Source organism: Myodes glareolus, chromosome 3, assembly GCF_982192425.1.
Source record: "Myodes glareolus chromosome 3, mMyoGla1.1, whole genome shotgun sequence".
Taxonomy (NCBI): domain Eukaryota; kingdom Metazoa; phylum Chordata; class Mammalia; order Rodentia; family Cricetidae; genus Myodes; species Myodes glareolus.
In genome coordinates, this window is record NC_142028.1 from 50,902,308 (window position 1) to 51,045,901 (window position 143,594).

At 46.1% G+C, this 143,594-nt stretch overlaps 1 protein-coding gene and 2 long non-coding RNA genes across 5 annotated transcripts; 2 read left to right on the top strand and 1 right to left on the bottom strand.

The window, feature by feature from the left end:
* Positions 1-4,013: 4,013 nt before the first annotated feature.
* Rybp (RING1 and YY1 binding protein) lies at positions 4,014-56,169 on the top strand. The gene is made up of 5 exons (XM_085686798.2): positions 4,014-4,168; positions 4,808-4,933; positions 51,587-51,763; positions 51,865-51,963; positions 52,294-56,169. Exons 1-5 carry the CDS (start codon positions 4,137-4,139, stop codon positions 52,544-52,546), a joined length of 687 nt encoding a protein of 228 aa, XP_085542924.1. The 5' UTR covers positions 4,014-4,136; the 3' UTR covers positions 52,547-56,169.
* Positions 54,787-58,994, bottom strand: LOC125403234 (uncharacterized). The gene is made up of 2 exons (XR_007232876.3): positions 58,611-58,994; positions 54,787-56,774 (listed from the first exon to the last, which is right to left on the bottom strand). It is a non-coding gene; the product is annotated as an uncharacterized LOC125403234 (long non-coding RNA).
* Positions 58,995-118,132: 59,138 nt separating this feature from the next.
* On the top strand, positions 118,133-124,198 carry LOC125403163 (uncharacterized). Of its 3 annotated transcripts, XR_015000956.2 has the most exons (5): positions 118,133-118,302; positions 119,271-119,428; positions 120,986-121,156; positions 122,216-122,533; positions 122,784-124,198. It is a non-coding gene; the product is annotated as an uncharacterized LOC125403163 (long non-coding RNA). The 3 variants fall into 3 exon arrangements; XR_007232849.3 differs by lacking the exon at positions 119,271-119,428; XR_015737473.1 differs by lacking the exon at positions 119,271-119,428 and having other exon boundaries at positions 121,030-121,156.
* Positions 124,199-143,594: the final 19,396 nt, after the last annotated feature.

Genomic DNA, 143,594 nt, shown 5'->3' on the forward strand with positions numbered 1-143,594 from the left:
GTGTAAAGAATCTTTATATACTGCTAGGAGACTTTCCTATTTATACTTTCTTCTGGATATTTTAGACATTTATTCCTTTTTTGCTTGTTTTGTGTTGAGACAGAGGCTGCCTACATAGCCCTAGATTTCCTGGAATTTACTCTGTAAACCAAGCCTAAAACTCACAGAGCCTGCTGCCTCTGCCGAGGGCTGGGATTAAAGGTGTGCACCACCACTGCCAGGCAAGGAAGAACTACTTTTTATTTGAGATTATTTACTTGACATTTTTCTTTTCTTAGATGGTTAGTTCATTTCAGAATCCCTTCTTTGTTGTTTTGCCTTTGTTGGGTCGTGGGTGCTAGCTTGTTTTTCCAAATAGGATCTCATGTAGCTCAAGTTGGCCTAGAACTCATGGGCCTCCTAATACCACATCCCAACTGGTGCGATCATAGACATGTGCCCCACTCCTACTTATCCTGACTTTAATAGACTAATGACAATAGTATATGGCACTATTTTTCTTACAATTTTCTTAAAAATGCACTCAGGTGGCCACCAGTTCCATCCAATGCTAGGTTCCTTTCCTAACTCCCCAGTGATTTTATCTTGGAAAGCTTTACTGTACTGAAGTCTCAAGGGCTTTTCTGAACCTTTCAGGGCCAGTGGGACTGAAGGGAAGAGGAGTGGGGGGTAGGGGCACAGCATCAACAGGTGCCTGGAAGAGCCAGCCCAGAAGGGCAGAGATTTAGGAGGTTAAGATTTCAGTTGTGACCTGGTGGTGCTGGCGCACGCCTTTAATCCCAACACACCGAAGGCAGAGGCAGGCGTTTCTCTGAGTTTGAGTTTCTGTGGTCTACAGAGTGAGTTCCAGCACAGCCTCCAAAGTTACACAGAGAAATTCTGTCCGCCCCTCAAATAAAATAGATCTTCCTAAGAACCATCTATCGGTGGCAGTTTCCTGGGGCATAACAAAGCGTTTTCGCATTTAGCCTTCACTACCTCAGTTCACTGTAGACTGACGCAAACCCTAGCCTAGACTGTAGTTGGAGACTCAGACCAGCAGAGTGAGACGCGACGGCCTGGGGCAAGCCTGGAGGTGCTTGGAGAGGCTTACCTCTCCCACGTTTATCACGTCTTTATAAGGCATTTCTCAGGTCCAAGGTTCCAGCATCCGTGAGCATTCAGGCTAAACCAGCTTGAGGGGAGCGGTAGCAAACTTAAAGACAGGAGCAAGCTATACTGACAACTTTCCAGACCCTTCTTTTGGAATATACCCGTGCTCTTCCTTCCTTCCTCCCTCCCCACCCTCTCCACTTCCCTTTCTTCTTTTTTTTTCCCCGTTTGAGATCGGGTCTATGTTGCCCTGGCTGCCTTGGAACTCACTATATATCCCAGCTAGCTTTACTCCGAGATCCATATGCCTCTGCTGCTGGGGTTAAAGTTGAGCTGCACCACACTTGCTTTCCCTCCTTTCTTGAGCAAAGGTTCAAGACAGGAATCAGGTGACCAGGGAGGGCAGTCACTTCACGTGCAATGCTCGAGGAAGGTTGGCCTGCCATCTAGCTCTAGTTGAAGTGCCTTCTGCCTACAGCCATCCTGCCATGGGTCATGGCCTCCAAAATCTAGAAGTAGGGTGTCCCATGTACTCCTGGAACCAGAAAGGCACTGGCAATGTCTCATTTCCTGCTACTGACAAAAATCAAAATTCCTGAACCTGCTGTCTCCGAGTAAGTTCCTAGAAACGAGCTCTTTATTATGGAAACTCTCCTTTAAAACAAGCTTTCCAAAAACAGTCTCTCTCTCTCTCTCTCTCTCTCTTTCTCTCTCTGAGAGAAAAAAATAAGTGGTACCAAAAAAAAAAAAAGTGGTACCAAAAGGTACCACTGGACAAATGCATATACGTGAAAAGACATCCTGAAAAATGTAAATGTCCTGTGGATAAATGATTGTGTGGCTGCAATGGGATTCTACAAGATTAAGCAAAGAAAGGAATGTGAACTTGGATGTAGGCAACAGAACAGACGAATATCAAAGATTGTCTGCTGAGTAAGAAGTGCCAGTCAGGGACTTGGGATGTCTATCACCCAGTAGCAGTACTTGCTTACCAACAAGGCCATGGGTTCCATCTCTACCTCGAGGAGGAAGAAGTTCCACCTCAGACGTACTATATGGCCCCAGTGATAGTTCATGAAGAGGCCGAGCTAACCTTGACTGACTTAAAATGCTGTAGAGTGAAGACCTGGTGTTGGGGCTGGGTTGCACAGAGATGGTGAAAAACCTTGGCACACCTTCACCTCCGTTGTGCATCCAAGGCCATGACTAAATTACTGAGGGGCAAAAAACGTTTGCGGCGTTCTTCTTCTACATTAATCTAACTACCTTCTCGATGTGGTTTGCAGAGGGTTTGTTTATTCTTTTATCCATTCTTTGCGTATTTACCGAGTGCTTGGGGAGCTAATCCGGGACCTTTTCGCAAGGCAGAAACTGAGCTGCAACCCTTCAGTAGTTCCCTGCCTCCCCCTCCATAGGGCCTTTTTTTTTTTTTTTTTTTTTAAATGCACCAGGGGCAGAGTGCTGGAAGCATGCCAGGCCAACCCTAGAGGCCCGATCTTCTGGCCCTGGGCCATGCCTTAACACGCACATTCCTTGGCTATCTCTGGCCCCTCTGACCCTGGGACTCCATCCTTCCTCCTTCAACTACAAAGAAGTAGTAAGTGGCCCAGGTCTGGGAGGTTGTTGACCCTTGCTGACCAATGTAGCTTGGCCCTTCTGAGTGTGCCTGTTTGGAGGACATCTAGTGCTGATCAAGCTTATCATGGACACATAGCCTCCCTTTTATTCTCTCCCTTTAGATCCCAAGACTCGCTTCCCGCTCTCGTGTAGCTTCAGCGGGTTTCCAGCTCTGCTCTTCTCCCAAGAACCAGTCCTGATAAGAACCTACTTTGAGTTTGCGCGTCCTATCTGTCCTCCACACCCAAGCCCTGCCCCCACCTTTTAGCATCATCCACTGATCCAGTCACTCCCCGACCTGGGGCTTACTTTAACCTTCAGACATGTTCCCCCCCACACACTTTGGTTCTTTGCCAGTGCTGGGGGGCGGGGAGTAGAGGGCAAGGACACACAACCGGTGGCAAGAGCACTCTTGGAGCAGGGCAGAAAGTGAGGGGTACCGAGCTTTCCCACCTCCCAACCACAGACGCTACAGGGAATGGAGTCCGGCCCAGGCACTTCCTAAGTGCGGGGTACAGGTCAGCGTCCTTTCCATCCACGGTGCCCTTCCTGGGAAGAGCGTTAGGAGCCTCATTTCTCGGGAGCAGGAGCCGCGGCACGAGGTTGGAAAGCAGGCACGTGGTCGCCTGGATCTGAACAGCAACTTCCCGGGGGAAACGCCCTATTTCGGCTGCGGGGGCCCGCGGCTCCGCCACACCCTCTCCAGAGTTCCCCCCGGTGCCCGGGCCCAGGAGGGTGCGGGGCTGGCTGTCGCCGGGGAGGGTCACTCGGGGGAGGCGACGACAAAGCCCCGCGTGGCAGAAGCGGCAGTGCGGGAGACGCGGGCCTCGAGGCGCAGCCCCCCGCGGCGCGCGCAAACTGCGCGGAACTACTTCAGCGGAGCGGCTGCGGGGCGAGAGTCCCAGCAGCGGCCGCACAGGGCTCCGAGGCAAGTAGGGGCCGCCACAGAGCCGCGGGGACCCGCGGGCACGGCCACGTGCTCCCCGCCGGGCTCGCACGCTCAGACGCGCCGGGGCCGCGGGGGCCACCGGCAGGCACGCGCGCCCCCCCGCGCGCACACACTCCCGGGCACGCACGCCGGCCGCCCCGCCCCCCGCCGCGCCCCGCCCTCCCGCGCGCCCCGCCCCGCCCCCACGGCGCCGGTCGTCGCCCTCCTATTGGCTGACTGGCGCATGACGCGCGGCGCCCGGCCCCGCCCCTCGTCAGTCACTCGGCGGAGGCGGCGCTGGCGGGGACTAGTCTCGTCCGGAGACTGGCGGCGGCGGCGGCGGCGGCGGCGGCGGCGGCGGCGGCCAGAGCTCAAGCCCAGCGGCGGAGGGCGGGCGGGCGGCGCGGGAGGGCGGGGGCCGCTCCGCGACGCTGCGGACCGCGCTTCTCCTCTGAGCGGCGGCGCGCGCAGCTGTGGGGCGCCAGGGGCTAGCCCGTCCATGACCATGGGCGACAAGAAGAGCCCGACCAGGTACCTGCCGGGCGCCGAGGGGGCGGAAGGGGAGGGCGGCCGCGGCGGGCGGGGACGCCGGCGACTAGGCCGGAGCGGCCGCGCGGGGGAGGCGCGCTAAGATGGAGACCCGGGGGCGGAGGGAGGCGGTGTCGCTCCGCTCGGGCCGGCGGCCGTGCGCGCCGCAGCCATGGCGGCTCCTCCTCAGCCGCCCTCCGCCGTCGCCGCTCCGCCCAGACAAAGGGAGATTTAACCAGGTGGGGCGGGCGGGAGGGCGCGAGCAGGGGCGGGCAGCGCGCGGCGCCGGCCCCCTCCGCGCCGCCGCCCGACCGTCCCGGCTGCCCGCCGCCTTCGGGATCCGGCCCGCGGCCCGCGCCGCGCCCCCGTCGCCCCGCGCTCGCGCCCACGAGTCGGCCCGCTTCCTGCGCCCGGCGCGGCCCCGCGTGAGCCGTCGCCGCCAGGCGCTCGGTTCCCGGGGCCGGAGGGGGCGCACGGCTCCGCGCTGCCCGCCGGCCTCCGGCCCCGGTGCCCGCCAGTGGGGTGGATGGGTGGTCGTCGCGAGAAGTTTCCAGCGTCAGATTCCTGTGAAATGACGACGGCTCACCAGCGCCTGTTTCTCTCTTCTCTCCATCCTCCCTTCGGTTCCTCGCTCCTCGGAAGGCCAAAAAGACAAGCGAAACCTGCCGCAGACGAAGGCTTTTGGGATTGTAGCGTCTGCACCTTCAGGAACAGCGCCGAAGCCTTTAAATGCAGCATCTGCGATGTGCGGAAAGGCACCTCCACCAGGTACTGGAAGACGTGCGTTTGTTAGCTTTTGCGGAAGGATTTGTTTTGGCTATTTATCCATTTGTGCTGAGGAGAGGGAAGTCGTACTTTTATTATTATTGATCGCCCTCTTGCCAACTTGTTGATTACGCCCCTTTTTTATTTGCATTTGGGGGTGAGGGATGTGGTTGGGGTTGCGTGCCGTTTCCAGTTGGGTGCAGTGCCTCGTGCTAATATAGAGGATTTATAGGAGGGAATTTCCCCAGGTTTTCGTCTTGTTTCAGACAGACACTGGATTTATTTGACACTTGCATCCTTTGGCTTGTTGGTATTGGCTCCCAGAGGGGAGAGAGGAAGTGGGCATACTGCCGTGGATTGTAGGACATTAGACCTTTTTGTTTTTGCCATGTGCAGAGTGGTTTTAATTTGTCTCTCCGGAATTAGTTTTTTCCTGAGTTTAATGGTGGTATGGAAGTAGAATAAGACTGGGTTGTGCCTTTTTCTGCCTTGTTGTAAATGCCTCTTCATTTTTGCACTTGAAGATTAAATATTGGAGAGTTGGGAAAGTGCATGGTTTTTTTTATTAGGTTATGCAGATTGGTGAAGAAGTGTGTGAAATGTTGAGGTGGATAGATTCTTGTGCAACATCGAAAGGGTTTCTTTGGTATTGAGATGAGTGGTTGACTGCATGTGATAGCAAATGAGTTGGAGCTACTTCTAGAGGTAACATTAAAATAGATTAGGTAAAATGTAAAAACTAGTTTTATAGTTTTCCAGGTGTCTTCATTTTTATCTGGAGTTTCTGTTCCTAAGAGTTCAGTTACTGTGTTGTTGCTCTCCTTTAAATAGACTGTCTTTAAAACACGTCCGAAAGTGAATGAGGTTGATGGCCAAAAGTTTCATTTCAGCAGGTGCTTGCTTTGAGTTGGTGTCGTCTCAGGGTGACTGTAGTTCCACCTGGATGCTCTGTCCGGGTCTCTGCTTTACTTTCACTTAGGATTAAGGAGGCTCAGCTGCAAGTCTGTAACTAGAATGACTTGGCCAGATGCTGGTGGACTGTTTTAGAATTTCACTAACTCTTAAGAAATGAGACTTTTGAATCAAAACTCAAGAACTGAAATTTATTTCCCCGTAAGTAGTTTTTCTCTACTCAGATAGCATCTCATCATTTTGCAGCTAGTCTGGAACTGCAATCCAGTTGCCTCAGCCTCCTGAGTGCTGGGATTGTAGAGAGTTGTCACCACACCCAGCTAGTCGGTTGTTGTTGGTTTTTGTTTTTTTATTTAAATGAAATTCATGTCAAATTTTTGTGTCATAATAAATAGATTTAGTTAAATGGAAAACCCATTTCTGTGTGGTTTGTTTTGCTGTCTAAAATCGGGGATTCCATCAGGCAGCATGAAAGTTTAGAAACATATTTGTTACTTGAATCAATAGTAACTATATATTATTTATGAGTAATGTTTTTTACATGTAGAATCCCTCTGAGGCCAAAGCTCTTTATTGTGGTTTTGCTTTGAGTGTTCCTGTAGATGATGTTCAAGTAAATGACCAGGAAACTAGTAAGAACTTGAAAACCGTGCTGGTAAAGAGAAACTTCAGCCAGATTCAAGTTTACATATGATGTATTGTTGGGAAAGATTATCTCATATCGCAATGATTTTCAATTTCTACTTTAATTGAAAAACCTGACTCACCAGCTTTTTGGAACACACATGAAAGGTGTTGACTTTAAGATTCTGTCTACAGTTTTCAGAACCACAGATGATGATAGTGAAATTTTAGGACATTTGAGAGTCAATTCAGAAAAATGAGTAGAGTGTTATCTTTCAGGACTGTCATCCAATTGAGTCATTCAGTAGGCTTGAATACAAATTTCACAGGTATAAGACCAGTGAAATGACCCGGTATTTAAAGTACCAGTCATGATACTCTTTGGACAGCGGTTGTTATTAATACTTTAGTGTTTTAGATCTGTTCAGAAGTCAGCGTTAAGTGGAATACAAGTAACATTTGTGTGTGTGTGTTATTCATTGATTTCATGAATAAGAAGCAAATATGTTATGCTCTCCTAACTAGTGTATCCCTTGATTTCTCTGGGATGTTGTCTATTACAGTATTTTCTCTTGAGCCTTTTTCTTGTAAATAGTTTTAAACTTTCAGGATCTTGCCATTTTCTCTCTTTCATAGTATTTTAATCAGGTAGCAGCAGAAAACATAATTTGGTTTTTGGTTTGTTTTTGCTGTGCTGGGCCTTAAAGTCAGGTCTTAGGAACTTCAACCCAGCTTGGTGGTTGGGGATTGGATGGTGGGTAATAGATGAAAATTGGCGATTTTGAAATAGTGTATTTGCTGACACATATACATGGTTTTGTTACTCTGAGCTAGTGTTTAAGCAGCCTTATCTGGTTAGCTGACCAGCAGTTATTGTGGAGTTGTTGATTACTCTTGTTTTTATTGCTGCTGGCATCAACCAGTAAACCTAGGAAAAAAAAGCTTTAAGTACTGGTAGTCCAAAAGGACACAGAGCTATTTGCCCTTGGTTGATAGGATTGATATTCCTCATTTAAGTAGGAAAATACTACCCATCATCTAAGGAACATTTATGAAGTTCCTAGGGTGTGAGAGAAGCAGCTGAAGGGAAAGGGAGGCATTAAAAGGGTGGCAGAGCATGTACTCACGTAAAGTAATCCAAACTGTAAAGGCTGCCAAAGGTGTGTAGAGTGGGATTGGAACAGCCTGGCTTGAGAGTGAACTAGAAGGAACCCATATCCCATTTCTTTTGGAAGAGGAAAACGATTTCTGCAAAATCACCTGTCGGCTTTTGACTTCTATTGCTATATGTCGTAGTATTTTTAAGTCTGCAGTTAATGACAGTGAAATTTTAGGACATTTGAGAGTCCTAAATTAATTTAGAATACAAACTTTGTGGAGTGGCAATGAACAGAGTGAAAGGGACAGTTAGAAAAGACCCAAAGGAAAGGAGTGAACACCTTAATAATAGTGGGATTCTCTCGAGACAGACCTCTTTATACATTTGTTCATTTATTATTTACGAATGAGCCTGCTGGGCTAAGATCTGAATTTTAGAGATAATTATGAAGTACATGTTGGGTCTGTAATTTTTTTAATTATTCAAAAAAAGATTTAGTTTTACTTTACATGCATTGGTGTTTTGCCTGCATGTATGTCTGTGTGAGGGTGTCAGATCCCCTAGGTACAGGTTACAGACAGTTGTGAGCTGCCGTGTGGGTGCTGGAAATTGAACCCTGGTCCTTTCAGTGTTAAACCAGTGCTTAACACTGAGCTGTCTCTCCGGCTTCATGGGTCTGTTATTCTTTTGAGATAGGATTCAGAATGACCTGTAACTGACTACATAGCCTAGACTGGTTTTGAACTCTTGGGCCCTTGCCAGTCTCTAATTTGGATATTACAGGTGTAAGGCCATTAAATCTGGCTTTCTCTAGTCTATATTTCTTTTTTAACCATTCTTTGTCATTCTCTAGTCTTTCGCTGATATTTTTTTAAAAGAATTCTTTTTATTTTCCTTTATGTGTGCTGTGCAGGTACGCATATGCTGGTGAGCAAAGGTATCAGATTCTCTGGTGGTTGTTAGCTGCCTGGTATAGATGCTGGGAATTGAACTCTGGTCCTCTGAAAACCTCAAGTGCTCTTAATCACTGAGCGATCTCTCCAGCCTGTCATTTTTTTTAAAAGAGCTTTATTGGGGGGGACATACTTTACATATCATAACATTCACTCATCATTGAGTGCAATTAGGTGATTTTTCTTAAGTCATTTGAAAGAATGCAGCTGTCACCACATTCCAAGTTTTAGAACATTGCTATAATGTCAGTTGGTTTCCTCTTTCACATTCATTGATACATAGCTAACAGTGGAGCCTAAAGTAGTTGTGGACTGCTGGATGGTTGCCACAATGATGGTACACCCAGCTTTTGCAAGATGGGGAAATAAAAGAGCATTTTTGTATGTGTAAGATGGTAGGTGAGTGGGAGAGAAACATAATGCCTTTTCTAGGTGGTAGCTTGTAGTATTTCTTCTGATCCTGCTCTGTTCAGGATCAGAACAGAGGGAGGAAAAAGTAAAGCATTACAAAGGAATGAACTTACATCATTCTTTGTACTGTTGAAGTTTGTAAATGAACAAAATAACTTCCTAGATTTGGTGATTCCGTGACCTTGTCTTTTCTCTGAGTGAAATACTCTTTTAAAATAGAACTTACTGGAACACTGGTATGTAGTCATTCTTGTCAGTGTTTCTTTGCTGGTAGTGGTACATCTTTTTCTCTATTACTTGAAAGTCTCTTGAGCAATTGGAAATGTGTTTGGATCAATCACTATAGATTTGGATCTTTATTGTTTTCATCTCCAGGTTTTGCTTTTTTTGTTTTTGTTCTTGAGACAGTTTCTCTATGTAACAGCCCTAGCTGTCCTGGAACTCACTTTTTGCAGACCAGGCTGGCTTCGAACTCTCTGAAAACCTTCTGCCTCTGCCTCCTGAGTGCTAGAATTAAAGGTGCAACCAGATTTTGCTTTTTTAACATTTCTTTTTTATGTGTGCACACTCACTTCATGGTGTGTGTGGAGGGCAGAGGACACCTTGGACAGTTGGATTCCTCTATCTACCCTGCCTGTCCTGGCCATCCTTACATCTGCAGAGTTTATGCATGCTCCTGTCACCCTTTTGCTAGTTCTCCCCCCCCCCCCCGGGTTTTCCTGTGTAGCCCCTTGGCTGTCCTGGAACTCACTCTGTAGACCGGACTGGCCTGCCTCAGCCTCTGCCTCCCGAGTACTGGGACCAACCTCCCAGCATCCCTGTCATCTTTTTTATCTGCTTATTTTATCTCAACGTTGAATTGAAAGTCTTATTTAATCCCTGATTATTTAAATACTACCAATGCGAAAAGTTTACTGTTTTTAGAACTTTGTGGGCAGTAGAAAAAAAGGAAAATTTAGCTGTTGTAGAAAAATAACCATCTTTACAGAAAGAGGTACTCAGGATATTGAATTGGAAGAATCTTGAAGTGACTTGTGTATATAAAGTCTTCCTTCTTTGAGAGCCTCAGGAGTTTTTGGACTTTCCTTATGATATCCTGACAACTTAGTCTGTTAAGAGTCATTAAACACTAAAGGAGTTTGGTGGAAAAACCACAATATAGTTATGATCTTTGCTGGAACCAAAGTGCATCTGTCAGTACATTTCAGATAGCAAGACTTCCAGGCCTCTTACCCATATTTCCTGAGAATCCACAACTGTGGTTTTACACCTTGAGTCACATTGACTTCATTGTAATGTTTGTCTTTCATAAAAATACTCTGTAAAATACATTTTAAAAATTCCCTCTGTGTTCCAAATCATCAAACCTTACCAAACTTTTCTAACTGAATGCTTTTTTCAAAACTGGGAGTTTTCAAGATGACTCTTAACAGAAGTTGAGTAATAATTTATTTTGTATTTGTTTTTGTATTGAACTTACTGATTAATTGGTACTGACTTGATCTTAGGTATATTTGGCGACATTAAATTACCTGGATGGGTAATTTACCTGATCATTTGACAAATTTTTATTGTGCATAGAGCTGTCTGGGCTCTGTGTGTAGGCACAGTGGTGCAAAGACAGGCAAAGTTCTCATTCTCATAAACTTGAAGTAGGATGGAGAGAGAAGAGAAAATACATAAACAGAAATCTGAGATCGTTTCAACTATTGATGGATGCCCTTAAGAGTGTAATAGTGAACATATAGGAGTGAGGACTGATAGAGGTCTGTACAGAGAGATGGACAGTGCTGCCACCTTCATTTCCCTGTTTAGGTGTGGCGATGCTAGCTGCTCTTGGGGCCAGAGGAGAGTAAGTGAGCTGATTTATGTGTGCTGTTTAGCTTTTTTTAGTTCTGATAATGTTTACATTGCCAGCTTTTGGGGGTCATAGGGTACTCAACTTAATTGTATGTTGTATATTAAATGCAGGCCAGTTAATATCCTCCGGCTTTATTTATTTATTTACTTATTTATTGAACACCAGGATAGGAGATTATACACTGCTGTATTTCTGGACTATTTATGTGGCATTCATTTATTATGCACTTCAGTAGGTACTGAAGAACTCCAGGATTTAGAATCCTTACAGTCACTGTAGCTTACCAAAAGAACTGTCAGAACCAGCTCTTATACTAAGTGCTCATAGTAGTAGGTGAGTCTACACTTGAGCCAATAACATTCTGTATCTGTCTGGACTGTTTTCTCTTTTGTCCCTTCATCAGTACTTTTTCTCTTTGTTGGTATTGTCTTTGCTCCCCTAAAGTAGTACCTGCTTTACCTGTTGGTAGTATACAAGTTTAAAGGCTTGATGAGCTACAAAGTAAGCACATGTTTGTTTATTTTAGGCAGAATCTGTTATGTACACCAGGATCTCAGAGATCCTTTTGTCTTTGCTTAAAGGTATGGGCTACCACAACAGGCCAGAGTTTTATCCTTTTGTGTGACTGGACTGAAGGGTGCGAAAGAGTTGATTGTCACCTCTCCTTAACTGTATTGTTTAGCAGTCTTTTTTTTTTTAATTTGTATTTTTGAGTCTCAACTAGCCCAGGTTGACTGGCACATAGTGTGTAGTCCAGGTTGGCCTTAAACAGTTATTTCTTTCCCCTTGGCCTTCCAAATGCTTCGGTCTCTGATATGTACCACCATGCTTGTCTGGGCTCGCCAGTCACTGCTATTTCAAAATATTGATTAATAAGTAAATGGAGAACTCCACCTTCCCCAAAACAATAGCCAGTGAGAACCAAGTGCTGTAACTGCGATGATAGGCTTGTTGTGAGGGATCACATAAGAATTGATGATTGTTTAAAGTGGAAAACAGTCTCTTCCTTGACGGCTTCATTGTTTTTTGAATGTAAAATTGATTGTATAGATTGGTTCATGCTGGCCTTGAACTCAGAACTCCTTGCCTGGATTAATGAACCACAACTGAATTGTGCCACTACATACCCTGTTACTCTTAACCTCTTTTAACTCTTTAGGTGCTTAGGATAGACTCTAGGGCATCAGTTATCTAGGCAAGTGCTTTGCAATTGAACAACATCCCAGTCTACATTCTTTTACTTTCTCCTCTAAATGCTTTGAATTCCCAGAGACTGTTTATTATTAGTCTCCAATCATAATCATCATTAACCTCTCATCATTAACTCCATGCTTGTGTACATAAGATAAACAAATAAACCTTCCTGGACTGCTTCTCCATTTGAGCAGGTTAAAGGCAATTGAGTCCATAGGTTGAAAAACTGAACTGAGAGTGTTTCCCAAAGGTGCCACACAGATCACTCAAAAATACTACTTTTATCTCCTGGTTCACATTATTTTGGGAGGAAATCTAAATTCTGAGTATGTCAAAGATTTTGTGGTTTGATCTTTTCCTGTTGTCTTCAGGGTTTCTGGAAGCAGCTTGCAACTACCCCATCTGCCCTCTATACAGAGCGTGTTTGTTCCATACCAAACTGGTGTTTTTTTGAGTGTGAACCATGATTTTTTATTTCATACATCCATGTGATCTTCCTCCATTTTCTTTTAAGGGCTTTTTCTATTCGTGTTCTAGCTGATGTTCATCCTTTTGGATGTCCTTCCAGGAAGCCATTTTGCACCCATCTTATCATGCATATATATTGTTGTAATAAGAAGGCTGCTTGTTTTTTTCCTGGGTGCCCCGCAGCTCAAACCTGAAATAATCACACAGAAACTATATTATTTAAAACACTGCTTGGCCCATTATCTCTAGCTTCTTATTGGCTAACATTTGTATCTTAATTTAACCCATTTCTAGTAATCTGTGTTATCGCCACGCTAGGTGGCTGTGGCTTACTGGGTAAAGTTCTGGTGTCTGTCTCCAGCAGGGCTACATGGCTTCTCCTTGACCCTGCTTTCTTCCTCCCAGCATTCGGCTTAGTCGTGTGTCGGATCCATGCGTCGACCTCTCTCCCTCAGCTAAGTTTTGCCCTGCTATAGGTCCAAAGCAGTTTCTTCATTCATTTAATAGTAATCACAGCACACAGAGGGGAATCCCACATCATTCACACACACACACGCACACACACACACGATGCATATATGTTTTAGCTGTATATGATTTGCCAGTCTTCCTCTGTTGTTACCTTGTTGGAGTAGAGGGTGTTGTATTTTATGATTTTATTTTCTTTGTTTATTATACAGCTTGGCACTTCCTAGGGGTTCACAGATGTCTGTTCTATAGAGCAGATAAAGACTTGGAGAAATAGTTACAGTTTTGGTTGTTTGGTAGTTCTGAAGATCAAAAACCATTGACTAATGTTTGCTAGAGCAACACTCCCACCCAGCCTTCGTTTTGAGTAGTAGTAAATGTTCTTTTTCACATATGAGGGCTTTCCTTTTGTGTATTTAATGTTACTGAGTTAGGCAAACATTGTCTCCCTGAAGTGTGCCCCTAGGAGTAATAGTCCTGTTTTTCTTGTTTTGTTCTCTAAACAGGCTCTGGGACTTAAATGTAAGACCTAGAAACCTTGGAGGCAGGAAGCCAGTACATTTAAAGTAGTAGTTCCTGGAGTGTTTTTGAGCAGTCATACTTTGTGGTGGCACACTTGAATATCAGCTGTCTGGAAAGTCTGGAAACGAAGCAAGGTGTTGATCATATGGGATAAACCGATTTTGAAGAGGCAGATTGCTTATTTGTAAACTGGCACCTAGTGCTGCTTACAGATGGTCAGAATACTGACTGACCAGTGTTGCATGCCCTCTGTCCATTCTGCCATTTTAACACACCTGTAAACTTGATTTTACACCTCCTATATATGGTAGTTTCACCTTTGTACTCTTTGTTCTATTTTGTTGAGTAATTTGGAGTAATTGCTTATATTCTGCTGAGTTCTTGACTCATTCACTTCATTTATTTATCTATATTTTCATTTCCATGCAGTGATTGACACTGGTGGCCAAAATTATTTCAGTAAAGGCAATTGTGGATATGCTGTAGTGTTAACTCAAAAATCTGGAGTTTGGGATCATGAGGTACACAGGTAAAAAATGTTTAAGCAGGGTTAGATACTGCTTTGTGTTTTCCTTTTAGCCAATTTAGAGTATCTGTTATCTTGTGGTAGGACCAAAACAAACAAAAACAAAACCCCAACAACCTAAAGACAGTGGGAAGGATTTAGGGATATGTAAAAAAACATAACAAAACAAAAAACCCGAGTTTTTAGGTATTAAAAATACCTAATGTATTTTCTGTACAATTAAAGAACACAAATACAGATAAGAAACTTTGATGGCCTTTGGTAGGACAAGAGATTAAAGGAATGCCAGTTTCCTCAGCATGATGAATCTTACAACCTGGTGGTTAGTCATAGAGAGAAAACAAACTTGGTGACTGCTTTCTAAGAACAGCTCAGATGTCATATGTAGGCTGTGAGGTTTGCTCAGTCTTCTCTCTTTTACACAATAGTCTGTTACCAGAAGCCAGACTCTTGATTCAAGATGCTCTAAGTCCCCAAACCCAAAACCATTTAGTGTGGTCCATATAACCTGTAAGGAAAAGGGTATCGTTTAGACAGATTGACTGTAAGATTCAGATTTCTTGACCACTTCCTGGATGGTTGTTGTCTAATGATTGGCCAAGCTTAGTGAATCTGTTACTAAGTAAAAGGTGAGTAAAGACTAATGTATAGTTGAGCTGGGTCACTACTCATGCTCAGTTCTAATTTTAAGCTCCTTAAACATGGTAGCTTTGCAGTCCCTGCAGTGATACTTAAACACTTTGTAAATTATTAGGAAATTGGTTTTATTTTTTTAAATTTTGTGACTGTGTGGACATATGCACATGAGCGCAAGTGCTTGCAGAGCTTAAATGTGTGAGTCACCTGGGAATGGAGTTACAGTAGACTCTGGGAACCAAAGTCAGGTCCTCTGGAAGAGCAGTACTTGAATTTTTTTTAATGTGTAGGTATTTTGTACTGCTTGTAAGTGTGCACCATATGCATGTCTGGTGCCTATGGAGGCCAGAAGAGGGTGCTGTATCCCCAGAACTGGAGTTAGAGATAGTTGTGAGCTACTGTGTGGGGAATCAAACTTAGGTCCTCTGGAAGAGCATCCAGTGCTCCTAACAGCTGGGCCATGTCTACAGTCCATTATTACTAAATTTTCACTGTGTGAGTAAAAAAAAGAATGTCAGTCAAGATTGATAAACTCTGGAACCCACCCTTGTCCTAATTAGGAAGAAATATGTTACAGGATATTTAGTGGCCAAACAAAAATAGAAACTTTCTCATTGTCGGCAATAGCTGGTTTTGAGGCGTTTATTCATTGGACCGAAAATATTTGAGTACACTCCCCTTGGTGCTATATTGTAATGTAAGGTTTTTGGATAAGACAAAATGGGGTAGGTAGTAATGCAATGTAGGAATGGGAAGGTAAAGCTGTATGAATGAAAGATTTAAAAGCTTTGATGCAGTTCACTTTGGACGCTTTTAAGAAAGTTTTGTGAACTTTTCATGTTTTTGAATTACTTATTTGTAGAGAGTAAAATGAAAATACTGCTTTGTTACAGATTGTATTCTAGAAGAACCATGACACTGAATTTTTTTTTATCAGTACCTTACCCAACCCCTCCACTGAAGAACAGATCTGTATGCACGAGAATGTTTATTCTGAATTTGCGTAGGTTGATGGTTTCAGACCTTAGCATGTGGAAACCACCTGTAAGACTTGTTTAACACATTGCTGGTCTTATTCCCAGAGTCTTCATAAGCAGTTGTGAAGTAGGACCTGAGAACTTGTATTTCTCATGGGTTCTCAGGCAATTTCATGCTGCTGGTCTGTTTAGCACATCTTGGAATTGGATCTTGAAATTGCTTGTGCAAATTGGGGCTTCTTGAGCTTTTTCTGCTTTGGCCCTCAGAGCATAAAGGCATGTAAATGAGGCATACAAATCAAATACTTGAATTTTAGAAATCTTAAGTTTATTTTAACATTCTTTGAACATGTGATTTTATCATTTATTAGAGACAAAGCTAATTTGCACACTAATCAAATAAACTTAGTTTTATGCAAATAATTAAATCTTGACGTAGTAATGGATCTGTGGAACATAAAGCATTTTCGGTGTTTTTTCAGTTTTGATAGTTTGGTTTTATAATCAACTCTGAGAATGCTGCCTCTCGTAAATGCTACTTTACGTCCATGCATAGTACAAACGGGCAGAAGGATGTTTAGGGTCTTTTCTTTTTAAAATCGCAACTCAGTTTGTAAAAGATCTAACATTTTTAAAAATTTCTGAATTATGTATATTTGCTTGTATGTGCACATGAGGACTGCAGGTGCCCATAGAAACTAGAAGAGATTGGATCTTTTGAGCTGGAGTATTTTGTCATGTGCCAATCAGTGTGGCCACTGCGAGCCTAACTCTGGTCTTCTGCAAGAGCAGTATGAACTCTTAACTGTTGGCAAATCCAGTTTTTAAACACGAGGCATAATACAATTCAAAGATACATTGTGATACCTACTGGTGAAGGCAAGGTGGCACAAGCCTTAGGGTAGGCAGAGGCAGGTGGATCTCTTGAGAGTTGAGGCCAGCCTGTTCTGTGTATGAGCTCTAAGTGAGATGGAGTGACATAGTGAGACCCTGTCTCACAAAGAGAAGCTAACTTCCTCATAGTTATATAGGAGCAAATGAAATTTTAAAGACTGAAAAAATTTTAGGTTGGGAAATGGACCGTTGATTGATACATAAATTTATTTAAAATACCATACTAGACAGAAGTTTCTGTCCTGGTCAATCCCACAGCCATTCGGTCCCAAAGAAACACACAGAGACTTATATTAATTATAAACTATTTGGTCTATTAGGTCAGACTTATTATTAACTAGCTCTTACAACTTAAGACAATAATTCTTGTCTATGTTTAGCTATGTGGCTTGGTACCTTTTCTCATTCTCATCTTGCTTCCTCTGTCCAGAATTCTCTTAGTCTGGTTGCCCCGGCCTATACTTTATGCCTGACTACTGGCCAATCTGTTTTTTATTAAAGCAATATGAGTGACAAATCTTTACAGTGTAGAAAAGCATTATCCCACAGCACATGATTGATACGGGAGAATTGTCTGTATTCTGTCAATCATTTTAATAAAACGCTGATTGGCCAGGCAGGCAGTATAGGCGGGAAAGCCAGACAGGAAGTAGGGGTGGAGCAAAGAGACTGGGAGTATTCTGGAAGCAGAGCTCCCTCAGCACTCCTGCGCAGACCACCGAAGAGGCAACATGTAAGCTGTCACACTGAGAAAGGTACTGAGCCCATATGGCTAACATAGATAAGGATAATGGGGTAATATATGTTATAAGAGTTAACAAGAAGTCTGACCTAATGAGCCAATCAGTTTTTAACCTTATGGAGTCTTGTGTGTGATTTTCTTTGGGGCCTGCCTGCTGTGGGGTACTGGGCGGGACAGATACCCCAACAAGCCGGCCCCCTCACACTACACATGATGCTTTTAGAATATATGTATTTTGTGACCTAATGGAGGAATTTGTATGACTGGCCCATAAAAAATTTCTGTGCAAACATTGTGTTAAGAGTGTAGATTCAGGGACCAGCAAGATGGTTCTGGCCCAAAGAAGCCAGAATGCTTTCTGCTTAGCCTTACAGATCTGAGTTCGGTGTGTGGGACCCACATGGTAGTAGGAGAGAACTGGGTTCTGTGGGTTGTCCATTGATTTGCACATGTATACTAATACATGGTCATGAGTGTGTGCATACATACACATTAAAGAAAGTAATATTTCAATAAAATTATCTTTAAATGTTACGAATTATTTAAGGTATGTTACAACTTTGGTAGAATATTTTACAGTTACTAAAAGTGGCTTGAGACCTATCCTATTGGTGAAGATGTATAGTGGTATATTCTACTCTGGAAAATAGTCTGGCAACCATATGAGCTACCAGTTATACCCCTTGATCTTTAGCTCAAAGAATTGAAAACTTAAATTCACATGAAAGCTAATCACAGCTTTGTCAAACCTTCAAATTAGTAAAACAAAAAAAATCCAAGTATCTTTCATTAGATGAGAAGTATCTCCACAGAATGGAATACTTTGCATGAAAAAAGAATATTAATATATAGCTTCTAGCTTCTATGGTTTCAGGGGCTTTAGGCTGAGTGAAAAAACATTAAAAGAACTCATACTGTGGAAGATCTTTTGGTGTCTTTCGTTGTGTTATGTGAGTGTGAACCTGTCTTAAATGACATGATAAGGGGCATTGAGAGACATGATAACATCCCCCAAATAAAGCTAGGAGGAGTGTGCTGTAACAGATGGGTGACTAGTTTGTTAATTCAAAAGGTAAAAGAGAGGAGATATTGTTCTCAGCACAAAGAATTGATATTTGAACAGTTGGAAATGGTAATTAGAATGATTTGTTCATTTACACATTATATACATGTATAACATCACTATACCTCATGATTATTAAGAATCAAAAATAATTTTAAGAAATTTAAATTATTTGGAAAATTATAAATCACAAAAATTGACATTGAACTCCTTAAGTAAGCATTATGGTAATGGTATTTTTTTGGTTCTGACACTATTTTATAATTAAGGTATTACACAGAAGCTGAAAGGTGATTACACGAGATTACAGTATACTATTTTGCAGTTTTCTGTGAGTCTTTAAATAAGTTCAAAAAATGCTTAATAAAGGATATGTAAGGGGCAGGAGAAATGACTCAGCAGACTGCTTTTGCAGAGGACCCAGGTTCAATTCCCTGCACCCACTTGGCAACTCAAAACCATCTGTAACTCCAGTTCGAGGAGTGCATACCTGGCTTGCATGTGGTGCAGTCATATGCAAGTTGAAACATATAAAGTAAATTTTAAAAAACATGCAAATTGTGACTGTACCACTCTTGATATGGGCCCTTGAGCATAACCCATTGGTCATTGGATATTCTGAAACATGTTTGCATCGTGCTTTATGTTTTTCACATCAGATCATGTCCTTTTTTCCCCTTAATGTTAACAGTCAAAGCAGTTCTGAGAGTTACTTGTTCCTGTAGCTTTGCAGTTGGTAGAAGCTGCTGCACAGAAAAATAACTGGATTTCATGTTTAGTAGGACAGAGAAAAAGTGATTAAGCTAAATGGACCAATTAGCATGTACAAACATTCCATCCTTTTCTAGGGCTATTTCAATAAGAAGAGGGCGATAGAATAATGCTTGTTCAGAATTCTGGGAAAAGGCCTAATCACAGAGCCTGTAATATGCAGTTAAGACTGTGAATATACTAAGATTTATTTTTACTAATTCTAATGTTTCTTTTGCTTATCAGTGTTTCTTATCCTTCACATCCTGACTTTCGGAGAAATAATAATATCTTTAAAAACAGGCCTAGAGTGTACAGTAGTTTCTGCCTTGAAATCAAAAGGGTTGTTCATTGGCTTTGAAAGAACTTGTCATGCTATCATTAAAATCACCAGCAAGAAACATTGAGTTTGTGAATGATTTACTCTGCAGGAAAGTGGTGCAATGGAAAGTGCTTGTTGCCTGGGCAGAGTCAGGTGGACAAGCTCTGTGCCCTTTGTATAAGTTCTACTTTCACTGTGTACTTCGGCTCTGTGTCTATTTCCTTCAGTTAAGTTACTGTGAAAGTCAAGGTAATGTGCAGCTTGTCATTGGCTTTTCGAGGACATAATGAATTGCTCATGTGTTGGCAAATGCCTCCTTTTATGTCATTCTAGATAGAGAGAACCTGAACCTTCATTAAACATGACACCCATCACATCTTATACAAAGAACTTACTGCTACTGTTCTTGATTGTGAAATTTTGCCAGTGTTTTGTTCCCCTCACACACACACATCCCCCCCACACGCATTGAAGACTTTGGAACATGCTCTTCCTAATTGACTTTTGGGGTAAACTGTCATGTGGGGGGATTCTGAGACCTTACACAAGCGATTTTGTGTAACTCTGTGTTTTCTGATTTACTGTGGAATTATTTGTTTAAAATTGTTAGGGAAAGTGGTTTATTTGTAATATGTTTCCCTAATGACGTATGAATAAGTACTTACTTACATATTTGGTATTTCTGCTTGAAGGAGTTTTATCTGTTACAAACATTGGAGTTTTTAGTTTATATATAACTGAGTAGTTACTAAATTATTCATTTATATGTCCTTCCTAATTTTTTCTAAACTCAACGTAGAGTGATAGAAACTGAGGATGAAGACAATGGGCTTTTGGTACATACCTTTTCCCCCAGTACTTGGGAGGTAGAGACTGTTGGATCTATGCAAGTTCGGGACCAGGCAGGTTTACATAGTTATAGGATGTCCAGGGCCACATGTAGACTCTGTCTCAAACAGACAACAGCAAAGCAAAACACCTAAAAAGAATGTTTGAAATTTTGAAATCACTACAGAACACCAGGTGCAGAAGACAATTGTGTTTTTAAGTGTTTGTTTTACTGCAGCCCTGGGGTGACACATCCTTACATGTTTGGGGTCTAGTGACTAACATATATGGAACATCAGATGTGTATTAAATATACTAGGGGCTGTGTACGGAGGCACAGCCTTGTCCAAGGCTCTACAGCATGACAAGACATAGTGGTGTTAGCCAAACCCTGAATAACATGGTATGACTTTATGTTTGTTTTTAAAGCTTTAATCAGTGACTTTGTAGTCCACCCAATGCTGACGAGGGTCAACATTTTTAACAGGGATTCAGTTTACAATAGGAGTTACTTTAAGTTCATTTCATGCTTTTTCTAATTTAATCCTTACAAGGAAAGGTGTACATAGAGGTCCCTTAACAGATAAGGAAGTGAGACTTAGAGTTTAACATTCCTAATCCAATATTTTTTTTAGTAGAATTGCGCTTGATGTTTTTTGTTTCATGGAAATAGCCTATTTATATAGTTTTTCTATCTGTGTAGTCACAGTTTAGAAACATTAGATACTCACCCACCATGACAGTCAACATACTAAATTCTCATTTTGGTCCTCCAGTATTCTGCTGCCTTAATGTTGATTGCATTTTTTCAGTGTATTTTGCAAGAACCGCTCTCTACCTGTATAAATTCAGTGACCTTGAAACTTTTTTTTTGGTCAAGTCTAGTCTTGGAGATTACTTCAGAAAATACATAGAGCACATAATTTGTCTACTCAACTGGTTGCTGTTCTGCTCTTCAAGACTTCTTGTCTTTAGTATGCATTTCCTGATCACACTGATCAGTTTTTATTGAACATGTTCTTTTATGTTGCCTGTCCTGTCACATACAGTTTGTGGTTCAGGGCAGACGCTGTCACTGAGAGACATTCCTGGTCCATTTATACTTACTTGCATAATGGTCCAGAGACTTAACTCTTACCCCTACCTAGTAAACTCCAGCTTCTAGCGCAAGGTCCAGCTAATGATAACTTTGAGGGAAGCTATTTTTGATTCTTGTGTGATCATTGAAACAGCTTTAGTGTTAGGTCTCCAGCAGAACATGAAGTCATTTTGTATTGGATTTTTTTTTCTTCACATTTGTTTTTCTGTATTTAGGCTTGAAGCCTTCAGGGCAGACAGTTGTTAACTCTTCCAAAGCAGGCTACTAACTGGCTTTTGTATTCTTCTGTGTACATTCTCATCTCTTTAAATGCTTTTTCCCTTAAGGACAATTATGTCATATGTTGGTTAGATATCTATGTAAATTGATATTTTCAGTTAAACTTGGGAGTTAAGTGTGATGGCACACTCCCCAGCACTCAGGAAGTTGATTTAGGAAGATGAGTTGGAGGCCAGCCTGGGCTACATTCAAAGGCAGCTGATAACTGAGAGCTTGTGTGATAAAACTAAGGGCTGAGAACGCAGCCCAGCACTTGTTTGTATTATATGTACAAGGTTTGAGTTTAATCTCGAACAAATACACACTAGCACAGCACACACTCATCCTGCACCACAAACAAGAAACTAGGTGAATGAATGGCTTGGAAATAATGCCATACTGGGGTTTTGGTTTGATTTCTCAAGACAGGGTTTCTCTCTGTAGCCTTGGTTGCCCTGGAACACTCTCTGTAGACCAGGCTATTCTTGAACTCAGAGATTCTCCTGCCTCTGTGCTGGAATTGAAGATAGGACCACCATGCCAGGCTGCCGTTGTCTTATTCCTCACTCTGTTTCTGGTTTTACTTTTCACATACACTGTATTAATTTTAGGATGTTTCCTATGATCACACTTCCCTTTCAGGTTCATACCTGGTTTTCTGCTCACAGCTGACCTAACAACAGTTGATTGCAATAGGCTTCAGATGAAATCAGTTGCTTTAAGAAGGCAAGCCCCTCCCAGGAAGGTGCCTCAGAAGTTCTCTCTCTACTCAGCTTGCTGGATACAAATTGCTCAAGAAGGAACTGGGTAGTCTGGATCCTGAAAATGGATTAAGGTGGCAGTAAAGGTAGATTAAATTCAACAAGATCTCGAAATCTGCTTTTCTTCTGAGATTTTGCAGTTGAGTAGCACTTAGACTGGTTGTAGTTCTTTTAAGAAGGGATTTTCAAGAGATGAACTAGAGATCTTGAACCAAGTAGTGATTTAGGTACTACTATCCTTTTCTGCCAGCAGGGGAAATTCTAGGTCTTCTTTCAGCTCTTTGGCATTGTTTTATAAATGAAGTCTAGAAATCGTTTATTAATGCTTTCAGAATTCTTTGACCTAATGTGAATTTCATGAGTGGAACATTTTCCCCAACATTTAAGTGTTTTGATTAAAAAAAAATGTTGCATTTTAAATTTATGCATCAGTTATCAATTTGCAAATTAACTTTCTAAATAATAGAAGTAGACATTTATGCCAAACTGCAGAGTTGATCTCTCTTTAGATAGAAATTTGTATAATGTTTATGAAGGCAGGGGCTCACTCTACTCTAGCCCAGGCTGGCTTAGCTGGAACTCAGAGCAGCTTACCACAACTCTCCAAGTGCTGGCCAGGTTCTTGAGTGAGCTGACACCACTGGCTTGAGACCGATAATCTGAGACAGAATTACCGTCTTTTCTTTAAACTCCCACCTACCTGGATTGCAAGTTATGTAAAGCTGTCTGGGCTATAAATTTTTCTTTTAAGAAACTAAAATATTCTAGGCAATGGTGGCACACACCTTTAATCCCAGCAGTTGGGAGACAGAGGCAGGCGGATCTCTGTGAGTTCGAAGCCAACCTGGTATGCAGAGTTCCAGGACAGGCACCAAAGCTATACAGGGAAACCCTTTCTTGGAAAACAAATAAGTAAATAAAATTTTTTTAAAAAGAGAGATCCTGGTCTGTTTGGATGCTCACCTTCCTGGACCTGGAGGGAGAGGGGAGGAACTTGGACTTCCCACAGTGCAGGAAACCCTGACCTCTCTTGGGACTGGAGAGGGAGGAGGAGAGGGAGTGGGGGGAGCGGGAGGGTATTGGGAGGAGGGGAGGAAGTGGAAATTCTTATAAATAAATAAATAAATAAGTAAATAAAAAAGAGAAAAACAAGCATACAAAAAATGTAGAAAGCACCTTTTCTTTGGCTCAACTATCACAATTCTTGGAATTGGCTCTGTATATACACATATATAGGTAAGCATATATTAAATATGTTATTTTATATATTTGGGCATCATTGTACATAACATTAAAATATTGGAATTATCTAAATTTCCACAAACAAACCAAGTTGTGATACATCTGTCCATTTGTAAAACTTTAACTATGTATCTTTCTGTTTTTTTTGTTTTGTTTTGATTCCTGTTCTTTGAATCAAAGTTTCTCTGTGTTGCTCCCACTGCCTGGAGCACACACTCTGTAGACCAGGCTGCCCTTGAACTCAGAGATCTGTCTGCCTCTGCCTCCCTAGCACTGGGACTGAAGGCTCATACTCCCACTGCCCAGCAACTATGTATCTTTCTCAAATAAAACCAGCCAATGCTTAAAAAAGGGGGGGGGGGGGGAGAAGCTAAAATACACTGTGTAGTGTTGCTGTGGCATTGGCATTTTCTTTAAAAAGTAAATCTTTGGGCAGATGGGCGGAGTGAGTATCTGTAGTGTGTAGACATGTGTTCCCCCTTTAGATAGTAGGCTCAGTTGGTTGTGTTCGTTGTGTGAATGAGCACAGCCTTAATCCTTGAGTTCTCTTTCCATTCATTAGCACAGCAGAGATAGAACAGTGAGCAAAGTGATTAGCACAGAACAGCAGCCAGTTTCCACTTCCAGATCTGAAATTTCCTCAGATTCATTTTAACCACCAAGTTTAGTCTTAGTCCTCTCCTTTTCTCAAAAATCCCTTAAGAAAACAACTTGGAATTGTGCAGCTTTTGGTAAAGAACATTGACTTTTCTTTCCTTACATCTGGCATTTCAAGATTGAACAGAAGTGAAAACCATCACATGCCTCTTCCTCCATGCCCTGTCCGAGGAAACTCAGATGACAGACAACAAGAAACTTTTCAGGGTTTTGTTTCGTTTTGAGACACAGGGTCTTACTATGTATGCCAAGCTGATCTCCAACTCTTGTCTTTCTGCCTCAGACTCTTCCTAGAGCTAGAATTACAGTCATGTACTTCCATGCCAAGCCCAACAGTTGACGTTTGAATAAACCCAGACTGACTGTGTTTGTTTGCTTTTCATTTTCTTGTGCTTAGAAAACTATTTGGACCAAATATTGGTGTGAAGAAGGGTGGGAAGATTAATTTCTACACTGTTGAATATGGAAAGTTGCATGGTGACCCTCCAAATGCCAGACTGGAGTGATCTCTTCCAAACATCACTGAGGTTTTTCCTCCGTGAAAACTTTGTAGTGTAGATCACTTCTGAAAAGTGTGTGTACTACAGTCTGTAGGGTGTGTGTGTGTGTGTGTGTGTGTGTGTGTGTGTGTGTGATGGTCATGATGGTTTTGAAACTAAATTGAAAGCTTAAATTTGTTGCCAGTAAAAACTAGGAAAGAATACATTTTAAAAATACTTAACAAGCTAGTTTGAAAATACTTTGCTGTAGTGTTTTTAGTATGCACCTTCAGATTATGTTAAATGAGTAGACTTTAATTTTATGATTTTATTGTAATTTCTTTATTCATTACTTTCTTTTACTAATATCTCACATATATATACACACAACTTACTTTGTAGCCCAGTCTGGCTTTTTGAGAGCTGGGATCACAACGTGAGTCATCATGTCTAACTTAAGGTTCAGATTTTAAGAGATGATAAATAGTAAAACTCGTCTATGGGAAGTTTTGTGGTTTAATGTGTGATTTCAATATTAGTCCTGTAACAAAACCAAGCATACTGCAATCAGACAAAACACAGACCATTTGCCATCTTTGTTTAATATAAATAAGTTCACACCTAAAATGCAGTCTGAGAAATCACCATGTTGAAGGTAATGATCATGTATTCCCCCCTCAAGTTTTCTTATCAGTCCCAGATCTAGCTATTAACTTGTGTAAATTCATTTGTATTTTCTTTAATTTTATGTGAATGAATCCTCCACCCATTAGTCCTAGCCCCTTTGACTCAGTGCATATTTGAAGATTCATTTTTTGTTGTTGTTGTTTATCTTTTCCAAGACAGAATTTCTCTGTGTAGCCTTGGCTGTCCTGGAACTCAGTTCTGTAGGCCAGGATGATTTTGAACTCAGAGATGTACCTGCCTCTGCCTTCTAAATACTGGGATTAAAGGTGTGCACCACCACTACCCAGTTTAATTGCTAAATAACAATCCATTGTATGGTTAATCTGCAAATCAATTTTCTATATGATGGTCATTTTAATTGTTTTCAGTTTCTGACTCTTAACAATAAAAACATGTTGTGTATAACCCCAGACAAATTATTATTATTTTTTTCTCCTTTTTTGGTTTTTGGTTTCTCAAGACAGGGTTTCTCCATATACTTTTGGTGCCTGTCCCAGAACTAACTCTTACAGACCAGGCTGGCCTCGAATTTACAGAGTTCCACCTGCCTCTGACTTCGGGATTAAAGGCTTGCGCCATCACCGCCTGACCTGACAAGTTTTTCTATAGCCTTATGCTTTTCTTTTCTCTTGAATAAATACTAGAAATGAAATCTTTAGACTAGGTTTAACTTAAAAAGTATCATCAGCCACAACCAAAAAAGCTACCTGCTAATTAATTCCCAAAGTGACTATAATATATTTTAAATTCCCAGCAGCACATGTGGTAGTTCTAAGCTGTTTTAACATCCTCTTTGGCCTTGGGCAAAAATCTCTTTTAGCTGTAGTCTTCTCATGGTATTTTAGCTGTTGATGTGACTTTAACCTTTGTCTCCACGAGCAGCTAGGGTATTGAGTGTATGACATACTGTTTTGTTGTTTTGGTGTGTCCCTCCCTCCCTCCCTCCCTCCCTCCCTCCCTCCCTCCCTCCTATCTGCATGTTTAGGTATCTGTTCATATCATTGATTCCTTTTGAATTTTTTTAAATAATGTTTTGTTGATTGGCCTGTCTTTATTAATTTTAGCTTTAATTCATATAACATAACATCTTGAAAATAAGAAATATGACCCTTCTACCTAGGTTCATTTTCAGTTAATTTGGTTTGTTCTCAGTTTTGACTATGTTTCATTCTTTGTAGTTCCATAATAAATTTTAGAATCAGCCTGATAGATCCTACCTAAAGGACATACTAGGACTTGTGTTACAATACATGAGTGTATATAGATATAGATATATACACAGAATGGAAGAAAATAGGTATTTCATTGTTCTAATCCATGAACAATTTTTCTTTACATTTATTTAGGTTGTTCTTGAATTCTTGATCCTTCTAACTTTGCCTCCCAAGTGCTGGGATTACAGGCATGTTCCACTACATCCAATCCCCCCGCTTCCGTTCCTCTTGTTGACTTCCTAGTTGTGTCTCATTTAATTTGTTGGTTTATTAATATGTATTTTTATCACAGTTTACCTTCAAGTGATATACTTTTTCACATGTACTCTGAAGACTTCATAGTACTCCTTTTTGACCTTGTGCTATTGTGTCAAGTATTTACTTGGATGTACGTTTAATCACCAAGAACAAACTTTTAAACTTTTTTGCTTAAGTAGTTTATTATTTTAGGAAATATTTCAGTATATGACAATAAGTCACTTTTCCTACATTTATTGTGCCCACTTTTCCCCCCTTGTATAGATCTATCTGGTGATGTCTTTGGTCTACCTGAGGGGTTTCCTGTTATTCCTTACCAGATAGATCTTTTGGTGATTAATTTTATTTTTTAAAGTTTTATTTATTTGTGCATGTTTGCTTGAGTTTGCATGTACCACACATGCAAGAGCTTTCTAAGGTCACCACATACCCTGGAACTGGAGATAGAAGTGGTTGTGAACTGCCAGGTGAGTACTGGGAACAGAATTCTAGTCTCGTACAATAGTTAAGTAGTAAGATGAGCCACTCTCTTCCAGACTGCCTCCCTCCCTCTCTCCTTCCTTCGTCTGTCTATCTATCTATTTATTGCTTTTCCTACCATAGCATTATTAAGATAGAGGTCACTTGCCATGTCTCTTAAGTACTTCATTCCTGTTCCTTGTTAAATGATACATTATAGTAAGACTTCTAAATAATACCCATGTATGCATTGTAGCTTTTAACTTAGGAATGATGCTTCGGGAAACATTTCTAAACACAGTTTTGTACGGAGATGCGCTTTCATGTCTCTGGTATTTAGCTAGAAATGAGATTGCTAGGTCAGACAGTATCCGTGTTTAAAATCTAAAGAAACTAACCCCAACTCATCAAAGTTTCTGTACTTTCTTTCACAACAGTGTATGAAGCTTCTAGTTTCCTGTCTCTCTTTCCTCTCCTGTTTTGGAGAATGTGTTAATAGAGGTTGGCATTAATAGTTATTCCTCTATAGTAAAAGTCTTGTTTGCTCTGGCTGTCCTGGACCTCACTTTGTATACCAGGCTGACCTTGATACACATAGAGACATACCTGCCTGTGTCTCAGAGTGCTGGGATTAAAGGCATGTGACACTAAGTCCAGCTCTGTCTTGCTTCTTTTGAGATTTCTTTTTATTACTGAATTTCAGCAATTGATTATAATGGGCGTTGGTATAGGTTTTTTGTTCTCAGCACTTATTTATCCCTTTTTTGCTTGCTTGCCTAAAGTTTGTGCTTTACTGAGAAATACATGTGGAGTCATTTAGTAAATGAGTGAGAGTCAAGTCCTCATGCTGTAGTAAGAATTACCCTATCTAATCAAAGGAAATCCAGGACTGCTTTAGTTGTGACTTGAATGAGAATGACCCCCAGTATGCTCTTATTTGAATATTTTGTTCCCAATCGGACTGTCTTGGGAGGATTAGAAGGTATGTCTTTGTTGGAAACCATGTGCCCCCTGCAACTTGCAGATTAGGATGTAAGTTACTGCTCCTGCTGCCATTTTTCTTCCAATGATGGTCAAGAACTATCTGTAACCTTCTGTACCTTAAGCTAATGCTTTCTTATTCAAGCTGCAATAGAACAATAACTATGACTGATTAAGTTGCCTATGGTTATGCTGTTTCTTAAACGATCCCTAGAAGTTGTTTACCCAACAATCATATACGAGGAAACTGAAATCCAGTGAGATTTAAGGACCTACTGTCTTTACGTAAGGTGATGGAGGAACTGAATAGAGTTGCATCTGGATCAGACCAGTGCTTGCCTCCCCATGAAGTGACACTGTGGCAAACCAGGCATTAGGAACATGACTAGAAGAATTGCTCTTGATTCTTCTATGCTGTCTATATTCTCTGCTTTAGAATATTTTATTCCTTGGACAGGCAGAAATTAAGTAATGTGCCTTATTTCCCCTCTCGTCATTTTCTATTTTCCTTGTCTTAGAACCATAACCACAGAAGGCATGCATTTCGTAATGAATAAGGACTGTCTCTCAGTTTCCACATCTCATGGTTCTCCAGATGATCACTCCTGTGAGATATTTCCAATTATAGTATATAAACAATGGCAACTCTCAGATTTCTACTACTTACATGCTACTTTATTTAGCAGGCCTGCAATTTGGTTTTGCTTTAGCTTCTTGAATAGTACTTAGTTTAGTTTGACAGATAAGCCTTATTTGATATGAGGTATGAGGGACTTCAAGGTGTGAACTGTTTCTCTTGACATATGTTTCTCTTGTCTGCCCTTCTGATTTCCTCCAATGGGAAGTGTGTGTGAGACTTTTTTTTATTACCATCTGTACCACTCTAGTAGTAATTCCTTTCTCTTTGTAAGAATTTTGTTTGTAGTCTACTTTCATATTGGCCATGTTACTTGATGGCTTTGTTTGTAGATAATTGTGGGCCACCTGGAGCATTTTGGCAGCATGGAAGAGCTCTGCTTGTCTTTATCCCTCTCGGAGCTTAGCTTTTTGGTTGTATATTATCATGTATCAAAAAACAGACATCTGTTACGTACCTTGAAGACAGCAGGTTTGATGTAGCAGTTTTACTCAAAGCTCTCAGAAGGCCATATAGAAGTCTAAGGGGGAGAAGAGTTTATTTAATTTTAAAGGTTTTTATTACATTTATTTGTGTGCATGCATGCATATATGTATATGCTTGCTGCTGTGCATATGAAGGTCAGAGTACAAGTTGACAAGAGTTAATTCTCCCTGCCACCATTTGGGTCCTAGGAATTAAACTCAGGTCAGCAAGCTTGGCAGTAAGCGCCTTTACCCACTTAGCCATCTCACTGTCCCGAAAGCAGTTTTTTTTTAAATAATAAAAGCCGTTAAAGTTTTACACACAAAAAATTTTTAATGTCAAAAAAGATTGAGGTATTCCTATATAATAAGATCTTTTTAATGTTGGGTCTGAATTTTGGCTACTTAAATCTTAGTAAGGAAAAAATATTTCCGTCTTCTCAGAAATCCCATTTTTCGCCCAACAGTGTGAATTACTGTGTCTGTACATCTCCCTTTAGTACTTTATTTCATTTTATTTATGAAAAAAATTAAGTGACTGTAGCATATGCAATTAAAAATAGTTTTATCTTCTGACAAATGATTAACTTTGTACTTATCAATATCTTTGAAATGAGTTTCATTTTTAAGAAAAAATTAGGACTATACTAATACCCTATAAGTTCTTGATCTTCTCAGTCATGCTGATATGCTAGATAGCAAGTGGGTTTTTGTTTTTCTGTAAACAGAGACCACTTAATATAGCCCAGACTGGCCTTGAACTTGTGACCTTCCTCTGCCTCAGCCTCCCAAATACTAGGAGTAGAGATGTGAACCATCACACTTGGCTGGATAAACAGGGTGCTTTAGGAGCTATACTTTAGATGATGTCATCTTCACTATTACGAGATGCCAAAATTATTTTAAAAGTGTGGCTGACAACAGAACTTCCCTTTTCCTACTGACATTTGAGTCTGTCAGAATTCTGTGGGAGAACTAAAGGACAGGAAGTATTTCATTGTTGTTTAACCTCCTTGGTGAGATATATGTTGCATCTTTTTGGTTGTTTAATAACTTGCTTGAGATCAATTCAAAGTTATTAACTACATTATTGGAAATTTGAGCCTTGAAGGATTTTTTTGTTTTGCATTGGTTTTTGAGGCAGGGTACAGTCTTGTCTGTCCTGGCACTCACTTTGTAGACCAGGCTGGCCTCGAACTCAGAGATCTGCCAGCATCTGCCTCTCAAGTGCTGGGATTAAAGGTGTGTACCACCACTGCCCAGCTAGGATTTTAGTCTTGTAGAGTAAACCTCCCTGGCTTTTCGGTCTTGCTTTTTTAGTCTTCCATAGTCTCTTTGGGCTCCTAGCCCTGTGCTTTTATAATTGTTCAACTCTATAATTGAGAGCAAAATAACTGTACTGTGCTTTGTCCATTGTTATTGCTCTTTTAAAGCTAGCTACTCCTTTCTTAGAGGAAGGACAGTTTCCCTACCTTTGATTTCCCTTTAACTGGTAGCTTGGTCACATCACTGTTAGGAAATTGAACTTCCAACAAACTGAACTGTAAGTAAATAACCCTTTTGATCGATGTCAGTCAAGATTTTAAGAAGCCTAATTAGTCACCAGAAATAAATCTAGAATTCAGAAGGAAGGGTATGTATCTGTCTTAAAAGGCTTCTTAGGACGCTAAGTTTCTGATTGAGATTTTGTCCTATGAGAATTGTTGATGCTGAGTGTGCTGAGTGTACCACCACTACCCCTCTTAGTCCATATTTAGGAATCCAATTATTATTGGGTTTTTTTTTTTCTAGCACATTTCTTTGGTCTTCTACTGTTCAGGAAAAATTTGTTTATAAGAAGATTAACTTGTAGCACTTAAGCCTAATTCAGCCTCAGGATATAATACCACTTGTTGGTATTCCCTAGAGATACGAAACGAACTGTCTTCAAAATGGAAGAAAAAGTCTTTATATTAAATTGTAATTCCACACTGCATTTGTGAGAACCACTGCAGAAAACTCTCATACCACTTTCTTAGTGTTACTATCTTATACAACTGACATGATTTCTGTTTCCCCTGTTATTGTGTGTAATACTCAACACGGTATGCATATTTCTGTGTGTTACAGTGTGTGGTTTGTCTTGCTATAAAGTCAGGTCACAAGAATTCTTTTAATAGCAACTTACTAGATAGTATATTTTGGTTTTTTGTCTTTTTATATGACCTTCTATTGAAGAATTTTCTTCAATTGCTTAACTGGGCATTCTACTGCACCATTGATGATGTCATGAATGTGGTGGCTGCTACATTGCAGCTAGTAACACGTAAGACTGTGCAGTACCCTGGGTCTCCTTAATAGTTGTAGAAAGTTTTCTAGCTGTGCAGTGTTGAGTCTCACCAAAAGTTCTATTTCCACTGTATTTAATGTTCTGCTTTTGTCTCTTGGTGGCTCTTCAAGGGCTTTGATAAGATAAGGGCAGGGTCAGAAGATAATACCTCAGAGGCTGTTAGTTCTGAATGGTCAGACGTTTTCCCAGTCACTGGTTGCCTTGGTGATGTCATCGCTAACGTCTTTGTAGAGACACTTGATTTTGCTTTCAATGCACCTTGGGTATGTGATCTTACATGATCTTGTTGTGGTTGAATTTGGGTAGCATGCTAGAGGGAGCTGGTGTTGGATAAACCCAGATTTTTGATGACTGAAGAAAGTCGCACTGCAGCCTCCTTTTGAGCAGAAAGCTTGTTTATTTTTTGAAGGTTCTTTTTTTTAAAAAAAAAAACTCATTGGAGGAGGCATAAGTGCATGGCTTTGTACAACTCTGTGGAGTCAGTTGTCTCTTGACACCACTGTGGCTTCTAGCAATCAGGCTTTTGAAACAAGTGCTCTTAACCTGCTGAGCCATCTTGCTGGTCACCAGTCCATGGGTTTTCTTGGACCTTACTAAAAGACTGAAATAGGCATTCTATGTGACAGTGTTGTAAACCTCATGCTTTATACAAGAAAAAGCTAGTCTCTGAAATTTCCTTTAATCTTCTTTGTAGTTTGTATCTGAAAATGTAACCTATTGTATACAAATAAATATAGAATGAGATACAAGAATATTTAAATATTAAATTGACTTCTGTATTAAAATCTTCTAGAAGATTGAGTTGTACAATTTCCATTTAACAGACTTTTTAAATAGAATAATTTATAGTACATACAAATTGTGTTAAAAAGCCCCCTTTTTAGTGTTTTTTATATAGCTATGCAAGCCTCACCTTAGTCTTGTTTTGTTCTAAAACATCACCCCCAAAAGTTCCTTTGTGCCTATTAGTAGTCCTCTTGCCCTGGGGCAACTGTTGACTTCTTACTCTCCAGTGTAATCAAACATACAGTTGTTAAGCATATCGATGAGGGTTGTTTCCTTTGTTGTATTATTATATCAATACTTTGTTTCTTTTACTGCTGTGTAATTTGTTATTTGGATAAACCACATTTTCTGCGGTCATAGTAGATGGATTTGGGATTGTTTCTGATTTTACTGCTTTTTGTGAATAATGTTGTAAACATTTAGATAGGGCCATGGATATGTTTTTTTTTCCCATTTCCTTAGTAGATGCCTATAAGTAGGTAGCAGAATGTAAAATTAACTTTAAAAGAAGTTTAACTGCTTACAAACTTTTCTGAAGTACTTGTGTTGCTTTCACATTACTGCTATCAGCACGGGAGGCTTCTGGTTTCCTTTTCTTCATCAGGACTTCATCAGGTATATTGTCGTTTATATTGAAGTCTTTTGAGTTGGGTGTATTGTGAAACCTTGTGGTTTGAATTTTATTTCTTGAAAGATTAATGATTAGCATTTTGCTTGCTGTCCCTTTGTAGCCTTTGGTCCAGTTTCTATTCTAGTTTTTAACTCAGTTGAGAATTAGGATTATTTTTATTGCATTGTAAAGCATTTTTCTGTATTTTGAACATATGTTTTACTACTTAGGCCTTTTCAGCTTCCTGGTGTATTTTGAAGAGAAGTCATTACTGTTGTTAGCCTCTACTCTGCTATGACTGTTCATATCTCTCAAAATCCAAATGTTGCTATCTAATCTTCAGTATGTTGTCAAGAATGAGTATTTGGAGGGTGATGCAATCATGAAGACCTACTCTCATGGCGGGATTTCATGTCCTTCTATGTCCGAAAAGATCTTTCTTTCTCTCATTTTTTTCTTCCTTCTTTTCTCATGTGAAGATATACAGATAGGACTGTCTTTGAGAAATCAGCTTTCATCAGACATTGAATCTGCTAATTTCTTGAGTTAAGGGCTTGACCCTTTTATAAACTGCTCAATCTGAGGTATTTTGTCATGGTTGGGCAAATGGACTGAGTCCCACTCATTATTAGTTTTCCCTCAAGGAGAAGCATACACACTTGCTTCATGCATAGTTGTGCTTGTTTTTGTTTGGGAGTTTTTGTTTTTGAAGACAGGATTTCTCTGTGTAACATCCCTGTCTGTCCTGGAACTTGCTCTGTAAACCACGCTGGCCTCAAAACTCACAGAGATCTGCCTGCCTCTGCCTCTTAGGTGCTGGGATTAAAGGCATGCGCCAACACAGCCCACCTGTACTTATTTGTTTTTTTTTTTAAAAATTTATGTATGGGGAAGGCATTTGTGTGTCAGAAAAGGTCAGAAAGCAACTTGGAGAATAGCTTATTCTCTGTTATGAACTCATCATGAGACTCCTATGATGCGATCACCTGTCAACAGTGTTGTCACCTGGGGGTCAAGTCTACCATAAGCCAAGGAGGAACACTTCATATTCAAATTATAACAATTACCAAAGTGTAAAATAAAATTTGAATGATGCTGTTAAAAAGGAGACCAAAAATCAGTTAAGTAGAAAATTTGCAGTTAGAATGCCAGAGTTGGATTTCTTAACATATTTTTATTCTGTGTATTTGCAGCAGGCAGCATAGTGATAACAATTGATTTTGTGTGCGTGTGCGGGTGTGTGCGTGTGTATTCATTCTCTGCACTGCATACTCCAGAGTCGATGGCCTTCAGCTTCCAGGTGATTCTTTTGTCTATTTCCTGTTTTCCCATGGGGGTACTGGGTTATACATGGGGACTATCACATCAGGCTTTTGTGAATTATGGGGGTCAAATTCTGGTCATCGGGTTTAGGTGGCTAGTACTTTTTCCTGCTGGGCCCTTTTCCCAGCACAATGATGACTTAATGGAAAGTCAACCTGTAAATAAACTATAGAATGGACGCAAGTTAAAGTCACTCAGATTTCACATCCTTATCATTTAGATGCATTCCTAGGCTTCTGTGAATCTCATCTTTGCAGAAGTTATCTTTGGGCACTGTGTGTGTGCGCATGTATGGATCATGCCATAGCAGTGATTCTGATCATGAAGATCAGAGATGTGGGGGCAGGGTCTCAGATTACTTGACATGATAGTGTGGACTGCTGTAGTCACCATGTTTGTGTTGCAAAATACCCCAAGACCAGGGAATTTGAAAGAGGCTCATTTTCTGAGTTCTGGAGACTAAATTTTAGTTGTTTGCACTTGATATTTAGTGAGTACTGTTTGTTGTTTATGTTATACTTTTTTTTAAAACACTTGCAGGAGTTGCATTTTTTAAAAGGGTCCGGAGAGATGACTCGGTGGTTAAAAAAGTATTTACTGCTCTTGCAGAGAACTAGGGTTCAGTGGGGTGGGATTTCAACCTATAACTCCAGTCCCAGGGAGCACTTCCATTTACATGGTGCATGTAAACTCACACAGGCGTATGTATATAAACGTAAATAAACCTTTAAAAAATGAATTTGGAAAATCTCGTAGAAGCCTAGGTAGAAGATAAGTTTACTTAACTTTTAAATAATGGGGGGTTCTTTTATGGGTTTGCTCGCTCTCCCCCCTTCCTCTCTTTCTTGAACATGAAGTGGGTGTGGGGAGCTGGGAGGCATTGGTAAATGGATATGAAACTCTCAGCTTCAATAAAAATACTATTTTAAAATTTATATGTTCACAACTGGGCAGTGGTGACTATAATCCCAGCACTTGGGAGGCAGGTGTATCTCTTAGTGTGAGACTGGAGTCTGTCAGCAGCAGTAATGTGAAGATGTATAGTGTTTGAGGAAGGGTGTGAGAAACAGTAGACTGGCTGTTCCTGAGAATCAGTTCCCACCAGACTTTGCTACAGAAGTTCCAGGCTTCCTATCAGAATCCCCTAAGAACTACTTATAAATAAATAACCTTCCAAATGTGCCCCCCCCCATCTTGAATGCTTGAAGACAGGAAGACAGGCATTAAATGAGTATGGCATTGTGGCATTTAGGCCTGGTTGAAAAGAGCCTATCCATTAAATGTTAGAGAGCCCTATGGGAAACTGGTTGGAGGGAAATGACCAGTGTTTATGAAGAGTGGTTATTTTTCAAAGCAGTTGTTATCAAATGATCACTAAAGCTTACCGCAGCCATTTTATTGACATGAGTAAGATAGCCAAGATTTGTAGTTGTTATTTTTAAGAGGTGGAAATCATCTAAATGTTCAAAATTTCTAAACTGGCTCGTAGACTACTTATTTATTGTCTGATGCTTGTTTATTAATAGCACATGAGTTTCAGGATTCATCTTTAGCCTTTAACAGTATGTTTTCACTTACCTGTAAGTACTACTTCTAAGAAAATCAAGTGAGCATTAAAGGAAGTTAGTGTAATCATAAGGAACTAGACAAGGCCACTGCATCTAAAGATTAAACACACTAAAATTAAGAACTTAGAAACTCTATAAAGTGATTGGTGTCTCTGCCCCTATCTGGACATGGTATTTACTCCTGTAAAGCCAGTGTTCTGGAGGTTGAGGCACGCAGATTGTGAATTTGTAGCCAACCTGAAGTATGGGACAAGATTTTGTACACACACACTCTTCCCCCAAAAGCAAGGCCTTAGAGTTTTTTGTCACAGAATATAGATTGGACTGAATTTTTTTTTTTTTTAGCAGAAAGGGAAAACCAAAACATGGTTAATTCACAACTTAAAAAATACATCCTAATAAACAGAAGAGAAGATAGTCATAGTTGGTCTTTTGCCCATTAATTGTCCGTGGTTTTAATTGTAGGAATTAAATGCACAGGGATAGTCAATGTTCTTTGCTAATGAGTGCCTTGTGGGAAAGCCTAAGCCTGTTTGGTTAGTAAACTTCGGAAAGCGTTATCTAAGCCAGAATCTCTGTGGTGGCATTGCCTGATCTTCCATGTCGTAAATTAAGTAACTTGTGAGTGTGAATTTTGAGGACACAGTTTTAGTTATATGTGCTGGGGTGATTATCCAAGTCACCACAAGTGTAGTGGAAGCTTTCCCTGCAGCTCTCTGCTCTTCACGCTCTATGGGTTATGATATAGTTGACTGTACTTGAACATCTACGACCATATCTGCTTTCTACTATCAAGACCCTCAGAAAATGCCCTCTCTACCTTCTGTTTGTTCAACCGCGTCTTCAAAATGACTCCTTCAAAAGATAGGGACCAAGGTAACTTGTGTTCTTCAGGCAACAAGTAGAGCTACCCAGAGTGTTTCAAGCATATGGAAAGATGAATCCTTTCTTCCCCTAAGGATTTCAGCTGCTGTGTGAAATCTACCCTCTGCCAACCCCTTTCCATTGTCTTTTTGATAACGACTTTTACTACGTTTTATTCATTTAGTATGTGTGTGGATGTGTGCACCAGTGCTTACCTTTGGAGGTTAGAGAACTTGCAGAATCAGTTTTTACCTTACACCATGTGGGTCCTGGGGATCAAACTTACATCAGGCTTAATGTCAAAACAACTTTACCTACTGAGCCGTTCATTTCTCACCATGGTAATGATTTTTTAATATTGAACCCCCACCCTGTGTGTGTCTGTCTGTCCATGTTCACATACATGCCATTTTACCCTTTGCAGAAAAGAAAATGGATTTAAATTATGAAATAAGCTCATTAAATACTAGTTTCATTTCTTTGTTTTAAACCTGTAGTCTTCTCTCACTTTCTCACTCTTCTTTAAAGTACTATATAGGGGAGTTTTATTAGAAGTTGTGAATAAAAAGTTTCTTGTAATATTGACTTTTCTTAAGCATACATAGACTTCATTTAGTTTTTAGGTTTGTGTCAGCAGGGACTCTGGTGTACATACAAATTGTGTATCAGAAATGCTGAAGACTGAAGGTTTCTTTTAATTATTGTTAATATTACAAGAATCTGGCTTGACACTTTTCCTCCAGCAGATGATTCACTAGAGTCAGGACTTCCCTCAATGTCCTCAGTCACTACCCCATGAGAGAGCTAGACAGTTAGATTTCACAATGAGCGCCCACCTTTCCCATTTGTGGCGGATGTAGCTTGATCCTGTTATTTTTCCTGTGGGGAAATTGATTGGTCCACTAGACCGATTTCAAGTGCCTGCAGTGATATTTTCACTTGAGAAAAGACATTTAATGGGGAACTTTTATTAGGGAAAAGAATTCTACCTAGGAGATTAATGTGTCTATAATTTTAGAGACAGAGACAAAATACTGTTTTAAAGCAAATTAAACAAGGAGAGTGGAGTTTTTCTCTAGAAAATACTGCAATGGCTTCTTGGAATTGTTCTAAGATGAAGACCTCACCTCCTTCATGAGGACTCTGCTCTTTGACAAGCTAGCTACATTAAGAATTAAGCTTTTAATGGTCTACTTAAGTGTTGATTTTTGCCTCATTGCTGTATTTTAGTTTGCCTGGCTCGTCACAGAAAAAGTTTGCTGATTCCTGGTTTAAAGAAATAAAGCAAATAATACTGACTTTTTTTTCCCTTCTGGTTACTGGTTTTTTTTTTTTTTTTTTTTTTTTTTGAGAGACAGGGTTTTTCTGTGTATTCTGTCTGTATTGTTGTGTTGATGAATGTATTACCCTCAAACCAGTAATTGCAAGATAAGTACTGTCTTCTGTCAGGTATCTGGGAGGAGCTTATCCTTGCTGAAGTTCCAGTAGTATCAGCTGCTGCTCCTTCCTCATCTGAAGGCTTGGTAGGGGCTGGAGAAAGTATATTGTTACTGAAGACCTTGGGTACTTGATGGCTGTTGGCAGGTACAGGTTTTAGTTGCTCACCATGTAAGCCTGTCATTAAGGCTTCCAGAGGGTCTTTGTGGTTTGGCTGTCACATTCCTGCACATAGTCTTAATCAGTCATCCTGCTTCTTGTTTTATGAAAATGGATGACTTCTGGCCACAGCCTGAACAATATGTGTGGGGTCCACAGATCACACTTTCTGTTGTGCAGTTTATTGTCTGAGTTAATAGTTGTTCTATTCTATGTTAAGATTTCCAAAAGAGTGACTTCACTCAGCCAGTTTAAGAACCAGCAGAGGCTGGGCAACGGTGGCTCATGTCTTTAATTCCAGGGGGTCTCAGAACTCGAGGCCAACCTTTTCTAAAGAATGCCAAGGCCACGCAGACAAACCCGGGGTGGTGGGGTAGAAATTTGATTTGTGATAGTGTTCTGTTTTTTCTCCATTTGGTTAACTCATAGCACAGAGAGTAGATAGGTTCCCAGGACGCGAGTCTGATGATCTTTTTCTGGTAAAGACACTGTAGATTTCCCCTGTTTTTTTTCCACTAACTCTTGTGTTTACCTCCTGTTTCAACATGTGTGTTCCAGCACAGGAGAGGCAAATGGCACAGCATTTGGAGGACTGTTTTTCCAAGGTGACTGAGAAGGTGTTTAAGAACAGCCCTTTTGAAAAGGATCATTGATATTGATAGACTTGGTAACTTCAGCCACATTCCTGGAGACTTAGGCTCAGCAGTAAACCTGTTTTAAGTTAACAAAGTCCACCTCAAAACCTAATACAATAGCCTCTTACCTTCTCAAAACCTAATAAAACTTTAGGGGATGTGTTCCAATTCTCCTTAGCACTGCCTCCCCCCCCCCCCCCCAAAGCATCTGGTACCAAACCACCCACCCACACAATATTTTTCTTTTATCCATTCGGTTGTGTTTACATACTTAGGATGAAGTTTAAATTTTAAGTTGGGCACAATAAAATTTAAATTAATAATACAAATTACAACAGTTACACCATAGTAAAAGTTACTTAAAACTTGTGAATTGATCATTTCTGGAACTTCCTTTGTAGTGTTTTTGGATTATGACTAGCTGATATGTTAGAAAGCAATATATATATATTGGCCAAGGGGGGGACTGCTACATAGTATTATGAGCCTTTTGTTTGTTTGTTTAGACTTTTATCCAGCAGCCCTTGAGGCTGATGAATGTTTTATTGCTCAGTCTGCAGCTCGTGTAAAGGATCATGAGCTCTAAAATTAAATTTGTTCCGGGAGCTGGAGAGATGGCTCAGAGGTTAAGAGCATTCATTGTCTGCTCTTCCAAAGGTCCTGAGTTCAATTCCCAGCAACCACATGGTGGCTCACAACCATCTGAAATGAGATCTCACACACACACACACACACACACACACACACACACACACACAGAATATTGTATACATAATAAATAAAATATTTTAAAAAAATTAAATTTGTTCCGACAGATCCAAGATCTACTTATCTAATTTGTAGAAACACACTTTTCTCACCTGCCCACCAAAATACTTCCCATTCAGATCAACAATGACTTCGATTGCTGATTCATCTCTCAGATTCTGAAAATGTCTGTCCTGATGCATTACCAGGGGCACCAATAATCTTAGATCACACTTTCCCCAACTTTAACTTATTTTTCACTTTTGTCTTGGTTTCAGTTTCCAAGTCTTTATCCCTACTTTAATGTAGGACACTTTTAAGTATTTCAGTTAGTGTATTTGAATCTGCTTCCTTGCATACTGAGACTAACCCTTTTCTTTTGCATCACCAAATGATCTTGCAGCCTCCATGCCACATTTGGTGGTTGTCTCCACTGACAGTACATTACTTAGTTAATCCTTGCTCTTACTTCCCAGCCCTTGACCTTCCCCGAAGCCTCGACTTACATGCAGCGTGCTAGGAAGGAACGGGTTGCCTGTTGGAGATCTTGGTCTAGGTGTTTGAAGTCTTGGGTTTCCTTCATAAAGAGAATCTCAGTGTAGTTTATCTTTTCTCTACAAGGAAAGTAGGTGGGGTGATGACAGCTCCTTCCATATTTTCCCTTCCCTCCCTCATAATCTTAATCAGAATCTCGATCTGGTTTGCCTTGAAAACACACTGACCTGACTTCATGCCTGTTTTTACACCTTTTTCTCTATTCCTTTTGCTTTTCCACCTCTCACTGCCTCTGTTGATCTTCTCATCATAATCATTAGAAAACATAGGCTCATTCATCAGATATATAAACCAGGGTGAACTCATGCCTGTGGCAGTCTTGCCTCAGCCTTCTCAGCAGTAGGGATGGCTAAACGTCATAGGTTTGTCTTTTGCATAATTAGAATATTTTTCCTGTAACATCAACCTTCTTAGACATTTGTCTGAAACTTGGAGGAAAATAGTGGGTTTTATTAAACCAGAGTTAAAAACTTGATAATGCTTTATGAACAAACCTAAAGTGTATGTGGGAAAGTTCTTTGTTTACTTATGACATTTGTTTCAGCATTGTGTTCTCAGCTCTGCTGGAATAATTTAAGGCAAGTGTGTTTTCATTTTTAGCGACGGAAGAAACTGAAACCGAGGGGCTGTAGTTTCTTGTAAGCCCCTCATCTGTAAGCTGATAGACTTGGACTGCCGTTTGGTTTTTCTGATAACTGTTATTCTTACTAGAACATTTATAGCCAAAGCTAATGGGTAGCCTTATGTTATCCTAGTGTATCAGCAGAAGAGGTAGAATTGTGAGAAACTATTTCCCAAAAGAACTACATCAAGCAGATTGCTGTCCTTTAGGTTTATTGAGACACAGGCTTTGGGACCTGTCCTGGAACTAGCTAGCTCTTGTAGACCATGCTGGCCTCGAATTCACAGAGATCCGCCTGCTTCTGCCTCCCGAATGCTGGGATTAAAGGCATGCACCACTACCGCCCGACTTTTTTTTTTTAAGATTTATTTTGTACACAGTATTCTGCCTGCATATGTGCCTGCAGGCCAGAAGAATGCACCAGATCTCGTTATGGATGGTTGTGAGCCACTATGTGGGTGCTTTGAATTGTATTCAGGACTTTTGGAAGAATAGCCAGTGCTCTTAACTGCTAAACCATCTCTCCAGTTCACTGATCTCTTTGAATTTTGATTCTGTCTTCTGAAGTGCTAGCTATTTCTTGCTATCTTTTTTGTCCTTGTCAGCTATCTGTCGTCTTCATCTATTCGACTGATTTTGCAAACCTCTATATAAAATAAACACTTCTTCGTTTTTAGCTAGTTGCCTAACTTTCAAGTGTTGGGTAATAATAGTAGATCTTGTAAAACTGTAATGTTGTAAAACTGTAATGTTCAAAGTTATGTTTTTAAGTTTTCTTTTGTTCTGTGCCTAAATTAGTTGTGCCCCCCCCCTTTTAAGAAACTTTTGCTTTCTATGCACTTGAACTTCACAATAGAACATGGCACTGTGTGTGACCTGCCTCCCTATACATGTACCCACGATTTGTGTGTGTGTGTGTGTGTATGTGTATATGTGTGTGTGTGTGTGTGTGTGTGAGAGAGAGAGAGAGAGAGACAGACAGAGAGAGAGAGAGAGAAAGTGATGTAATTGAAACATAAAGGTAGAAAAGCAGCACTTAATTGCTTATCGCCTGGCTTAAAGCGTTAAATTGGTAGACTCTTGATCTTCATAAGTGCCATACGGTTTCTGCGGAGCTATAATACTCAGAAACACAGCACCTATCGGAGGATTGCAGATTAAAGTCATATTGAAGCTGCCTGTGAAGATAGGAGGATGAGAGGGGTTCAGGGCTGGTCTGGGCTGCACGAGACCATATCTCCACAAAACTAAAACAAATCCTAATTGGAAGTGGTACTGTATACCCATGTAAATGACTTAAATAAAAAAGACTGCTTGTACCCAGTGTTGCTGATGGAGAACCATCACAATGTTCAAGCTGTGCTGAGAGAGTGTGTGAAATGGTATAATCATGTTGAAAAAAAAATTGGCAGCTTCTCAAAAAACTGGATGTAGGCTTGCCATAGATCTCTAGCTAGGAAAATGAAAACATATGTCCACACAAAGATTTATAGTTGGTGCTCATTTCAACTTTCTTCATTTTAGCTGAAACATGGAAAAAGCATAAATGTCTATCAAAGGTGATTAGATAAACAGACACACAGCATGAACAAAGCTCAGAGACCAAACTCGGTTCAAGTAGATGTGTACTTAAGAAGTATATGCTATGTCATTCATGTACAACAAATTGGAGGAAAGATGGATCTGATCTGTATTTCAGAAATCCTATGTGGTCTCATGGAGCTGGGAGGAAACCTGCCTGGGAAAGAGGCACAACAGATGGGAGATGGTAATCATTCTATGGGTGTATGATACAATTTTCTAGACTGAATACTTAAAACCTGAACTCATGGCCAGCCTGGGCAATATAGAAATATTCCTTTCTCAGCTGGTCTGTGGAGACAGGCAGAGGTAGGCAGATCTCCAGAGAAACCCTATCTCAAGAAAACGGCAACAAAAATGCCTCTCTTAAAGCTCGGAAAATGGTGACTATGTTCTACTGTCTTTTGCCTTCTTCTTGGCTGCTTTTGAGTGTGTCAGCTGTTTAGAGATGGGATGGGCAATTTTGGAGCTATTGCTGTCTGTACAGCATTGAGCTGTCGAGAGACTGGAAGACCCTGGGTTCTCTCTTTCACAGCAGATTGTTTACTTAGCTAGGCACATGAACTAAGTCTTGGCTTTTGAGTCATTATTCCTGAGGGGAGAGCTCCACTTTTTGAGAGTTTTTTTTCTTTTTTCCTCTTTATATACCCAGGATTCTAGAAAGCATTTTATATATTTTAGAGACTGATACATATAACTGAAATCTATCCTTAGTTCTTTTGATATTTCTATCTCTAGCTGCATATTGTTTGATCAACTGTGCCCTTGGAACACAGTATTCTCAGGTACTAAAGCATAAAGCATTTTGCCAGTGCTGTAGATCGGTGATTGTGATAGATATTCAAATTCAAACTCCTTGTTACACACACACACACACACACACACACACAAACACAACACGTGCATCAATCTTCTGTTCTAGCTCTACCTAGAGGGGAAGGCTCATTTATTTATCACCTTGCACCACAGCTTAGCGGGGGCTTACTTCCTTCTTCTCTTTGTTTTTCTCCTTCCTTCCTTCCTTCCTTCCTTCCTTCCTTCCTTCCTTCCTTCCTTCCTTCCTTCCTTCCTTCCTTCCTTCCTTCCTTCTTCTTTGAATGTATTGCTTTAAAATGTTAGATGACTTTGGAACCCATTCTGAAGGATGGGGTTTGTCAAAATGATACAAGGCAATAGCTAGAACAGTTATAGGGAAGAAGCCTGTAATGTGAAATTTAAAAAAAACAATAAAACTTTATATCTGTGTGATTAAAAGATTCATACTAGTAGAAATAATAGAATAAATAAGTATATGGGAAAGAATTCCAGGTGATAAGAGTGAAAGGATCCAGGTCTAGAGCTGTATGTAGGTCTGTAATCCCAGTATTCTAGAGACTGAGGCAGGTAGGTCTTACCTAAATCTCAAATCAGCCGGGTCTGTGTAGCAATTTGAGGGGACTCCACATTTGGATACTGAAATCTCAGAAAGTTTAAGAGAAATAGCTTATTTGTAGTCCAGACTTTCTCCACGAAAGATGCAGCAAGTGCTCTTAACCATTGAAACATCTCTCCAGCCCTGACCGAGTGATATTTCTAGAAAGCAACTCTGTAAGTTTCATGGTCATAAAAGACTAAAGCTACCATAAGCTGGCAGAGGGGAAGAAGTGAAAGCAAAATGTGATGTGGGGACTTGCGTGAGGAGATTGGAGATACTTATTTTAGTGGTTTTTGCAGAAAGTTTGTTGGCAGTTATTTAATAGGGTGGGAGAGATCTTTTCCTACAGACTTGAGTCATTTGTGGAGCGTGGAAAATCCAAACCCTGTTATACACTTGATCATGAAGGAAAGTGGAGTTGCTGTGCTGTTAGAAAGAAGCAGGTACTTGATTAGAAGTAAACACTGAGTTGAAATGTATCTAGGTGATTATAGTCATTTGTGCAATGAAAGATCACCACAATTTTGTCTACATGTCCCTTTTATATGCGTGAAGGGTTTAGCTAACATTGTGCAATTGGCGATCTTGCTGGTGATGTAGGAATCCCACTTGAAGCCAGAGTACTTAACTTGTGATGGTGTGGTTTCTCTAGCAGACTTACTCATTGCACAATACTTTTTTAAGTCTGTAGGTCTTTTTTTACTCTACCAGAGAAACAAAAGACAACATTTCTTTCTAAAGGACTTGTTTCCTAAGTTTTTGTCCTATGGCCCCAGATACTTCTAAACTACAATGCTGTAGAACTGATTGCACAAGTCTTCTCTAGTCGCGTAAGCAAAAGTGGGAATGTCCTTGGGTAGTTGTCATATTTGAAATAGGTGGTAAGGTGGAGGATTAGAATTTGTACCTTACCAGTACAAAACTGGATTAGAAGCACTTGAGGATATCACTGGGATTCCTGTAAACTTTTTGCTTCTCTTTAAAAAATGGTGTACAATTCTTTGCTTCCTTACCTTTGTTTTTTCCTTTGGGATTCTGGGATAAAACAGCTATTTTGTATAGTGGAATTTCAAATGTATTTTAATAAATAAAGACTTCCTGAAGATCTGAGAAAAACAGTCCCAATGGTCACCCCTACAGACCAGGTTATGGTAACACACACCTTTAATCCCAGTAGCCACAGTAGTTGCCATAGAAACTAGGCAGTGCACACCTTTAATCCCAGCCCTAAAGTGGAATATAAAAGACAGGGCGAGACAGCTCTAAAAACGCAGTTTCCTTCTGAGATTCCAGGAGGCAGAATCACCATTTCAGACTGAGGTTGAAGTAAGAACCAGTGGCTGGCTATTTTGCTTTTCAGAGTTTCTCTGCATAGCCATGGTGGTCCTGGAACTTGCTGTCCTCAAACTCAAAATCCTCCTGCCTCTGCTTCTTGTGTGCTGGGAATAAAGGCTCGTGTCACCACTGCCTGGCTTCTTACCTTTCCCTTGCATCTGTTCGTTCATTCCCAAGTTAATATGGTTTAGTGCAAAAGCATAAACTTGAGTTAAAAGTCTACTTGAACATGCCCCTTAATTTTTTGGTGTTTGGTTCCTTAATGTCTTCTGAAAACTGAGAATACTGAAACACGTTGTATAGAAAGCTTAGCACTGCACACACCCTCCTCATGAAATGCACTTTTCCTTGAGAACCCACAGCCTTAAAGAGGTCTGTTCTGAGACCCAAACAGTTAAGTATAGCATTATAATGAAAAGATAGGCTCCATGATGGTATAACATCTACTTCTACACCACTTTATAGCGGACACACACCTTATGCACTGAGCTACTGTCAGGAAACTATTACTTCAAAGCAATTTTAGAGGTGTAATGCAAAATTGAAGAGGTTGGTACTGCCTTATAATTATTCATGATCTAGTAGAGAAACAAAAAGTAGTAAATTATGATGTAAAATGTAGACAGCAGATACATGCCAGGATGGATTGAAGCTTCCTAAACCTGGCCCCAGAGAGATGGGGAAACAAGTGGCCTTGATCTTGGGTATATCTCTAGCTAAGGGATAGAAGGTTAGCAAATGGATAGTTGAAGGTACTTTCAGAAAAATAAAACAACCAGTGTAGTTTGACCTTGTGTGAATGAGCGTTCTAGGATAAAGCAGGTGGAGAGAGTTTAACAAAACCTCATGTCAAGTCCAGGAGTTAAGATTTCCTTCTGTAAGCACCCATCTGTAGCAGAGGTTTTAAGCAGAGTGCTAATTACCAGTGATTCCTTGGTTTAGTTTGGGGATAATTTTAAGGGAAAACGTTAAAAAAGATCTTAATAAATAAATGCAATTTGGCCCTTCTCTTAACTTAAGCATCACCTTCAGTAGGTAGTTGAGTGAGTATTATCCCTGGAATTGAGAAATAGCTTTTTATATTTGTTTGAAGAATTACAGATTCTCGGTGTCTCATAAGTATTTAGAGAAACGAAGTATAATTTCAAAATGGTTACATAGATTTTAAATAGGGTTTTTGACAGCTATGAAGTAATTTAGACAGCAGATTGGATTGCTTTAATGCCTTTTTCTTAGAGGGAGACTTGATTTATTAAGTTTATTTGCATCTGAAACTGTATTTGCCTAGGGAGTTGTTGTCCTTGTGGTTCATAAGTTGGTTTTGCATGCCTTTGGAAGATGATGATTCTGGTCACATCCAACTCACTGTAGAATGTTTGTAAGATGATATAACTCACTGTAAACAGGCTAAATGGGTTGCTGACGATGTAAGCTACAAACCTGCCTGCACTCCACTAAGATGTGTTTATTAAATATTGAATGCAAGAATGTAAGGGTGGTTTGAAGCTTCTAAAATCTTAATGATCATGTACTCCAGTACTTTCATCATTGAGGGAACAGAAGTTTGGCCAGACATGTAACTTAGCCCAAATCACACAGTACACCGCATCAGAAAGTGGACCTTGATGCTGCTGCAGGCCCTCTTTTCTGTTAGGACGGGGGAGTGAAGCCAGTCCTCTTCCCATCCAGTCCAGGAGTTGCAGTTTGGGCTGTTATTAGGAATACTTGGACTACCTTGGAGGGCATGATCCTGACACCACTCAAAAGAATAAAAATGCTAAAGAAACCCATTGAGGTTCAGAGAAAGGTTCTAGATGGCTTGTAAGATATAGCTAGCTCAGTCAGTAAGGACACTTGCCACCAAGCCTAACAACCCGAGTTTGATCCCCTCGACCCACATAGTGGTAAGAAACAACCAATTCCCTCAAGCCGTTCTCTGACCTCCACATACATTCCGTAGTACAAACCACGCGTGCGTGCGTGCGTACTCAGACTCACACACAATTCTTCCACATGAGACATCCTAGAACTCACTCTGTAGACCAATCTGACTTCGAACTCACAGAGATCTTTCTGCCTCTGCCTCTTGAGTGCTGGGATTAAAGGCTGTGCCATCACTGCCCGGCTCAGGAGAAAAGTTTTTATTATAGTAGTTGGAGTTAGAATTGGGAGGAAAGTTTTTACAGAGCACAGTGGTTTTCTTGAGTCTGGTATATACTGGTGAGAAAGAATAACCTCAAATGGGATTACAGTTTTTTTTTTAAGGTCACCAGTGGCTCATTCAGGAAACCAGCAAATTTAAAGGATTGCTTGTGAGAGAAGGAACAGCTATTTAATACTAAAAGATTTCTTAAGTGTCAAAGCAGAGAAATTAACGATACCTTATGAAGTATGGCTACAGTTAGATATGGTGGAGGTTTTAAATTACTTTTGTGTGAAAGTAGCTGGTTTTATACAGCCTATGAATCATATAGGTTCCTTGGTCAGGAATTAGGATTAAATCAGCACAAAACAAGTTGCACTGGTTAAGAAGCCAGGGCCATTCATGCGTGATGGGTGATACTGTTGGATGGACAGCTTAGCACATTGCTTTAGAGGTAAATTGAGGAATCGCCCCGAAAATGTTGTCATGCCTTAGCTATTCACAATTTAGAATTTACATTCTTTTTGTTGTTGTTGTTTTGTTTTGTTGTTGTTTCTCTGTAGCTTTGGAGCCTGTCCTGGAACTCACTCATTCTGTAGACCAGGCTGGCCTCGAACTCACAGAGATCCGCCTGCTTCTGCCTCCCGAGTGCTAGGATTAAAGGCATACACCACCACTGCTTGGCTGAATTTAAATTTTTTTACAGAGACTAGTTCAAAGATCAATTATTTAGCTCAGTGTGGCTTTACCTTTTGCAAAGAAAAGTAACTATGCTTGATTTATAAAATTGTATTTATAAAAGCATATTTGGTCTGTCTAGGTTCCTGATGTTGGATGTACTACAATTCCCATCCTCTGCTAAGGCTTTTACATCTCCAGGAGATAGGAAGAATAGCTGCACATAAATGCTTTTGTGTCTTTAGACCCGGCATATGCATGTTTTTGGAATCAGTACTAAAAAAATCAGGTGCTTTTCACAGGGATACCTTAATATAAGAGACCATTCTAGACTTTCATTCTCCTTAGGTCATGAACTTGCTCCTTAACACAGAAATACTGGGGTGGGGATGAGGGATGGTTATTCTGTAGCAAGTCTTTGAATTAAAGAAAATAAATTGTCACTGTGGAGGGTTTAGGTGGGGAAGAGCTGGTGGGTTGCTTGTAAAGTAACTGTCAATTAAAGACATCACTGAGCCATACAACATTTAGAATACAGCAGTTATTTTCAAATAACACAGTGCTTTTAGAAAGCTGAGTCAATTTTCATGGTTAATAATTGAATACTATGCTAATTAGTCTTAATTCCTTTTGGCTTGTGTAACTCAGCACATCACTGTTTGCCCACACACTGTTGTGCCTGTGCTAGGATGAATGGGCCATCATTTATTCCCTGTATATATGAATTTCATCCTGTCCATAATGAAACTTGTGTTCTGTGCTGAAGAATTAGAGCATATTTGCTGATTTGTGAGTGCCTAACATGGTCACAAATGTTTAGACATCTTACCTGTTGACTGCAGCTTGTGAGTAGTGCAGCAAGCTGACCTTGTCAGGAGTCCTGCATCCTGGAGAAGCCAAAGAGCTACAGTAGGGAGCTGGAGGCTGTGTTGTTAGGTGCTCTACCAATAGCCAGGCCTTCACAGGTGGTTTGAGATGCAGGAGCTCCCCTTTCTCTGTCCTCCCCCCCCCCCCCCCATTTCTCTGTATAACAGTCCTGACTGTTGTGGAACTTACTTGGCAGACCAGGCTGGCCTTGAACTTACAGAAATTCACCTGCTTCTGCCTCTGCCTCCCAACTGCTGGGATTAAAGGCATGCACCACCATCACCCAGTTTATTTGTCCAACTTAGCTGACATTGAAGTGTAAAGTGTAGCCTGGCAGAGGAGGAGGGGGAGACTTAAAGCCACAAGGAAAGAAGACAAAGTTTGAATAATTTCTCCCATCCCATTCTTTCCCGATTTATTTTAAAGGACTCTGGGGTTTTACACTGTTACTTGTTAAAAATGACAGAGCCTTCTAAGGACATTTCAGGAAGTTTTGTTGCTGTTTTTTTTTTTTTTCTTACAGTCTTTTTCTCTTTTTTTTGCGTTGGGGTTTATCATGTTTTTGTTTTGTTTGCTTCAGTGACTTTTGGACAAATTAACAGTCTGGGGGAAAAAACAAAGTGTAGCCTGGTAAAATACACTACAAAACTTTACTGGGGTTCTAGCATGAGGCCCCTGGGCACCTGTTTTGGTTCTGTCTCTATATGAAGTGCTCTGCAGATGCCTTCTCTTTATCCTGGGTTCATTTTGTTTGCAGTGGGCTTAATTGAAAGGACCCTCAAATCATGGTGCTTTTCTGTACGTGTTAAGACCTCAGGTAGCTCAGGCTTGCCTCATATTCGTTAGGTTTAACAGTAGTGCCCAGGACCCAGGACTTTGTAGTATGTAGTATGCAAGGAAAACACACTACACCCAAGCACCGAAATTCCTATTGACACCCAAGTTTAACTATATGACAGCTTGTTACAAGTCTGATTTACAGTGCTTGGTAATCTTGTAAACAGCTGGTTCTCCTTCCTTTGGTGCCTATGTTGTATTTGCAGCTATATTCCTCTTTGAAGGAACAATTTAGGTAGGGCTGCTTCATTGTTAAAACTGATGCCACCTTTCAGATAAAGGTGAAGCTCTGTGGGTGTTTGGAGGCAAGGGCTTAGACTTAGTAGAGCAACCTGTGGGTTGAGACCCTTTTGAGGTTGAATGACCCTTTCACAAGGGTAGCATATCAGGTTTTTACATTACAATTCATAACAGTAGCAAAATTAGTTACGAAGTAGCAACAAAAATAATTTTATGGTTGGGGTCAACACAATATAAACTTCATTAAAGGGTCACAGCATTAGGAAGTTTGAGAACCACATATATAAATCTTACGACTTAATAACTTCACTTAGAGAACTGTAGTTTGAGCTAACTAGTTTCCTCCAGCCTTTGTTGCTGGAGGATGATAGAGTTGACATTTGTTGAGGTTGTATCTTTACTGGAATGTAAGCATCTGTCCCCTACATTGTGTTTTTTGAAGGGGTACTCCATTAACTTTGTTTGCTCAACAGTCCTGTGTGAGGAATAGCCAAACTATGTGAGGAGGCAGTGCTGTGTAGGACTGTGTTCCAGGTCCTTTGCTTGGGGCTTTTGCTCTGGTGTACTGGGCTGTGTTCTAGCAGTCCAGTTGCTTCACTGTGCTAAGAGCCCATTTGAATATTCCCATTTGGGGTTTGGAACATTGATTACTCTTGAATGTCTAGCTGGGGAAATTTTATATTAGGAGTCCTGTCTCACCAACCTTCAGTAGTCAGTTACAGTCAACAGCATTTTATCCCAACCATCTCTACCTGTATGCTGGATGGGCCACTTGCCTTGTAATAGCTTGGGGACCTCACTTAGGAGATCTGTTATGTGTAGAGGAGGGGTTGTTGTATATAGAAACATTGGCTAGCATTCCTTCCCCCCAGTTTTGGGTCTGTGAATAGTTCTGCATTGTGAGAGTGTTTGGTACTCCATAGAAGCTACACACAACAGTGATGAGAGAGCCCGTGTCAACTGGAGATTGGTGCAGACATAACTGTTATGACATAGTCAATGTATCACTTGTCTGAGGTTTTTTTTGCCACAGTGACTTCATCCCCTTGAGAGATTGTGTGAACCACAGTTACCTTTTATTGCCCAGTATGTGTTGTCTGTGCCAATCACAGCTGCAGGGGAGCAGGCCTAGTTGGAATAATTAGATTGAGGAGGAGTGAATGTCACACTTCTAATTTCATTCTCTTTTTTAAGGGATTACCAGTGTCCCTTTAATAAAACGAGATTAGCCTTCTGCAGCAGAAGTATTTGAAAGCTGTCAGTATAATCATGACAGCTCAAAAGATGTGTTTTTAGCACTCCTGTAACTTGTTGGGTGATTGCACAGGGCTGTGTGCATACATACCAAAAGGGCATGTGATGTCTCCTTTTGAAGACTATGCATATAACATTGAAACAGTGTGGAATAATGGACAGTTGAATTGTTAAGAAAATACTCACAGCTAGACACTAATGCTGTATCTTTTGTTGAATGTTGCAGGAAACCTCGCATCAATTCTCAGCTGGTGGCACAGCAGGTGGCACAGCAGTATGCCACTCCACCTCCCCCTAAGAAGGAGAAGAAGGAGAAGGTGGAAAAACCTGACAAAGAGAAACCTGAGAAAGACAAGGACATTAGCCCCAGTGTCACCAAGAAAAACACCAACAAGAAAACAAAGTAAGTGTCTGGGTACTGATTACTACGTATTAATTTGCACTTGGGTCAGATTTTAAATGAGGACTTATTTTTGTTTTCCTGGGTCTTTGCTTTACCCTTAGACCAAAGTCTGATATTCTGAAAGATCCTCCTAGTGAAGCTAACAGTATACAGTCGGCTAATGCTACAACAAAGACCAGCGAAACGAATCACACCTCAAGGTACTATGAAACTAGAGTGAAATACTAAGTTGTTGATTTAATCATAACCAAAAGCCCAAGATTCTGGTATACTTAGAGATTGTAGGCCGAGGGAGGTGGAATGAGGAACTAAGGTAAGGCTTCTGACCTTTTAGGTCATCATCTTGGCCAGAACAAAGAACAGAAGTGGTTTGCCATCTATGATCAAAAGTTCTGCCAGCTGATGGTCAATTGCTAAATGTGGTCAGCAAGCCTACAGTAGATGGGCAGCTTAGGTCCACGGGCACAAGCTTGCAGGAAGGCTCGTGTTGATGTTGTCACTCCCTCAATGTCTCCCTTGACGTGTTTCAGACCCCGGCTGAAGAACGTGGACAGGAGCACCGCACAGCAGTTGGCCGTAACTGTGGGCAATGTCACCGTCATTATCACAGACTTTAAGGAAAAGACTCGATCCTCCTCTACATCCTCCTCCACAGTGACCTCCAGTGCAGGGTCAGAACAGCAGAACCAGAGCAGCTCGGGGTCAGAGAGCACAGACAAAGGCTCCTCCCGCTCCTCCACGCCAAAGGGCGATATGTCAGCAGTAAATGATGAATCTTTCTGAAATTGCACATGGAATTGTGAAACTATGAATCAGGGTATGAGATTCAAACCCTCCACCTGCCCATGCTGCTTGCTCCCTGGAGAGTCTTCTGTGGACGACCTTGTAGTGATGCTACCAGGAGAGGTTCTGCTTGCCGTGGGCATCTGGCTACCAAGGAATTTCGTACCCTGACAGTTACTCTTGACACTTTTATGTATTCCATTGTTTTATATGATTTTCCTAACAATCATTTATAATTGGATGTGCTCCTGAATCTACTTTTTATATAAAAAAAATCTGCTGTGCACAATTTTCCATGTACATTACAACTGGTTTTCTGTTTCTGTTTTGTTGAAGAGGGTTGGGAGGGGGGAGGGAACTTTTATTTATTGTGTTCACAGACTCCATCCTGTCAGCATATCCTCTTAAATTTAGTTCTTTCTTCCAGCTATACTCTGTACTATCAGTTTTGATATAACTATATATATAAATATAAAATTATATATAAAGGGTTATTTGAAACCAATCCATGGCAACGCTGGTGCTTGATACACTGTGAAGTGAATACAACATTGAACAGTTGACACAGATCTGGGACAGTCCCTTCTATGAAAGTGCTGAAATATAATTAAAATCAGTCTTACATGAAGTATGTTCCAACCTACATGGGAACTTGACTCTCTCATCTGTCTTTAAAAGTACTGGATGATATAAAAAAAATATATTTTTTAAACAATGTGATCTCAAATTTAAAGACTGCTCCAGATAGCCTGCATTTGCGATGGGATAATTGACAAATCACAGGTGGGTTCAGTTGGAGGGCTTTGACCATTTGGAAGTAACAAAACTAGCTCCAGAATGCCAAGTATTCGTGTAAATTATGGTCACATGTTAACATTACTGTTCTTATTAAGCACTCATGAAAATATGGTGTTCTGTATCTCGAATTCCGGCCTTTTTCCAGACCTCTGCTCATGCCTGAGGCACATCTAGCAACTGTCTGTTAGTCCTAGGGTTGCAGTAGTGCATTTGTAATCCACACCATCTAGGGAGGCAGTCCTGTGTCTACTTCCCCTGTGACATTGCAGTGGTGGATTTTGTGATCGTGTCCTGTTTGCCACCCCCTACCCCCAGCCCCCAAACCCTCACCCTACCAATGCAGTTGTTTGTTTTCTTCTTAAAATCCTGCTATTATTCATTTTACTTAACAATGGTTGTCAACCGCACATCCAGTTTCTGGTGTCATTTCTCAGCTCCTTGTGTGGGAAAGGATTGCAGGGGTGCACGGGCAAGTCACAGGGCAAAAGCTCCCGTCCCAGGAGAGTGACCAGGCGGTCTTTGTCTTCTCAACAGAGATGGCATGACTGAACCCTGAAAGTTTCTTTTCACTTTTCCATTTTGGGGGCGGGGGATAATCGAAGACCACTAATAACCCCATCTCATCCCAAGTTTGGGTGGTTCTGCTTTGTACTTAGATTCAGGGTATCTCTCCTTTCTGACTTTACCTTCATATCCACTCTTTGTAGTACTTAAGTCACTTTAAGCGTGAGAACGTGGTGTTAACCTTCCTTTATTGGATCACACTCGAAGGACTCACGGGAAAGTGTGTGTAAGGAAACACCACATCTTGGTGTTAACCTGGTTTGCTTAATAATAGAACTGATTTCGATCTGTGGAGGCAACAAGTTAAGAACATTAACAGCTTGAATTGAGTAGCCAACAGGAACGGTTCCATTCACATTTACATTAAAACCAGTCCAGTCATTCTGCACCGTAGTGTATGTTCTGTCCCAAAGGCAGTGCTGTTTGTCGCTGGGCTCCTGTTCTCAGAAGCATGGACAATGCTCCCCTCTTTTTAAAACAGTGCTTGTATCTGGGATGCAAGCTGTACTTACCTTTTTAAATACCTTTTTAAAGTATTTATTAATGAACCAAAGGAAATCAGGTGCTTTCTGTAAGCATCAGAATATATAATACATAGTGATTTGACTATGAATTTTAAATCCACATTTTAATATTAGTGGGGTATTGCAAAGACATTCCTTCTAAAGTTTTAGTATTCCTTTTATTAAGGGTCTCAGGGAGGGTTAATTAGTCAGCCATATTTATTTTCCAGAGGTGTAAGGAATTGCTAAGTTTTTTAATTAACTTTTTAAAAAAATTTAAATGCCACCAAATTCATGTGGATTGCACTGCTCTTTGAACCAATAAGTGTTGGTATGCACTTTGTTCAGAAACACTGTGTACTTTTTCAAAACGAGTTTCATGTAAAGTGATTGGACCCCCTAGATTAGTGGGAAAGGCTGATTTACCAGCTCCTCATAGGCTACTAATTCATTCATCGCCCATGTCTTGGTTTTTCAGTTTTGCCTCCGTGATAAATTAATGAGGAGGGGTGAAGGGAGGGAAGGCTTCAGAACGAGTGGAGTGAACTTGCCATGAGGTAGAAACTGCAGCCGACAGTGGCGGAGTCCAAGCAGTCTGCTGTCCCTGGCCCCCTGTCGCTGCTGTCACAGGCTCTGTTGGGGTGGAGAGGTGGTAGGTGCTACACGATGACATCCCTCAGGCATGCATTCTGGAAATGGAATTCTTACTAGCTTCCTGCATTTACAGTTTGCCCTACTATAGTACTCAGTAGGTAAAAACACTAGTGTAGCTTACAAAGAGACATTAAGAGGACCAGAAATACTTGGTATTCAGTGGCACAGAAAGCATATTAAAACAAAAAGCACAGTGTTAAGGCTTGCAAGTTTCCCGTATGTTTAGTACATGATCTTTCACACTCGTGTGTACACGCACAGAGCTGACCTGACTTGCTCTGCCCGAGGCATGCAATTGGGAGGGAAAAGAAAGACATCTTGATAACCACGAAAATATTTTAATCAAAACCTTTCAGTTTGGATCTGGATCTGGGTATTTCGGAACATTGGCAGAAGCTTCTGTGAGTTTAGCTCCACTGAGATGTCTCGCCTGCCTTATCAAGATCATTCTCAGTCTACATTTTTAAGCTACCGTATCTTAAATTATTGAGAAATTATTAATTGCTGAATATATAATAATCTTTGCTTGTATGTTACCGAAAATGGTTAAGAGCCAACATTTAGAGTGTGACAATGGAGCTGAACAGTTTCTAACGCGCAAGCAGTTCTGTTCTTGTGTATGACTTGTAACCTTAATTTACTGTGTAAAGATGGTTACATTATTTCCTTAGCTTTGTTTGTTGGAGACAGATAGCGAATGCTTGTTAAGTATGTCAGAACATAATCTTCCCTTGTGAACTTTTGTTAATGTCTTATACGAGCTCTATTTTCCATTTGCCCAGAAAGATGGCTTGTATAATGCTTTGGAAGTTTCTGCTCCGTCCGTCTTAGAGCTGACAGTCTGTTAGGTTTGTTTTCTCTTCATGCTAAAGTGTCAGTGGTTTTGTGAACTGGTCAGAAATTCACAGGTCTTAAATGTTTGGGGGAAATTTATATTGGACACTGCTCTTTGTCTAGCAAATAAAAGATGTTAATATATTCCTGTTATTGGCATGTGCACGACTATGTTATTAGAAGCCACTTTATCATTTTCCTGCTTTAAATAGAAATGTCTATTTATGAATTCTGCTTGTAGTTTTTTCACAAATAAAATAGTAAAATTTACATTGGAGATGATTATTTTTGTTGTTCCGTAGACCTTAGCTCTTAGAAAAGCCTAGTTTCGCCCCATGCCCACTTGTGGTATGTTTCCAGTGGGAATAGAGCGTATAGTTCCTTCCGTACTTGTGTTACCACAAGCTGAAGGTTATTTTGAGTGTCTTAGTTATAGATCACAAATGTACAAGAAAGAATTGAGTCAAAGAACTATCAGAATTTGGAAGAAATTGGTTGTGTCTAAAAGCTCCTTTCAGATAAGCTGTGGTGATCTAAAGGAACTGAAGGTGTCTTCCAATGTTTGAAAGCCCTTAGACAGAGCCCCTGCTCTTGCCAGAGTACATTAAACCTGTTGTGACCAGATGGAGTAAAACATCTTGCCTGGCCCACAAGCCCCCACAGCCTGGCTTCTTACCTGCTGCTGCTTGTGGCCTGCCTTGGAGGATTCATGCTGAGGACTGTGTCTGGTTCTGTGCTCGAGCTGGCACCGAAGGGAAGGGTGCAAGTGGGACTCTTGCCTTGAAGAAACGCTTACCAAATGTTCCGTGTCTGTACTTCATCACTGTGCGATTCTTCAGAAGTATTAGGAAGGTTTCAAGAGTGTTGGGAGCCACCTGGAGGCACAGGTGGTCCTGCAGTTTGGAGGTAGCCACGTGGGGCTGAGCACCCTTGCCTGCACCCTTGCTTGCACATGCTCAGAACAGCAGAATGGCATTAACCAATCAGGACAGCGTTCAAGCCTCTCCACCGTTTAAAAGCAGCTGCCTCGGGGCCCAACGCTCTCTCTCTAAGCTTTCTCTTGTCCCTGCTCTATCTTCCCTTCCCCCAATTTTCCTCAATCAAAGGGCTCCAAATAAAGATGTGACCAAAGAAGGAATTCTCGTTTTTGGTGGCGTTCATTCCTGCTGGCCAGGATGCGCGCCGCACAAGAGCACGGAGTAAATGGTGTCCGTGTTGCTGTTGTTTGTGCTGGGACATCTTAGGTGCAGAAACATTCTCTGCTCTCCCCATACTTGTACTTATAGCCCCTTTGTGGGGGGTCCCACTGGTAGTGGTACTGGGAACATTTAAGGAGGTTGGAACCTCCCATGTGACATGTGCGGACACCAGACATCAGGAAGAGTAGATTATTAACCTCACTGTCCAAGAGGCCAAAGCTAAATACTACCCAGACCTGAGAACTGCTTGCAGGTGTGACCTCAATGTGCTAATTGGCGCTTGCTGAAGGAATTGCACAAGGCCAGAGTGATGTTAAAGGCTTGGCAGTGCCTGGACAGCCAGCTCTTAACTAAAGCAGAGGAAGCCTGCTGGACCTTGACACTCTGAACATGGAAGGAAAAGCGGGACAGGACAGCTATAGAGCTTTCTTGGAGGCAGGCTGATAAGTTCGGCCAAGTCCTGTTTGCTAGTCATTGATGGTAGCTATGGCTTAATCTGCCTGCCCAGTGGAAGGGGGCAGTTGGTCTTACAGGAAATGCTCTGGTTTTCCTAGAAAAAGCACAGGCTGTAGGTGGGAATACAAGTCATGGTGGGCCTAGGCAGACAGTGGCGTGGAAGGTATGCATGTGATGTTCTGCCTCGCATTAGCCAAAGTGGGGGTGGGGGTTGGGCGGCTCTCTAAAGTGACCAGGCTGTCAGGCCTCAGTTTTGACCAGGTATTCAGAGGTTGCTGGGGGTGAACAGGGAGGTGGAGGAGACAGTTGGCTTGGGAGAGGCCTACTGTGCAGCTGTCCCCACTCAGCCCTGTGTTTGATGCTGGGGCTTTGCATATGCCAGGTGAGCGTCTCTACTACTAATGCGCCCAGACCCTTTTATAAGTTTTATCTTTGAGATGACCTACCTAAATTTCCAGGCAAATCTTGAACTTTTGGTCCTTCTGCCCTGGCCTCCAGAGGAACTAGGATTGCAGGCCTACACAGCCAGACCCAGCTATACCAGTGCCTCTGCCCTAGACCTGTAGGGCAAGCATTGCAGGCTGCTGCAGTTTAACACCGTGGGCTCAAACCAGACATCACTAACACAGACGTTGATAACTCATGCTCCCCTGACATAGAACCCATGTGTTATTCCTGCTCAGGACAGAATTTACTCAAAACTTTGGAATTAACATCTGAGGAACTGAAGCTAGGGATCCAAGGAGGCCAGCTGAGAGGCTTGGAGGAGGAGAGAAGAAACCGCCTAGAACCTCACTGGCTCCCTGCAGAACATTGCCAGATCGGAAGATTCCCCAGGCATTTTTGCCAGGACTGAGCCCTATAGCCTGAAGAACAGCCCAGCCCCAGACTCCTGACCCTAAGGACTGTGGAGTTCCGAGTGTACCATGTAGTCCAGACCAGGATCTGTCTATCCAGGCTATACCCCCCATTTTCTAGTCTCAGCCATAAACCACAAGCAGATGAACGAGTGGATGCTACTTCTGGAAGTGACAGAATGGAGCAAGAGAGACTCACCTCCGGGGACTGGGTGATCCTGGGCAGTTCAGCCTCACAGGTGTGAAAGTCCTTGCTGAGACAGTCGATCTGCACTCTGGCCTTGGTCTCTCTGACGCCCTGAGAAGTGACTGTTACCATTTCTAGGAAGAAGAGGAGATTCATTTTCATGCATTTGTATTATGTTCCTGGATAAACTCACTGATAACAAGAGCTTGGTATGATTGGTTTGTTGTGCTTTTTGATTGTGACTATTTTTTCCTGGCCCGGAGGCAGCGCCACTTGGTCAAAGGCCATGCATAAATGAATGAAATTCAGGGGTGGCTTTGACAGCTGTTCTGTATTTCTGTGGCTACAGTGTTGCACCCAGTGTGGCTTTCCAATGTTTGAATTTTCAATCAGTTATGCTCATTATTGTTTGATTGCCAATTATTTTGTTTTAATTTTTTCCTAGTATATTATTTGCTGAATGAAGCAATGGGTTTTGTAATAATTTTTTTAAATGATGTATTTAATTTTATTTTATGTGCAATGGTGTGAAGGTGTCAGATTGCCCCAGAACTGGATTTACAATCATTTATGAGCTGCCATGTGGGTGCTGGAAATTGAACCCTGGTCCTCTGGAAGAGCAGTCAGTGCTCTTAACCGCCGAGCCATCTCTCCAGCCCCTTGTAATTACTTTTTTGACACTCTTAAAATGCCTTTAATCCCAGCAGTAGGGAGGCAGAGGAAGGCAGATCTCTGTAAGTTCAAAGCCAGCCTGGTCTACAGAGTGAATTCTAGGACAACCAGGGCTACACAGAGAATCCCTGTCTCAATCCCCCCCCCCCCCGAATTTAAGGTTTTGGAGGTTTCCTGTGTATAGGGTGTTTGTTATGCCTCCCATCTTCTCTTATTCCCATTCCTGCAGACCCCTTCTACCCTCTTACCTGTGCAGGTGATCACAGCTACTGTGGTTTTGTGATTGCCACGGCCACATCATGTCTAGAAGACAGCGTTTTGGAGAGCTTCTCTCCATCCTCCGCTCTCATACTTTCTGCCTCCACCCCGATGTCCCCTGGCCTCAGGAGACTGTATTTCTGCTGAGAACTTTGCCTACAGTTATCATCCTCGGTTGCCCTGTCCAGTCTCTTCCTGCACCAACCAGCTTCCCAAATAGTTCCTTTTCTGTTGTCGTGTCATGTGTATATGTATACAACCTACATTCTACAAATTTAACATGTTTCTCTCCATATCTGATAAAATAAGCAATATGTCTTTCTGGGTCTAGTTTATATTGCTTAGTATGATCTCCAGTTTCATCCACTTTCCTGCAGATGATACAATTTCATTCTTCTTAAAACTAAATAGAATCTCATTCTGCTACCTCTTCTTGCTTTATACTCCTGAAGAATTAGCAACCTAAGTACCTGCCATCGTGGAACTATGTTTAACTCACAGGAGTTGTTGAGGTTTGAACTCAGGACTTCATGCATGCTAAGCAAACACTATACTGTACCAACCAAGCCACATCCCAGCCCATTAGAATAGTAACTGCTTAAGTCTCAAAAGCTCAGAAAAGTCCTGCAAAGACTTTCTTGCAAAAGAACAAAGATCTGTTCCCCTGTCGTCACCCTGATATTTTTTAAACAGTCTAAATCACCAACTAATATGATGCAGCGGAAGGCTTTAGTGATCAGAGCAAGGGACTGTCAGGCCCAAGTACTACATACAAACCACTCTGTTTGGAGGAGAGCATTGCGCCTCCGACACTTGAGAGGCTTTATGACCTGAAGAATTCCTGGCTCCTGGCAGATGTTCAGAATATGCTGGTTTTTCTGCTGGCTTTAGCTGTCAACAAGGCCCTGCAGACATCATTTTAGTCACACTGCAGCTTAAAAGAGTCATTCCGCACCCCACAAGCCTTTCTTTCCAACAGTAGGTGAGATGTTGGCAGCTGGCCATGACCATCCACTTCCTTGCCTGTGAAAATCCCTTGCCACCCGAGACCTGTGCAGGTCTGCAGGGAGGAGCCGTCAGGCTTGGGGAGCCCCACGATCACGAATGCAGTCTAAGCTGGTAGTTCTATGGGGCTTGCCTTACCCCCAAGGGAAGGTAGTAACGTTAGCAGGATGGTGGAGTGGGCCTGACATGCAAAGTCAACATGTATTCCAGGACCAAAGCCCAAGGCCCTAGAAAGACCCTGTTTTTAGTCTATCTCCCCAAGTGCTTGTGTTAGAAGGTTCCTGAATGGTTGATGTTTTTGTACCTGCCTGCAATACATTGTCTAGGTGGGGAGAAATATTTACTAACCCAAAATATAGGGGAGAGAAAAACTTCCTTTCATCCCCGGTGTTCATTGAGTTCATGAAACAAACTCAGTATGAGACCAACAGAAGAAACGCCATTTTCGCCTCATCCTTAGGAATGGGAGTGTTCCAGCAAACTCACATTCAAAGAAGGGCCTGGCGCCTGACTTTTATGTAGCTATAAGGAACAGGCTTGGAGCTTCTGGGAGTTGCTGAAGACCACTGTAGGACGATGAGGGGAGAAATAGGAGCAGGGGTGCTCAGCCGAAGCAGAAAATGTTGTTCCTCAGAACTGAGAGTGGCGGCGTGTGCCTGTAATCCCAGCACTCGGGAGGTGGAAGCAGGAGGGACAGGAGTTCAAGGCCAGCCTCAACTATAGATTGAATTCTAGGCCAGTCTGGGTATGTGAAACCTTATGCACAAAACAAAGCAAGTCCCATGTAAGAAGTGGCAGTCCTGTAACAGTCTGTGGTGTCAGCCTTGAGACTTTCCCTGGAAAACTGAGTTCCTCTGACCTGGTGAATAAGATTCTCAGGGAGGGGACCTCTGACAACTCAAGTCTGTTGGAGACTGTACGTAGGTGTGATGGTTAATTAATCTGCATTGTCCATCTGTTAGCATTTAGAATCACCATGGAAACGCCACCCTGGACTTGTCTGTAAGGGAGTTTCTGGATTGGTTTAGCTGATGCGGGAAGATCTGCTCTGTATGTAAGTGGTGCCCTCCTGTGTGGGGGGGGTCTTGGGCGAACACAAAGAGAAAGGCATCCCACTGCTTCTGCTCACTGGCTGCCCCAAGCTCCTGACACCACCATGATGGACTTCCCCAAACCGGAGGCCAAATGAGTCCTTCCTTCCTCAAGTTACTTTTGTTGGTATTTTATCTTAGTAATGAGAAAAGCAGTTAAATAGCTGAATGAGTCAGGCTTAGAGAAAGGCCCCTTAGAGCCGGGATATACTTTCTTGGACCAACAAGGTCTGCGCAGGCGCCAGAAGGTGCTAGAGTTCCTGCAGGGCTCTCATCGAGCAAACTGCACGCGGGTGCACCTCACTTTGGCACACTGGTCCCAACGGTGATCTTTCAAGCCCCATTCTGTGTTTGGCAATGGGCTATTGGGGAGGGACAGTCCCAAGGATTGGATCTGAAAATGATCTCTTGGGCAGCTTTTAGCCAGTTCTCTCCAGCCTTCTCCTGCATGTCCAGAATTATACGACCCACAAATTCACATATTACTGGCCTTTTGGAGAATTTGGTTGGTTCTTGATTTTTGCAGCCTGGCTTAGCATTTGACTCTCTCAAGGCAGCGGCCTACCCATCTATTTTTCAGCTTCAAATATTTTCTTGGTGTTTCCCTTCCTTTCTCTCCAGACTTATGGCTTTATTTTGTTGCTTTAAAAACAAACAGGGTCGGGGCTGGAGAGAGGCTCAGCGGTTAAGATCACTGAATGCTCCTCCAGAGGACCTGGATTCAATTCCCAGCACCCACATGACAGCTCACAACGGTCTGTTACTCCAGGATCCAACACCCTCATGTATGCATGTAAGGCATGTATGCAGGAAAACACCAATGCACACAAAATAAAATACAGAAAACAGAAACAACAAAAATAACACAAAAGTACAACAACAACAAAAACCAACGTCTGGAGAGAGGACTTGGCAGTTAACGGCACTGGACACTCTTCCAGAGTACTGGGGTCTAGTTCCCAGTACCCACATGGCACACGATCATTTGTAACTCCAGTTCCAGGGGACCTGACACCTTTTTCGGGCCTCCGTGAAAACCAGGCATGCATGTGGTATATAGCCATACATGCAGATGAAATACCCAAACATAAAAATAATATAAACAAACAAAACCCGTCTTTACCTGAAAGCATAATTTTTTTTTCAACTAATATTCAGCTTCCTGATGATAGTGTGCAATAAGCTAGACATAGTAAGGAACTTCCACAACCTGAGGAAAAAGTACCTGTGTAAAAGTCCAGGGTGAGGACGCGGGCTCTGTACAAGGATATCCGTTCATCTCCCCTGGGATTCTCGCCAGGAATCAGGTAAGAAGATGCAGTAAGTGGCATCGAGATTGGAAAGGAAGAAGCAAAATAGTAAAATTATTCGTCCGTACACATGACATCATCTTTTACATCTGAAGTCCAAAGCATTCTAATAAATAAATAAAGTCCCCAACGCTGTTATACCAACGAACCTGGGGAGAAGTTCAGGAAGACGGCACATCAGAAGAACAGGGTACAAGAGCCAACGTGACTTCCATACATTTGCACCGGACACACTGGAAATGAAACGCAGGACCATTAGAGGTGCTGCACCCAGAGCAGCTTAGTCCTGGAAACCCGACTAAGGGCAGTGAGGAAATGAGAAAAAGACAGCCACACAAACGTGTGTACAGAACAACTGGGGTCAGGTGGGCCATGTGTATTCTCAGGGAGTAGCATCAGCTACCCACTCACGTGTTCACTAGGAACCACACCCCGCGGGAGGGCGTGGCTAGTCGCCTTTGGCAGCAGTTTCGGGCTGTCAACATTTGGGAGGAGGAAGCAACAGTTGCTAGCTTCTGGACACACCACCAGCGTTTGCACTCAGACCAGAGGAAGGCTTTCTCAGTTCCAACCCTAACCTGTGTGTATGTTTATGACCATGCCACTGCCGTGGGTCTGAAGCATTGGTCCCTGTCGTGGCCGTGCCGATGTCAACAATACACATCCACTCAGTGCCTGCTTGGCCCGCAGCAAAGGTGGGCCAGCTTAATGGCTCAGGGGGTGAAAGTATTTACTTTCGTGCCTGAGTCCCTGAGTTCAATCTCTGGGACCCACATCGTGTATTGTGATGTTTCAGTCTTTTGGAGTTTTTTTTTTGGGGGGGGGGCTCTACCACCCAGCTCCCAAATAAATCACGGCGGCTTATTCTTAGTTAGGAATACCCAGCCTTAACTTGGCTTGTTTCTAGCTAGCTTCTCTTAAATTATTGTGACTACTTTTTGCCTCTGGACTTCTATCTTTCTCTTATTTCTATGTCGCTTTCTTCTTTCCCTGTAGCGGGGTGGCTGGCCCCTGACCTGAGGTCCTCCTCGCCTCCCTCGTTGTTTCTCCTTGTACTTACACTCTCTGCCTGCCACCCCGCCGATCCTTGCTCCTGCAATACGGCTCGCTAGTAAACACCATCAGGTGTTTTAGACAGGCAAAGAATCACAGCTTCACAGAGTTAAACAAATGCAGCATAAACAAAAGCCACACACCTTAAAGTAATATTTCCCAACAATCGTGGAAGGAGAGTGTGGATTCCTGAAAGTCTGGTCTCCGCATGTGCACTATGTGTGCACTTTCACACACACAAACACACGCACATACACTAAAAGGTAACCACAGAAATGTAAAATAAAAACATTTAGAAATATTTATAACAAGTGACTATAAAACCTATGTTCTGAGACACTGTTGGAAGAAATCAAAGAGCTAGGTGGGTCGCAAGACATCCGGATCACTGGAAAGAAGGCAGACTGCAGAAATGCCTGTCACAGCCAATTGGGCATGGTAGACCCACGCCTGTGGTCTCAACCCAGTCCTCTCTGAAGTCCTCTGCTTTGTCTGCCTGCTCTGCTTTGGAACCTCCATTTTCTGCAGCATTCCCTCCATCTTTGCCAGCGTTAGTTTTGCCCTTTTTCCTCCTGGGTACCTTCTCTCCCAACTCTGCAGGAGACATTTCAGTTTTTAGCTCCAGCCACAGAAGAGCAGGTTCAACATAGAACCTTGAGGTTCTTTTCTGAATCACCCACCATCCTGCCTTCCTCTCTTTTAGCAGCTCCTTCAGCCGTTCTTTTGAGCACGGGGTAGAGGGAGCACAGCCATAGTGCCGCAGTTTTGATAGGTCCTGGGACTATCCTCTCTTTGTTCCTTCCCCAAAATAAAAAATTTGAGTCTTCGAGGGGCACCATCACTAAGCTGAAAAGATGCTCACAGAGAGGCAGAGGCGTTTGTCAAATGCTGAGAAGATACTTCTGTTCAGAATGCACCTGGACCTTTTATAATTCAATAATAAAAAGATAATCCAATTAAAATCTGGCCAAGGGGTCTGAACAAGCGCTATAGGAGAATGTAAAAATGGCACCTAAAAGCCTATGAAAATGTGCTCAGGGTGATTAGCCAGGAGGGAAATGCAAATCCAAACATTGGTGAGAGGGATGCTTTATCCATGAAGACAGCTTAGATAAAGATGGACAGTCACAAGTGTTGGCAAGGAGAAACTGAACCCTCAAAAGGTTAATCCTAGAACCCAAGCAATGAAAACAGCACTTGGGAGCAAAGACTAGTGAGCCAGCCTGGTCTACAGAGTTCTAGGACAACCAGGGCTACACAGAGAAAACCTGTAATGAATGAATGAATGAATGAGTGGATATATGAATGTCTCCTCAGGAGGCTGGGCATGTAAGTCCAGCACTTGAAGAGCAAGTTTGAAGCTAATCTGAGCTACCATGTTGGTGCTGGGAATTGAACCTGGGTCCATCCTGGAAGAACACCCAGTGTTCTTAACTGCTGAACCATCTCTCCAGCCCCGTTATGCATACATTGTACAAGTTACTTAACCTTTCAGTACCTTGATCTCTCCACTTAGAGTAAATGGGGATGGAAGCAGTGCTTATCTTGGAGAGATAATATGGTTTATATGCTTTGACTAGTGCTTGGTCCAGAAAAACTATCACAGTTCTTGTCTATGTTGCGAACCCGCAGGTAGGGCACTGTGTCAGGGGAGAAAGCTGCCTCTTACACGTTCTGGTCTGTATCCTTGTTGCTCAGAGACCATCCACAGATGGATTATCTTTATCTGCCTGCTGTAAGTCCTAGGAATTTGGGTCATATGCCAGTCCCCCAGAACCAAAGCTGCTAAGGACTACAGCACTATGACAGGCCCAGCATGGTCGCAGACTCAGAAGTCCCAGGCCTGTGTATCACAGCAGTAGTCCACTGAGGCCACATGGAGGTGAGGTCAACAGGAGGAAGAAGGACAAATGCCAACTCCACTGTCACCCACTCTCAGGAAGTCCTTACACACTGCTGGCGAGAATCGAGTCCCAGGCAAGCTGAAGTTGGGAGGACTCTGTCAGAACTTCTGGAGGTGAAAGGGTTGGCCTTGGTGCTGGAGGCCGCTCTGCATCCTGCCTTTATCAGTGGAGACGTGAGGTCCCTCAGGCTTCCTTGAGGCCTCGCTTATGGAGCAATAGACCTTGAGCCTCTCCAGAGGTGGGGATAAGCAGGCCTTGTGGATGCGACTCTGAGATTAATCTCAGAATCTGTGACTCTTTTTCTGTTTGTTTTGTCCTTGAGGCAGGGTCTCACCGTGTAATCCTGGAACTTACTATGTAGCCCAGGCTGGCCTCGAACTCAGAGATCCACCTGCCTCTGCCTCCGAGTGCAAGGATTAAAGGCACGTGCCAACACACCTAAGTGAGACCCTCTTAATTTTGCAGCCACGTTATTATGAAAAGATGGTGGTCTCTTTGCTGTTTAAGGGGGGGAGGGGCTGCAGTGACGGCTCAGTTGGTAAAGTGCTTGCCAAGTACAAGGACCTGAGCTCAATCCCCAAAACCCACGTGAGAACGCTGGGCATTGGTGACACAGCTTTGTAATCCCAGTGCTGGGGAGACAGAGATGAGAGATTCCCTGGGTGGGGGATGAGGGCTGTTGCTGGCCAGCCAGGCTAGAACAGCAGGGCAGTGAGACCTTGTCAAAAAGAAGAAAAAAGACAGTTCCTGAGGAAAGGCAGCAGAGGCTGTTTTCTGTCTGGTATGCATACACATTCTCGCTCTCTCTTACACACACACACACACACACACACACACACACACACACACACACACTGGCTGGGAAACACCAAGCTCACATTGTAGATATGTAGATGTGTTGGTTTGAAATGGTGCCTGGGTAGTCTCAGTTGCATGGCCCATCTGGGAGGTAGCTACATATGGGGTCTGTCCGAACCAGAGAGCCATTTCACTAAGCCTACACCCTGCAATGTGGAATTCACGGGATCCTTCTGCAGAAATTCGAAGCTTGCAACAGAGAACCTTTGGAAGTTGGGGGTAATTAACCTTTCTGTGTAACATGAGCTTCCTCTGCTAAATGGAGGGGAAAGCTAGACCAATTTTAATAGCGAACAGATCCATGGTCTCCTCGGTTCCCACATGCTTCCCAGAGCTGTGGTTGCCACATGTGGCCTGGTATGAGGGGACAGTCACATGCAAATAGCCTAAGCTGGCCTGTAACTCATGCTGTATTCTTAGCTGGTCTAACGCTATGCAACCCACACTGTCCCACCTCTCATTACGTAGCTCAGGGTGGCTTCAAACTCACGGGCTAGCCTCAGCTATCCTCGAGCTAGTGTGAGGCTCCTGTCCCGGCATTCCCAGGACTGCTGCTACAAGCCTGGGCCACCGCATCTAGGCCCATCTCTTTTTCACTTTTCTCCTCTGGGTGACAAGGGCAGGCCTTGTCCTGCTCTGTCGCTATGGTGGCAGCTGTACCACTTTCCCAGCGCAGGCTTCACAGCAGAGTCCTGACCTTGTCCCTCTGTCTTTTCATCTGTGACCTCACATACTCCTCTCCAAGCCATTTGATCTGCTTGACCTCAGCCTCCCCAGAACAGAGTACCTGGTGGACAGAGCTCAGAGCCTAGGAGGTAGTGACAACAGCCACCAGCCTCCTGGGACCCAAAGAGGCCGCAGGCCAGGCTCATTTGACCCGTCTGAGGTTGAAGAGCCTCCACGTTCGGCTGTATTGGAACATCAGGATGACTGTGAGACCTGGGTGGTTGTAAACCGCAGCTGTCCTCAAGTCTCCCTGACTGATGTCTGACGGAAGGGCTGTGTCCCAGGAGGCTACAGGGAAGGAGCTGTCCCAGGCCTGCCTCCTGTGGCGTAGATGGACATCTTGTTCCGGTGACGTCACATAGTCTTCTCCCTATCTAAATGTCCACTCACGCTATGCCTTTGCTTGTTAAGTTTTATGTCTTGCTTTCCAGGCAGTCTCTTGCATCCCAGACTGGCTTTGAATCTTGGCCTTCTGATCCTCCTTTTCCTCCCTCCCGAGCGCTAGAATTACAGGTGCGTGCACCACACTGGTTTATAAAGGTTCCCTTTTATGAGGACAGCAGTCACAGTGAGGGGGTGCATCATAGCTTCCCAGAGACCTTGGCATAGGAGATCCTAATAACCCTCATGTGCTCTTGAGGGATGAGTCTTAAAAATCATGAAAAGTTCGTAGCATCTGATGGTTTCCTGAGTCAGGCACTGAGCTGAAACCTTTTTTTTGAGACAGGATTTTTCTGTGAAACTCTGGCTGTCCTGTAGACCAGGTTGGCTTGAATTTACAGAGATCTGCCTGCCTCTGCCTCTCAAGTGCTGGGATTAAAAGCATATGCCACCGCTGCCTGGTCAAAGTTGAAACTTTTTCTGGTGTGATAGTTAATTTTCTTTGTCAGCATGACTGGGTTTAGAATCACCTGGGAGACACACCTCTGGGCATTTCCAGGGAGGTTTAACCAAGGGGAGGGGGCAGATGTGTCCTGAATGTGGGTGGCACATGCTATGGAGTGGAGCCCTGACCTGAACGAAAAAGGAGGAAGGAGGAAGCAACTGCCCACTAACGTTTACCTCTCTGTGTTTCCTGACTGTGGACACAGCATAAGGAGCCACTTCACTCTCCTATGGCCGTGCTTCCCCACCGTGATGGACTCTGACTTCTGAAACAGGGACCAAGATAAACCCTGCCTCTCTGTATTTGGCTTTCTCTCACAGCAAAGAGGAGCATAACGCCTCTGGGGCCTATTTTCCTCTCAGCACGGGCTGACAGAAGATCCCTAGGGAGAGGAAACTGAGGCACAGATTCAGTAAGGGAGAAGCAGGTCCCTGAGTTCTATCAATTGCATCCTAAAATTAGCCCTTTCAAAGATGACAAGACCGAGGTTGCGAAGGGGGCAATTTGCTTGAGGCGGTTGACTGCCCCTCTACCTTTACAGGAGAGAAGTGAAGGCTGGAGCTGACATTTATCAGGGATCTAGAGGGTCAGTCCAGCCCCAGATGACCTGGCTTTGAGACAATGCCCTGGGCCTCCAAGGGCTATGAGTCTCTGTTTCCTGGCTATAAAATGGCGTCAGCAACAGAGGTGTGACTGTCGGACACCCTACATCTCCCTAAGGTTTCCCCAGCCCTGCACTACAAGGCCTGGATTTTTTAGGGCAGTGTTTGGCCCTAATCCAAGCCCCATAAATGACAGTTGGCGGGCTCTTGCCTACTCCCACCCCGACACCCCAACCCCCTATAATTGGAGTCTTGTCGGTGAGTTATTGGCTCCATGTTTTCATAGGCTCTCCCACATCCCCTCCCCACATTGCCTCCAAACAGAGGCCCTGTAAGACGGAGCCAAAAACATAGCTAAGAGAGTGTGTGCCAGTGACCCAGCCCCTGCAAGGGTGATGCAGAGAACTTTCCAGGGCTGGGCCTGTTCCTGTTCTCCCTCTGGCAGCTCATGCCCCCTTCTTCCTTTTACAGAAGCCGCTCTGTCCCCTCAGCCTGGGCCAGCCCCCCCCACCCCCGTTCTCTAATGGTTCTGGGAAGGGTAGGGGCTGTGTTTACAGGACAGCCAGGAAAGTCAGTCAGCCTGTCATTGTCTCACAGTCGGACTCCGACACGCAGCCAGGCCCACACAGCAAGGCCTGGTCGCCTGTAATGTGAGTCATGACCAGACAGCCAGTAGCCTGGCCAACATCAACCGGTCTACCCGTTAGCATATCCAGTCAGGGCAAGCACTTGGCTGGTGTACAACAGCCAGACTTGGCCGCATTGTCAGGGACATTCAGTCACGACTACTCCTGTCTAGGGTCAGTCAGACGGCCAGCCAGTATCAATCTGCCAGACGCTGTCTCGAGGGCGGATTCTGTGAGTCAGTACTACAGTCAGCAGGTCTCCTGGTCAGTCTCAATCTGTCAGCAAGCCAGTCAGACAGTCAACATCCAGCCGCCAGCCAGTGGGTACCAGTCACCCAGACAGCGAATGAGAACCAGTCAGCCATATTGTCAAGCCTGATCTCTAGGATAGTACTTCATAGCTACACTCAGTTTTCCCGCCACAGCCATCCACTCAGGCACAACTACTCCCATCATGAGGTAACAGCCAGGCCAACTAGATAGATCCGGTCACATGACCACTCTCCAATAACTAAGGTAAGTGGTTGGGCACAGTTGCTTTCTGTCTGCTGAGCAGTCACGTCAGAGGCAGCCACGGTCTGCGGCCTGGTGGGTCAACAGCCAGTCAGTAATCCTCCGAGGAGCAGACACGCCATCAAGGCAGTCAAGACTCGGGGGTCACAGGGAGACATGTAGTCCTACAATTAGTCTGGAAAAGACAGCCCCCTCCCAGCCAGCCAGCCTGCCAGTCACAGCCATGAAGCCATCAATCAAGCTTTTCACTGGACACTCTCAGGAGAGCAAATTCGGTCTGTCAGTCACCCGTCAGTCAGTCAGTCAATTGCCTGGTTATTTAGTCAGCATGAATTTTTAGGCAGCCAAACCAGCCGACCGCCCATTAACTCACTGTCATTGACCAGCCATCCAGTCAGGCACGCAGACCCCGAGAGCCAGCCGCCTGACTGACTCATCCTTTAGTTGGTCAGACTTAATCCATCAGTCTGGCTGCAGTCGGCCATGATTGTCACGATGTCACTGGATTAGGCCGGTTTTGCTTGCTATGCAGTGTTTTTGGAATGAGAAATTTACCCTTAAAATTTTTTATTATGTTTTTGTTTATTTCCTCTGTGTGTGTGTGTGTGTGTGTACACACACACACACACACACACACACACACACGAGTGCCACAACATGTATGTGGAGACCAGAGGACAACCTGGGTCGTCAACCTCGGTGGCAAGTGCCTTAGCCTGCTGAGTCATCTTGCTGGCCCTTTTTTTTTTTTAAGCTGTAGAATGCAGTTGCTTTTTTGAATTTCATTTTCAAATTGTTTATCACCTGTGCATACTCACCTTTAGTCTCTGAGCCACCCTGCCAGCTCAAAATAATCTACCTGAGGCTGTCCAGTGTGCGGAAACAGAAACATAGGACTCAAACTGTCTCCCTGGAATTGCAGAACTCGGAAGCAGGAAGGTCTGAGGTGTGGGGAAAGTATTGACAGGAAAGTGAGGTCGCGGGCATCTGGACCCAGGAGCTTCCTGGCTCTTCACAGGATGTATGTGTTCAGAAAGGGAGGCATTCACAAGCTTGACAATGGACTTTGGGCCCTTTGATATCAAAGGGTCATCAGCCTCTGGCATAGGCCCAAGCGAAAGCTCCCCAGTTTCAACCAGCTTGAACCGCCTCCAAGTTCCTGAAAAGCAACGGCCGCAACTCCTAGAGTCCCCCCGCTGTGACCGTCTTGCTCAGCTACCCAACCTCCACTGTCTGTGAGAAAAGCTTTAGATGTAAGTGAAGCCAGAGGCTACATCCGAGCTTCCTTCACTTTGAACAAGTTTCCCCTGTCAGTGACAGGGTTGGTCCCACTCACAGCCAGTCAGTCACCACAACACACCCAGCCAATGACCGTCAAACCCATTTGTCGGCTCACCTAGTCACTCTGAGAAACACTGAGTCCTCACGGTATTCAAATGGAGAAACCACTGGACGAAACATAAGACTGAAAACACCGCCTACCCTTCAACATGTCAAGAGCCAAGGGTTCCATGCAGCCTCCCTGTGTCTGATTCATCAGGACGAATAGGGCAGGGGAGGCCAGGACATACACACTGGAGTCCAGTGAGGACTGTTACCAGGCAGAGGGCCACACAGGCAGGTGTCCACAGACAGGCAGGGGATGCTTGGACAGTTTTCAAGCAGACAACCGGGATGTTCTGTGAGGATTTCCTGTGGCCTTGCAGTTAGGAGCTTTCTCTTCCCTTTCTCCCATTTCTCTTCCCGCCTCTTGGGCCTCCACTGCCCTCTCTCAGCCCCTCCTTACTCAGTCCATGTCTGCCTTCTCCCGGGACCACCCTCCCCTTCATACTCACACCCACACAGCTCCCAACCATCACATACCACCACGTTCACGCTCACCTCACATCCACATGTGTGTGCTACACACAGAGACATGCACACGTGCCTTACTTCTTGGCTGGCCTCCTCAGGCCAGAAAGTCCCGTTTCCAGCAGCCTGAGCGGTCGTCCAGCCTCTTCCTCTCTCCAGTCAGGACTTTTCACCTGTGAGGGTTGGCTTCGCTGGCCACCCTGCATTTGACTTTCCTGGAGACTCTTCTCACACCCTCCAGCGCCTCAGAACCTAGGTCGACAGGGAGGGCTGGGAGGAACCCGCTCACTCCCTTCCGAAGTCTAAAACTTAGTTGTAGTTCTCCAAACCCTGGCCGGCATCCAGTCAGAAGAGCAAGAGCAAGCCAGAACTAAGCGCCAGGGAACAGCTGTCCGTAGTTCAGAGATGGAGGCTGCCTTCCTTCTCCTGGCCTGAGGCAGAGAGCCTCGCTGTCTCTTTCCTTAAAACTCAGGGCACTTTAAGTTGAGTCCTGCAGCCCCACACTTCCTCTTCAACATGGGCTATGGTGACAGAGCCACCTGTTCCAAGCCTGGGGAGAGGATGGAGGGGTTTGAGGTGAAGAGCCCAGCAACAGAGCCTCGGGTAGGGGCTCCTAGAATCAGTGACAGCTGACTTGGGGTGAATTTGTAACACCTGGGCCCACTGGTGGTTCCGGCCAAAAGGTGCTTCTCTTAATCCCTTCCGTGTTTGACCTCCCAGGCCACACTGCCCAGACATTGTCTTCGCAATGGGGAGTAAGCGTCTCCCTTTCCCCACTACGCAGAGGAAGGGACAGCTCTGGGAGTTGAGGTAGGACTAACTGGCTCCTGGTCCTAGAGTGGTGTATATAGTACTACGGGCCCACGTGCCTCCTGCCCCAGCACCCAGCCCTCCCTCGGCTGCCTCAGAGTTGCTTCCTTTCTGCCTGCTGCCCTCTCTCACTACTGTTTGGGGCTCTGCTCCCGCTTCACACACTGTTTCTTCTTTCTTTAGAAATGAAAAGTGCAAATCGCCGGGCGCGCGGGGCACCCCACCCCCACCCCCTCTCCGGTCTCCGCAGGAGTTGCCCTTCCTTCCCCTCGGTGGTGGGATGTGAAACCGGAGCCGCTCTTCCGTTTGCCAAGTCTCCCCCACAGCAGTTGCTGCTTTAAGTGCCAAATCTGGTCCGGGGCATGTTTGGTGGCAGATCTGTGTTCCCTGGAAATGGCATTTCAGAAAGGAGGGTGCAAGCCCTGGCTAGGATGCTCTGTCAATAGTGACTGGGGTCTGGGTATCTATCTTCTGCCCTGCCCCCAAGAGCTAATCCCGGCACTTCAGCCGGCACGGCCACCCACAGCTGTCAGCTGCAGTCTGGTAGGAGCCCCTAACTCAGACCTCAGAGCCTACTCTTTTTGAACAGGCCAACGTCCCCAACAGGCTCCTTCCCTCACCTCCCCCTACTCCCCCCCCCCCCCCCCCGCTTCTCCCCTGCTTCACTCTCTCTGTGTCCTTTCCTGCCCAGTTCTCGCAGCCCCTTCTCTTGCTCTCCACCACAGCAGCAGCGCCTCTTCTCTCTGTGGTCCCATCTGCTCTCACCTCTCTTCCTCCAGCAGCCTGTCTGTCTCTCCCTCTGTCCCGGCTTCCGAGCCTCGGGGTTCCTTCCTTTCCTCATCCTTTGATAAATGTGTTGACCTAACACCAGGTCTGTAAGGGGCGGGCTACTTACTCTGCAGGACTGCCAGCCTGCTGGCCTGGAGGGACACAAGGTCTCAGGTCCTCCAGTGTGCGCTCGTCCGGGGTGGAGTGGATTCCAGCCCCTTCAAGAGCACTTCCTCACCGGAGCTGCCACCGAGGACGTCGCCCATCTTTTATGTCTCCCAGAGGCTCTGCTCTCAGCCAGGTGTGTGATATCAGGGCCTGGGGCCTTCTCTCCTCAGGGAGGCTGTGGAGCTGTCATCTCCTGCGGAGCCCTGCTTATCTTCAGGCCTGGCTCATCTCTGGAATCTGCCTCTTTCCTCTGGAGGCCTAGCTTCATCTAGATTTCACAGTATCTGCGAGAAAGGCTGTCTTAGACCCCTGCAGGAACCCTAAGGGCCTGGCTACCCCCAGGGGCATACCTCACTCAGCAACCAACAGCTTCCCTGATCTCTCTCTCTCTCTCTCTCTCTCTCTCTCTCTCTCTCACACACACACACACACACACACACACACACACACACACACACACACGGAGGGGAGGAGATACAGAAAGACAGAGAGACGAAAGACCCACTCCCTGAAGTGTTCTCTCTCTCTCTCTCTCTCTCTCTCTCTCTCTCTCTCTCTGTTTCTTCCCCCTACCCTCCTGAGGGGTGGTCTGTCAGACACACTTACCTGGCACACCTATCTGCTTCTGGCCCAGCCTATCTGTCCCAGTGCGGTACACTGTAGGCTGAGGGGAGTTCTTCTAACAAGTCAATGCTCTTCCTGTCCTGATGGCCAACCAGGCCTCCAGGCTTCTTCCACTTGCAGAGTCTGAGGGCTTAAAGACAACTTAAACTCCCAATGAAGAGCCAGACAGGCCTTGGAGCAGGGGAGTGGAGAGGCAAGGAAGAAAAATGGCGGGAGTGGTGTTCTCCTCAGTTCCTCCGCTACAGGTCTCCTAGCATGAGAGTTGCTGGCCTTGGTGAGGAGGGTGTGTAAGGGACAGGGACTCTTCAGAGGAGTGTGGTGTGGCCATACACTTTGAACCTAACAGAAAAGTAGCAAAGACTTTCCTGCAAGCCTGGCGATTATGTCTGTGATTTGAGCATGCAATGGACAAAGGCAAGATGAGTTCAAAGCTAGCTTGGGCTACATAGAGAATAAAAGGCTAGCCCAGGCGAGACTCTGCTTCAACAAAACCAGACTTTGGGAGACACAGACAGGCTTTCTTCTGAAGATGGGGCAGAGGTGGCCGAGGAAGGGCTTCCAGCTGTGTGCTCTTGTGCCCATCTTCCCTGTCAACAGCAACTCACTCTTTCTATCCTCTGGCCCCATGGCCCATGAGGGAAAATACCTCGTTGTACAAACCAGGGACAGAGCCTCCCACACGGGCCAGAGGGCCCAAGGGATGCAGGCTGCCAATGGGAATGAGACTCATGGGAGGAACCAGCCTGCAGCCTGGTGCCAGCCTGTCTTTATTTAAAAAACACTCTTGGCATTTGGCAGCAAAGGCACTTCCTAAGGGACGCAGGGTGGGAGTCACAGTTTAAGCCCTTAGTTCACAGGCCCGAGGGGGCTTTGTAAAGACAGTTGCTCTCCTGCTGAGCCCAAACCTACCATTTCCGCACTTCCTCCTCCTGAAGAGGAGGGCCTGACCACTGTGTGAAATGTTCTTAGAGATCTCCTGCTGAGGTGACAGGGCTCAGAGCAGAAAGGCAGCAGGCTCCCCACTGCCCCCAGGATGACATCCAAAGGCCTGCCAGCTGGATGCAGAGGCCACCCCTAACTCGCCTCAGCCACAGCTCCAGGCCGGCTCAGCCTGCAGGAGCCATTCCGATCACCTAAGTTGCTGGGTCTTCTGGGTAGAGCTCACAAGCCTTCAAGACGCCTCTCTATGAAAAGTACCCCCTCACCACCTTCCAGGTGGTACTTTATACCCTCAAAATGGCCTTTCCCCAGGCAACATCTGGAGAAAGAGAAAAAGACAGAGAGAAAGAGAGAGAGAGAGAGAGAGAGAGAGAGAGAGAGAGAGAGAGAGAGAGAGAGAGACTCTCAGTCTCCATGGCAACATCTGGGTACTAGGCTAAAGGTTGCATTGTAGATTAGGACAAAGCAGGCCCAGTGGTGTTTCTAACTAGACATTCTGAAGATCCCACTCCTGCCTGGTTTGGCCAGGTCCCAGGGGAGCCCTGCTAGCCAGGTAATTTCTGCCTCAAGTATACACAGCTCCTCAACCTGCTGTAGTTGGATGTTTGCAGAGCTGACACAGCCATGCAGGTTCTGACATCATGTCCCAGGGCAACATTTCTGTGGGTTTCCACCCAAGGGGAATGGCTGCTACAGTCCCTTGCTTGGATGCTGGGTGCTGTTCCATGGCTTTCTATGGCACCTTGCTTTTTCTCTCCCCAATTGGCACTTTTTTTTTTTTTTTTAAAGACAAGCTCATAGCCTAGGCTGGCATGGGACCAGCAAGCCTCCTGCCTCAGCCTGCATCTTGGGACTTTCTAGCATCTGGGTTTTGTGGTGCATGCTGTAGTGTCACTAAAGATCAACAGGTTTGGAGACTTATCTCGTGACTTGACTACTAGCAACCTTCCTGTCCTCTCTAAACACGTGCTCTTATCATTTGTTTGAATTTATTCTTCCTCTTGACAATTAAAGTGATTCGCACATAAAAAAGAAAAGCTAAATCCCCAGCCAGCTTCCCCATAGTGAGCAGTGCCTGCTCCCCTCTCCTCTGCTTATCCCCCCCCCCTTCCCACTCCCTTTCCTGATCTCCTGAGCACTTCCTAAATAAACTGTTATCAGCCATTCGCCTCAGGTGCGGCTGAGGGATCCCTCTTTGTGATCCATTCCTTCTTGCTATGAGCAAGATCTTCCTTGCAAGTTGCCATTGTGTGTGCGAAAATACTGCCTCAAGTATACACAGCTCCCCAACTTGCTGTAGTACGCTTGCACAACTGATACACCCATGCATGTTCCCATGTCACATCCCAGGGCGACATTTCCCAGAGCCTCAGCTTCCATCTCTAGAAGACAGAAGTTCTTTAGTCAGCAGACACTGACAGGAAATCCTGTGAACCCAGCTACAACCACCAGCTTCATCTCAGGGGTCAAAAGCAGTAGATATGAAAACATCTGATACCCCAATGCAGGGTTCATACTGGCCCAACCCCATACCAATGCCTTCAGAGGTACTCCTTCAGCACAGCTGACATCCTCAAATGGAGAACTGTCTCCTCAAGGAGGTAAGGTGAAATCTCCCGCCCTCCCCCCCCCCCGCAGGAAGACACCATGGTTAGTCTTTGTACAGTCAAAATTCCAAAACAGGGGGGCTGGAGAGATGGCTCAGTGATTAAGAGCATTGCCTGCTCTTCCAAAGGTCCTGAGTTCAATTCCCAGCAACCACATGGTGGCTCACAACCATCTGTAATCAGGTCTGGTGCCCTTTTCTGGTCTGCAGACATACACACAGACAGAATATTGTATACTAAATAAATAAATAAATATAAAAAAAATTCCAAAACAGGACTCCAGAAATTATGATGAGTCTGTTAATGCTTGTCCTATATCAAGGACCAGCCTCGACAAAAATACCTCTTGCCAAGGTGGAGGTGTGGGGATTTAGAAATATAGTAAAGAATATGAAGACGCAAATGAAAATAATAAAATGGAGAAACATAGAATAGTATCGGGAGGGAATTCCAGTGAGTACTGAAAATTCACCCACATTTACTTTCCAACTGCTTAAAATACCCCTGACTCCCAAAGGTAGGAGTAAGACAAAAAATTGCAATGATATGATAGAAGGAAATGAATAGACCAGTTGAAGGTCGCGGGCTACATCAAACATTCCATTGCTAGAACAAATCAAGTAACGCTAACTCTTACCCTAGACCAAAACATTCCGTAGGCAAACCACTTCTTGAGTGGAATGCAAAGTCAAAGTTATCTCCTTAAGGGAACTAGGACCCTAGTTGGAGCCTTAGACTTTTGTTTGAGGTAGAAACATATCTACTTCTCTATTCCTGAAATACAAGGTCTGGCTATTAGCCACACCTGTTGACAAAAACCTTAAGAGATCAGAATTCTCTGACCTAAATTGCTGAGGGACAATGGTCTTTTATCCTGTCACTTGTATTATTTTTAATAAAATGCTGATTGACCCGTAGCCAGACAGGAAGTGTAGGTGGGGCAACGAGAATGCTGGGAAGAGGGAAGAGCAATCTGCAGTCGTGACACAAACACAGAGGAAGCAAGATGTGACTGCCTCTCTGAATAAGGTACCGAGCCACATGGCTAACACAGACAAGAGTAATGGGTTAATGTACGATGTAAGAAAGAGTAATAAGAAGAGTCTGAGATACTGGGCCAATCGGTTTATAATTGATGTAGACTTCTGTGTGATTTCTTTAGGATTTAATGACTATAGGACCAAGTAGGACAGAAACCTTAGTCAACACTAAATCTAGGTGGACCTTTGTTTGATGTAGGAACACAATAACCTTGAAGGACTAGAGGTAAGTTCCAACTTTCTGACCTTTTGTCAACGTGGAAACAGGCTCACATTTTGGGGCCTCCACAGTTCTACATGCCAGTCACGTGCAGAGCTAAGAGAAAGCCTGCCCCTCTTAGTCAAGTGACTCTTGCCTTGTTTCATCTATGACATGCACAACCCCAGGAAAAGGAGAGCATATTGAAAGCAAGTTCCATTGCAGATGTCAGTGAAAAACACAAACATGTTGCTAGCTGTCATTTTGACCTCAGCACCATCTTGGTTAAGAGTACCCACATATAATGGACCTACCAAGGAGACATTCTCCAAAATTCTTTGACTTATTAAAATATTCCTTTTAATCTTTTTATGTTTACTAGCATTGGTAAGCTGTAACTAATTGGGTAAAGTATATATACAAATTTAACGTATATGTCTAATTTAAATATAACTAATAGGTAATGGTACCCTGATTCTTTTCTTTTTTTCTTTTTTCTTTTTTTTTTTTTTTTGAGAGAGGGTTTCTCTGTAGCTTTGAGGTCTGTCCTGGGTACCCTGATTCTTAAGTACCTTTACAGATTTAAGAGTACAGCATTTAACAAAAGAGCTTCTAACACAGAGACATCCCAGCTCCTGCAGCATCCTATAGCTCCTCCAAGAAGATACATGGTTACAAAAAAACCTTCTGCTTGCAGGCTTGCCTTTGGGTATAGCTATGGTGCGGGAGAATTATCTGTATTCTGTCAGTCATGTATTTTAATAAAACGCTGATTGGCCAGGCAGGAAGTATAGGTGGGAAAACCAGACAGGAAGTAGAGGTGGAGCAAAGAGACTGGGAGTATTCTGGGAAGCAGGAAGCTTCCTCTGCCATTTCTGCCCAGACCACCGGAGAGGAAAGATGTAAGCTGCCCCGCTGGAAAAGGTACTGAGCCATGTGGCTAACGTAGATAAGGATAATGGGGTAACATAAGTTATAAGAGCTAATAAGTAGCCTGACCTAATGGGCCAATCAGTTTATAACTTATAGAGATCTCTGTGTGATTGATTTTCTCTGGGACTTGCCGGCTGTGAGGTACCGGGCGGGAACAGATACCCCAACAAGCCGGCCCTCATGTTACATGGCTAAGCCACCCACACAGCAGAAAACAGCCTTCCACCTCATCAGCTTCCTGGATATTACACAGGGGATCCACTGTCTCAACCTGCCAAGACAGGTAGGCTAAAACCTCCCCCCATAGGAAAATCTTCCGGCCTCCTGGGCTCAACAGCTAACAGCAAGTACTGCTTCTAAGGTTGGTGTTCGCCAAAGATTACAGAGAGATTTGGGATCGCCTGCATAGCTAAAAAAGCTGTCTCCTTTCTGCTCATTTATCCCTCTTAAATCTGTCTGATGGCGTTTGATGACTTAGAGTACTGGTACTCATTACTTCATTTGTTAAGTTTCCTACTAAAATACAGACAGGTGTGCCTCTTTCACGGGCCTCATAGTCCAGGATTAACAGGCTTCGGATGTATCTTCAGAGATACAGAGTTCCCAATTCCCTTTAATTGTCTTCTAAAATGCTCCTGTTCCAGTTGTCTTACAGGTACCTGCAGGTTCCTGAAAAAAAAAAAATTCTGCTGCTTTATCAAGAAATCGGGTCTAGTAAAAAACTAATAGCCTCTAGAGCCTATTTTAGCCCCATCTATCTTCAAGCATATTTTACAGGTCACTCCTGCTGTCTAGGCCAAGACCAACTTACAAAGGGCCCCCAGTTAAGGCCAACACCTGCACTAGCTCCTGGGACTTCACCATTGGTACCAACTCTGCTGGCTCAAAAGGACACCTACCAACTAAACTCTGGTTTTAAAGGACATCTCTGCTCTCGTGTCTCACTGATTCACCCGTGCCTCTCCTGTACAACCAGGGCACTTCTCTGTCCCATTCTTTCTGGCAGTTAATGACCCTTCCCATGGATAGCTCCATTCATAGGACCAAATAATAATATACTTTTTTCTCCTATCCACCTGCCTTCTCATCTCTCTCTAGGAGCAGATGCCTGAGGTCTCCAGGATGGCAGTAAACCGGATGCCTCTCCAGCCACACCTCGCTGAGAGTAAGCCCAACTCCCAACTCTCCCCTCTCCCACATCACCCCATGCCTGCATGAAGTAGTAGCCAGACTTGAGCTGGTGCCCCCTATATCCAAAAAGTCTGGAATGTTTGGTTGGAAGTGAGACCCCAGCCCTCTGGCATTCATAAATTCAAGGAGTCTGGAATGTTTGGTGGAGAGTTCCATTCATAGGTCCCCTGCCCTAGGAGTTGCCTCAGTCCAAACTCCACCTCTGAGAAAGCCCGCCAAACGGTGACCCCTCCCCAGAGGAGGTCAAGACCACTCCCACAGACTATTTAAACTGCCCCCCCCAGAACAAACATGTGATCTTTTGGATTCTTCATGTTTTCCCAGAGGGCCACCCGGGAGCGCTGGCATCCATTAAGTCTGGGCTTTTTATAATATTTGGTTTGATTTGGTCTGATTTGGATTATTGCATCGGCAGAGAGGCTTATCAGGCCAAAAAAATCTTTATAGTCAGCTTCCTGTCCCTTACTCATTCTGGGGCCTGGGATAGAACAGTTGAACCAGGGTCACAGAGAAGGCGGTGCTCGTATTCTATGAACTGATTTCCAGTAACTGCCAGAGTCAGGACCTGGACCCAGTCTGTCAGACTCTAGGTCCTCCCAGCATACCTGCACCACAGTTACCACATAATCATCCAGATGGCATCGTTGATACCCACAATTTCCAGGAAGCTTCCAGATATGTCTAGAAAACTGTGAGATGGGGTCTGGCTACTTTTGCCCTGGAATCAGTTTTGCTGGCTTACAGATCAGAGTCCAAAGGGCTAACTCTCACCACCACCTCCTTTTAGAGATGGATGAGGAGTCCATGTATAACTGATTCAAATAGGTTAAGTGATTGCCCTGGGTCACAAAGCTGGTGGGCAGCCAAGCCAGATCCAACTCTTGGCTGTTCCTCTCCCTTTCACAGTCTCATCTGACAGACAAGGAACACACAGTTCTGTGAGTTTTAAGGACCACAAGGTCATAGAGTGAGTACTGTGGGTCAGATTGTGTTCTCCATAAAACATATGCCCGGTCTTAACCCCAGTACCCCAGAAGAGGACCTTATTAAAGTGAGCATCTTTCCGAAGGGAATCAAATCGACATAAGGTCTGTAGGGTGGACCCTCATCAAATATGTCTGGTGTTCTTATAAAAAGGGTACAGCGTACAAAAGAACCCCATATCACAATCAGGGACCCACCGAGGCTACCAGACCCTCCTCCCCCGACCTCAAGAGGCCAGCTTCTCAGCTGAAACCTTACTGCTTGGTGTTCAGCCCCTAAACTGTGAGGCAACACAGGGCCAAAGACACAACTACGGGTGTGGTAGTTCCTTCTAGAATCCTGATGATAGGAACAGGGGCTGCCAGAGTAGTGGTGGTGTATGCCTTTAATCCCAGCTCTCTGGAGTCAGAAGCAGGTGGATCTATGTGAGTTTGAGGCTAGCCCAGTATACAGAACAAATTCCAGGAGAGCCAAGGCTACACAGAGAAGCCCTGTCTCAAAAATGAATGCAATCTGTGTGATGATGGTGCATACCTTTAACCCCAGCACTTGGGAGGCAAAGGCAGGTGGATCTCCGTGAGTTCTAGGTCAGCCTGGTCTACAGAGAGAATTCCAGGGAAGCCCGGACTGTTTCACAGAGATGCCCTATCTTGAAAAAAATCAAAAACAAAAAACAAGCAAACAAACGAAAACCAACCAATCAAACAAAAAGACATATACACACAAAGCAAACAAAACAAAAATGCGATAAAACAGAACCAAGCCCGGGTACTTCTTCAGGTCCCGACAGCAGGCACAACATGGGCTTTGTAGTCAGCAGAGCTGTCTATCTCGAAATGCTTCTCTGACTCCCATTGCTGATCCTTGTTATAGTTCTTATTCTGGGGACTTGAGGACACAGACGATCCTAAGTATGCTGGATAGTTTTGTGTCAACTTGACACAAGCCTGCATTATCTGAAAGGGGGGAACTTCAGCTGAAATGAAATGCCTCCATAAGATCTAGTTGTCGGGCATTTTCTTAGTAGTGATTGATGGGGGAGGGCCCAGCCCATTCTGGGTGGTGCCATCCCTGGGCTGGTGGTCCTAGGTTCTAAAAGAAAGCCGACTGAGCAAGCAATGAGGAGCAAGCCAGTAAGCAGCACACCTCCACGACCTGTGCATCAGCTTCTGCCTCAGGAGTCCCACCCTGTTTGAGTTTCTGTCCTGACTTCCTTCAGTGAAGAACAATGATATAGAAGTGTAAGCCAAATTTAACCCTTTCTTCCCCAACTGGCTCTTCAGTCATGGGGTATCATCGCAGCCATGGAAACCCAACTACGACACTAGAAATCGAGAGCTGTTTATGTTTTAGCTCCTCTGGGTTGGCATCTGCGGTTATTTAACTATCTAACTCCAACTTTCAGAAGGGAAGACCAGCGACTGCTCCTAGGAACAGTACTTCTGCAGTCTCCATGTGGCTGCCTCAAAGCCTCAGACAGAAGGCTCCAGGCACGTGCCTGGGAAATTGCTGAATACAGAGGAACAGCAAAGGTTCAAGGGTCAAAGCTGAGGTGCCAAGGGACTCACTCTCAGGGGCTTCCTGATTCTGAATACTTCCAAAGTAGACCATGATTCTGAGGACCATCATCTGTGCCGCCGCTTCCCTTCCCCCTTGCACTGTGGTTCAGGAGATCTCTGTCATTCTGCTGGGCCTCTCTGTAGCAATGGCAGTTCCGTGTTGAGCTGGTTCCATTCTGCAGATGGGGGATTGACTGGGAAGAGTGGGGCAGGTCTGGGACCTGCTGGTTTTCAGAATGCTAATGTGGAGTCAGAGAGTGTCTCCTGGTGCCAGTCTTCACTCTGGAAGCCTTCCTAGGTGGTTCTGGGGAGATTCTGGCATGTGTGCCATTGACTTAGATGCTGGGGTCCAGTCAGCTATTCTGGCATTGGGTTTTCAGTAACGGGGCCTCTCTAGAGATCCCAGGTGGTGACCAGTGATGGGAGGGGCTGTGAAGGAGCAAGGTAGCTGATGTATGGTTCCGTGCAATGAGGTGGTGAGCCCTAGGATACACACCATGAGAACATCCTCAACAATAATTGACAGGGACTAGAAGATCCTAAAAGGGGCTAGCCCTAGGGCTGGATACCCACAATGCTAGCTTTGTTTACCTACCTTACGTCTATAGCGGGGTAAGACAGTATCGTAGGGAGTTAGGAGTTTAAGGTTATCCTCAGGTACAAAGTGAGTAACAACAGGTCAAAAAACCAAAACCAACCAAATATCAACACCCCCTTCCTCCCCAAATATCTCCTTCATGTGCAGCTTGGAGCATCCAATGGTCCAGAAGGAGGCTTTCTGTAACAGGAGGGAAAAGAACCAAGACAGTCTGGGTCTGAGCCCTGAGTCCCCGGCTTGTTAACAATAATCTCAAAACCCTTCTCCCCTTTTTGGTGCCAAGGATGGAGCCTTGAGCTTGCTAAGAAAGCACTTTACTGCTGAACTGGAGTCTCAGCCCCTTTAGCAATTTAGTTGCGTAGGTCTTGCCTTGTTCCCCAGACTGGCCTTGAACTCACTGTCTAACCCAGCTGGTCTTGAACACGGGATCCCTTGCTTCATTATCCTGATTACCTGGGACTGCGGGTGTGCACCACTCTACCCAACATAAGGATATCTTTAGTCCTCCTGTGGAACTCAGTTTCCTCACCTGCAAAATGGAGCAATGCCTTTTTTATGTTCTAGAAGTCTTGTGGGTGGATGTAGGGAAGGCACCTAACATGGCTGTGGCTTGCAAGGACAGCTAGTACCAGATAAGGTGCAGACCCCAGAAATGTTAGGTCCCAGCTGTGCCCTCCCTCCCCCTCCCCCCACTTCCCGCGCTGCTCAGCCTGGGCCAGATCCAGGATCTGAAAGGTGGCTGCCTCCAGGCTCCTGCAATGCCTTCTCCCTTCCCCATCCCCCAAGGCTTTTTAATGAGTTTAGTATTTTCATCAAATCATTCTTCCTACAACACAGGGCTGGGGGAGGCTAAAAATAGCTCCCCAAGTCACATGACGGCTCCAAATGCGGAGGCTCCCAGCAAAGGTACAAGTGCGACGCCCTGTTTCCTAGGAAATGGGAGTCACTGCGGTGCCTGGGCTGCTGCTGAAACCAAAGCAGCCAGGGCCGATCAGAAGGCGCATTGTTCCCTGTGACAGCCCTGCTGTGACAGGCGCAGGGTGAGGGGAGGGAGGGCAGGCCACCACCGCAGAGTTGGCAGATCCACAGTCTGGTGCCCTGGGGTCCAGAGGCTACTGCCTCCCTTCAGAAGTGAGGGGTCAGGAAGGCGAGGGTTACGTCCTCCCTTAATGCTCTGACCCTGTCCCTCCCTTCTCCCAGGAGCAAGCAGGGCAGTGCTCACCTGCACACCTTGCAATAAGTTTTTATGATTCCATGATTCGTGAATGAATTTAATACGTTGACAGACATGCCCCACCCCAGCCTATCCAGCCCCCGCCCACCGCCCAGATTCAAAGATGACTCCCTGTCACCTACAGAGCTGGTTCTCACACACAAGCTGCATCCCAGCCCTGGAGTCTCATCTAGGAGGCCAGGGCTCCTTGATGAGAGAATTTGCAGCTCTAGGCTGTTGCCATGTGATTCTGGGCTCCTGGGAGGATGAGACTCTCCCTGCCGTCCACCATCTTTCTCTGCACCCCTTTCTTCCCTCTCCTTCATCCTTCCTTTCCAGCAACTGTGGTTTACTTTGAGTGCTTCACACCCTGGCCCCTGCAGACTTCCAGGCCTCTGACCTAGCTCTGGCTCTCACTGCCTGGACTGTTCTCTCTCCAATGCCCCCCTTAGCTTGCTTTTACTCTTCCCAGTCTCTCCTCAGAGGTACTTTGCCTCTTCAGTTTTTTATGCTGAGTGCTGTCGGTGCCCCAGTTCCACAGGTAAGGAAACTGACACTTGATAGAAAGTCACCCCATGACATGGGTTGGATTTTAAGGTGGCTAGGATTTCAAATCCCCTTTCTGACTACCTCAGTAGGCTTTTTCTGAAGTTTCATCCACCTCAGCGCTCCCCAGCTCCCTGCAGAACACTGGTGTGTTAAGGGGTGTGTTGTTTTGTGTAGGCTCTCCGTGGCTTAAAGGCACAGACTTTGTTCAAGTCATCACAGCACACCAAGCATTGGAACCAGGGGTTGCCATTAGTAAGCGCTCAATAAACATCAGATTTCTGTCTAATTGACCCAATCATGACTCTGCAATACTTATTGAAAGGTAAACAAATGGCTGCTGCCAGGTCACTGTCAAGTGAACACATACATGGACATGGGTACCCAACAAGTGGACAAATCCTAAATTCCTGAACACACTTGCTGGCTGAGTTGATGAGTTGACAGTTATTATTGGTACATGTTTTCTGCATACATTAACACATTTGTGAATGACCTGAGTAAGTTTTCATGAAGTGTTGATTACCCAAGTGGGTAGCTAGAGAGAGAAGGGCGTGGGTGGGCTGGAGGCAAGTGAGGTGGGGGAGGAGGGTGAGTAGATAAATACACCAGGAAGTGGAGGTGTAGGTACAGCTGAGGTGGGGCGGGTGGGTGGATGGGAGCAAGGGAGATGGGGAGATGGATGGGTAGGTTAACAGATTACGAGACGGAGACTGTGGGAATGGGGACTGTTTCGACGGTGATTCTCAACCTCCCTGATGCTGCTACCCTCTGATATAGTTCCTCGTGCTATGGTGACCCCCAACCTTAAAATTATTTTCATTACTACTTCATAACTAAGTTTGCTACTGTTATTAATTGTAATGTAAATATGTTTTAGAGATAGAGGTTTGTCGAGGGGGTCTTGGCCCACAGGGTTTAGATGGTTAGCTGGACGGGTGGGGGGTGGGCATATAGTTGGGAGATAGGGAAGGAGTGGTAGAGAAAAGGAGGGATGGTTGGGTGGAAGGGGGATTGGTAAGCAGGTGAGTGACAGATAGAGGGATGGAGCAAAAGAGGTAGAGGATGCACAGATGGTTGGATGGTGGATTTTGTGTGTGAATATAGGGAGGGGTGGAGCCTGGAGAGTTGGAGAGGTCATGCTCTGTGGAAGCTAGACTTTGACATTGTCACCGTGGGACACTGTGTAGTTCCTGCCAGTTCGATGATGAGTGTGTTTTCCTCGGGACCCTGGGGCAGGCTATGTCTACAGCTGGCAGGGTAGCCGAGTGCTCTCTAGGCCACCAGCTCTGACTTTGGAAGCCAGATGGACGCTGCCTCCCGAGCATCAGGAGGGGCATGGAACTGCTTTACATGTCAGGATGTCACCCAGCTGCAAGGCTGGGGCTTGATGGTTGTCATGTTCCTGGAGCACTGGTTATAATGATTAATTATTTTCCCTCTCCTGACACGGCTCCTTTTGAGGGGAGCCAGGGAAATTGGCTGGAAGCCCAAGCCTGGTGCTCCACAATTGAATTCACTAACAAGCCAGAAGTAAATTAACCCTGACCCACCAGGTGTGTGAGGTGTGCGCGGAAACCTGCAGGTTGAGCTCCTAGTCCCAGCCAGGTGCTGCGTGGTTCAGAGGCCCTGCCAGGTCTACAGGACACCCACAGACTCTACAAAAGGAAGCCAAGCCCAGGAGGATGCCTGAAGATGGGGAAAAGCAGGTGTGGGTTTATGAGTTTCTTGGACTTTGATCTGCGAGAAATGATCGATCATGTTTAAAGTACTCACTATGTGTAGAACATTCTAGAAACATTTCACTTCAATTCTCTCATGGCATTTTTTCAACAACCTTTAAATGAAAAAATACAGCCAGGCAGCAGTGGTGCAGGCCTTTAATCCCAGCACTGAGGAGGGAGAGGCAGGTGGGATCTCTGGGAGTTTGAGACCAGCCTGGTCTACAAAGGGAGTTCCAGGACAGCGAGGGCAACGCAGAGAAACCCTATTTTGGAAAAAAAAAATGTGTGTGTGTGTAATAATATACATTATTATTAGAGTGTGTGTTTGGCTATGGACCACTGCAGGCATGTGGCAATCAGAGGACACTTTTTGAGCCTTCTCTCTTCCCACTGTAGATTCCAGGGACTGAACTTGGGGTATCACGCTTGCCAGCAAATCGCCTTTACACAGTGAGCCATCTCCCTGGCCTGCAATTGCCTTGTGAGACAGATTAATGCTATTTTTGGTGGATGACACTGAGGGACAGAAATTGTTGTAGACGTTGTAAACCATGTCCGTGATTAAGTGGTACCATGTGACCCCTGAGACCAGATTAGACTGGAGACAAAGCTTCCACCTGACTCTGGCTGTCTTGTGGTCATGTCTTTCAGAGTCCTGGCAGGCAGAAGTCAGGCTTTCTCCAGGCCACCAAGTGTGAAAGCCACCAGGAGAGAGCAAGTGCTCTGGAAGCCAGAACTAGCTCAGCGGTTTGCCTCAGTAAGCTGCTGCGGTCCCCAGCCCCTTGCCTGCTAAGACAGCTTGAATGACTCTGAGGGAGAATGGCCCAGCTGAGGCCAGCCGGCCCCCAAGAGCTCCAGTGACAATAATAGATAATGGCTCCTGCTAAGCAATGGGGCTTTGTTTGGCATCTATGTCAGGAACAATGGTGCAATCAGTAGCCTTGGATTCAGCAGGGAGAATGGAGCCCGGCCTGGGAGCCCTACCCTCACCATCGTGCTCACTGAATCCTCCCACCCAAGGGCCAGCCCTGTGTTAGACTCCTCCTGTTGGGTTTTGATTTATCAAGCAATCCGGTTTTGGGCTCAGGACATAGTGAGGTCACCATCTTCTCTGGTTTATACATACCCATGCCGTGCAGTGATTGAAGACCTGATTTTCAATCTGCACTGTTGTATAACAAAATTTTTCCTGGGGAGATGAAACATGTACCCACCCCAAATAGAGAACCAAATAGACCAAAGTCCAACTTGATGAACCAATGAGTTTTAATGGGGTTACTGACAGGATCAGAAATGACTCAAGGCCTACCACCCAGCGCAGGTGACAGTTCACAAAGCTAAGAACCTGGAGCTTGGCCTGCAGTCAGCTCAACGGGTTGGAGAATGGTCTTTCCAGTTGTCTAAACCTCTTTCAGGCCGCTCAGCTGGTTTCTGCCTCCTGTAAGCAGCCTGTCTGGTCTGAGAGTCTTCTTTGCTTCTGGGCTCTGCTGCATGAGGGAGGGGGGAGGGAATAGAGGGCTGGGGGTGGAGTGGGAAGAGGTGGGGGAGGCTAGACTCTGGGCTTTTATTCTTCTAACTCTGGCAGGAAGTAGCCTAGTGAATCTGGTCCGTTTCAGGGACTTCCTGAAGCTATTTTGAGTTGTTCGCCTTCCTGCTTAAGGAGCTTCCTGGAGGATGGCATGCTTTAAATCTGAAAGGAAACTCTGCAGTTTGCTAGGGGGGTTGGCTGCCTGTTGCCTTCCCCTGCATGGCGTTCTCTTTCCACCGTGAAACGACATAGCACAGGGTCCCTTGCTGGAGGTAAATTGTTCTATGCTGGTCTTCCCAGCTGAGAAGTGTACTTTTGTTCTTTATAAATTTCCCAGCCTCAGGCATTCCATGGTAGCCACAGAACAACATGTGAGCGAACGCCACTTGATCCCTCCAGCTCAGCTGGAAACCTGGGCTCCACACTAAGCCATCGTAAGGCGTAGGCAGCTTCCTTCTCACAGCTGCAGAAAGCTAGAGGTGGATGTGTCCTCCTGGCTCTGGTTCCTGCCTCTGCTTCCACATCCTGGTGGGAGTCAACACTGTTTCAGGAGGTCTCCCTGCCTCAGCCTGGTCCCTTCTGTCACTTTTAAATGCAGCAGCCCAAGATTTCCCAACTAAATGGAGCTGGGGCCATTTCTTCCCCACCTCTGACCTTCCAGCAACAGCCTATTTCACTTAGCATAGAAACAGAGTCTTTTTTGTGATGGCCAGCAGCGTCCTAAGTGCCCTGCAGCTTCATCCCACGGGTACAGACACCTTGTTCCCTAGCTGCATTATGGTCCCATTATTTCTGCTATAGCCATCAATATACCAGGCATGTCCCACATTAGGGCTTTTCATCAGCTGATCCCTCTGGGTGCTGTTTTTTTCCTTTCTCTGTTGTTCTCTGCATGTTCTCTGTCCCTTCTCTTTCTGAGACAGGACAGCCTAGAGCTTGTGGCAGTCATCCTGTCTCAGCCTTCCCGGATGCTGAGGTTACAGGTATGAGTCAGAAGCCCTGGCTCTCATTTCACCTCCTTACCTTTTATTGTTTTTTTCTGGCTGCAGCTCTTACGATGCCCATTCTCATGGAGTCCTGTCCTCACTACTTATTGAAAATGACATCAGCTCCCCCCTCCCACCCCTGTGTGCTGTGGACTTCCTTTTACATTTTCCTTCATAGCACTAACTGTGCAACCAACCCTGCCCCCTCCCCCGCTTGTCCATAAAAAACAAACAAACAAACAAACAAACAAACAACCCTCCCCCAACCATCTGTTGTTTGTCTCTTGTGTTTACTGGGTTATGTGTTCTTCTTTTTATTTATTTAGTTTTTCTGAGACAGGGCTTCTCTGTAGCTTTGGACTCTGTCCTAGAACTAGCTCTTGTAGCCCAGGCTGGTCTCGAACTCTCAGAGATCTACCTGCCTCTGCCTCCCAAGTACTGGGATTAAAGGCGTGCGCCACCACCACCCGGCTGGGTTATGCGCTTTTCAGAGGATGGCTTTGGGCAGTCTTGGGCTCCGGTTCTCTCCTTTTACCATGTCAGTTCCAGGACTCAAACTCACACTGTCAGGTTTATCAGCAAGCGCCTTCACCTACCGGAGCCACTTGAGCCAACCAGGTGGCCCCTTGTGAATTTTTTTTTTTTTTGAGACTAGGTCTTGATGTGCTGCCCAGGCTGACCTTGAACTCTTGATCCACCTGCCTCATCCTCCTGGATGCTAGAATTACCAGCTATGCTATTTTGCCCTGTTTTCTCTTGGTTTTAGTCTGCCCTTTTCAAGAAAAATGTGAATGCAAAAGGATGGAGAGGCTCACAATTTGTTCGCTGCCCTAGGTTAACACTCTATTCAAGGAACATAGTCAATAAATAACTTTGGGGGTGATGGATGCACTGTTAGGGTGATGTGGCCAGGCTCCTATACGGGGAGGCTGTGTAGATAAAAACTGTGTGCCCAGCAGAGAGAAGCATGAAGATGCTCTCAGGCAACCTGGCCTATGATCAGAAAATGGTAGGGAGAAAGATGCTGGAGTGGGGGCTGGAGGTGATTTGGGAGCTCGGAGCAGGATCAGATGCCGGATAGAAGGGGATGATGCTGGTGTTAGGCATGGTCCAGTATAGGGGAGCCCTGAAGGAGCAGAACAGAGAGAAGAAAAGCCCAGTCCTCCCCTCCCAGAATCAGGCTACTCACATAGAGAGCAGGAGACCTGCCACCCAGCAAGGCACCCGGGCTACCAGCAAAAGCTGAAGTGGCATCTCAGAGCTCCTGAACCGATAAGGGCGGCAAGGGACCTGGGTTATGTTGAGGATCCTGACCTTCTGAGGCAGTCTACTCCAACTTTGTATGGGCTCTAAATTCAGCCTTGAAAACTGGCTGTGGGGGGAAGGAAGAGAAGAGGGAAGAGGTAGGTAGCTCTGGGGAGGAGACTTGCTGGGGAGTTCCCAGGAGGGAGGGAGGGAACTGTGTGTCAGGGGAAGGTGTGACCTTGAGAATGGGAATCGGCGCTCAGGAGTTCCTTTGAGTTCAGGCAGAGTTGTCACTCACAGTAGAGGCCACAGTCAGGCCACTCTGGGCTAGGGGCCATCTTGCCTCTACCCAAAGTCCCACATGCAGTATGGATTGAAGTCTTAACCTCCAACATGCTGGCTTAGGAGGTGGAGTTTGGGGGTGATTGGGTAGAGACCTTGGGAGGGATTGATTAGTGTTTGTCTGTCTATCTGAGACAGGGCCTTTTGTAGCCCAGCTTAGCCTCAAAATTTCTTTATAGCCGAAGATGACCTTAGGGTTCTGATTCTTCTGCGTCCACCTCAGCAGTACCGGGATCACAACTGTTTCAATTAATGCTACACCCCCAGCTACCAATTAAAAGAAAGTCTGGATCCTCCCTTTATCCCTCCTGTCATGGGACGGCACCACATGAACCAGGAGTCCTGGTCTTTAGGGTCCTGGGTACTAGGCTCCCTGCTAGAGCGTCACCAGTCAGTTCCTGCTATGCTGATGCTGCCAAGTCCCTTGTGTTTTGTACACAGACTAAGAAGCCCATTTGCTTAGAAGGGACCATGGAGGGCTGCCCCAGAAAGCAGTGGCTGGAACCGCTTGCTGGGCCCTAATTCCTAATCTCTTAATTCTGAGAGGGGCTTGGAACTGTAATATCTAGGAACCTCCTGGGAAGGTGTGAACCACTGAGACTCTACATGGGAATCTCCACTATTCAGAGACGTGGGAGTCAGGTTCACAGCCTCAGCTCCAGGACCTTCTGTTGGGATTTCCCACATGGACAGCCTTGTCTCCATCTGTGTGGTCCAGAACACTGAGAATAAGCCACTGGTGTGTGTATGTGTGTGTGTACTATGTAGTCAAGGCTTCTGAAGATAGAACTGAATTCTGTTTAATTTAAATAGCTGCGTGGGGCTAGCAGCTGCTGTGTTGTGCCTTCCAGCATTGAGCATCTTGGGAGTCTTGCTGTCTCAGCTAATGGAGGACTCATGCCTTTTAAGTTCTAAGTACTATTCCATGATATGGCGTGGGCTACCCTTCCGAGAGCATAGATATTAGTTCTTTTCCCATGGGAGTTCAATATACAAACATGCATTGATATTCTTATATAGACTTCTTTGCACATGGGCAACACAATGCCGCAGTACATGGACCAGACCGTGACCAATTCTTCCTTCTTCCTCTCCTGCAAATTTCATAGCAGGAGGTTAGCCACCAACCTACTGATGTAGACTTAGCCATGTAACCTACTTTGCCTGAAAATATGAAGACATGGCAAGTGGCGACCAATTTTGAGCTCAGGATGCAAGAGACCTTGAAAGTTTCCGCATGTGCCACTGTCCTGCAATCCCAGGAGGGTCACGTTCCTCTAGTAGCTATCAGCACAAGAAGTCTGAAGCAGAGTCTAAAACCTGGGCATGTCCAGTCTGGAGTGGCCCTTCCCTGGTCACACTGCCAGCAAGCAAGGAAAGAAACATGGGTAGTTTTCTCAGCAGAAACTCTAAGGACTATAGGGTGAACGTGCCTGGCATGGGACCATACCATAACGCTGCTCTGGAAGCTGTCATGGCATGCACTGGCATATGCTCTGACCCTGCGTTCTTCTCGGAGGTGACTGAAGCACCTGGACCAAGAAGCCCTGTTCTTGAGAGGGAAATGCCCTCCTTTTCAGTGGGCACTGGCCAGTCGTGCAAAGGCCCAGTCATCAACAGCTGCAGTGGGGAAGGTGCCATGACTTGACGTGATTTGAGTACATTCCCCTGATCCTGTGTGTGGCGGGGGTGTGGTGTGGCCCCTTAAGAAACAGAAACTTGCCCGTCGGTGGTGGCACATGCTTTTAATCCCAGCACTTGGGAGGCAGAGGCAGGTGGATCTCTGGAGTTCCAGGCCAGCCTAGTCTACAGAGCTAGTTCCAGGATAGCCAGAACTGTTACACAGAGAAACTCTGTCTCAAAAAACAAAAAGAAATATGAGAGAGAGAGAGAGAGAGAGAGAGAGAGAGAGAGAGATCCTCAAAAGACATATTATGCACATACATATAGGTAAACACTCATACACATAAAATAACAATAAATCTTTATTTAAAAGTGGCATAGCCTTGTGAAAGACAGTTAGGTTTTTGGGGTGCAGCCCTGGGAAGGCCAGATACAGAGCTTCCAGACTGATTAATTTGCCTCTGTGCGGTTTGACACCAGGAGAGCCCCGCCCCTTCCTGTGCTCTGGCTTCCCCTCTAGTCTTGTGTGTGCTCTATGATGGGACCTCACTGTGATCTAATGGACACAAGCAGTGGGGAGACCTCACCACAGCATGTCCTGTCCTATCAGTCTCCAGGATGGTGGATACACTCTTTTCTTCCAAAGTTCCTAGCTCCAGGCATGTTGTGAGTAGCAAAACTTTGACTAATACAGGGTGTGGTGGCAGCCTGGGGAAGCCTGTATCAATGCCCCCACCCCGCAGCCCTTCTCAGTTCTACTGCTCTAGGATCAAACAGCCTTTTATCTGCCACATATGGCAGGATACCCCCTAGCTTCTCCCTGGCCACCAGCCATTGACTTCTCTCTGTCTCTGCAGGTCCCCAGAAGCCTTTCTGGTCTCAGGACGTTACTTGTACCTGGGCCCTAGATGGGATCTTACCCGATGGCCGCTGGTTGAGTGAAGGGTTTCTTTTCACGTTGAAGGTGGCGGGTTTCCACTCAGCGTTACCTCTGCCAGCCTTCCCGCTTGGCCTCCTACATTGATGGGGTGAGGACATGTTCTAGGCTGAGTGGAGGGGTGTGTGCCGCCTGCCTCTTAGCCTCATCCATGAGGCTTTGGGGGAGTAAAACTGACTCCAGCACTAGGCCTGAGACGTTTGTCTTTCGCTGGGGGGAAGCCCAGATGGAATGTGGGAAACAGATCTGCTCGTTGGCTGTCCCGGCGCGCCTCTCGGCTCATCTGTCACTGTTAGCTCAGAGCTCATGATTCTGCCGGGCTGGAGAGCTTGCTGGGTTTGGCAGTGAACTGAGCTGAGACGCGTTCACCCCCAGAAGAAACTCACCATGTCCACAGACATTTGCTGTGGATGCTGATGCTGGACTCGGGCCAGGGATGACTTGTGTAGGGGTTAGAGCTGTGTGGGCCATCATGTTTGGCTACAGTTAAGGATAGCTATACATCAGCCACAGTCAGCCCCCTCTGACTGTCCTGTGAGGAGCTGGTCCTCTTCAGCCTCTGTAGGAAGGAATCCTTCTATGCCAGTTAGTAAAGGTTAGTCTATTCTTTAATTGGTTTTCGACTGCTGTGTAGTATTCTATGGCACGTTTGGCTTCTGTGTTGAGGGAGGTGGCCTCAACAGGAGCTTGTGACTGATCATTGGTATGTTGTTAAGAGATGCTGCTTGCAAAACTCTACCCAATGGGTGTGACAGCATTCTCCTCAGGACCAGAATGCCCTGGTCCTGCCGCACTGGGGAGGGGGCAGTAGGTATGTACTCTGTCCCCATTTTGAAGACGAGGAGGCCAAAGATGGAGAGGTTAAGGAACTTGTCCTTTATCACTCAGCTAGGAAATAGCATAGCTGAATGCAGGCCCAGCCTTGCCCAATCCCTAGGCCTGTCCTTGTAACCTCTGCCTGCCTTAGGGGATTGCAGAGGTGGCGAGGCCTGCAGAGTCCTCAGGAAGTATGTTGGAGGCAAACTGTTGATCAAAGAATCAAAGAGCTGTAATCCCAGCACCTCAGGAGGACTGCATGGGTGTTTGGGGTCAGCCTGGGCTACAGAGCCAGACCCTGTCTCAAAACAAATAAAAAGTCCTTAACTGACTCTCTGGCCTTGAGTCTCTTAGAGTCCCAGATCTGACGCTAACCCTCCCTGGCCACGCACGGCTTCAGTGGGATGGCTGTTGCGGTGACAGGTACCTTACTCTCTGGGGCTCATTGCAAAGCCTTTGCCTTTTGCTTCTCTGCTTCTGCTTGACATAAGCAGATAATTACAGCTGCAGCGGGTCCTTCAGCCGGAGCAGCAACAGCAAGCTGCCTCCCTCCCTCCTTTCCTCCCTCTTTCTGGCCCAGGCCTTGGCTCTACTGACCTCCCTCTGGGAAGCTCACTGTCAAGGCCAGTAGCCTGGACTTGGGCCCCAGTCTCAGCTCTCATTCTTTTGTGATGACAAGCCCCTGCCTGGGGCCTCAGTGGGTGCTTGGGGTGGGGGTGGAGTGGCCAGTATCAGTGATGTTGTCTCTCCATCCTCAGGTGAGCAGCCAGGGGAATAGGAGGGCCAGGCTGGGGGGCTCCCTCCACCCTGTGGCTCCTGGCAGCCTGCCTCTGGAGGCTCCAGCCTTGGCTCTCCGGCAGGCAGTGCTCAGGGCTGGGCCAACACTAATATTTACATTCAAAGGCAAGGCTGTGGCTCAAGGCCACTTCCCAACTCTGGCCCCGTGGCTCTCCAGTGCCAAGGGATGGATTTGTAGAACGGGGTGTTGGGAAATGGCTTGGGCAAGCTGAATGGGAACCCCTGAGATGATAGGAAGGAAGTGAGCCCCACAACCTAAAATATATATATTTATATATAATATATCATTTATATGTATATAAATAATCTAATGATAATGACCAGGATGACTTAGAAGGTGTCCACGTGCGTCAGATGCTGGATGTTCACCCCACGGGGCTCCAAGACAGAGTGTTTAGAAACCGAGGCAGAAAGTCCACGGTTGCACAGCCAGGGAGGGGCTGCTCCGGGCAGCAGATAGGCTGCAGCAGTTTTTAAAGCAGAGGCCTGAGTGGTTCATCTGGGAGCTTGGTAAGTTCAAGGCAACAGGGAGTGGTGTGGGTTGGAATGTGCTTGCTGACCAGGGTCTCTCACTCCATCTAAGGTCATCTTTGCCACAAGCTGTTGTGAACCCCTTGAGGCCAGCTCGTCTGGTTTTCGAGAGAAAAATCTTAGCGTGCTTGTTTCGGTAATTGGGGAGGGACTACATGTATTTTTATACCTACAGGTTTTTATTCCAAGTCTTCCAAAATTTAAACGTTGGCAAGACATTGCTTTTCTAAAACAACACGGCAGGAGCCAAGTCAAACACTGCGCCGTGGTGACAGTTCTGCTGGGACTACTGAGCCCAAGTGTTAGCCTTCCCTCTCGCCCAAGGAGAGATGTGAGCTCACGGGTCACCAAGTGCAGGCCTTTGGTGGATGTTACTACCATTCAGATGCACAGGGCCCTTGGCTTCCTCTAGATTGGGTCCCATTTGTAAGATGGAAGGCCTGCTGGGTCTGGGGACCCCAGCATGCCCTACTTCAAAGGCCAGGGGCCCACAGTGAAACCTGAATGACTGTTATCTGTTGCTGGGAGGAACTGCAGAAGCTTTTGGGTGTGGAGGTCCCTTCCCTTCCCTTCCCCTCCCACCCTTCCTATCCTCTCCTCTCTCCCCTCCCCTCCCCACTCCTTTTACCCCCTTTCCTTTAACTTCTCATCTCTTTTGGGACAGGCGTTCACCCGGAATCTCCAACTGGAGGCGGGGGCGGGTTGGGCGGGGAATGGCAGTTCTTTCTCTCCAAACCCCGCCCTCTCAGAAAAACCACCAAGCAGCAGCTTCTCCCCTGAGGCTGCCAGCTTCCTAATCCCCTCCCAGAGTGTTATAATTGGGCACAGATCCATCTTGTGGCGGATGCATCATCCCCTACAGGGTATTTAAGCCCCCTCCTCTAGAATGGCCATGTGATTTCTCTCCTGTCCCCCTTCCCCCGCCTGTCTCCGTGCTTTGCTCGAATATACCTGGTCTTTGGCTTTTTAATTTGGCTTGATCTGGCTTACTGCATTGGCGGAGAAACCATATCTGAGTACAGGAAGCTTATCAGTAGGGTCTTGCTGTTTGGCCCAAGCTGGACTTGAACTCCAGGGTATTGAGTGCTGACAGGAAATCATCTCTCCTATGTCATGGGCTGGCCAGGTCAGGGAAGGTTCTGCTTCACGCTGGGCGCTGAGTTGAGAGTTGAGGCAGATGCTTTCCTCTGGAAGCCACCCTCTGTGGGAAGTCTGGTGATGACCGAAGCCTGGCAGGACTGGCAGCCACGGCACCTGGATAAGACTTCTTAACTATCTTTTTTTTTTTTAAATTCAACTTTATTGTTATTACTCTGTACATATGGTGTGTGTTTGTGTGAGTGCAAAAGGCAACTTTGGGGAGTTAGTTCTTTCCTTCCATCTTGGGTTCTGAGACTTGAACTCAGGTCATCGGGCTTGTGCAGAAAGTAATTTTACCTGCTGAACCATCCCAAAGGCCTTGAAACACCTTCCCCTGTTTCCTCCCTACCTTGCTTCTAGACAGAGTCTCCCCATGTAGCCAGGCCAGTATGGGACTGGCTATTCTTCTTTAGCCTCACAAGGGATGGGAGAACACTGTACTCCATCACACTTGGCTGTATGTGGCCCCTTGCTATGGCTTCTTCACCCAAGAGGGAAGCAGAAGGAAGCTGAACCTTGTACTGACCTCCTCAAGGTATTGACAAAGGTATGGCAGGGTCAGGCACCAAAAATAGTCTGCCTTTGATGGCAGGCAGAGAGGCCACATGCCATCTGTGGGAGGTCTTCCCTGAGCAGCTTTGGGAAATGTCACCTGCAAGGCTCCATCTTTTCCCTCCCCTGCATCCATCCCCTCTAAGAAAGAGTCCCTGGAAAGAAGCTATGTCTGCAAAGGCTGACTGACAGACCGGAACCTCAGTGATGTGGAGAAGTTGGGATGTTACAAGTCCTGAGCCAAATTATCTTGGGGCATCTTTAGTCCTCTAATAGCTCTTTATCACCCTACTCTGTAGGTGACCTAACATCACTATGAGCAAAAGCTAAATCCTTTGGAACGATTGAACAGAACTTTGGTTTCCACCAAGCAAAGGGCTCAGCTCCCATCTGAGTCTGCAGCAGTGTTTCCCAACTCGGCTGTAACCTGGCTCCCTGATGTACCTACCCATGTGTTGGACAGGTATCTTGGCTTCTGGCTTTCTTTGTTCTGCTTCTATAAAGAGTTCATTAACTGCTGCATCATTGGAATGTGGCATTTGGGGAAACCTGGGTCTGTATTTTGAGGCCATGAACACATGTACTCGGCCCCAGAATAAATCCTCTCATTTTGCTTTGAGGTGAGCCATTCCTTTTGTACATATCCTAGATGATGGGCTGTCCTTGAGCAAGGCCCAGAGGCTTGTTGGAGGCTGAGGGAAGGAGTTGGTCCCCAGACCCTGACTACATGCTGTACTGAAGGCCTGATGCCCTCAATACAGGACAGAGCCTTCTCCTTTGCTTTGAAGCTTCCTCACTGAGAGAGCCAATGGGCTGCAGATATGACAGAAATCCCGGCAGGGCTCCCAGCAGTGCTGAAAAGCAAGGGCAGAGAGCATGCTCTGTGGTCACTTGTGTACTGCAGGGCATGTCTTGGCCAAGAGTGGAAGGTGCGCTAGCGTTTGCCACATTCTGTGAAGGGGCAGGAGCAGCCCCTTCTTACGGGAGCTAAGGTCTACAACTGAACTGAACAGTTCTCACACAAGGATGGCTGTTGCTAAATCTGAGCCAGACTGCAGGCCCGGCTGCAAGAGGAGGTCGCAGCGCGTGAGTGCAAGCATAGCTCACCCAGTTCACGCAGAGTTCCTGGCTACAGCTCAGCTAGGAGTCCTCATGCAAGCCCGGGGCTCCACGGCTCCAGGAGGGAGCTCACTGGAGAAGACTCACTGAAGAGCTGGCTAAAACAAAGCCAACAGGCCCTGAAAGCAGTCGCATTGACCGGTGTCACTGAAGGAGGTACCTCCCATCAGTCTGGAAGCTATAGACTGAAGAGTCTCCCGAGTGGGGACCAGGGGCCAGGGATGCAGGCTTGCCCTCAGCACTTGCCTTCCTCTTGCTGCTGGGGATTGCTGGCTGCTACTGCTCTCTCCAGTTGAGGCTGTGGATCATGTCCTAAAGTGGAAAGCCTGGCCTACAGCCTTCCTATCTCTGGGAAGATTATTTCTGGAATATTCTTATGCTGAATTGGTAAAACTAGCTCCTTCATGCTGCCATTCAAAGCTGCTCAGACTCAAAGCCCATGAGGAGCTCCGCTGAGTTGCAGGGCTACTGCCATTTCTGTCCTGACCCCATCTCTGTCACCACCACTCGGTCTCCTAGACAACAAGTTCACTTTCAAAAGTTGCAGAGGTTCACCCTCAGAGAGGAGAAGGACAGCCTAAAGGGTGGAGGACTCACTTGGTTCTGGACCGGGGAGATGGCTCACTGGATAATGCCCTTGCTGCACAAGCATGTGGACTTGAGTTCAAATCCTCAGGAGACACATAAAGCTAGCATGGTGACACGCATCTATAAGTCCAGTGTCCCTGGGTGAGATGGTAAGTGGAGGGGGACAGGAGAGTCCCCGGGAGCTTGAAGGTCAGCTGACCTCAAGCAGCAGCAGACAACGAAGAGACTCTGTCTCAGACAGGACGGATGATAAGAACCAGCACCTGAGGTTGCCCTCTGACCTCCACATATACACAATGGCATGGATATATGTTTGTACACACACAGACACGCATATCACCACTACCGCCAACAAGCGGTAATGCTGAGTTTTGGTCTCGCCCACCACTTAATCTAAGAAAGCTGTTTATCCTGTGGGAGCCAGGAAGTGAAAGAGAGCGTGCGTGCGTGCGTGCGTGTGTGTGTGTGTGTGTGTGTGTGTGTGTGTTTCATGCTTTCTCCAGCACTTCCCAGTGGTGCCAAGCTGGTGATCAAACCTTCACTACTACACGAGGCTTTGGAGACATTCCATATCCAAACTATGTCAGAACACATACAATGCTTAATCCTGATTGTCCACTTGACAGGATGCAAAGTCACCTAGGAGACATACCTCTGAGCGTATCTGTGAGGTTTACCTGAGCAAGGAAGATTCTCCCAGAATCTGGCAGCACCATCCCCGAGCTGGGGTCCCAGATGGAATAGAAAGGACAAAGTCAGTAAGTGCAGCAACAGCGGTTGTCTCTCTGCTGCCTGACTGCAGAGGTGACTGTGGATGGGGGAGCTGCCTCAAGCCCCTGGAGCCCCCCACTGTGATGGACTGCACAGCTAGTTGACTGTGAGCCAAAACGAGTCCCTCCTTCCATTTTGTCACTGCATTAAGAACAGTAACAATCTTGAAAAACCGAAACCAAAAACCGAAACAAAAGAACAGTAACAAATGTATCTCTGGCTATACAGATTAAAAGCAGCTGGCATGAAACTATTGTTGGAAGTTGAGATAAATGGGTACCCTTGGGTGGGTAAGAGGTTGTCCTTTGTCATGAGGGTGAGGCAGAGACTATGTCTTGCCTGTGGCTCTCTCTCCACTAGTGTCTGGTTGCCAAGAGATGATTGTTATGTGACGACACATTTCCACAGGTGTGTTTCAATTTTCTGTGATATTGTCATCCTCACAAGTGCTGATGTAACTGTGGGTGAGGGGGTGGGGTGAGGTGGGAAGGGACGTGGCTTTCCAAATGTGGTCAGATGTGTTTGTGTTCCTGGTGAGTTTCTTTTTTGTTTGTTTGTTGGACTCCTCCTGCCTTCTGCCACCTGTGCTTTCTGCCTGTCGCCTAGGGAGGGGATGACTTAGCAGAGACTCTGAGAGTAAGGTGTGTCAGTTCTTGGTTTTGGAGGTTCAGAAGCCTGGCCTGAGGCGGGGAGTGGTGGCTGTATCAGTAGCAGGATAGACAGACAGCTTAAATTATAGGCAAGGAAAGCTGAGGAGGCTTCCTATGTGGGTGCAGGCATGGGAAGGAACTCTCTGGATGGAGAAGGATTGAGGGAGGGGATTCAATGACAGAAGGATGTCCTGATAGGTGCTCGGCACCCAGTTCCTCCCCAGGGGTGCCAGGGGTCACCAGCCAAGGAAGTCTTCACACAGCTCCTGAGGTCATTGCACACCAGTAAGACCTAGGAACTGTCTGACTTGTCTTCCCTGTGGCTGGCTAATGAGGACCTCTTTTCAGGGGGGCGGTTAGTACACTCATCAAAGGTGAACCTTCAGCAGTGTACCAAAAGGATACCCCTGGCAATATCTGAGAATACTGGGGGCATGCACAATGCAGAGACGGGTTAGTTCCCTGGACACCTGCCTGGGGTGGCAGTGATGGCGAAGCCAGCCTCCCGCCTGTCTGGAGTCTGCCATGGTGTTCCCTGAGGTGACATTGCTGATCACGTACTCTCAACTATCATAGCACGCCTGGAGAGATGGGCTTCCGGTTCTTGTGAGACTGGAGACCCAGCTCGAAATCCACCCGTGGGTTCTCTCTTGGGTGAACTTAACACCGTGCACGCTGATGTCGGAAGCCCCTTCTCTTCCTTTCTTTCCCCTCTACTCTTTCAGCCCTGCCAGTCTCCCAGCTGCCACTGCCATGTTCTGCTCCCAGCCCTTAAATCCACAGGCGTTTTTATCTCAGGAGATCATTGCTGCGGGAAACAGATGGGACAAAGACAAATAAACAGTGACGATTTCAAAGCGTCTGGAGCCCAGAGTCATGTCAGGCCCATGGCTAAGGGCTTCCTGGGGATGGGCCTGACAACATTGAAGCCGCAGCTGTGGGAGCGCCTGGGGTGGCCTGGGCAGGGTAGGAGTTGTCCCCTGTAGCTATTACATTATATTATACATTATATTTTCTGAAAGTGAATTCAGAAAACAGGATGAGACTCAAGGTCCCTCAGGGTTGCTTAAGATGTAGGGACATGGAGCAGGTCCCATCAGGAAGGTTGGACAGTACGCCCAGAGGCAGACCTGGACTTAGAACAGGTCAGGGGCAGCCTCCCTTCCACCTGGCCCAACCAAAGCCCTGAATTTTGCAACTTATAAGAATAGTAAAGCACTCAAGAGCCAGGTGGACCTCTGTGTGTTAGAGGCCAGCTAGGCTACATACGGAGTTCCGGGGCAGCCAGTGAGACCGCGTCTCAAAATAGTAGAAAAGGAATAATAAAGAACAGTGTGTATGTGGCTTTAAGAATTCCCCCGAGTGCCCACATGGCTGGACCTAAGATGGACACTAAAGAGGTGTAGGTGCCTTGCCCAGAAAGAGACCTTAGCTGGTGGAGAACACACAGATACACTCTGGGCTGAACGTACTCACTCAGGGTTTATAAGGTACACTGGAGGCAGTGTCTCCAGCACGTTTACTAGGACCATGTACGTGGGTTTGATCCCATTTGCTCCCTCCCTGACATTTGGCAACATCTGAGGGAGTCTTCAATTTGTTTATTTGCTTATTATTCATGCAGAGCATATGTGTATGGGCCTGCATGCTGCCGCATGTATTTGGAGATCAGAGGATGACTTTCCAGAGTTAGTTCTCTCCTTCCACTACATGGGTTTCAGGGATTGAATTCAGGTCATCAGGCTTGGTGGCAAGCACCTCTACCTGCTGAGCCATCTCACGGGCCCTTAATTGGCACATTGAAACCAATGGCTTAGCCTAACTTCTGGGGGGGGGGCTTCCATTCCAGGCCCCAGATTGTGACTAACTATTCCAGTAACTCTATGAATCCTGAGTCTACCATGCCTAAAACTAAACCATCCAGGGCCCATAGTTGGATGGTCTGGGCCTTCTCCGAGCCTTAGGAAGCGGGGAAGAAGGTTCCGTAAGGAAGTCATGTACTTACTTCCTGGTCCCTAGGACTCTGGAACAGTAAAGGCTTGTGGACAACCAAGGGCTTGCTAGCACTGGTTAGTCACTTCTCTTTTTGTGGATCTGTTGTTTCGTGGGAACCTCGTGGGAGGTGACTTTAATCCTCTGAGGATACTGGAGGGAAGCAATGTCTCAGCCATTTCAGATTGCAGATACTAAGGTTTGGGGGAGTTGACTTTGCCCTTACTTTAGGGCCCAGGCTAAGAAAGGCAGAGTTCATGAACTTGGAGTTTGGTCCACGGGACTGCAGAACCTGGGAAGCTGTTGTATTTGTCACACCGACTTGGTCTGGGCAGCCCAACTGGCTGGCTACCTGGCCCTTTGGAAATAACCCAGTGTGATCCAGAAGAGTCCCACTCCTCTACTGCCACTGGACACCTCCCCTGCCTCCCTACCTCTGGTCTTGAAAGCATCCAAACATCTGGCAGACCGTTTCTTTGACAATCTTTGATTTAAAAACTGGTGGAAATTCTGGCCTCCGCATCTATGACGTGAGCATCCCAAGAACACAGGAGGCCCCTGGAGAACCTCAAGTCAGCATCTGCTTCTGATTGGGCTCGGGGAGCATGCTTCCCCACTAACTCTCCTGGCTTCTGATTTATGCCCCATTTAGGAGGCCCGAGGAGCAGTGGCTTGCAGGGTTGAGCCAGGATGGGGCAGCGGGAGAGCCCTGTCAGGCCGAGATTCTGACCTGTCTGGCTGAGCTCTCATCTAGCCAGCCTTTCTTATTTACAGATCCCCAACTTGCATGGCCTTCGCCTTCCTGCTTGGCTCAACCATGTTTTCAGGCCAGCCTCCCTGCGAGGTGATGCTTGCTAATGAGCTGACTCACAAAGAAGGGGTGACTTGTCTTAATCTCATGGATGGGAGCACCAGCTTGGTGGGTATTCAGATCTGGACACCAGAACCCTCCCGCGGACCCACTATGCTACCCTGTGAGTGAGGGAATTTTAAAACATAAAGCAGGAACCCCAGATTCCCGCCTCAGCCACCATGGGTGGTCCTGTAGACAGAAACCTGAAGGTTTTCAGCCAAAAGCGCTGTCTCCCATTGCTTCTCCTCCTTGCTCGCTCTGCCACAGCCCTGCTGTCTCTTTCCTGTTTCTTCCAGCCTCACTGAGATCTAATTCATTTACATCCTCCTAATTGAAGCCTACAGTGGAGTAGTTTAGCATCTGGGTGGAGTTGTGCAGTGATCTTTACCAGCCTGTCTGAGATTTTTTTTAAAGAATAATTTTTTAACTTTATTTTATGTGAATTGGTATGAAGGTACCAGATAGATCCCCTGGAACTGAATTTTTAGACAGTTGTGAGCTGCCATGTGGTTGCTGGGAGTTGAACCCGGGGTCTTCTGGAAGAACGGTCAGAGTTCTTAACCGCTGAGCCATCTCTCCAGCCCCTGCCTGAGATTTTCATTGTCCTTCAAGAGACCCAGTCCCCACTTATAGTCACTCCCACACACCCCTGTGCTAGCAAGTGATGAGCTACTTCCTTTTTCTATAGACTTGCTGTTCTGAGCACCCGTGCATCTGGATCTGTGGTCTTCCGTGCGTGTGACTGCTTCTTGATATTTCAAGATTTATCCATGTTGTGTCATAAATCAGTACTCCATTCCTTTTTCATGACCAGATAATATTTTGTCGTATGGGTGTACTGGTTTGCTTATCCATTCATGGGTGGGTGTCTTTTGCTTTGATCCGACTTTGGGAGTCTTATAAATAATGGTGCTGGGACTGTTAGTGCTTCCTGTGGGGGCCCTTCTTGTGGGGTTTCTTGACAACACCGCGTAGGCTTCCCTCAAGAAGTCTTCGCTAAGTGCTTCTTGTCTGCTTATCACTCCACGATCCACTTCACACCTCCACCCACATTACCCCCTAACCATCTTTTGCTGGGCGTTCCCAACTCTTCTCAGCTTTAGGTCTGTCTTCTTTTGAAAGGGGGCTAGGTCTCACTCTGTGGCCTAGGCCATCCCAGAGTTCACTATATAGCCCAGACCCATCCTGGGACTTGCAGCAATCCTCCTGCCTCTGCTGGGTTACAGGCACCAGCCACTTAGGTGTCTGCATTGACCTTGTCGTTCCTGAGATTATTATGCACTTGTGTGAGCATGCGCGTTTCCCCTCTGATCTGTGAATGATCATTGCATGAGGGCAGGGCTCTCCTGCCTCTTGCTCGTTCTCAGTTGAACCTTCAATGGCTGCATACAGAAGGCACTTAGTAAGCAACTGCATGAATGAAACAGAGACCTTGTGATGAATGAAGCTGCTCTCAGAGTTCTTCTTCCAGAGCCGCCACAGAGGCAGCTTCTCAGTTTCGTCTTCATTCTCATCCACAGATGAGTGGGGACCAAGCAACAGCCTCCCAGGGCATCATGGCATGAAGCGAGAGCTCCATGGCTCCTGTGAGTGCACCCTTGGCCTGGAAACGTTATTGGAGTGCTTAGGGTCTGAGCCCAAGCCCTGGAGCCCTCATTAACTAGGCTTGGCCACCTTCCTCCATAGGCCAGTTAAACAAACAAGCAATAGTGAAGGCAGAGAGAGTGAAATTCTTCACGGTGGTCATGTTGGGAAGAGGAGCAAATAAAGAGGTTCAGTGACTTCCCAATTCCATCCTCAGAGTCCTGACATGAGGTTTAATTAGAGAGTGAGAGGTATGTATAGCTAAGTGGTCCCGGTCCAGGTGGTGGCCATCCTTGTCATGTCCTATCCCTGTCCCTGCCCGCCCCCCAATACCCAACACACATTGGTTCATTCTCGTCTGGGTTCTGGTGTCCTCTGTAAGGTGGTCTGACAGGCTTTCAGAAATCTCTTCCTGGAAAACAGGCACCCTCTCTGGCTGGCACCGGGCCCAGACTTTTCCTTCATCCAGCATGTGGTTCTGGAGGAAGTTGCAATTCCTTGCCGTCCATTGCTTCAATAGTCTGATAGTCAGAGGAAGGGTATGAGTTTGGTATCAAAATATCCCTTCCCCTGTCATAACTGTCCTGGGAGCTGTTTGCAAGCTCCTTCATACCCAACTGTATTTTTTTTTTTTTTTTTTTTTGCCTCTGTCCTTCCATATATGTGGTGTGGGATGGATAGGCTATTCCTCCTTTCTGGGTGGTTAGGAGCCTCAGCATGGACAGGTGAGTACCACATCAGCACCAGCTTCCTTGTCTTTGCTCTGTGTCTTCCAAGAGCAGATCAGTGAGGAGACAGAGCATAGGGCTGGACAGGACGGGGACCAGAGCAACCAAAGCCCCTAAGTGGGCTCAGGGAGGGAATGATGACCCCGTTGGTTCAGCAAGGAAACTGCCTCTCAAGGGAGACTCAGATAAGGGGCCCAGCCTACTTCCTTCCTGTCTCCAGAATCCCAGCTTGTTTCTGAATCCTCCTCTGCTGTCCTCATCCTCTCCGCAGGCTTAATTGGGCAGCTGTAGAGGCTCCACAGGCACTTAACCTTCTCTGAGGCCTCTGGGGAGAGAATTAGTGCTAATCCTGGGCTGCCTCCCTGCCTGGCTCAGGAAGTGTCAGAGGGCAGAGCCAGGCCACTGCCTCCCAGGGAGACAGAATCCTTGCCCTTCCTTATGTCCTGCAGCAGTTGGGGACAAAGCCCAGCCAGTCACTGTTCTTCTGCCCCCTTCTTCCTCTGATCCCAGACCAGTCTGAAGAAGAATGCAGTGGGTACCAGGGTCATTACATTTTGACCCTAGTGGAAACTTTTCTGACGAGAAATGGGCGGGGGTGATGGGTGAGTTCATAAAGGGCTTGCTGTGCAAGCGTATGGACTTGAGTTCAGATCCCCGACTCCCAGCCAGGCACAAATCTCTGATCTCATCTCTGGGGAGGCAGAGAGAAGGGGATCCCTGTAGCTCACTGGTCAGCCAGGCTAGCCCCACCCATGAGCCCCAGGTTCAATGAGACCCTCCCTCAGAAAAACAAGGCAAAGAGGTACCGAGGAAGACACACTCTCAAACTCTGACTTCTGCACAGGCACCCACCCCTCCATGTACTTCTGCATTCATAAAGATGAGCATATACCACAGACCCGCCCTCATACCCCCAAACAAGTGAGCTTTTAATAACGCTTTGTTTAACCCAGTATACCTCAATATGATCTTTGCAACATATTAATATGCATAGGTATGTGTATTTCATGAGTATGTGTACCATGTGGAGGCCAGAGGAGGTTATCAGGCATCCTTATCACTCCAGCCTTTGTTCTTTGAGACAGGGTCTCTCACGGAACCTGAAGTTTTCCTGCCCATCTCAGTTGCACAAATTCTGGGACTAAGGGAATGCCCAGCTATACTCAGCTTTTTAAGTGGATGCCAGGGATTTGAATTCAGGTCCTTGTGCTTGCATAGTAAGTGCCCTTACAGAAGCTTCTCATCGGCACCGTTTTCAGCAACATAAGCCTTACATTCTTCTCTGCATACTGAACTTCCGAATTTGGTGTGTATACTTTGACAGCAAATCTCAGCTTGCATACTCGTGTTTTCCTGGAAATATTGGAGCTGTGTTTAGCTCTTTTAAAGCTGAAATAGTTAAAAAAAATAAAAACAAAAATAAGTCATCCCAGAGCCATATAACAGTTTCCCACAGTGGCATCAAGCATCAGTGTTTTAGGTTAATTTTAAATGAATCACAATGAAATATTCTGAGTGTTTCAGCTTGTCATTTACACTCACACTTACCAAGGTTTGGGAGACCCTATGGAACTAGTCAGTGGTGTGTATGATGAAGCAGCTCTAGCATTGGCCTGGTGTTCCTACAGCTGATCCTTGGCTGGCCATCCCAGAAAAGTGGAGGTGTAGAACCAGAAGGGGTAGAAACTTGGCCTCTAATTTGTTGTGTGACCTGGGTAAGGTTTTTCTCCCCCCTAGACATGGTTTCTCTGTGTGACAGCCCTGGCTCTCCTGGAACTCACTTTATAGACCAGGCTGGCCTCGAACTCACGGAGATTCTCCTGTCTCTGTCTTCAAAGAGCTGGGATTAAAGATGTGCACCACCACCGCCCAACTGACCCGGGTAAGTTTTTTAGTCTCTGAGTCCTTTCTTTCCTAGCTGTGAATCACTTCCATCCAAATACGGTAAGTTCTTCCAGCTGCCCATGGTTTGAGCTAGGTTGTAGGGGTGCACTGTGCAGACCCCCTGTGTTCTTTTCTCCATTTCAGGGGTAGGAAACAGCATGGCGACAACAGAAGCTGTCACTAATGTTTGTGGAGCCCTGACTATGTGGCAGGTATTGCTGGGAGTCCTGACAGAGGCTAGCACCTTTTCATAACCAGATACCTTCATGGGCGGTGCTGGCATCTCCGATGGAAATCTGACTACCTTATCTGAGGTCACTCAGCCTGTCAGCGGATGGGTTTGAACCCAGGCTGCCTGACAACATACACAGTCTTGCATCACCCCTCATTCCTGTGAGAACTGGAAGCTGTGGGGCTGGGGGCTGGGAAGAGGAAGTGGAACAAATGAGGAGGGGCTGCTGTGGTAGAGAGGGGCCTGTCCTCCAGTATCTCCCATGGCTTTGTCCAGGACTATCTCTCCTCTGGCTTGGGAGGTGGAGGGAGGCAGAGGGAGGCCTTCAGTTGGGTACGCTGGGCCACACGGCCCAGTTCAGACACTGCTCTGCAGTGTGTGGGCAAGTCTGGTCATAGCTGTTGGCACAGCCAGGCCTGCCAGGCCAATGTGTCACATGGGCTGGAAGTAGTGGCTGAGCTGAAGCCCAGGACCTGGGCCAGGGACCACAGCCAGCAGGGCAGCAGGCTTCAGCTTTAAGCCACACTTCTGCCTCTGTCTGTGTGTTTTCCTGGTTGGGGCCATGTCTTATCCTTCCCTCTGAGCCCCTCTCCTGACCCCGTTCTGCCTCTCCCTTCTTTCTTACCACCCATCTACCCACTTGGCATTTGTTATTGGTATGCTAGATGCTAACTTTGACAAGTTCTATGCATGCTGGAAGATGCTCCAGTCCCCAGTAAATGTTACAGTTATTTTGTTTGTTTGTTTGTTTGTTAGTCTTTGAGTCAATTTCATGTAGGCCAGGCTGGCCTCAAATTTGTTATATAGCCAAAGATAACCTTGAACTTCTGATCTTTGTGCTTCTACCTCCTGAGGGCTGGGATTATAAGTGTGTGCTACAATGCTCGCTTTATGTGGTGCTGGGAATTGAACCCAGAACTTTGTGCATGCTGATCAAGCACTCTGTCCACTGAGCTACATTCCTCTTATGTTCTGTTTGGATGAACCCATGAGTAAGCCTATAATGTAGGATTAGAGAGGAGACGTGAACTCTGGGAGTAATACTGAGTTTGGGAAATGAGATGTGCTCTCCATATGGAACAACTAGAGACCCGGTTTGTAGATAAACAATATATTTGACAGATGTCTGCATCTCTGGGATGCAGAGGGGATTTAGGCCTATGGATGAAGTATACAGTTCTGGCCTTGTCCAGTTATCACTCTGGCTCTGTAATAGTAGGGCTTGCTCCGAGAGTCTCCTTGCTTGGTTCATCCTCTGTTCTATGTAGAATCGTCAGACCATGAGAAGGGATCGAGTGCTGCAGTTTGCAAGGGCCATGTCCTCTACAGGCTTGGCCATGCGCTCCTCAGCTGGTGGTACTGTTTTGGAAGGATGTGGAACCTGTTGGAAAGCAAGCCTGGTTGGGGAAGTTGGTCATAGAAGGCCAGCCTGGGGTGTTGGATCCTGTTTCAGACTCAAGCTCTCTCTGAACCCTGGTTTGCTGAGCTGTTTTGTGTCCCGGCTCATGTTTCCGCTGCCATGAACTGTGCCATGCCTTCCCTTCCGTCATGGACTGTACACGCTCAAACCCTGAGTCAGAATAAACCTCCCCTCTCTTAAGTTACTTCTGTTAGGCATTTTGTCACAGGGGCAGGAAAGTAACATACCAGGGGGCCAACTTCCTGCTGCATGGAGTCAGGGATGAGCGGGGGTGGTCCCCCTACCACCTTCCCACTTTCCCTTGCCCTTTCTTCTTTCCTTCCTTCCTTCCTTCCTTCCTTCCTTCCTTCCTTCCTTCCTTCCTTCCTTCCTTCCTTCTTTCCTTCCTTCCTCCCTCCCTCCCTCCCTCCCCCCTCCCTCCCTCCCTCCCTCAGCTGTTTACTGAGCATCTACTAGGTCCCCCAAGGCTCTAGAGTCCAGTACAGGAGACCTTGTTCACTGAAGTCTATGCTTTACCCTTTGCGTAAAGAGTAGGAAGGGCAGGGAAGGTGCTGAGAGCCTCGAGGAGGGTCCTGCCATGCTGCCATGTAGATTGTTGGGGCTAGGAAGGCACGGGGGGTCTGGGAGGGAGACCCAATGGAACCCTGAGACATCAGCGGATGCTATGTAGATGAAAAAGGCAGGGAAAATGGTCCAGGGAGAGGCAGCTGTTTGTACAAAGGCATAGTAGGCAGAAGAATTGAGACCCCTGCACGCTCACCTACACTGTGGGTGCACAGCTTCTCTTGGAAGAGTCTGCTTGGGGAATCCTACAGAGCTGGGTGAGGGGAGACAAATGAAGGGTCTGATAAGTTCTGCAAGGCGGTGGATGTTACTGGGGGATCCCTGGGAAGCTTTTGAGCAGTTACAAGCCACAGGGTTAAGAGCCTCAGTGTATATTTTAGAAGGACCACGTTGCCTTCATCTTCATAATAGAGAGAAGGGGTAGTGAAGCCTGCGAGGCAAAGGAAGGGACTGTCAAAAGACAGGGGCAAGCTGGCTGTGACCTACAAGGAGAGACTGGCAAGGGAGATGAGGAGATGGATGGAAACCAAGGCCAAGATCAAGGCCATTGACGCCAGTGACTGGGAGAGAGAAGGGTCTCAGCTCCACGGTGTGAGCAACTGCACAGGTTGGTGGGAGCTGGGAGTTTGGGCTAGATGAAGATCCGGGGGTCTTAGCAGAGCCCTACCATGGTAGTTTGGTTGCTGAAGCTGCAGGTTCAGAAATGGGGGAGCTTGTGAAGTGAGGGAGAAGGTGGCAGTGGCTGAGGGGAAAATGTCATATGAGGGCATAAGGGCCATTTCGTGCTGAGACAGAGTTCTTGTCTCTTGCACTTGTCTGTGGTGTGAATTTCAGACAGTCAAGTCTCCTCTGGGATGTCATTTTCCTGGCTGTGAAGTGCTGAGATTCCTTCTCTGAGCACTGGGTGTAGGAGCAGGTGGTTGTTACCTCTTTCTTCACACACAGTAGTCCCGCTGTGGTTTGTTTTGTTGTTTGGCCTTTGCATTAGCTTTGATTTAAAGCAAGGGACCCGTGACTCTAGAATCCACTGAGGGGATGACCTCTAACCCCGCTGCTCTGTGCTTTGGCAGGAGGAAGGGTACACCCTGCTGAGAGTTTCCCAATGCCAGTCAGGGGCAATCAGCCCAGACCTTCTAGCCAGGGACCCTCTCAGCCACTGTACCCATGAAACTCTGAATGTTATTACCTTCTCTAAGTCCCTGAGGGGGAACCAAGGACATTTACCTCTAGCCACACTTGCAGTTGGTGAGGAGCTTGCTTGGGGTTGTACCAAGGACTCTGACGCCGGATCTCGGTGAGGATCAAGGACTGTGATTGATTGGCAATGTCTGCTGTGGTCTCCAGAGAGCAGAGAGCTGCCTGTGCTCTTCAGATCTTCTAGATTTAATCCAATCTTTGTTCTTAACAGTGACAGACACAAACTCACCTCTTTTTCACAGTCCCCAGAGGCTCTTGTGTGCTTTCTCTTCTTTCTCCTCCTTTTGTTGTTGAGGACTTCAAAGGTCCCTCTTGGCCTACTTCCCAGTAGACTGGTCACTTCAGGAAATGAATAGGCTTTACTCTGGAGGAAGCCAGACCACTCAGTGAGTCCCCAGCCTTCCAGAATTAGAAGGTTAGTCATGCTGATCAGGAGGGCTCAGGGCCAGGGAAGCATTAGGTGCTTTTTTTTTTTTTTTTGCCAAGACCCCCAAGTGGGTCTCCAAGGCCATGCCAAGGAGGCAGTGACTGGGAGCCTTGACCCTACTTCCTGCATCGTGAGTTATAGGGTCTGGTGGCACCAATGAAATCGAAGTGGGACAAAGAAAGGCAATGACACTGCTTCCCCTGGAAGGAGCCCTTCTGGTGCCACCTCCACACAAAGATGCTCATCACAGGACAGAAGCAGGTGTCCCAAAGAACAGTGGGAAAAGCCAGACACAGAACAAGAAGACAATCAAAGCCACATTCTGTCCCACGCCTTAAATATAGTCTTTAGTCATAGGTGAGATGATGTCAGGTGGCCTGGGTCATGGGCAGCTCCAGGTTGATCTAGGCCAGGGAGTGGCCTGTGTGTGGCTCGGGTAGCAGTTTTTGCCAACCCAGTTGGGAAGGGCGGAGTTTTCAGCAACTTGAGCTGGTGCTACATGGTGATTGTCAGCAGGGACTCCTCCTCGCTCCTTTGATTGTACAGTAGAGGGTGATGGAAGGCCTGGCACAGGACAGCTACTGGGGGTGGGTTGGGCATAACTGTATCTAAATGATATTCACGTCTACATTTGGAGGTCTGTTGTTCCTGGGAGGTGGGCTGGACACCCCCACACCTGCCCTTTATCTTTGCTCATGAGTGTGCAGGAGCCACAATATCTAGATGTGGAGGTATATCTGGACCTAGAGATGTGGCAGAATGCCTGCCATGTGGCAGGATGCTTAGGGTTTACTTGACAAGTCATGCCTATCTCAAGGAGTTCTTGAAGATTAAGTCAACGTGTGGAATGACACGTAACTGATTATTGCAATTATTGGCCTGTCTACATGTGTGTCTGGATGTTCTTTAAAAATGAAGTGGTTAGAACGGGGAAACCTGGACGTTCTTTCTAATCTGGAAGTGGAGTGTCTTGAGACATTATATTTTTCTAAGGTTTTTGAACTTGAGGTTGCATTGGCATTACTCGAAAGGCTTGTTAAAACATAGATTGGGGTCCCCTCCCAGGAAACCCAGAGCAGGGTTGAATACCTCTCAGAGGCTTTCAGACGTGCAGCTCCAAGTGCCTGATGACCTTGAACCTCGTTTGTGCACAGACTTGACCTCAACTGTGAGACCTGTTCCACTTTGGTCACATGACCCTTTCTACCAAAGCAAGAGCTGACCTAATCTTTTGCAATCAGACCAAGGAACTTGACAGGGAAGGGCGGTGACCTTGCTCCCTTGTGGACTGATACCATCTTACAACTAGGGCTGGGAAAATACCTGTTGAAGGGAAGGTAGGAGCTGGCTTTTAGGGGTCTCCATCAGGAAACCTCTCACAGTAGCGTCAAGCCAGGGACCCTCTTCTCCAGTTGCCTGGAGCCCCTGAGCAGGTGTCCCCTCTCTTTACTGCAGCATCTGTCCTGCAGTCCAGTGTTCCTCTGTTCTTGACTCAGCAGTAATCTTGTGTGCATTTTTCTGTGTTGATATTCCCCCACAACACTGCTGTCTGGGTTACATAGTTCTCCCTTGTATGGATGTAAGCGAAGGGACAACGTGAGCCAGTAGAACAGGAAGGGGGATTCAGTCTAAGGGGGCAGAGTGCCTTGGAGACTATAATGAGGGATACAAGATCTTTCCTATAATCTCTGTTCAGATATACCTCCTATGAAAGCTACGTTTCCCTTTGGGCTGGGTTTTGTTTGTTTGTTTTATTTGTAAAAAGTTTGTTTGCTTGTTTGTTTGTTTGTTTGTGACAGGGTCTCCTGTCCATAAGCACATAGCCAAGGGTGAGCTTGGTCTTCTGCTTCTCCTGCCTCTACCTCCTGAGTTCTGGGATGACGCATGTGCCACCATGCCTGAGAAATTTAGTCATAGGCACAGAACTCAGGGCTTTGAGCACGTAAGGTGGGCACTCTGTCCAGTGAGCTGAGTCCCCAAGCTGTCCCTTGGGGTTTTGTTTCCTCTCTGTTCACATAGCTTCCAGCATGATTGCCTACACTCTCTGGTCTCCAGGCACAGGTCCTGCCACGTTGCCGGTCTGTTTGCTTCTTAGTCTCTAGTGACCCGTGTTAATTGCCTTCTGATTGCTGCAACAGACTCTCCAGAGGAAGCGAAGTCCATGATGGTGTGGGAAGGATGACCGCCAAGTAGTTAAAGAAGTTTGGGCCATGGTAGTGGTCTTGGCAGCTTAGACTTGGGATGTCAACTTCAAGGCCCACAAGTACAGGCCCATTTCATCTAGCCAGACCACAGTCCCCAGGACGCCATAACCTCCCCAAAGAGGGCCATCCACTAGAAACCAAGTGTCCAAGCACAGGAGTCTACGGAAGATGTTTTACATGCAAACCATAACATAACCCTACAGGGACTCTGATTGGCCCCTCTAGGACCATATGGTTAGGCCTATACAATGAAAGAGAAGGGCCACACTCCACTGTGATTGCCAGGCACTAGGGCAGTGAGATGCTTATGTCAAGGTGGGCCATGGCCACTCCCAGTGATCCTGTCCTGCATGCCTTCCATTTGTTTCTCCATCTCTCCATTTACATCTGATTTCAGCTTCAAGCTAGTGAATCCATTTGGTTCCTGTGGACCTTTCTAGCCTCAGATTAGGGAGCTTTGACCGACTTAACCTCCTCTCTCATCCATTAGGGATAATGGCTCATAGATCCATCACAGGTTTGTCTGCTGTCTCAGAACATTTAATCCTGACAGCGGGATTTGAGCAGAGGTAGGTTTCACCCAACGGGGTCTTATTGAATACCAGCAAGTCTGCTCATGATCTGAAATGCAGCTGAAAAAATAAATATAATTAAAAAGCTAACTCAGGCCAATGCTCTCTGATACTGTTTTACAGGGGCGCATAATGAATGCTAAGCTCCATGCGTCAGCGCCAAAAAGCAAAATAAATTCTTGGAGTCGATCTGTTTCCTGCCTGCAATGCATTTGCCTGTTCCAAACAAAAAATATTTGTGAATACAACACAATTAGGAAGGCTGAGGCAGTCAGAACATTGCCTGTCCAGAGAGGCAGAGTGAGGCTTCCATGCGCCCTGCTGGCTGGAGCCAGGGTCTGAGTGTGTTGTGACCGAGTCAATTATGGCTCTGGGCGCCCTTGCACTCCTTGCCAAGACACGCTTTCTCATCCCTTCTAGTTACTCAGAGCTCAGCCTTCTGTTTTTCTTCCTTCTCAGTGTTACTCACAGCCCTTGAGGCTCTTCTTCTTCTCAAACCTTGGATTTATTTGTATGCCCCCTCACCATTTCCCTCCAAAGCTGGAACAAACCGTGGGCATGTGTAGGTTTTAGAAGGAAGGCCTGTTGGAATGGGACTAAGTGGTTTTGATGATAAAAGTGACCAGTGTGTATGTGTGTGTGTGTATGCCAAGCTTTTGACATTTGTGGTTTCCTTTGCTACTTGCAAAAATCCTGGGATAGTTTCATTTTATAGCTAAAGAAAACTGAGGTTCTGAGAGGTCCAAAAGCTTCTATGAGGTCACACAGCCAGAGAGTATATTATAACGAAGGATGCCAAAAGGCATAGAATCTAACTTAATGGGGGCATTAAATAACAGTCAGACTGAATGGCCATGGTGAATGGATACCCTGATGGGAGTGTCAGGCCGAGGTTGAAAAGGCCACTCCCGAGATGTCTCCAAGGGCCCGGTTTCTCTCTGCTCTGCCTTCCTTCTTCCTCACACATCCCTCACACCTCTGGGTTTTAGAATCTCTGCTCTGGTCTTTTCCTTTATGAAGGGAGACAGTCAGATGGCTGCAGCTTCACACTTCCCATCTTTTACCCACATCTGCCTGAGAAGGAGGGTCATTTGGTGAGACCCAAGAGAGAAGGTTGAAGCTCTCTCCTTGTGTCCCACTTGCTTAAGTGTCTGACTGGTTACTTTTCTTATGGCTAAAACCAACCTAAGCAATGCAAGTTTTATTTTGGTTCACCGTGTGAGGGTATAGTCCACCAAGGGAGGGATGTCTCGGAGACAGGAGTGTGAGGCAGCTGGTCACATTGTACCCATTGGGTACCCATTGTACCCAGGAAACAGAGCGAGGGATGGAGGCTGGTGCTCAGGTCTCTTTCTCTGTTCTGTTCATCATGAGAACCCAGGGAATGGTATTTACCTATAGTTAGGATGGGCCCTCCTACCTCAGCTAACCCAACTCAGAAACCCCTCCCAGACATGCCTGAGGTTTGTTTCCATGGTGATTCTAAATCCCTTCACAATGACCATCAAGGCTAATCGCCTGAGCTACAGCACATGGCAGAGGGGTGGTATGTAGTTATTTTGGGCCTATCAGGACCCTTCCAGAATTGGGAGGGTCTTCAGCTTCCCAAGTCTATGGCTGAGCAGAAAGATAGGAGGTCACAAAGGGCCAACATTATCAAAATGGGAAATGGGCTGGAAGAAGATGGCTTGGCCGTGAGAATCGACCTGATACAGACACTGCATTTGGGACAGATGCTGGCCATAAAGAAGTTTGCAGACCCAAGGTGAATACCATCCGACCTTCGGGTGATGATGAATCGACTTACCCCCTGTTTGCCAAGCCTGAATCAGAATGGGGCTTGTAAATGCTCTGGGAACTCTGTAGGAGAGTTGGCAGTGTTGTGAGGTGCTTCAGAGAGCGCAGACTGTGTTAGACGCACAGGTCCCATGGGTCATTTGGTAATGTCACAGAGTTGCTAAGGAGGGTCAAGAAAGTCCACATATAGAATGTCTGGCTTGCAATGGAAACTGACCCAGGGAAGGCTCTGCCACCCAAGACACACCTGAACCTCAGTGTCCTAAAGACTAGCCTGGGGCTAGCCTGGGGCTTGTCTGTACAGCTGAGGCTGTACATTCTGGCTCTACATTACAGTACCAGCACAGGCTTTTAAACATCTTGATGTCCAGGGTATCACTTCAAATCCAATTCATCAGCCTGTCTCAGGGGAGATCAGGGATCTGGGATCTTTTTGTTTTTAATTTTGTGTACAGCATTTTGTCTGTGTGTATGTCTGCAGGCCAGAAGAGGGCACCAGAGCTCATTACAGATGGTTGTGAGCCACCATGTGGTTGCTGGGAATTGAACTCAGGACCTTTGGAAGAACAGGCAATGCTCTTAACCACTGAGCCATCTCTCCAGCCTGCTAGCTAGCTCTTCTATCTTTGGTTAACCCATTTCTATTATTTTATATTTTACCATGGGACTTGTGACCTACTAGCAAAGTTCTGGCTGGCGGCTCACGTCCTTCTCCTCTGGCAGCTTGACTCTGCTTACTCTCTCTCCCTATATTTCTTTTATCCTGGCTTTACTCTGTTAAGCCATTGGCCAAAAGTAATAAACCAATGGCAATAAAATATATTCACAGCATACGTCACCTCTCACATCAATAGTGCAGGTTTGTAGTCACAGCGCCCAGGGGGTAGAGGCAAGAGGATCAAAAGTTCAAAATCATCCTTGGCCGTACAGCAAGCTCAAGTCCTGCTTGGCTGACTCAAAAGCAAAGCAAAACAGAAACCTAACAACAGCGAATTTTGAACTGCAGTTGTTAAGATATTAAAAAGAAAGGCCATGCACTTTGTTACGGTATTGGATATTAAGATCTAGCAGTGAGTCTAACAGCTACCGGTGTTGGTAAGAATGGTGGGTAGACAACATTGGTGTGCCTGTCATACCTGGTCCCCATAGAAGGACATGTGTGATGTCTGTTTGGGGATAGAGTCAAAGGTGCTGCCATGCCTCCTGTGGTGTGTTACTAGTTCTTATGAGCATGCTGGGATTGGATTAGAGGTTAGTAGCACCATTTCTCTGCTGAACTATGTCCCCAGAATCTACTCAAAGACTCCATGGGTTCTGCAGCCTTAGACTAAGACTGAGGCCCCTTGGGAGGAGGATGGGGACTGAGAACAAGGAACAGCTTTGATGCCGTGGTGGAAGTCAGAACCCCATCTGAACCGTTTCTTCATCTGAAGGCCTTGCCTGGATCCTGAGGGCTGAGACCTGTGTGAAATGTGGATGTCCTAGGGCCTGGGGTATGCAGAGAAGGAACCTAAACTTCAGAGTGAAGTTTGGCAAGGTTCTTTGGATGTATGGTAACCAACTAACCAAAATAAACAAAACAAAGACCAAACCAAAGAGGTGATCGAATAAAGAAAACGTAAATTACTTCCTGGCAGGTAAAAAAATAATCCAAATTAACCAACCTCCTTTGGCAGTTGGTATCTGCAGAGAGAAGACATTGAAATGCATGTCCCCTCAATACAGCAACCCATAGTTCTTTGGACTTTATTTGGTTCTGTAATTCTAATCCTTTACATTCGTTACCACTTGCTCCTTCAGAACCTCCAGAATATTTCATAGTCTAGAGTGTGCAAGGGCAGTTCCCCGGTTTCCTCGTGGACACCCCAATTTTTTCAGGAAGCCTGACTGTTTTTTAGGTCAACAGGTCTTAGCAGTAAGCCACACTGCACCCCTTTCTTTCCTGCCAATCGGTTTGCCCATCTCTCCACAGCCTGCTTGTGGGAGGGGAACACCTTCTTCACTATCTCCAAGCTGCTTCCCAAACCTGTCCTTAAGCCCTGGGACTTCTGATATTTCCTGGGAAGTGCCCCACTGATGGGCTCCATCTCTGCTTCTGGCAGGAATAAGTTGATTCTGTGGGAGATTGAAAAGACCACACAAATGCAGGCAGAGAAAGGCCGCCTGGGAAGCCACTCCCAGGCGGGGAGGGCCTGGGAGGGCCTGGCTGGAGCAGAAAGCTGCCCACTCTTTTTCTAGCCCTTCAGCTTCCACGTTTGATGTGTTGGTTCACAGCCAGGATGAGCCTTAGGCAGAGAAATGCTACCTGTTGGGACCCGCGGCTGCACCCCATCCACCCCCTGCGAAGGTCTTTTCAGTAAGCGCTGGTGAGATGAATTAATGAGACTTGTGTAGGTGTGGTGCGTACATTCTGCTGCAGAGCAGGGCTCAGAGCTCCCCATCAAGCCCAGTTGTGATGAGACTCCCTTCTGGGCTGGTTGGTACTTCCTCGGGTTTCCTAACAGGCTTTTGTGGGTTGGTTTGAATGTCTGCCGTGCCAGGGAGGCCTCGCATTCCTCCGGCGTGCGGCTGCCTTGCCTAGCGGGGTTGGGAGGAAATCTGTTGGCAGCGTCCCTTTGTGAAGGCGGAAAGCCATGTGGGAAAGGCTGCTGTTAATCTGAGCATCTCCCCCGGAGCCTCCTCCCCCCACACGAGGAGGGCTGAGATAAAGCCTCCCGGTGCAGCGGGTGGCAATTAGGACCCGCTGCTTTTACCAATGCTTTTATAGTTGCCTGTAGCATGGGCGATAGCAAGATGCGGGTGGGTGGAGCGTGGGTGGGGACAGGGGGGCCTACAGTCGTGACCTAACTATGCAGCTCTTCACATGCACACTCGGGACCACTTGTGAAATGCTGTGGCAAGGAGAAACAGACGGAAATGATCCTGTTTGTGGCTTACAAGTTCCCAGAGCTTCATGTAGAGTTGTGTGATGTCTTAGGGCTCAGGACTATGAGGCATGACCATGTGGACAGAGACAGCAGCTGTTACTGATTGTACAGTTGCTAAGACCATGCCATGTACTATTACCGTTGGTCGTCATGATAGGTCTGTATGGAGGTTCTGTCCCAATGCCCAGTGTTCAGATGAGGAAACAAACTTGCAAGGGGTTAGGGATGAGCCAAGACCTTCCAGTAGATGTGGGGTTTGAATTTGGGCCCTTGTGCCAGTATGATTCTTGTCCTTGCACTGTTTGGAAATTCCGTTCTCTGTAGCCCGAGGCTGGCCTTGAATTCACTATGTAGCCGAGGATAACCCAGAACTTCTGTTCCTCTGGTCTCCACTCTCTGAATGCTAGGGTTCCAGGTTCGTGCCACCACCCGCAGCCTTATGTGATTCTGGGGATCGAACCCAGGGAGCTGCGCACGATAACCACTGAGCTACACCTCCATCTGCTTGGTGTCCTTATTAGTGGAAAGATCTGGACATAAGCAGTCTCAAATAGAAGGATGCCAGGTAGAGTTGTGTCCCGACACGCCAGGGATCGTCATGGGCGGTCTGCACTGGTGGAGCTGGGGTAGGGTAGAGGCTCTGGTTGCGCCTGTGGAAGAATCAAGGCCCTGCTGCATGGCTGTCACTCTACCCCTGTAGCCACCGGTCCAGAAAAGCAGCTTCTGCGGTTGGAAGCCATCTGTTTGGTTCCAACAACCCTAGCGTGTGAGGACAGTGCCCGGGGGTGGCAGGTGCTGTTGGTCTTGTCCTCCTCCTCAGGCTGCGCGGGAAGCTGCTTGCTTGCTGTTCACAGCATGGCACTTGCTCTTGCCGCTGGGTTTCTGGGCTTGGGGCTTGCTCGCACACAGAAGCAAGCCCAGCTGGAATGGAGCAGGCTGCAGTGAGTGCCAAGATGAATGTCCTGAGGATGGGGGGATGGTGCACCCAGGACCCACGCTGGGTGCTTACATCTGCCTTTCACTCCAGCCCCAGGGGGATCTGATGCCCTTTTCTGGTCACCGAGGGCAACCTCCCCCGCCAACATACACATAATTAAAAATAAAAAGGACTCTCTTTTAAAAAGAAAGAATGAATGCCCCTGGGAGCTGTCCTTAGCCATTGAGGAATGGGAGTTTGTGGATGATTGCCCAGCTCCTTGTCCTTCAGGACTCAACCCCATGTGCCCACAGTGATAACCCATTAATTACACACTGGGTATTGGCCTCCTGTCATTCCCATTTTCCTCCTTATTCAACCTGCTATGTACATACAATTCTTATGTCCAAAGTCCAGTCTCTAGCTTTACTATGGCGGAGACCCAAGAGACAGACCCAAAGGACATGGAATGATCCAATGTTGGTAAAACCTCACCAACACTATAATTTAAAATCAAATGCCAGCATCTTTGAGCAAAGAGCGTCTGTCCCTTTATATTTTGAAGATCATGAAGACGTTTGAAGATGATCCAAGGTTGAGGAGATGACTTGGTTGGTCAAATGTCTGCCACACACATGAGGATCCCGAGTTTATATCCCCAGCACTGTGAAAAAGCCAGCAGTGGCAGCTTTACATCTGTAAGCCCCAGTGCTGGGGGCATCAGGGTAGGGGACTACCCTACCTGATGGTAGGGTAGAAGCAGGAGGGTCTCTAGATCTCATTGGCGAGCCAGTCTAGCTGGTTTGATGAGCTCTAGGTTAAAGGGGAAACCATGTCTTAAAAAATAAGTTGAGGAGTAATTGAGGAAGACACTAATTGTTGACCTCTAGCTTCTACACACACATGTGCATGCACACCTTCTACACACACACACACACACACACACACACACACACGCACACATACACGCACGTACACATAGTTCCACTATCTTGAGAGAAGGGGAAAGATGACAGGGATGGTAGTCGGGGGAAAGGAGCTTATTAATGAAGATTCTTGGGCACAAATCTTGGGAAGGATGCCCGTGTGGTGTAACTGCTCCCCACAAAGTGATAGAGAAGGCAGCACTGTGCCTGCTTGCGGGAGGGCAGCATTTGAGGCAAGGTTCATGATGGGAGACTGGACTCTTTTTTTTTTTTGATACAGGGTTTCCCTGTGTACCCCTGACTGTCCTGAAACTCACTCTGTAGGCCTCGAACTCAGAAGTCCTGATTTCTGTTTCTGCCTCTTGAGTGCTGGGATTAAAGGCGTGCACCACCACTGCCCAACTGGGAACCTGGACTTTTAAAAGACAACACAGACCAGGGCATTGGTGAGGTAAGGTTGAATGGGGTAGGCTGTTCTTTCTTGGGGGTCCTTCAGTCCACACTGAGCTAGTATGGCAGATAGAAAGACAGAGAAGTAGTGTGGGTGAGTGGTGAGATTGTGGGGTAGGGCCTGATGTCACATTCAGGCTGGGTTCTGCACCTAAGCCAAGACCAGAATCATATGAAACAGACTCAGGTCACCTGGGCAGCATCACCAGGCTATAGAAGGAGATATCATGTGCCAATCCTCCCCGCCCCCCCCCCCAAACTTAAATAAAGTAGCTGGTTATCTGTGGATCTCTGTGGCTTGGATTTTCCCTTTACAGGTGGCCAGCCAAGCTCACAGAGCAGACTCTGGTTATTTCAGCAGATGACAGAGAGCTATGACAGTCCTTGTCATCTCTGCCATGTATGGCTTGCCTATGTTGCTTCTAAGCAACCCACATATATCTTCAGGGGTTCTGCAATTGACTGGTCCCTGACATATCCCTTTAGGGCTTCTGCAAGTGAGCTGATACTCAACATTCTTCTCTGCTTAAGCAAGCCTGAACTTGTGCTGTTTGGCTTGCAAGTCCTGTCTGATGAGGGCTCTAGTGACTTACAGGTCTCAACAATCAGCCGTAATTATTGAACATTCACCATGCTGCTGGTCACCCCCACAGTTACACAGCAAAGTGGATATTCTGTGGGCACCTGGGCCAGCTCTAGACACCTGACTCCTAAGTTGAGATTTTTTTACCTTCCCTAAGACCTGTCAGGCCTTCGATGTCCCTGTGGTGGTGGCTGGCTGTCAGCTGCTGCTTTATATTTTGAGAGAGAGGCTATGCATCTCAGACTGGCTGAGTATGACCTTGGCCATCTGACCCTCATGCCTCTGCATCCTGTATGCTGGGATTACAGGCACAAGCCACCACTTTGCAGCATGTTTGCAGGTTGTGCGTGGAACCTAAGGCATTGGATGCACTGGGCAAACATTGCCAGCTGATCTAGATCTCAAACCCAGACAACTGTATATTATGTACATGTGTCCTGATGGAAACTTCCCTCTGTCTTCCCCCTTTCACCTAAGGATGGACATCTTCAGATGCAAGAAAACCATGTCCAGGTCCTCAGTTCAGTGCATCGAACAATGAAATGCCAGAGCAGGAAAGCTGGGAAGAGAATCTTCAGTTTTCCACCTTTCTCTGCATCCGGGTTGTGCTCCAGTTAGGAGTCTCCCCTGCAAACTGCACCCCCAATAGGCCGTGCCTGATCTGCTTCTTCAGTGTGAGTTCCCTCTGAGCCTGACATTACCGTGACCACACTGAAGAGGTCTGGTTCTGACACTCCAGCAAGGTCCTCACAGTGTGTAGAGGATCCGGAACAAGAAATACCAAGCTAGCACGCGGTGAGCATTTACTGTCTGCCAGACATTGTGCCTGAGTACTTTCTCCCATTAGTGCAGACCACATGTTATTGTTGACATCCAAATGCTAAGTAGAACATGTGTCAGGTCTACACAGTGGAATTGGCCCCGCAGAATCATGGCCAAGGGTGGTCAGGCTGGGTCCATATGTCCAGTGCCTTGCTCTTAATCAGGCTTCTGAGACAGTTCCCAGGAAGGCTCACCTTAAATCCTTCCATTGATTTTTACTCAGGTCTGGATTTCTCAGATGTCACATGAAGAAACACGTGCCCACCCGAGAAAAATATGGAAGCTCTCTGTCCAAGATGGAGCCTGGGGAAGCCTTGAACAACTCACTGCTGCCTCCCCACCTCCTTCTCTGGAGAGAAGAGGGAAGGATGGGTGTCTAAGGGACTGACGATTGGACATAGCTGGTCCTAGCTCCAGTTCCTCCAAGCTACCCTTGGCCTGCCCTGCACCTGCCCTCCTACCTAGATGGGGCTCTGCCAGGCGGTGCAGAACTTGGCCCCGGGCTTGTTGGGTTCTGAGCTGATCCTGCACCCCTAGTACATCTCAGCCAAGGGCTGAGTCACACCCTCATTCTCTTTTAATTATTCAGGACCTGACACACTGCCTGGGAATACATCACTCAGAGTACATGGTGGTGAAGATTAAATATTAGAGGCAAGTCTTTTAATTAATTTTTAATGTGTTCTTTAGAACAATTCTTCATACCTAACCGCACGCTGAAACAGAGTACTTAAAAGAAAAATTAATGTTCAGGGTCTCAGGGGTTTGTGAGATAGCCCTTATTTTTTTGGTTACCTCTAAGTTCCACGTCAGAGGGTACCATTTGTGGCTTGGAAACAAGATGACAGGTATCCCATCTGGGACTGTCCCCGTGTATATATGGTTGCTGCAATGTATGTATTCATTCCTCAGAGGTTCAGCTTGCGTCGTAAAGCATTTGCTCACCCTACATCAAAACAGTCGCTCTCCTTTCCCTTTCCTAGCAGACATAACTAGTTGATTACAGCACCTTTTCCATGCTGATTCCACACACGTCTTTTCAAAGTGTTCTCTATATAACCTTCCAAGCAGCCCACTCTGGACAGCCACTTCATGTGGTTAAAACAGTTTTGAGATGAGCCATGCTTTTTTCTTGAGAAGGAAGCTTATATCTCTCTCACACACATGCACACGCACACGCACACACTGTGTTTGGCTTCTCTGAGGGAACATATCTGATAGAAGGAGTGGGGTATTTATTGTACCTCCTCCCCCACATTTTAGAGTACCTGCTGGGGAACACTACTGCCTTGAGTCGGGAATAAATATCAATAGTTTTAACCTGGGCATAGTGCCAGTGCCACATGTCTGTAGTCCCTGTACTCAGGAAGCTAAGAGAATTGCAGGTTCATGGTCAGCCTGGGTTTCCTAAGGAGACCTTGTCTCAAACAAAGCTGGACTGGGGAGATGGCTTAGTGGTTAAGAGCACTGGCTGCTCTTCCAGAGGACCTGAGTTCAATTCCCAGTACCTACATGGTGGCTCACAGCTGTCTGTAACTCCAGTTCCAGGGGATTCAACACCCTCACACAGACATACATGCAGGCAAAACACCAGTGCGCACTAAGTAAAAATAAATAATTAAAAACAAACAAACAAAACTTATGAGTCTGAAGAATGTTGGTGTCTGATGCTGCTCCATAGCCCCCCTTCCTTCCTTCTAATAATTGGGTGATTTAAAAATCACGGCTTTCAATTCACTCAGTGTTCTAACCTGTCTGGGGGTAGAACAGGGACAGAGGTATTTCTTGGGACAGCTGGCACCCAGTGCAAACCACCAGTGTTGAGTGGCATTTCAAGGCTCAGCATTAGTCACAGACTCTGTTTTCTCTGCTACCTGCATCCTTTTTAAGGCTCTTGGGCTTCCTGACAGCAGGGACACTAAGTCTTAAAAGACAGAGTGGAAATTGTCCTTCTTGAAAGGCGGCCTAGGAGCCTTTATTCCATCATGTCTTCCATACTGTGTGCGTTGACAGTCACAGGCTCAACAAGGAAAGATGACCAAAAACTTGAATCAATTGCATGGTTCCTTTGTTCTTCATTCTGAGATCAAGATAATCTTTAAATACGCAAAGGGAGCCAGTCCCATGAACACTCCCATGTTGCCGATGGTGGATCCCAGGCTCCGAGTGTCTTACCTGCATGACTTGCCCATAGCAAATAGGTAGTTAAGGAGCTGTCCACTTGAAACAGAGGAAGGTCGTGACAAGCTGTGACATTCCTTTGATCTTCTCAGAACTAGCAGAGCAAGGGACAGACCTCAAGGTCAGAGGGCACAGCCTGCACCAGGATCCATCCTCGGAAGCTCAGCTCTGACACTTGCTGTCTGTCGTGTTTGGCATGTCACTTTTGCTCAGGTGCCCATGCTACCCTAAAGTCCTTTCAGTTCCTCATTCCCCTGCTGGTTTCTGATTCTCTCTGCAAGCCCGACCCTGTGCTGGGCTTAGGGAGTGCAGGGCGAATGTGACAGAGATGGCTCCGGTATCAAGTCTCCAGGGAAGACAGAAAAGGTTGACAGCTGAGCTGAGGAAAGGTGATAGCTGTGAGAGCTAGGGGAAGAGAATCCACGGGAGGCTGTGGGCAGATGGGAGCTGACTTGTCACAGGGTTGGGACAGGTGTCCCGGAGGAAGTGACACTTCCCTGAGATCTAATGGGAGAGATTGATGTTCCAGGCAGATGCCATATGCTGCAGACAGAGCTCCCAGGAGCTCAGGACCGAGGTGGCTGGTCATCGAGGACGGAGGGGCCCCATGGGGCAGGACTCAGCACCAGGACGGATGCCCTACCAGTTTTGTTATTACCATGAGTCACTCTGAGAACAATGGCAGACATCATGTTTGGGAAAGATGGATCCAAATGCAGCTTGGGAAGGGGTGGGAGGAGGGGGAATACACACAGGCCACATACCCCCACTGACCGATGAAGCTTTTCCTGAACTTGCATGGTGCTGCCCCACCCCCAGTTCTGCAGAGGGTCATGTTCAGCTGGAAGCCACGCCGCTGGTATTGCAGCTGGTGCTCTGCTCGCACGTGCCCTCCAAGGCTCCTCCTAGGATGCTTCAGGGTCTAAAATGCAAGGTAGAGTAGGGGGAGCTGAGAGGTATCCTGGGGACAGACGCAACACACTGCTCTCTTTAGGCCTCCAGAGTATTTGCTTAGACTGGGGGCCCCAGCTCTCTCCTCCTCTCCCGGCAGTCCAGGCGCTGCCCAGCTGGTTTCTCTCTAGCCTCCTGTTGTGGGCAGGAAGGGAGGAGCAGGGAAGCTACCCTGCTTCCAGAGGGCACAGCTCAGAGCTGTCTGTTTCACTTCCCTGTTCATGGGCGGGGAGGCAGTCTGCGGCCACATGCGGCTGCCTGGGTTTGTGATCTTGGTGCTGGGAGGCTGTGTGAGTGGCCAGTGGCCAGCATTTGAGGTTCTACAAGGGCAGAAGGGAAGGCAGATGGCTGCATTCCCCTTGGAGGACGAGAGGTTTCAGGGTCTGGTGAGGGCCAGAGCAGTATGGGCTTTGTGGCCAGATGGGAGCCCCAGCTCCACTAGCTCCTGGCCAAGTGGCCTTGGCCAGATTGGTGCTGCTTGAGGCTTGTGCAGCTGGGTATGAGCTGGATGCACTATTCATTGCACAGGGCTCTAGAAATGCAGGGTCTGCTCTCAAAATGAGGGAAAGCCATGGCTCTGGAGGGCAGAATGCACAGTGCATGGTGTGTCGGGAGCGTCTTATTTATTTATTTATTTATTATTATTATTGTTATGGTTTTTTTTTTTTTTTTTTTTTTTTTTTTTTTTTGAGACAGGATTTCTCTGTAGCTTCGTAACCTGTCCTGGAACTAGCTCTTTTAGACCAGTCTGGTCTCGAACTCACAGAGATTCACCTGCCTCTGCCTCCCGAGTGCTGGGAGTGGTGGTGTGCCACCACCCGGCGCGGAGCTCCTTTTTAAACAACCCTGTTGCCCATCTCTCATGGGCTCTTGCAAGTCAGGGTGCTCTGGACAGGCAGCAGGCCTGTAGGAGATACGGGACAGTGTGGGTGACTCTGGGCTCCAGCTGAATTCAAATGTAGCTCTTCTCCCCTCTACATCTTCCTCTTCACCTATGGCTTCCTTCTTCCCTCTCCTCCCTCTCCTCATCCCCTCCTATCCTTCCTCCTCTTCCCCTCTTGTGTCCCTTTGTCCCACCCTGACATCACAACGGAAAACACCCAATTTAGGGCTGGAGTACAAGAGCCTTAACTCAAGTCACAAGCTTCAGCATGCAGAGGGACAGAGAGTTTGGAGGACGGAAAGTGTCCCTTGCCTCCGGAGCATGCACCTATAGGCTGCATGGGTTCCCCCCTCCCCACTTTCCCTCCCTCCTTCTTTCCCTGCTTTTTCACGTACCTTCCTTTCTCCTATCCTTCACTGTTGTAAAAGGAGCAGGGGGCTGCGTTCCGGCCACCCGACCACCTGGCTAGTTTTACCTGAAATAATTACACGGAAACTGTATTCATTTAAACACTGCCTGGCCCATTATATCTAGCCTCTTATTGGCTAACTCTCACATGTTAGTTTAACCCATCTCCATTAAGGTGTATTGCCACTTGACTGTGGCTTACCGGCATGAGTCTAACCAGTCTCGGAGAGGAGAGCCATGGTGTCTGCCTGACTCTACTCTCTTTCTCCCAGCCTTCTGTTCAGTCAACTCCACTTATCTAAATTCTGCCCTATCAAAAAGCCAAGGCAGTTTCTTTATTTGACCAATGAAAACAACACATAGAAAGAAGACCCTCCTGTACCCCTTCACCTTTCCTTAGTTCCAGGAAAAATGAGGGGAGGCAAAGGAGAGCAAGGCAGGGGAGGGCTTTGTGGTGGGATGGAGCTGGGAAGGTCAGGCTGGGGAAACCAGGATGCTAGGGGAAATAGCACATGGTTGCTCCTGGCATGTTCTACCCGTGAGCAGCCATGCTGTTCGGTCCAGAACCTGTTGGTCTGGAAGCTCTTGGAGACAGGCAAGCAGAAGGTTAAATGTGTGTTCTCTAGGGCACAGTGGGGTTTGTCCCCACTATTCTGATGTCTACTCATTGTGAACCCAGTGCAGCCTGCCTAACAGCTTTGTATCTTCTTGGTAGAGTATTCAGGAAGGTACCTATCTCCCAGGGTATCTAGAGGATTAAATTCCTGAATGTCAAGAGCTCAGAGTGTCTGACTCAGTAGTGAGTATTGTGTGTTGGTCTCAGAGAGCTTGGATAGTCTGCTTAGCCCTTAACCTTGTGCCAGGGGTCAGAGGTTACAGAAATGAGGTGAAGTATGCAGCATGTGGGACATAGGAGCTGTTTCAAAGGGAAGTGTATTCCCCTTTACACCCTCGGTCAAGTGCCTTTTCCAAGCAGCCACAAGCCCCGGAGATGATCAAGGCTTGCTTAAAGGGCCAGGGCCAGATACAGGGGCATGATTCAGTCACATCTCTCCGGGCATGGCTGGAATTCTCTGAGAGATGTGGTGATTTGGGGGGAGAAATCACTGTGTCTGAGAGGGAAAAGGATGGGATGAAAGGAAGCACTCCCAGAACTGAGGGCAGATAGCTATTCACCCCAGGCTTGCCCCATACTCTCCTGGCTCTGGTTGGAGGAAACCACTGCTTGGCTCACCATCACATGGTAGCTGGTGTCAAGAGGGACTCACTATCTGCCGAGGGCCAGTGATTACTTCAATATGTCTTCTCTCTGGGGGAAGAAAGCTAAGGTTTTTCATTCATTTTAGAGATGCTGGGAAGGAGTGATGGGATTGGGTGGCGGGGGAGTTGTTTCTGTGGATCACTGCACCTTCTCTCAGCCTGCCTTCCCTTATGAACAGGCGGGTAGAGTATTAGCTTTGAGATTTCCCACTCTTCCAGGTTCTGTTAGCTGGGTTATGTTTCCTCTCGGGAACAGTCAGAGGATAACTGCACGTCCTTTGATTGCTACCCCGGCATCCTGGTGCCCTGCCTGATGGCATCTGAAGCTTTGGGCATGAGCTCCATGTGGATGTTTTGTCAGGAACATTCTGCTGGAATACGGCCACGCCGTGTGCATGCACTCGTGTGCATGGTGACGGGTGCATCTGCTGCAGAGCTGAGTGGCAGCAACAGGAACCAGGAAGCTGAAAACGATGACTGCCCCTCCACCGCACGTGCCTGCTGACCCCACACTGGGATCCGATTTACCATTTCCTTGGTGTTTGGACCCAGGCTTGGGAAGACGTAGTATTCATTTTTGGAAGATGGATAACTTGCAAATTATTTGGTTCTATCACCCACAAAAGATTTCTATCTAATATAAATGATGCCCTCGAAGACTGAGTTCACTGACCTGGAGACATGCATCTTCGCAGCGTCTAACTTCAAGACTGCACTCCTGCCTTCGTTCTGCCTGTCACCGTGTTTTACACTCCCCCCTGAGCCCTTCGCGCTGATTACCCCACCCTTCTTGCTTGCACGCCAGAGGGCTGAAGAAATCCTCCAAGCCCAGCACTCAGAAGGCAGAGGCAGGGGGATCAATGAAAGTTTGAAGGCAGCTTGGTCTACAGAGCGAGTTCCAAGTCAACCAGGTTGTATAGCCAGAGTGCGTCTCAAAAAGCAGAAGCAAAACACAAGGAAAACAAAAGAACCCTCAATAGGTGCACATTTTCACTTGTACAAGTTCTGTTACACGTGTGCATGTGTGTGTGTGTGTATGTGTGTATCCATTCGCATTCTTGTGTATGATTCTGTGCACGTGTGAAGGTCACAAAACAACCCAGGTCTTGGTCCTTATCCTCAACCTTGTTTGAGACAGGCTATCCTTGTTTTTCTGTTGGGTACCTCAAGCTGGTTGACCTCCGCACTCCTGAGGAGTCTCCTGTTTCCTCTTCCCAACTGCCCATAGGAATGCTGGGATTTTACAGTCGCTTGAAGCGAATGCCTGGATTCCCTGTGGAAGCCGGGGATTGAAGCTCATGTTCTCTCACCTGTGCAGCAATTGCGTTCATCCCCTGAACCCTCTCCCTACTTTTGGAAAATTGTGCTTAGAGATACGGAGAGTCAGCAGACAACGCTGTGGGGACCCCCTTGGTGGTTCCAAAGGCAAAAATCTAAGCATCTGCACAGTCAGGGTCCCTAATTTCTCCACCAATCGCAGCAGCTCTGTTTTATGACGGCAAATGTAAAATTTCTTGGTGTCTGGGAAGAAAAAAAAGCATTTTAATATAAAGAAAAACAGGTTGTCCCATAGTCTTGGGAGGCACAGGGAGCAGACAGGCCTGCTAGGCTTTGAGGGCTGCTGGGGTCTGTGCATTCCTGGGCAGAGGCTGTGACAGGCCTCTGGGCTGGCTGTGGCTGGCTGGAATGCTGTGTATTTACACTCCTTCAGAGCAGAAAGAGGCCTCTGGAGACCAGGCTGGAATACCAACAATTCCCCCAGGCTTTAACGAGGGGGAAAAAAAAGTGTGCCTTTCCTTCCTAATTTTGTTTCTTAAACAAATCTAAGCACAGTTACACAAAGCATGGTCTGTGGTATCTGGTTATTGGCAATTTCTCATGAGAACATTCCGGAAACCCGTGGGACTTCGTGCAGGCTGGAGGACTGCAGAGCCCATGAGGGTGTGCAGGGTGGTGTCTGGGACCCTGGTGACTGACTGCTCAGAGGAGAAAAGGGGAAGAGGAAACAGTTTCCAGTTCTCTGTGTTCTGTTTTCCCCGGCAATCTGGGGTCTGATTCATCTATTTTCAACTTTATTTACAACAGTAGGGACTCCCTAGAAGTAAGATAAAGATCCACTCCCTAGCTCTGGGGAGGGGTGTCTCTGGGCTCAGTGCAGCCACAGCCTTCACAGAGTCAGCCTGCTGTCTGCCCCACTCTTCCCGGAGCTTCTGGAGAACAGGGTTTGTGGAGCAAACTAGAGCATCTGGGTTTCAGAGCCATGGCTGTTTGTATTTGCTTGGGCTGGATGGGGGAGATGGTCCCGCTGTATTGGTTCTCCTGTCTTTGACTAGCTTTTAAAATTTATGTTTTAAAAATTATGTTTTGTTGAATTTATAGAATTCCTGACCCTCCTGTACACACACTGAGACGGAGTCTCCACGTGTAGCCCAGGCTGCCCTCAGTATCCCTTCTAAAAATGATAATGATGATGACTAATAATAATAATAATAGTGTTATTAATCTCCGTTTGAGTGTGGGCTCACACATGCCATGGCTCGTGGGGGCAGGGGACAGCTTTAAGGAGTCACTTCTTTCTTTCCACCTCTGTGTGGTTCTAGGGATCAAGCATCATTGCCTGCTGACCATCTCACCTGCCTCTAATAGTCTCTTTTAACCATTCAGAGAGTTTACAGCTTGATGATATTTGTATACCCACGATCTGAGAGCTCATCACCTTTGACTAGTTCTAGAACATTCCATGAGTCTTGCGTTAAGTTCTGCTTCTCGTCACTGAGACAGAAAGCTTGACAGAAGCAGCTTAGGGGAGGAGAGGAGGAGAGGCATACTTCAGCTTCAGAGGGGACAGTGTACCAGGCTTTTTCTTTTGGCCCACCAACCAACTCCGAAATCATGACACAGAGACTTGTTAGTTATTAATGTCTGGCCTTAGTTTGTGCTCGTTTCTGGCTAGGCCTTTTCTTCTTCTTCTTCTTCTTCTTCTTCTTCTTCTTCTTCTTCTTCTTCTTCTTCTTCTTCTTCTTCTTCTTCTTCTTCTTCTTCTTCCTCTTCTCTTCCTCCTCCTCCTCCTCTTCCTCCTCCTCCTTCTTTTCACTTAAATTAGCCTGTTTCCCTTCATCTACATTTTGCCTCAGGTACTTATTTATTTATTTATTGCCTTCTTTCTTTCTGTATTTCTTATTTTGCTGCTGTCTTTATGTCTAGCTGATGGCTGCCTGACTTCTGCCCCAGGTATATCACTCGCTTTCTCCCTGTCCTCTTTTTTCTTCTTCTTCTTGAACCCAGATTTCTCCTATTTATTCTCTGCCCGCTAGCCCGGCCTATCCCTCTCCTCCTAGCTACTGGCCACTCAGCTTTTTGTTATTATTGTTGTTTGTTTCTTTGTTTTTTGAGACAGAGTTTCTCTGTGTAACAGCTCTGGCTGTCTTGGAACTTGCTTTGTACACCAGGCTGGCCTCGAACTCACAGAGATCCACCTGCCTCTGCCTTCTGAATGCTGGGATTAGAGGTGTGCACCGCCACAGCAGGATCCATTCAGCTTTTTGTTAGACCAATCAGGTGCATTGGGCAGGTAAGGTGAAACAGATGCAACACATCTTTTCATAATTAAACACACATCCTTACATCGTTAAAACAGATGCAGCATAAACAAAGAGAACACACCTTTACACAGTTAAAGCAATATCCCACAGCATAAACAAATGGAACACATCTTCGCTCAGTTAGAACAACTCCCCAACAGAACAGTCCACCATTGTAAGGGAGGCATGGTGGCTCTGCTGTGTGCCTGTAGAAACTTGCAGTGCATTTGTTCATGCCTTGGCAGGTCAGGGAGCAGAGAAATTTGGTGCAGAGGTGAATCTCACCCTACAGCTACATCCCAAGTCGTCTACAGCCTTCCAAAATTTCACCCCACGCTAGCCTGTGGGGGACATTCCACATCCAACTGCAACAAACCCCCAAATCAACTATGAGGCAGTTAGCCCTTCCCTCTACCCACCACCTTCAGACCCTGGGACCTACCCATCTGCTTCTTGCCTCAGCAGATTTATGAGTTCTGAATATTTCATCAAGATACTATGTGACTTTTTATGTCTGTTTCCCTTCTCTCTTCAGGCTGTGTGTGTGTTGCTAGGGATGAAACCCAGGACATTGTACACATAGGTGCTCTACCACTGAACCGCATTCCCAGCCCCAGTGAATATTCTGGATCTCCACCCTTGTTGAATCAGTGCTTTGCTTTTTATTCTGCTGTATGGATAGGCACCATCTGTCCGTCACTCTCGTCTTGACGGCTGTTTGGGTTGTTTCCAAACACCCGCTTCTCTGGGCAGTGTGCCAGATAGGTCCTCTCGCCCCAGCCGTGTTTCCTGGCAGTCTTGACACCTAATGCTCACGCAGTGACGCACACATCCAGAAGCCTCCCTCGGGTATTTTGGGGGCATCCCTAGGGTGTCTTACTCAACCGATGCTGACTTCAGGTGCTCAGCCACAGTTTCCCCCTCTGATGCCCTCTGTGGTCAGACAGCCCTGAGTCCTAGCCTCCGAGTTTGTTCTGCGATGGAGCGACTGAGCGGGGGATCTGTAGAGGGGGTAGGACCTGGTGTTAGGCTGTCTGGTTCGGAGAAGGCCACTCTTTCATTTCGAGGGCACTTCTTTCCTCCTCGTTCTGCAAGACTTCCGGCATGGCTTGGTGGCCTTTTCTAGAGAAGAACCTTCACGTGGCAGAGGATGTAAGAAGGGTGTTTGCTCAGCCTGATTTCTCAGGATGCTTCCGGCTTTAGTACGGAAATCTAACTATCCCATGTACATCAGGACCAGTGGTCACCCTGGAAACTAGCCTCCTTTGGGACTGTCCCTCATCATGCAGTATGCTATGTCTCATTTAACACACCCCTCCTCCCACTTTTTACTTAGCTGGGTGAGCCTCAACCTTCCTTGTGTCTCTAGGTCCCCAATCTAGATCCTCTTTGTCTGTGTGTTGCTACAGGATAAATCTCTGGAGTAGAGGTTCTCAGTCACCCTTCAATACAGTTCCTCATGTTGTAGTGACCCCCAACTGTAAAATGATTTTCATTGCTACTTTGTAACTGTAGTTTTGCTACATATATAATTTATGAATCATAATATAAATATCAGGTAGGTAACCCCTAAGAAAGGGGTCATGGCCCACAGGTTGAGAACCCCTACTCTGGAGGGGCTAAGGTGGGAGAGAGCTGGGGATCTAGATTCTTTGTGTATATGAATGAGGCATGTATGTGTTTGTGTGTGGGAACCTCAGGACAGCCTCAAGTGTCCTTCCTCAGGTGCTACCTGCCTTTAAAAAAAAGTATGTCTTGAGTTGTCTGTGTTGGGGATTGGGGCATGTACATGCCATGGTATATGTGTTTCCAGAGGACAGTTTGTGGGAGTCAGTGCTCTTCTTCCCTTGGGTAGGTCCTGAGAATTGAACTCAGGTCATGTCAGACTTGGCAGCATGTGCTTTTCCCCCTGAGTCATCTCACTGGCCGCGCTCTGTTGGTTGAGACAAGGTTCCCACTGGTCTGAAACTCACCAAGTAGGCTGGGCTGCCTGGTCACCAAGCCCCAGGGATCTTCCTCTTTCCACCTCCTTGGTCTTGGGATTAAAAACCTGTGGTGCCACATTCAGCTTGCTTTTTAAAAGTGGCTTCTGGGGGGTTGAACCCAGGTCCCCATGTTTGCAAGGCAAGCACTTTACTAACTGAGTCACTTACTGTGCCTCTAGAGGGTTTTTTGTTTGTTTGGTTTTTGAGATCAGAAAGCAGGGGCCTTACTATGTCCTGGAACTCACTATGTAGACCAGGCTGGCCTCCAGTTCACAGAGGTCTGCCTGCCTCTGCCTCCCGAGTGCTGGGATTAAAGGCGAGCCCCACCATGCCTGACAGCCACTAGATTCTTATTTAGGATTCGTAAACCAATGCTCTTTTGGCCCTACCCAGCCTGCTCTCAGAGCTGGCCGCACCTCTGACTCTGGATGCCTTTGGGGGCTTTGAGGACACAGCTCACTTTGCTTTTGTTGTTTCCCCTTAGGCTGAGCATGGCTTCCACGGCATCAGCGCTCATCCGTCTGCTCCGAAGCCTCGTGGGAGCCTGCAGACATGTCTCTGCATGTACTCGTACATACGCGGCCTCTCTCAGTTGAATGTGCGTTTTCCTCCTCCTCCCTTGCTCGTGGCAGGCTTATTTATGACTTTGTTTTCCATTCCTTTGTGTTTGTGCCAGCGGTTCTCAGGAAGGAGCAGAGAAAAGCCCGTGTTTTATCTACCAGGCCTCACAGGAAGTCCCATTTCCTCAACAAGTAAAACAGGCATGCGGTCAGGTCAATTTGGGTTCCCATCTTGGCCTGGTTTCTCCCAGCTGAGTGACCTTGGGCACACAATTAGACCAGATGGACCTCCGGGAGCCTGAACAAGCAGGCCCGCACCACTCCCAGCATCTCAGCCCATTTCCTTTGCTGCTTGTTTTCCCTCCCCTCTGCAGGGTCTGAGAACCCATCAGCAATGGAACAGAAGCGAGCCCCACCCCCACCCTCTGCCCAGTTTTAACTTAGTCTTTTCTCCAGGGCTTCCTTCTCCCCTTGCCAGGGACTGGCCTACCTTGTTCTCTAATGTCTGAGTTCTAATGTCTACTGTTGACACTTGCTCCTGGAGCTTTTCTCTACCCAAATCAAAAGCATCTTCCCCCAGGATGCCTTCCTTTCCTGAGTTTGGCCTCCACAGAAATCCTCTGCCTCCACCCTTCCTGCTCTGGGCAAGACCACAGAGCTCAGTCATGTCCACCAGGAGTTATCTCAGCTTTACACTTAGAAGCTGGCCTCTACTGGGCAGGTTACTGTGTTACTCTGAACCCCAGTTTCTTCATGAGTGAAAGTGGGCACAATAACAGCACCCACCAATTTTTCGTGAAGCTATTTTGTGGTGGAAATGATAGATATAAGGAACATATAATCGTGCGCATGTGCGCACACACACACGTGTGTGTGTGTGTGTAGGGTACTCCATGAGAGTTTTTGTTCCTTATTTTTTCAGGAGGGAGGGTGAAGACAGGATACCTCCCTGGGTGTCCTGGAACTTGCTTTGTAGAAGATCTGCCTGCCTCTGCCTCCTGAGTGCTAGGATTAAAGGCATCCGCCACCACTGCTGCTCAGCTACTCCCCTTTTAAAAAAAAATATTTTTAGATTTATTTTACTTTTATGTATGTGAGTGTTTGCCTGTGTGATGCATGTGTACCACATACATGTCTGTCAGATCTGCTGGAACTGGGGTTATAGATGGTTGTGAGCCACCATCAGAGTGCTGACAACTGAACCCTGACTGATCCTCTGCAAGAGCATCGAGTGCTCTTAACCGCTGAACCATCTCCCTAACTCCCAGGTTTATAGTTCCTAGGCTAGTGAGATGACTCAGCATGTAAAAATGCTCGCCTACAAGCCTGATGACCAGAATTCTATTCTATCACCAGGAATCACTTGGTAGAAGGAGAGAACAGAATCCCTTTGTCTTCAGATCAACACACGCACGTGCGCGCACACACACATTCATGCACACACACACTAAGTATATCTTACTTGAAACACTAGACTGTATGTGGGGTTCAGACTTGTCTTCCTCTCTTGAGATTTTGCAGTTCTGCTGCTAAAGCTTAGGAGGTAGTAATATTGGAGCAAGAACTCAGGACAACCAACTCTAGCTGGGTGTGTAGCTCAATCCTTGGGGACCTGGATTACCTTTGAGTTACTATTTTTGGAGGCAGTTGGAAAGCAGATTAAAAGGAAGTGTAAAAGGGGCCTGAGCTTCTGATGCGTGTTTGTGTCTCTGTGTATATGTACATGTGTGTGTAGCATATATATTGTATATGTGTGCATATGTGTGTATGTGTCTGTGTAGTGTGCATGTATGTGTAGTATTTGAGTATATAGTATAAATGTGTGTATGGTGTGTATACACGTATGAATATATATATGCAGTGTTTGTATATATATGTGTGTGTAGTGTATATGTCTATAGTATACTATATGTGTACATGTGTGTAGTATTTGAGTGTACAGTGTATATGTATATATAGTGGATATATATGTGTGTAGGTGTATGTGTAGTATTTGTTTATATATGTATGTAGTGTACATGTATAGACATGTGTGTATATGTGTTTATGCAGTGTGTATGTGTGAGTAGTTTTTGTGTGTTATATGCATGAAGTGTGTATCTATGTGCATATGCGTGTATGTAATATATATGTGTGTAGTGTTTGTGTGTTTATATGTGTATAGTATGTATGTATGTATGTATGTATGTATGTGAATACATGTGTTTATGTGTTTAGTGTGTATGTTTGTAGTGTTTGTGTGGTATGTATTCTTTGCTCTGTAGGTTTATTTCTCTCTTATCACAGAGTGAAGCAAACTCCTGCAGCCTTGCCTCTCTGGCTTCTAATCCTGACTTTGCATTAGGGTAAACGGGGTAATCTTAAACATATTTATGCCAGGGTGTTGCCTTGAATCAGGGCAACTGAAATTCTAGCGTGAAGTCTGATGTGTTATTTCGTTGTTGTTCAATGTCGGCAACCAAACCAGAGGCCTTCCTCATGCTGGGTAGCTCTACCTGCGGCCTAGCCCAGCCCTTTGGAACTCTTTTTGAGGCAGAGTCTGTAAGCCCAGACTTGTCACCGTCTCACTTCAGTTTCTGAAGCAGCTGGGATTCCAGTGAGTGTCACTGTGCCGAGCTTAAGGAGGATTGCAGGAGCACCCTCCCCCCACCCCAAGTGGTGCTCACGCTCAAGCCCACGGCCCACACTGGGAGCAGAGAGGCTCTCCCAGTCTGGGAAGCATTCACAGACACCTCAGTACTTCTTTCCAGAGCTTAGCCATTTAACTTTGGGTTGACTTTCTTCATGCACCCAGAAATGTGAGAGTTACTAAGCTCTGCCTCCTGGGCGGCAGCGAGTATCACTGCATGCCCCTGTCCCAAGGTTCACAGAGGGTGGTTCTGCCCGGCCCAGAGGAGCCAACATACTTCTTGTCTGAAAGACTCTGACAGGGGTTCCATACCAGGTCACATAGTGAACAGGGCTCCAAAACTACCCTCTTGATGTGTAGTCCTGAACAAGAAGAGAAGTCTCTTCGTAAGCCAGCTCTGAGTATTCCCAAATGCACCCACACTAGAAATTTCGGGGGGACGTTTTAGTAACAGCCCAATTATGTCAGCATCTGCGGGCAAGCTGGCGTGTCAACTCCGACATGAGGTAAGGGTATGAGCAAACATCAACCTTGTGAGTAGATTGAATCCTTTGGTTCTGGCTGCAGAAGGTTCTAGACAATGGGCTCCAAGATGGCAAAGGACTGTGGCTAGTGCAGGCAGGGCACTGGGCATCTAGGCCTGGCTGGGGCTCCTGACTGGGTCTCAGCAGCTGGTTTTCCAAGGTGGTGTCCTTCCCTTTGGATCCTGTTGGGCCTTGAGAAGAGAGAGGGCACAGTAAAGAGTGTGTCTGAGCCCGCTGGGAGGTGACTCACTCTTCCAAGTAGTTTCCTGCTCCTGTGACTTGTTTTTCTCCCGAAACAGAAAAATCAGTCCCCTGCTGCCCAGTATATTCCTTTGTATTAGCTTACTGGGAAGTATATTCATCACTTTGTGTCACTACAGTGATGCTCGAAGGGGAAGAGTTCTATTGAAGCAAAGTTGGGGGCTGGGGCTATGTAATTCAGTTGGTAGAGAGCTTGTCTAGCATACATGAAGGTTTGATCCCCAGGACTGCATAAACCAGGTGTGTCGATACCTAATTATGATAACCAGTACTTGAGTGGTAGAGGTAGAGTTTCAATGCCCGTTCTCATCTACATAGTGAGTCTGAAGCTAGCCAGTGAGTCATGAGACCGTACCTCAAAATAAATAAATAAACAAATAAAAGTTTTAGAGTCTGACAGTGTAGACTGTGCAAGGGAAGGCTGCCTCCTGGGTGTGGGGCTTCGTGGCTCGGATAGGAAAGACAGAGCAAGTTTGAGAACAACCAAGTGATTCTACCTGAGAGAGAGAGAGAGAGAGAGAGAGAGAGAGAGAGAGAGAGAGACATAGAGAAAGGGAGAGAGACACAGAGAGAGACAGACACACACACAGAAAGAGAGAGACAGAGAGAGAGAGAGACATAGAGAAAGGGAGAGAGACAGAGAGAGAGAGCCCAGGTTAGGTTTAGACTTGGAATCTAACATCCTTTCTAGGAACTCCCTCTGGGGACCAGTGTTTCTTATGAAGACCTACCCCTGACTCCAGGACCTCCCACCAGGCCTCACCTTCCAACATCAACATCCTGAGGATCAAACAGTCAGTCATAATGGACCCTCAGGGACACCCCAACCATATCCCAGTATATCAGGATGCTGTAACAAAATGCCCCAGGCTGGGTGGTTGAAAGAGATCTTTAGTTCTCATCCTTCAAGAACAAGGTGTCAGCAGAGTTTCTTTCTTCTGAGACCTGTCTCCTTGACTTGCTGATGGTCCCCTTCTCAATGTGTCCTCAGGGGACTCTCCCCCTGTGCTCAGCATGAACATCTTCGTGTGTTTATAATTTCTCTTTTTTTATGAAAAAATGGATTAAAGCCCACACTTGCTTGCCTTTCTAAAGATCCTTCTTCCACGTGTAGTCAGGTGAAGGTAGACATTAGGGCTTCCGTGTATGAATGGGGATGGCGATGACCCAGAACTTTCTCTGAGAGTTTATAGAAAGGATGGCTGTGTGATGTTGGGAAGACTGGGGCAAGCTTCGGCGGATGGGTGGATTGCTTTGTCTTTCTGAAAACTGGCTCCTCACATCCTTGAACGTATCTGTTTTGCCTCTCTTCTCTGCTCTGGTTTCTGCCAATTTAAAAGAACTCTTCAAATGCCAGGGGCATGATGTGAAAGACCCATGGGCTGGTATTTGTTTGCCAAGGTCCTCCATGCAACAGATTCTGTAGGTTTTTGCTCTTAGTTCAGCCTCACTAGAGAAGCCTCAGATGATCTGTTCTCTCTCTCTCTCTCTCTCTCTCTCTCTCTGTCTGTCTCTCTCCTCCCTCTCTCTCTGTCTCTCTGTCTCTGTCTCTCCTCTCTCTCTCCCTCTGTCTCTGTCTCTCTCTTCTCTCTGTCTCTCTCTCTGTTTCTGTCTCTCTCCTCTGTCTCTCTGTCTCTCTCTGTCTCTCTCTCTCTGTGTACATGTGTGTGGGGGCAATTACTGGGTGCTGTTGAGCTGGACAGTGGACAATGTGGAGCTGGGATGAAGAGAAACCTCTGAGTCTGACTCTCCTGGACTTCCTTCACTCCGGGTTTTCACGTATCTCCTCCTGGATGCCTTTAGCAGCATCTGGCGTTTCCTTAAGTCAGCATTCTTAATGTGGCCTCTGCCGAGAGGCAACTGCACATAGGGTGGGCCTGGGACGGGGCCAGAGTGCAAGTAGAGGCCTATTCTTGCATTGACTTCTAGCCTGCCTCCTACTCCATCACCCAGGCTACCTCCTAATGGAGAATTTTCTAAGACTCTGCACAACACCATCTTAGCTTTTTATTGGCTGCCTTCTTGTAGGCACTTGCCAGAGAGGAAAAACCGAGACCCAGAGTTTGTCTCTTATCTGTGCTTTCTCTCTCTCTCTCTCTCTCTCTCTCTCTCTCTCTCTCTCTCTCCTATCCCAACATTTCCTATTGGCCAGTGCTCCCTTCCCTGGTTGCATTTTTCTTATTTGTGTATAACCGTTTCATTCCTCCCCCCTGGTTCTGTGAGATCTGAGGACTCTGCGGGGGTAGCTGGGAGCTAACCTGTAAGCTCTAGTCTCTTCGTCTGCAACCTGGACCAGCTGTAGCTTCTACCTGAATCCTTGTGGGAACTAAGTAAGAGAGTGTGTACAGTGCTTAGGTTGGTATCTAGCAGGCATACCCGTCATGTGAGAATCAATGACAAATAGAATGACTGACTTGGTCCAGGGATCCTTGGAAGTTGCTGGATCCACTGTGGTTTCTTCTCAAGTATAACACCCTGTTGACTCCCCCCCTCACTCATCTTTTACCTAGTAATGAGGACAGAAGCAAATGAGGTATCCACTCCTGGTGGGGTAGACCAGAGGAACATGCCTTAAGTTCCACCATTCCTGTTAGGCTCCCTACGGGGCTCTCATGGAACTGTAGCATCTGCTCCGTGAAGCTGAAGTTACCTTGGTCCTGGTACTTCTGGTCCTGCTGGCCGAGGGCCACACTTGGAGAAACGTGAGACTAAATGACAGAAGCACACCTAGGTGGTCAGTGAGGAAGAGAGAGGAGGATGGTGTCATCCTGGGCTCCTTTGGTGGTCTTTGAACGGGGACTTTTTTCTTGCGGCACAGAACCTGGGTGGGAATGGGTGTGGGTTCCTCTAAGTGACCACAAGATGTCATAATGTCATTACATGAATTTTCCCAGGACGGTTTAAGTCTGGGTGTCAAATCACATCCCTTAAAGCTGGAAAGGGAAAGCTAGGGTTATCTAATCAGGGACCGGTCGCGGACAAAGTTCTCTCCTCTGGACCCAGGACAGATGCCAGGCTGATGCGAGCGTCTTGGGTTCAGCTACCTCCTTCCCCTCTGTCCTAGGACTGAGATCTGCCCGGAGTGGGGCTGACTTGTCTAGAAGCACATAGTTCAGTGTTCTGAACCACTGTTCAGAGGGGTACCATTCCCAGGCATAGCTCCTCCGAGCAGTCAGTGGCGGACTTACTTCCTGCCTCATCTTATTTGAAGAAGCCCAAGAAGCCCCTACACTGTCACAGGCAGTGGGTGCTAAGGCAGCCTGGTTAGAGTCAGACCCCCATGTGCCTCTCAAACCCCTGTACATCCACCATTTGCCCCTATTGCAGGAAGATGATCACAACTCCCTGGGCCCCATGGGACTTTAGCAGTACCAGCTATGTGCTTTCACACTGGAAGTACAGGTGTGTGCACCATATGGAGCCTGCTGGTGGGATACCAAGGAAAGATCAGATAGAGGCACCCTTGGCTGGGGTGTTTGATCTCCTTCCGTCAAGCCCATCAGAGATGTGGGGTTATTTACACCATGAAGAAGACTTAGGGACTTTGATCTCCACGTCAGAGATACCTGTATTTGTTGAATAAGAGAAAGTCATAGGGAATCGCTGTTGACAGGGGCTGGGTGTGGTCCCATTTGGTGCTGTTAAATGTTTCTACCTTGATCAAAGTTTATTACAGAGTCTCACTGTGTAGCCTAGGCTGGCTTAAAACTCACGATCCTACTGCTTTTGCCTTGTGAGACGCCATGACAGGCATGTGTGATCATGCTTCCGCCCTTCTAGTGATGAAGTTCTGTTGGAACTTGGCCCCTCCCCCATCAGCGTGTTATCTCTGATTGCTTTCACAATACAGTAGCATTGCTGAGGACCCACCCTATGGTGATATTTTGTTCCTGCTGTAACACATAAAGCTTGCCTGAAGATCGGGAGTGTGGAGCTAGTCCCTAGTTAGCCCTAGAGGTCGGGCAGTGGTGGCATGCACCTTTAATCCCAGCACTCAGAGGCAGGCAGATATCTGTGAGTTCAAGGTCACCCTGGTCTACACAAGATTGAATCAGTCTAAAAGAGAATCAGGATCTCACAGTGGTGGTGGCTCGTGTTTATAATCCCAGTACAAGGGAGGTGGAGATGGGAAATGGTATGGCTGGGCGGAGAGAGTAATAATGTAAGGCGGGAGGAGACAGGATTCAGGATTCAGTCTGAGGTTTTGTAGAGATAGCATTCAGTCTGAGGGTTCATGGAGACAGAGTCTTGCCCACTTTGGTCTGAGGATTCGGTAAAGGTAAAAGGTCTCTCTAATGACTGACTCCTTTACTTCTCTGATCTTTCAACATTTACCCCATATCTGACTCTGTTTTTTTTTTTATTATTGTTATTACAACCAATTAGAATTCACACTACACTACCCCAGTGGCCCTCTCATTTGGGAAGCCCTATTACTGTCTCTCTGACCTTTTATAGAAAAAAATTGCTAGCACCCGTGTAAGTGGGGAGGCGCTCCCTAAACACAGGGAAGGGCTGTTTTCCTGTTTCTGCTCCCTACCTGTAGAACTGCAGTCAGTAGACAGCAGGCGCTCAATAAATGCTGAGTGTGGAAAATAGCCATACGCCTTCTTCCTGGAGAAGGCTGACCCTGAACCTCCATCTGTTTCTCTGCCCATTGGCTTCTGCGCTTGGCTCTGTCCAGATCTTTGGCAGGCAAGCTCTGGCTGCTGCCAGCCAAGGCAGCTTCCTTTTTCTGTTAAGAAAAAAAAAAAGCTCCAAGAAGTCTCCAAGGGCATTTGGCCATCAATCAGCTAGCTCTTAGCACTGTGTGCAGGAGGAGGGAGAAATGAGGCAAACATATGGATTATATTTCCATCAAAATACACATAGGTTCTGAGATGAAGTGGGAAAGTGCTTTTCAGGGTCACTCTACTGCCTGGCCGGCTCCAAAATCGTGTAAGGGAAGTTGGAGAAGCTTGCTAAACCTCCAAGGCAGAGTGGTGTTAACCTTCCCTCCCCACACTACGCATCAAGCTCAGCCCAGAGGGGGGGAAGCCCACACATCCGAGAGCTTTTTGAATTTAACAGCGAGTGATTGGCAGGTGCATATGCCCATGTGAGGGTATATTTGTTGAGTTTTGCCGCTAGTGGCAAAATAGAGGCGATAATATAGCAGGCGGGGGTGGCGTTCTCATTTCCCTTCTGATGGATGGCTGATGTTTAAATAAGTAAAAAAGTTAAACAAAAGAACTCGATTGCACACCACACATGTCTACTGTCAAGAAAATGAGGGAGAGGAAGAAATAACACCTGACCTGGCAGCGTTCTGCAGAGATAGGATGGCCAAGCAGTCTTCATATGGTAAGATATCTGAGCAGAGTCGAGGTGCAGGAAGTAAGGATGCGCTGGCTGATTTGCAGGGTGCACTGGAGGTGGGAGAGACCCTAGAGCATTCTCAGGGTGAGGATGAGGGGCTCGGTGAGTGGGAGGCATCGTTTCCTGGCTTGGACCTCGTCGGCAGTGCCGCGAAGCTTGTATACCTCGTCCTTCTCTAACTCTGAGTATGACTCTGGGGGAGCCCTGGCTTTGCTCCTGAGGGCTGGAACAGCATAGGTTGTTTAACTTTTTGTGAGCCTTTAGACTTTCAAAATACTCCTGTCTTTGGCAGTGCAGCGGAGGGGACAGCACTGCTGGTGGGCCAGGCTCCTTTGCTACCTCAAATAGTGACAGTCCCGTTTGTTAGGGAAATGGGAGGAGAGGAGCCAAGCCCCACCTCCGCTGTAAATCTGTTGTGTTGTGTTTTTGTTTGTTTAATTGTTTGTGTATGTG

What these genes read in the sequence shown, in the direction of transcription:
- Rybp (XM_085686798.2), top strand. Translation starts at nt 4,137, where the DNA reads ATGACCATGGGCGACAAGAAGAGCCCGACCAG. An exon ending in GACAAGAAGAGCCCGACCAG is followed by an intron (nt 4,169 to 4,807) that starts GTACCTGCCGGG and finishes GCTCCTCGGAAG; the next exon opens with GCCAAAAAGACAAGCGAAAC. An exon ending in CGGAAAGGCACCTCCACCAG is followed by an intron (nt 4,934 to 51,586) that starts GTACTGGAAGAC and finishes TGAATGTTGCAG; the next exon opens with GAAACCTCGCATCAATTCTC.